This window comes from Panthera pardus, unplaced genomic scaffold (genome assembly GCF_024362965.1).
Source record: "Panthera pardus isolate Hobbes unplaced genomic scaffold, ASM2436296v1 HiC_scaffold_27, whole genome shotgun sequence".
Taxonomy (NCBI): Eukaryota; Metazoa; Chordata; class Mammalia; order Carnivora; family Felidae; genus Panthera; species Panthera pardus.
Window position 1 is genome coordinate 82,849,997 of NW_026526843.1, and position 121,936 is coordinate 82,971,932.

Sequence of the window (121,936 nt, forward strand, 5' to 3'; positions counted from 1 at the left end):
CAAAAGCTCCCTGGCGATGAAAGGCTCAGTTCACCTGGAAGATAAATCACAGCCAGAACGTGCTCATAGCCACTTTGGAGGTGTTCAAAGGGGCCTCAAGTCTTTGGTTCCTATCCATGTCCTACCTTTACAGTCTTTGCCATGATTGTCTCATTGGAAGTATGACATTCAAGGGGACCATCTCAGCAAGACCCTTAAACTTACCCCATCAATGTTAGTTCAGTGTCAAGGCCAATTTCTGCTACTGTGGCTAATATCATGAAGTATGTTTGCCAACCTCCAGTCTTATTACGGTTATCTCAAATAATGACAAGCTATGTAGAATTTCCTTCATTGGTTTGTCCATTTTGATAAGGGTTCCCATAGTGGCTTCAGATGAACATGAAATGAACACTGTAAAAAGCTAGTCATGTTCCACCAGAAAGCAGAGGGGAAGACTTTTGGCTGCAAGAAAATACAATTTGACATAAACATACTGCAAAGAGAGTTATTACAGCTTATTTAAACAATAAATCAGGCCCTTGACAATGTCACCGAGGCATACTATTAAAAAGTCAGCACTTTTTTTTTTTTAAGAGGAATTTTTAGGGGTGCCTGGGTGGTTCAGTCAATTAAGCATGCGAGTTTGGCTCAGGGCATGATCTCATGGTTTGTGAGTCCGAGCCCCGTGTCTCAAAAATAAATAAACATTTAAAAAATAAAGAGGAATTTTTAAATATTTATGTATGTATGTATGTATGTATTTATTTATTTTGAGAGACAGAGTGTGCGCACATGATCAGGGGAGGGGCAGAGAGAGAGGGAGAGAGAGAATCACAAGCAGGCTTCACACTGTCAGCACAGAGCATGATGTGGGGCTCAATCCCACAAACCATGAGATCATGCCCTGAGCCAAAATCAAGAGTCGGACGTTTAACTGAGCCATCCAGGTGCCTCGAAAGTCAGCACTTTGTAATTCCCAAATACAGAAATGAAGAGAAGGACATCTCCTTTATTAAACAAAATGATCTCTCTCTTAGATAAATGAAACAAACCATCTCTTCATATGGATTTCTGCCCTTTCGGTTCTAAGGTATCCATCAAATGAATTATCTTTTTCATAGCAAAAGTTTGGTTACTGCAATTCTGAAATCTCCCTGGTGAAATTATGCCAGTTAGAGAGATAAACATAGGTGTTGACATTTCACTGAGAAAACATGAAGGAAGCAGGTATGTGGCCAGGAGGAGGCAGTTTTAGACTGAGGAGATCCCACAAGAATTGCAATGCACCATAAGGATGGTGCTTGTGTAACTGTGTCTCCAGATTTTGGCCAAAGGCCAATCATCACTGATCATGGGCCAGGAATAAAAACTCTCCTGACTCTGGGAAGATGAAACTAAACAAAACAATTCTCAGGGACACAAAGACAAAACTGACAAAGAAATTCATGTAAGTGTTGTTCGTTTTATTGTGAAATACACATAACATCAAATTTACCATCTTAACCATTTTTAAGTATACATTTCAGTAGTATTAAATACATTCATAAGATTGTGCAGCTATCACCACCATCCATCTCCATAACTTTTTTTATCTTACAAAATGGAAACTCTGTACTCATTGAACACTAACTCCCTATTCCCCTTCCTCCTGACAACCCACCATTCTACTTTCTGTCTCTGTGATCTTGACTATTCTAAGTACCTCATATACAGGGACTCATACAGTATTCATCTTTTGGGGACTGGCTTATCTCACTCAGCATAATGTCCTCAGTGTTTATCCATGTTGTAGTGTGTGTCAGAATCTCCTTTCTTTAGAAAAAAAATATTTTAATGTTTATTTTTGAGAGAGAAACAGAGGCAGAGCTTGGGTAGGGTGAAGGGCAGAGAGAGAGAGGGAGACACAGAATCCGAAGCAGGCTCCCGGCTCTGAGCTGTCAGCCCAGAGACTGATGCGGGGCTCAAACTCACGAACTGTGAGATCATGACCTGAGCAGAAAGTGGACACTCAACTGACTGAACCACCCAGGTGCCCAGAATTTCCTTTCTTAAAGGCTGAATAATATTCCATTTTAGGTATAGATCACATTTTGCTGATCCATTCATCCTCTGATGGACAGTTGTGTTGCTTCCATGTTTTAGCTGTTGTGAATAATGCTGCTATGAACATGTGTGAACAGATACCTATTTGAGACTGCTTCCACATAAGATTTTCTAATGGTGATCCAAGCCTTGTTTGTCCAAAGGACGCTGGTCTGAGGAAACCTGAGCTCCTTAGCCTCCCAGGGCCAGCTTGAGAATAAATGTGTCAGGGCCATTTTTTTTGTCTTCCTATAGACTTTTCTTTTTGTTGTGTAGTAACAATCAACTATGTAACTAAATAGAACACTTATATATTTACTATACACAATTAGACAGACCATAGGAGCAGGTGGTAGAAAGCTACAAAACAATTTTCCAAGTAACAATACATATCTGATCAGATAACCACAGTCCCAGGGATCCTTATTCCTAGGAAAACAAATAAAACAAATAAACCCAATGCAGGGGGCCTCACTGAAATGTCTAGATTCAAGTCACTGTGAACTTCCTTCCAAGCATGGGCGGGGAGGTGACTTAATTAGCTGGAGACACAAGGGGTTGCAGATAGGAACACTATTACTGAGTTGAAGGTCACAGAGCAGGGAAGTGAGGGTTTCTGCTGAACCTCCTTCATTTATGTTAATGCACATCAGTCAAAGACCATCAGAACACAGCTGCAGTCAAACCAAATTGGGTTTATTGGCTTGCTGCAGTGAGGGAGCCCACACACCATAGGGAACTGTGGAGTATCTGAAAAAGGGGTGTTGGAAGTGAGTGATTATGGGATTTGAGTTTATGTTAGATGGCTTTTGTAGCTTTCAGGGTACAGTCTTGCACTAATTTTGTTAAATTTGTTTCTAAGTGTTTTTATTCTTTTGGATGCTATTGCAACTGGAATTGTTTTCTTAATTTCAGTTTTTGGATTGTTCATTGCTAGTGTATAGAAATACAATTGAGTTTTATAATATTGATCTTATATCCCGCAACCTTTCTGGTCTCATTCATTAACTCTAATGGGTTTATTGTGGATTCCTTAAGATTATCCACGTGTCAGATCATGTCATTTGCAAATGGAAATAATTTCACTTCTGCCTTTCCACTACGGATGCCTTTTTTTCTTGCCTAAGTGCCCTGGCTAGAACCTTCAGTACAATGTCAAATAGAAGTGGTAGAAGTGGTGAGGGAACATCCTCATCTTTTTTCTTTTTTAAGTAAGCTCTACGCCCAATGTGGGGCTTGAACTCATCATCCTGAGATCAAGAGTCACATGCTCTACCAACTGAGCCAGCCAGGCACCCCTGGAACATCCTTGTCTTGATCCCGATCCCTGCAGGAAAAATTTTCAGCCTTTTACTGTTAAGTATGATGTTTTCTGTGGGGTTTTGTCCTTTATCAGGCTGAAGAAGTTCTCTTCTATTTCTCGTTTGTTGATGATATGTTACTTCCCACCTTAACACAACATACTTACAAGGACATTAGCTCACAGTTCCTTAACTGGGATCTCCGCTTAGGGTCTCACAAAACTGAAATGAAGGTGTTGGGAAGGGCTGCAGCCTCATCTGAGGCTTGACTGGGGAAGGATTCAAGCCCACCCAGGTCATTGGCAGAATTCAGTTCCTTGCAGTTGAAGGACTGGGGGCTTTGATTTCTTGCTGGCTGTCAGCTGGTGGCCACCTTCAGTTCCTAGAGGCTACCTAGAGGTAAGGGAGTGGGAATCACCTCACAACGTGGTCATTTCAATAGAGTACACAGTTAGTTAGACATCAGCTGGAGGCAAAGACAGTGATAAATAGGTGACACATTAGAAGCCTGAGGGCAGGGGTGCCTGGGTGGCTCAGTCAGGTAATGTCCAATTCTAGATCTCAGCTGAGGTCATGATCTGACAGTGAGTTCGAACCCTGCATCAGGATCTGGGCTGATGGTGTGGAGCCTGCCTGGGATTCTGTCTCTCCTTCTCTCTTCCCCTCCCTCACTTGTGTGCTCGTGCGCGCTCTCTCTCTCTCTCAAAATAAATAAACTTTAAAAGAAGTCTGAGGGCACAACACCCTGACTTTGTGGCTTTTAGCATCCGGGCCTTACAACTTCCAATACCCCAGGGCTGACAGACCAAGAGCCTCAGGTGCAGAACATGCACTTTTCTCTTCAACCTCTGCCCCAGGGTAACCTATAGCTCCATTAAAATATGTTTGCATTATGGTTTCAACCCCCACACCAACAGCCTCTCCTCCCTGGGGAAAGATGGCTGTGACAGTTCCATCAAGAACCTTGTAGGGCCAAAAACTTCCCCTCCCAACTGGTAAGAAGAGTCCCTTAGATGAATGGAAAAAACCTCAGTTGGAGACCACCCAAGCTATGACCCATACCCTCTGCAAACATAAAAAGAAAAGACACCCCTAGCCCTGGAGTAGTTGTTGCCTCTGGGCTTGCCCACCCTCCCTTCTTGACAGTGTATTGTCCTTAATAAACTGCTTTGTGCTTGCTACCTTCCTTCTGTCTGTCTTTCTTTGAGCAAGGATCATCACAAGAGTCTTTCCTGGGGAATCCAAGAACCCAGACCTCCATTCACACAAATGCAGACTCTCCCATCCGTAACAGTGTCAACCTCATTTCTAATATAATTATGTACACGTAAGCCCATATATCTGCTCACCTTTGGTTATGCACACTTTCAAAGGGAAGGGGATTACACAACATTGTGGACACCAGAGGGCGCCTGGGTGGCTCAGTCAGTTGAGCATCCGACTTCAGCTCAAGTCCCCCCGTCTGGCTGGCTGCTGTCAGCGGGGAGCCTGCTTTGGATCATCTGTCTCCCTCTCTCTCTGTCCCTCCCCCCTCTCAAAACTAAATAAACATTAAAGAAAGAGAAAAAGATTGTAGACACCAGGAGGCAAGGATCATGGGAACCACCTTAAACATGTGTTCATCACACTGGCTGGGTATATCATCTTCAGGTCCATAAAGGGATGTGTATAATGATTTTCATTGTAAAATTGTTATACTGCAGAGATGGAGACAGAATCAATGGATTAGATATACTCACAGCAACATAAATGGGTCTTTCTTTTCTTCACTTTTAATTTATGCCGTGTTAGCATACTTTGTTTTAATTCCAAAATGAAAATAATCTTTATCTTTTTATCTAATTTTAATAGTAATACATATCTATTGCAACATTTTTCAGACAGCAGAGAGAAGTGTGAAGGAGAAACTGACAAACCATTATTTATTGCCTCACCCCGAAATAACTACTAACATTACTTTCCCAACATTTTTTGCCCAATGGATACACAAATTTTACCAGTTTTGTTTCTTTTGATATATCATTTTAAGTGACTTGAAATCCTTTCTTGAGCAATATATGGGTGAAATCTATGTATCTATGTATCTATCCTCGCCCACAGTAGCGAGTAACTGTTTATTCACTGAACAAGTCATATATCTCCTCCCAGGGAGGGAGAGGTGGGGACCAGACCCCCATTCCACTCCACTGAGTCCATTTTTCTTGCCTGTCTGCTAAGGGACAGCAAGGTCTGTTGCCTCGGCAACTGCCCTCCTACTGCCATGGCAACCGCCATCTCAGGCTCCAGCTTTCCACCTTGCCCCTTGGGCATCTCCATGGCGATGGGCTGGATGGAGGGGCTGCTGGTGCTCCCAAGCTGCGCCTGCGTGGAGTGGCGGCAGAGGGGGTGGGCAGGGGAGGGCCGGGTTCCCTGGTGTGCGCAGCCGCAGAGCACCGCAGCCTTGCCCGCTAGCCCAGGTGCTGCGCATTTGCCAGCCAGTCCGCCCGTCCGGAGCCCGGCTCGCTGGGGCAGCATGGCGTGGTCGCCACTGCTCGGCGGGCCGCGGGCCGGGGGCGTCGGCCTTTTGGTGCTGCTGCTGTTGGGCTTACTTCGGCCTCCCCCTGCGTTCTGCGCACGGCCGGGAAAGGTGGGACACCAGTCGGGTTCGGGGTGGGGGTGGGGAGAAGGGTGCTGCAGGCAAGGGTCTGCGCTCGGCTGCTGGCCCTTCATCCTCGCTGGCCCTTGCTCCCGGACGTGCGGGGAGGTCGGTCAGGGTGGCCTGGGGTGCAGCCGCCAGTCGGCGCCCAGGCCATGCCGGACTCGGTCTCTGGGTGTGTGGGTGGCGGTGTGCGGGGCTCGCCTGGCAGCCGCACCCAGCCCATCCTTGGCACTTGGTGCAGGCCGGGCCTCGCCCCGCCGTCGCCTGTGCGCTTTCCATGGGACTAGCGCGCATTCGGGAAGGGAGTGCGCGCACCGGTCTGTGTGCACGAGATGCGATGACAGGGGCGTGAGAACGTGATGGCCCTGTAAGTGTGTGTCCTTTGATGTCAGCGCTTCCAAGCGTCCATGCAGAGGTGCGGTTGTGGGTCTGAGTGTGCATCGTGTGTGATGCCGGTGGTGTTCCTGCGCGTGACTTGTCTCAGTGACACCGTGTGTTGGTGAATCCTGTGGTGATGACTGACCTTTGGGCGTGTCTATGTGTGTGTGAGACAGAGAGAGGGAGAGAGAGAGAGAGAGAGAGAGAGAGAGAGAGAGAGAGAGAGAGGCGAGGGGGGGGGGAGGAGAAAGAGATTTCATCTTTTGAGAGGGAATACTTTTTGCATTCCCATGTGCACATCCCATTTGGGTTCTGTTGGACCGAGTGACCAGGATTTTGTATGGGTGTTCATGAGGCTGTTTCTCTGTCTCTTTGTGGAGCTGTGTCATTGTGGGGAGAGGAGCCATGATGTCTCTGTGCTGCATTGTGTCTTTAAGGATGGTGCGTGTCCACGCATCTGGGTAGCTTGGCGATTGTAACTGCATGAGCAGCCGTGTGTGTGAACGTGTGCGGTTCCTTGCGTGTGGATGTGGCAGTTTTGCGTTGCACATGTGACATCTCAACGCCTGCTAGTCCATGTGAGTGTGTGTGAGGTTGTGATTGCTGGTGAGTGTGTGGTTCCCCAGGGGCTGAGGAGTTGTGGCGCACAGGGCGCTTGGAGCACAACATCCTCCAACTCTTCAGCGCTGTCAGCGTCAAGGATGGGGGATTTAAGAATTATTAAATATTTTACGTATGGCGTAATATAGTTAACATACATGTATGATGTAGCGAATAATGATAAAATAACCCCCATGTCTACCCACCACTCAGTTTAAGAAATAGAGCATGATCAGTAGTTAGAAGCCTCTGGTGCCCCTGCGCACAGCAACCCTCTCCTCCAGAATCATTATCCTGTATTTTCTGTTCATTGATCCCTTACTTTTTTAAAGGAATCCTCATATAGGTATATATGTCTAAACAATATGTTGTTTTAGCCTTTCCTCATAGAAATGGAATCATGCCAGGCATCTGGCTCCTAGTTGTCACTAGGGGTCACTAGGAAGTCATCAGGATGTCTTAGGCCGCCTGAAATCCAATTCCAACCTCCTTTTTGTTTTTGTTTTTGTTTTGGCTGTGCATCGGTTGTGAGATGCGTCCACCATCCACATTTCCACATTGAAGTGCATGGCTGTAATTCGTTTACAAAAGTCAATTGCTGCATAATATTTTATTTTATGAGTATATTGCCAGTATATGTGTATATCATGGTTTTATAAATGCATTCTCAATAAGCCCATAGACATCTGGGTTGTTTCCAGGCTTTTGTCCTCCCCTTCTCCACTTTTATGCTATTTCAAACAGTGTACCACCCCAGGAGTGGGTCACAGGATTTGTGCGTCTTTTTAGACATTGCCAAATTGTTTTTTCAAAGTTATTCTCGCAGTTGAATTCCCACCAGCAGTGTATGAGAGTTTCCATTTTTTCCACAGCCACGCCAACATTGGACATTATTAGACAGTTTGATTTTTGGCAATCTTTTGGACGCACTGTGCATAGTAGCTCATTGGCATTTTAATTTGCATTTTCCTCACTACTAATGAGGTGCCCTATGTCTCATATTTAGTAACTGAGTTTCATTTTTTGTGAAATATTTGATCATCAGTTTTCCCTAGGTTTAGTTTGTTTGCCTCTTTGCTTTTTAGGCATTCTTTGTGTATCTGATGCCAATCCTTTATTCGTGTTGCAGGCATCTTCTCCCATTCACTCTATTTGTGGTGTCTTGGGATAACAGGAAATCCTTAATTTGAATGGAGTCAAACGTATTCATCTTTTCCTTTCCATTGCTCCCGCATTAGGATCATTTGTTGTCCCTGCATGAGTCTTTGAAGGAGTTGATCCTGTCTGCTCGGAGTGTCCCTTCCATTGTGTAGCAAGTGTCAAGATCTGTTCAATCTTATCACTTCCTTCTGCTCTATTGAATCTGCTATTTAACTGGCCTGTTTTAAATTTTTTTTAACATTTCATTTTCAAGTAATCTCTACAGCCAACGTGGGGGGCTCAAGCTTACAACCCCGAGATCAAGAGTCCCACGCTCTTCTGACTGAGCCAGCCAGGCGTCCCTTGCCTGTTTAATTTTTAATTTCATTTAAAACATATTTCTAGGGGCGCCTGGATACCTCAGTCAGAAGAGCTTGCGACTCTTGATCTCGGGGTTGTAAGTTCGAGCCCCCCACGTTGGCTGTAGAGATTACCTAAATAAAAACAAAAACAAACAAAGAACAAAACATTTCTAGATGTTCGATGTGTTTCTTTTTCAACTCTTCATGGTCATTTTTATGGTCTTTTGTTCCTTACTCGCACTTTTGATACCTTTTTAAAATTTCTTTAAACTTTTTGAAATTGTTTTAAAACTGTCCAAATTGAAAATTAGTCATTGGGTAATTTATTCTAAAGAAAGACGTACACACAAGCCAAATAATATATGAACAAGGTTATTTATCCCAACATGATAAGAACAGCAAAAGATTGGGGGCACCTGGCTGGCCTAGTGGGTGAAGCGTGAGGCTTTTGATGGGGCTGAGTTCAAGCCCCACTTTGGGTGTAAAGATTACTTAAAAAATAAAATATTTTAAAAAAAGAATAGCAAAAGATTGGAAACACCCTAAATGTCCATCAATTGAAGACTAGTTAAATAAAATATGTACATCCACAGGAAAACAATTCAATGCAGAGGAAAGAAAAGGAGAGGGAGAGGGAGAGAGGAGGGGGAGAAGGAGACAGGGAGATGGAGGAAGAGAGAGAGGAAGGGGAGGAAGAGAAGGGAGAGAGAGAGAGAGAGAGAGGAAGGGAGGGAGTGAGGAGAAAGAAAAGGGATAGGGAAAAGATGAACTTAAAGGTACTGATCTAGATATAGATTCCAAAGTTCAAGGTGCAGAGCAGTCTGCTATCTCTTGGGTAACACAAGTGAACAATAAATAGGAACCCATAAAATGCAGATATGGTTCTTCTAGTCCATAACATCAATATAGAAAAATCTATGGCTGTCATGTCTGCCATCACCACTCCTGTTAAAAAAAAAGAAAAAGAAAAACTGTTCTTCAGCAGCCCTGGGGCAAATTGAATCACTAGGAAACCATTGCGGGGTTGAGGATCTATAGGGGGCTTTGGTTGTCTTAAGTGTATCTGGAGATATTTGGGGTCTCCAGTGGCCTTAGGGGTGTCTGGGTATATTTGCGGGGCCACAGTGCCTTTGGTGGCATCTGGGGATTTTCGAGGTCCATGGAGATCCCCTGGGTGGGTCGGTGGGGGGGGGGGTCCCTGGCCTGACGGACGCTGACATCTCTTCCCCCACCTCCTCGTCCTCGTCTTCTGGCAGGAACTCCGCGGCCTGGGCGCAGCCTCGTCGCCCATGGCGGAGGCTGGAGCTCCCCGCCGCTTCCGGCGAGCAGTGCCCCGCGGCGAAGGGGCGGGGGCTATGCAGGAGCTGGCGCGGGCGCTGGCGCACCTGCTGGAGGCCGAAAGGCAGGAGCGAGCGCGGGCAGAGGCGCAGGAGGCCGAGGATCAGCAGGCGCGCGTCCTAGCACAGCTGCTGCGCGCCTGGAGCGCACCCCGCACTAACGACCCCCGCGCTGGGCCTGGAGGACGACCCCGACGCGCCCGCCGCGCAGCTAGCCCGCGCCCTGCTCCGCGCCCGTCTGGACCCTGCAGCCCTCGCGGCCCAGCTCGTCCCTGCCCCTGCTCTCAGACCCCGGCCCCCAGTCTACGACGACGGCCCCACGGGCCCGGATGCAGAGGACGCCGGCGAGGAGACGCCAGATGTGGACCCGGAGCTGCTGAGGTAGCCCAGCAAGGGGCGGGCAGGGGGCGGTGCCTGCATCCTGCTGGGGGAAGGAAGGGGAGGGGGACGGCTGGGGCCTGCCTCACAGCGTGCTGCCAACACCTAGGCCCTGGGACCCTAGGAGGGAGTGAGGAGCTGGACCCAGGGTGTAGAGTCAGAGATGTCTGGCTGGGGAGAAAGTGGGGGAAAGGGACTCTCGGTCCCGGGGAGGAGGCTCCAATGTCAGCTTCCTGGGGGGAGTAGTGGGGGGCAGGGAAACTATAGTTTCTGGGATGGGAGGCAGGGACAGCTGGAAAGCTGTGGGCTGGGGACGCCTGGGTGGGGGGGGGAGGCTGGTGACTGCCGGGTCCCCAGGCAGTATGGGTTGCAGGGTCATCTGGGACCTAGGCCCGCGATGTTGATGAGCGGGCACATTCTCCGTGCCTTCCACTCGGCTCTCCTGCAGGTACTTGCTGGGGCGGATCCTGGCGGGGAGCGCGGACCCCGAGGCTGTGGCTGCCCCGCGCCGCCTCCGCCGCGCCGCGGACCAGGATCTGAGCCCGGAGGTGCCCCCTGAGGGTGTTCTGGGGGCCCTGCTGCGGGTGAAGCGCCTGGAGAACCCTTCGCCCCAGGCGCCGGTGCGCCGCCTCCTGCCCTCCTGAGCACCGCCTGAATCCTGCGCGCCCTCCGGCCCAGGACCACTCACCCCAACACCCTACCTGCACACTGAGAGCGGCTTACCCCGTCAGCTGCAGTTGCTGCCCTTGGACTCCCAAGATCCCCGCCCTTGCCCCCACAATAAATGCGATCTAAAGCAGCTGTTTGCTTGTCTGAGTGGCAGTTTCTAGGGGGCTGGTGGGCTGTATGGTGATGGCTGCCCTTAGACAAAGGCATAGGGACCCCTGCCCTGGGGCGGTAGAGACACCCTCCCCCACTCTAAAGCCTCTTCTCGCAGGAGGCGGCATCCATAAAGACAATGGTAGTAACCACCCAGATCCCATGCCCCACTCCGGAAGGCTTGGAGGACTCTTTCAGGGGCCCGCAGTAGCATCTTTCTAGGGTCCATCCTTCTGAGGACCGAGGGGTGGCTGTGAGGTGGGAGCAGAGGTTGGGCTGTACGGAGGGGGGGTGGTGTCCAGAAGCACACGTGAGCGCTTCCAGATGCAGGGAGGGGCTCCCAGTGGGAAGAGAGGGAGCAAGCTGCAGGCCTTATCCCCGCTTGGAACTCCGAGTCTGAGAAATTAGAACCTGGGGCTCCAGGTCATTAACAAAGTGTCTTTGTCAGGGGAGAAAGCTAGGGTGCATTGAGTTAGCTTGATCTCTAATGTTGACATACTGAGTTCCACAGTATAGAGGCTCGCTCTACCTGTACTCTCACCCAGCCCTGCACTATTGGGAGTTGGTGTGGTGGTAGTTGGTTTATGCTCCTGCCCTTTGCACTGGCTATTCCCTCTGCCCCAGGTTACCTGCGAATTTTTGCTCAAATGTCACCTACTCGATAAGGCTTTCCTCGACCTCCCCCACTTTTTATTCCTACACCTGCCTTATGTTAGATCTAGGAGGGCAGGGATTTTTAAGTGTCTGTGCCTCTCCATCCTTTGCATTCAAAGCAGGGCCTGGCACACAGTGGGCTCCCCCCGCCAGCATTTCTTGAATGAAAGAAATCTCACAAGTAACATTCTCCCCAGTTTCACTCCCACCCACAGAACACTTGGCACAGAGGCAGCTTTGAAACCTGAGAACACCATTTATTTTTGCACAAAATCTCTTAGCTCAACAGTAACCAGTACTATGCCCTACATTATCAGATGCCCATCACCAAACAAAAAACTCCCCGAGAGAGAGGGATTCATCTATCCCCCGTACACCAACAGTGTCCCCACACAGCTAGCTGCTCCCGAGGTTGCATGTCTAGGAACCACCACCCTGGCCTGGGGGAGGGCCGCTTTTCTTGACCAAGATCTTTAGGCCACGGAGCAGCCGCAGCGGCACATGGCCTTCTCGTGCCGGCCCTTCTCCCCACCTGGCCCTGCCACGGCCTCTTTTGCCATGGCCTCCCGGACCTTTTGGATCTCATGGATGAGCAGGGTGAAGGCCTCCTCTACACCTTGCCGCGTCTTGGCTGAGGTCTCCACGAAGGGGGCTCCCCAGCTCTTTGCAAGGGCTGCAGCGGCCGCACGAGCGTCTCCGGTGCTGGTCACAAGGTCACACTTGTTGCCCACAAGGACCAGGGGCTGGGTGTGGTGAGGGCCCCAGGTGGCCCGCATCTGCTGCAGCTGGGCTAAAGACGAGGGGTCATCCAGGGCGAAGACCCCCAGCACACCATCCCCGATCGCCACACACTGGTCACGCAGGGCCCTATGGGTGGCCTGCCCTGCCGTGTCCAGGACATTCAGAATGCAGCCCCCGTGGCCCAGGGCCACCTCCTTCCAGTAGGAATCCTGGATCGTGGGGTCGTGGTCTTCCACGAAGCACTGGTGGTTCAGCTGGATGGTGAGCGCACTCTTGCCCACGCCACTCGCGCCCACCACTACCGCCTTGTACTCAGGCAGCTGCTTGCTGACACCCTTGGGGGGTCCCTGCGCCCTCTGGCTCTCCTCCTGGGAGCTAAGGCTCCACGTGCCCAGGCCCAGATCAAACATGTTAGGCTTTCTTGGCAGTGCCATTACCCCGTGGGCAGCTCAGGGAAGGGATGTGAACACCAGACCCTACGAGGGAAAGAGAAGAAAAGACAATGGGGACAGGGGTAGGTTAGGCAAGACCATTTGGGGGCAAGGGGACAGTTGGGTGGCATCGCATCACTTTCCCTAAGGGCCTAGGTGTGTGCGAATCACCCTCTAATATGCTATATACATTATTTATGTTGCTTAATTTCTGTCTCATTCCCTCTATGTGAAGGCAGTGATTTTAAAAAGTTTTATTTACTTTTAATTGATAGACCATAAAGCTAATCCAGTTAAAGTGCACAATTCACTGTAATTTAGTATATTCAACTGTTCTGCAACCATCACCATAATCTTTTTTTTTTTTTCCCTTTAAGTAATCTCTACACCCAACACGCGACTCGAACCTACAACCTCGAGGTCTGGAGTCGCATGCGCCCCCACCATCACCATAATCTACTTTTAAAATATTTCCATCACCCGGAAAAGAAATCTCCTGCCCATTAGCAGTCCCTCCCTGTTCCGGAGGAGGGAGAGCAGGGATTTTGGTCAGTTTTTATTTGGTTTTGTATCACTGTTGATTGATCCCCAAGCCCCACATAGTGCCCCATCACATATTATAAGCTGAGCAACATTCCTGCCCCCAGGGAGTTTGTATTCTAAAAGGTGGAGACAATAAACCAAGTAAATCAGCAAATTATGAGGTCAGCTATCCATTAACATTAGAATTTAGCCTTTATTACCTATTCAGCATACAGCTATTGAGAACCTACTGTGTGGCAAGGACAAACAACTGGGAAAATTGTTACCAAACCCTGGCTGCCAGGAACTTGTCATTCTAGTCAGGAAAACAGACAACAAAGGGGAATCAGCAAAATGTATCTCAATAGGTGATAAACATGCAGAAGGGGATTGGTTAATGTTAGGCATTCTTATTATTATTTAATTTTCATGCATTATTTCCAGAGTTTTCCTGGCGTGCCAGGCATTGTGATGGGTGTGGGGAAGGAAGGTGGGAGGTGTGGGGGTGGGGAAGTGGCAGCGAACAAAATAGACTAAAATCCCTGCCCTTGGGAGGATTAGATTCTGGAAGTGAGAAAGAGCCGATCAACAAGATAAGCAAGTAAATTATCATGCAGTTAAGGAGAGGATGGGCACACAGCAGGCGCTCAATTAGTGTTAGCTATTAATAGCAAATTACGATTAAATTTATTCAATACACATTCTGGTCTTGGTTCAGTGTGTGGCCTCAGGAAATGCATCATAATGGTTGCTACCTCGGGTCTTTCTGGAAACCCAGGGATGATGACAGTTTGGGGACAGAGGGCGGGTTAGAGGTATCAGTGGGGGGTTCTGTTGAGTTTGAGCTCTGGAGGTCAGGGTTGGGGGGCGGGGCAGATCCCAGATGGGGATCCACCCGTGGGGTTCTCGGTAGATACGCTGGCTCAGAAAGAAGAGCGCGGGCGGGAGGGGGGCATGATAAAAAGGTAAACTGAGGATGGAGCTCTGCGGTACCCGAAGGCTTGGGGGACAGAAAGAGGGAGAAATGTAGCAGCAAAGATAGACTGAGGGGAGAGATCGGATCGGATTCTGGTATGTGCCGACGGTGGAACTCATGGAGAGGATTTGCTCTTGAGTAAAAGGCGGGAGGGGGTGCGGTGGTTCAAGGATAACTATCAGGATTGGGGTCCGGGCAGCTGGGAATCTGAGGGTGTTCTCGCCTGAGGCCAGGGACCTATGAGACGGACTCTGCCCCATTGGCAAAGGGCACCAGGAGTGATAAGGGGCAGCAGCATTAGTTCCTGGGAGCTCGGCAGGTGCCAGGGGACCCGCATGACGGCCCACTCGACTCTTCCCGCCACCCTGGAGACGCTGGGCCATCACCACCATGGCTGCTTTGTCAGTGCAGGAACAGCGATGCCGGGACAAGCGAGTTGGTGGTGGCGGTGACCGGCCCGAAATCACAGGGCCCACGGGAGATCAACCACAGAGGGGTCTCGCGCTCCCCGGGTGATACCAAGTCACTTGCGGTGGGCCGAGACCTACGAGTGTCACCATAGGGCCTTTGAGACGCTGTGGCCCCACTCGGAGCCGGCTGGCCCATGGTGTGTGGAATCGCCCAGTTGCCAGGGGTGTGCGTCGAGGGGCGGGGGGCACCTGAACTTGAGTCCCTACAAGCCAACACCTGCGCCAGGTCACCCTCCCCTGGACTAAGCTGGGGAGGTGTGGGTGGGGGACCCGCAAGTTTTACCCTAAACTGTCCCCTGACTCTGGCCAGTCCCACTCGTCCAGTTCCTGGAGTCACCCCATTCCCGCCTCTCGGGACAGCAGCCCGCTTCCCGCCCGGCGCGGACACCGGCACCCAGGACTGTCTCCACAAAGGTGGCTGAGTGAAGGGCTGGAGGTGGCTCCTGACCCCTGAGAATGGGAGGCGATAGGGGAAGGCTCCCCCTCAAAGCCCACCTCTGTTGCGCCCTCACAACCCACTGGGAAAAGGCCTCCCTGCCCGGGGCTGGGGCTAGAGGCTTGTTGGCCCGGCTCACCTCAAGTCCTGAGAAAGATGGTTGCGTTCGGGATGCGCTCGGAAGCAAACCGTCTCAGCTCTCACAGGCCTGACAGATGAGATGCTCCAAACCCACCCCCCCCCACCTCCCCCCCCCCCCCCCCCCGACCCCGGGGAGGGGGCGGGGAGTTGGAGGGTGGGGGTGGGAGCCGGAGGGGAGAGGGAGAACGCATGCGCGGTAGCGGGGGGGGGGGGGGGGCGCTTCGTGGACACGCCCCCGCCTGGGGTGGGGGGCTGAGTGCGGGAAGGGGCATCCAGCCCCAGCTTACCGTGCGCAAAGGCAGCGGTCTTGAGGGTGCGCTGCTAGAGAGCTGCGGGACCTCCTCGTGTACCCCTGCCTCCTGCTGCACCTCTCCCTTACCTTGTCCCCATCTGGGATGTGACCTCAAGTTTTCAGTGTGCAGAGGGTGTCAAGAGTTTTCACCTGAGCGGCCAGACTTCGGGATATGTATTGACGGGCCTCTTTGAGGCCATCGACCCTGGGCTGCCTCAAGCAGGCTTTTTCAAAGTAACTTGGGGGAGAGCGTTGTGCCCTTGTGCCCATTTCTGAAGGGAAGGAGTTGCAGGGGAGGGATTATTCTGTCAGGGCCTTAGGAATCCGATTTGAAGTGGACAGCTGTCAAAGCATTTCCCAGACTCCCTTGCAGCTATGGCAGTCATGTGACACCATTCTGACCAATCAGATGTATGCTGAGGTTGTTGGGGTGGGGCATCCAGAATGCTTTTTAAAGGGGGATGGAGGAGCTGGCGGCTCAGCCCCCTTCCCCTTCTTTACTGGTGGTTATCTTGGAGTCATAAGGTGGCCACGAAGAAAAGTCTAAGAAACTTCAGCCCAGACTCTGTTCTGAGTTGCCAAAGCAATTCTCATTATATGGGAGAAATAAAACGTCCAAACTATCCTCCAATTCCTCATCCCTGGTCATTGGTAGGAACTCCTTCCTCCCAGGAAGTTATCCATGACCACCAAGTCTAAGTACGTTAAACCTAGACTCCCCACCCCCAAATCAGGACAAAAAGAGAGATGGGGAGAGAGGCCTGGTGAGGACACTTCCTGATAGTTTTCTTGCTCACTCAGCCCAGGGTGTAGCTGTGACTGGCTGTGAGGCTATTTCTGAGGCAGGCACATATTTTCCTAGGGATTCCACCATTTAATCTATAGTACAACTAGCCAAGCCACCTGCCCTATTTCTAGTTAGTTCTTTGGATACTGGATGGGCAGGGGGTTGACCAGAGACCCATGCCCTCATTCCTTCGTTACTCATCAGACCCGTTGGCCAGGGGTATGGGGTTCTGTACCCACTCAAGGTTAAAAGGCTCTCTCCAGGTTTTGTAACAGCTTGTACTTTATTACATATGCAACTCTGCTGTATCTGCCAGTTGATCCCCCTCCCAACAAAGCATCAGCTTAGTGTTATCAGCCCCTCTTGGGACCACTGAGCTACCCTCCTTTCCTCCCAGGGCAGAGTAGATAGAGTCCCTCAAGTAGGCAGTGGACAGACGGAGATTTACAACTGATCATCACAATCATCTTACAAGTATTTACGCTTAAATCAGCACCCTTGGGGAGTTGAAAAGAGTCTTCAGGATGGGATGGAGTGAGGCTGCCCTTCATCCAGGGCCTCAGAAGGTGGAGAAGAGGAGCACATCCTGGGATTCAGTGTGAGTGGGGCATGTCCTCCCCAAACTTTTTCTGGTGGGCGATGTTCTTCACTTCTAGGAGAGACTGAGGAGGCAAGAGAGGGTAGGTAAGAGAGAGTGAGGACCCCTCCTCTACCTCAGCCAGGAGCTGCCCCCGCACCAGCCCTCAACCACCCTTCTGGGCTATTTCACACGCAGAAGGGTCTCCATTCTCCCCTTACCCAATCACAGAGGGTATGTGTGTGAGGGTGTATGTATGCTCATGCGTTAGAGAGTCTGCCCAGGACCCACCTGGTGGTGGACATAGGCCTCACAGCTGTAACACCAGGTAGACAGATCGACGTAGCTGAGGACCAGCGGGTGTCCTGACCCTTCGTGGTGTTGCAGCATATGGGCACTGACATAACGACCACAGTAGACCTGGGGTTGGGGAGAGTATCGGGCAGGGATCAGCACTCACCTTCAGTTTGCTCCTGGGCCAACCTCCACCCCATCCCCTTCCTCCTCTGCTGCCTACCTGATAGCAAGACAGACACACCCAGTTCTCCTGGAGTGTTCCACAGTCCTGACAAGGTTGGGTCACGTCCAGGCCTGATTCAGGTATGGGACATACTGCCACCAAATGGGGACACCAGGGCAGAGGTGTCACAGCATAAAAGATGGCCTGGAATGGGTGCAACTGAGTAAGCTAGGGACTCCATCTCCCTACTACATGTTCCTGCACCACATGCTCCTATCTGGAGGTGCAAATGGGCAAGAGAAGGAAGCCACAATCTCCTCCCTGGTCCCTGAGCTCACCTGGTCAGTGTTAGCATGGACCCCAAAGCTCTGAATCAGCATGTCCTGACCTCCAGCTGCCTCTCCCAGTAGCTTATCCTCTTCTGGGATCTGAGATTCTGGTGCCTCCTGGATGTACAGAGGAAAGAGATGTATCTGAGAGGCCAGATTCTTGCCCCTTCTTCCCCCTACCTGGGTGTGGTGGGTCTTACCTGAGCCTTGCAGTTTAGTTCCAAGGTCCTGAGATTCTCAATCAGCTCACTGGGGGATATTTGGGATGTGGCACCTTGCTCAGGTGAGGCTGTGGGAGTCTGGTTGTCAGTACATAAAGCTGGAGGGGTTTGGATCATCTCAGCTCCCCCAACAGCCTCCTCTGAGGTGGTCTGGCCTGCTGTGGCCTCCACTGTGGCTGCCTGTGAGGTGGTCTGGTCCAGCATGGCTTTCTGTGTGGGAGCCTCCAAGGACTGGTCCTGACTGAGCTCCACCATAGCAGTCTCTGACTTAGGTTGGCCTAGAGTGGACTCTTCCACAGATGATGCTGAGACAGCCTTCTCTGTGCCTGCATCCAGAATGTTCCTTTCTGGTGTGGTCATCCTCTTAGCTGACCCAGGGTTGGTGACTGACTTAGAAAGGGAGGGTTCCTCCTCCTTGTCTTCCACCTCTGGAACCATGGGAGGGAGATCCTTGAGTGTGGGTGCTATCCCTATCCTACCTCTGACCCCTGCCCTCCCCTGAGCCCCCATTGCCCCAGTTCCCCACGCCTACTCACTCATGACCCGTAAGCTGCGCCAGTATCTGCGATGGACTTGGATGGTCTCGGTGATTGAGGCCAGGGCCCCTGATAGTGGGGGCCGCGACAAGGTCAGCAGTGGGGGTGGGTCCCCAAGGAGGGAGCGGGTACAGGCAGCCATGGACTCCGAGATGGATGTCAGGTTATAGCCACCCTTTAAGAGAAAGGGGAGGAAAAGGTATGATGGGGGGCCCTCATGGAATCTGGGAGGCAAGATGTTCTGTCTCCCAATCTCCCTTTGGGGCCCTGCACGACTGTCAGAGGGGCAGCACCCATTGTGTGAGGTGGTTGTTGAGGGTGATGTAAAGTACAACATAATAATTATCACAATAATACTGAGGCAACATTAATAACAGCGGAGATTTATTAAGTGCTTGCTGTGTGCCAGACCCTATTCTAAGTACTTTATGTGTATCGACTCACTTAATCCTTACAACCACATGTGCTCAATCTGTACCGGAACCCCCTTCTCTCACATTCTATAGGAACCCCAGTCTCTGCTCTTTCTACAGATAAAGAAACTGAGGCTTAGGGTGGCTAGATGATGCATCGGAGGCCCTAACAGCTGGTTAGAGGCAGCGCTGGGGTTGGGGGCTGGGCTATCCGATGGAAGAGTTCATGTTCTTAACCATTCCCTTGCCCTGCCACAAGCATTCCTGGGCACACTGTGGGACTTTATAGCAGCCAGTTAATCTCTGTGAGTGATTGTCCTTATCTGCAAAGTAGTGAGTGATTGTCCTTATCCGCAAAGTAGTGAAAACAGCAGCACGTAAGGCTGGCAAGAGGGTTAAGCTAGTGTGTGATGACTCACAACGATGAGAAACTACTTATACATTGCTCACCATATGCCAGGCACTTTTCCACGAGTAGCCGGCCCTATTTTACAGATGAAGAAACTGAGGCATGGGGGGCAGGGGCACTGAGTAACTTACAAAAGGTCAGTGAATTTACTTTGTCTTGGGAGCTTGCTAGAGGCAGTTCAGGTAGTGATAAAAAGCTTCGATGCTAGAGCCAGGCTGCTTGGGTTCAAGCCCTGGCTCTGCCATTATTAAATGTATGACCTCTGGCTGGTCACTATGCTTCTCTGTGCCTCAGTTTCCCTGATCTTGAGAGAGGAAAATGACGAGCAGACTACCTCAGCAGGCTGCTTTGTCAAATAAGTGAATTAACGATACACACAAAGTTCCAAGAAGAGTGTTTTGCACATACTGAGCACTCAAGTTTGTCCAGATAGTGGTATTATTAATGCCCAGTATGTGCCAACAATTCCAGGTGGGGATACTCAAAGCAGATTTTAGGAAATTGTCCCGAGTGTCACAGCCAGCCAGCAGAAAGGGCAGGACTTCAAGTTGTCCAAACCACCCTCCCACCACAGGAAGAGGGACCGAGAGTTACCTCTAGGATTAGGATAATGCGGCCATTGGCAAGGCCCATCAGCAGGTGGGTGAGGTGGGCATAGCCCTCAGGCGACACCTGGCAGCCCCCCAGTGGGTCCCCCCATGCGGCGTCAAAGCCTGCTGAGACCAGCACCAGCTCTGGGTTAAACTGGAGCAGGGAGAGAAGAGATGCATGAGTGTGAAGGTGGAGACCTGGGTAGACGGTAGATGAGGGCGACCCAGACACACAGGCACGCAAGTCAGAAAAATGGAGACACGGGACCTGGAGACTGGGAGACACAAGCCCGGAGCCCTGAAAACAGGAAGGGGAGGACGTGGAGACACAAGACAGACAGACTCAGGGTCACAGAGACACAGAAACATGGAGACAGATCAACAGAGCTACCGTGGACACACCAAACACAGACTTAGAGACACAACACAGACATGGAGACATTTCCAGAAATGGACACTTGGGGACATGAGGTAGAGTCATAAGACTGAGACATGAAACTTGGAGAATCCGATGTCAAGAGATGGTAAAATGGGACATATGTATACAACACAGGGTTTTATACACACGGTGGCAAAGAGAGATGCACGCATACTTCCATCATAGAAGGTGACAACGCAAGTGCCACACACAGAAGATGGGCACCTACCCACATACAATCACACAGTAGCATACAGACTGAACTAACATCGTAGTAATCGCACACACACAAACAGTATCTCACAGAAGGGACAGTGAGCTACAGCCATCCCTGCACAGATACAACCACACACCTGCCATTACCAAAGTCACAACAGGCACACACGTGATTGTGCCCACAGGAGGTGGCTGCTTGCACACACACACAGTCACACATGCACAGAAGGGAGTCACAGCTGCTGTGCACAGCCAGACACATGTACACATCTGAACATGCACGTCTGCAGACGTCATGGAGCTGGTACTTCATCTGCCACACACACACACACACACACACACACACACACACACACACACTGCACACAGACAAGTTGGTCACCTACAGCCACTCAGGCAGAGTCAGGCAAATATACAGGCCACTGCCAGTCAGAGACACACGAACAGCTGTGGCAAACAGGCAGAGAGATGACTGTCACATGCATCCTCCCACATGCAGAAAGCCACACACCAGCTGTCACACGGAGAGCAACGTGCAGTGACATACGGTATCACAGCCATCAAGGAAAGAAACGGTGGTGACAAAGAGCCATTTGTGCAGCCTCATGCACATACTTAAGCTCCTCCCCACCTTGCACATTCGGTTCCACAACAATGGCTGTCTCATGGGGCCGCCATCACACACAGACAGGCACTAGTGATGCTGTATGCCTAGGACACGTATACGTATATAGCTAGGCACACAAAGACGACCCCCATGTACCCAGAAGTCCCTTACAGTTATGCACAGAGAAGGCAATCACATGTGGCAGAAACATGCCAAGGCCATCACGACGGCCACCCGCAGGCTGTCCCACAGGATCAGTCACCCAGAAGTCAGACATGCACAGACCCGATGTCACCCACACTGTCATCGTCGCACACATCCTGTACTGTACCTCGTAGGCAATAGGAAGCACCAGGCGATGCCATGCAGCCAGGTAGTCGGCGTCACCCACACGGGGTCCATTCCAGGCCACGTTGACAGTGAAGCCAGTGCCTGCGGCCCGGCCTATCTGGCTGCTGGCACCCTCCTCCCCCATGGGAAAGAAGGTGCCATGGTCATACCGGTGCAGGGAAATGTACAGTACGCTGCCGGGTCGGAAGGGAGACTGTGGCTGGTTAGTGCCTCCCCACTCCCCTGCATGCCTGAGGCATGGCTCACCCACCTTCCAGACCACACCCCAAACCCCTCCCCCAGCCCCTCACCTGGGGTCCTCCTCAAATATGTGCTGAGTTCCATTACCATGATGGACGTCCCAGTCCACTATCAGGATCCTGGGGAGGGAACGGCTCCTCAGTTAACCTGGGACACTGGCCCCCTGGGAAAGGGCAGGGGCTACACCCCTGGGGTCTGTCTGCAGGGGCATTTATTGCTGGTGGCTGAACTCTGGGTCCCTGGGGAAAGCAGTGGGTGGCAGGCTTGCGGGTCCTATCAGAGTAAGGTTGAAAGCCAGAGCCTGGGTCCTGATGTCTTCACTATGGGCCCAAGCAAGTGCTTAGGGCCAGAGCCCTCCCCCACCCCACCCAGTATGGGTAAGTGTGGGGAGCTGGGATCCTGGGCTTCCTGAAGTAAGCACTGGGGACCTGGACCCCAAATTCTGTCAGGATAGCCGTCAGGGGCCAGAAATGATGGAGCAGGGGGACCCTGGACCTTGTTTTAGAACTACCTGGGTGCCACAATCTGGGGGTCCTATTTGGGTAAGCTGTGCAAGACTAGATCCTTGGTCCTTTTCGGGAGAAGTGCCGGGCAATTGTACTCTTGGGGATGTCTGGGTAAGTCCTGGGGGGCTGCACCATAGGGCCTGCTTAGTAAGCACTGGGCTGGTGGTGGAGGGGTCCCAGGGAGCCCTCACCGCAGCGCCTGCCCACTGATGGCCTGGGCATGGCGAGCAGCCACAGCCACAGAATTAAAAAAGCAGAAACCACAAGCGGCATCCCGCTCAGCATGGTGTCCTGGGGGACGCACCACAGCGGTACCATTCAAAACCTGGGGGAGGAGCAGGAAGCAAAGATTAGACCACCTGCCCTCACGGCTTTCTCTCCCCTTTATTCTCTTCTTCCGTCCTGCCACTACCCCTGGCTGCTAGGGGCCCCCAGCCTGCAGCCCCCATCTCCCCCCACCGCAATTGCTAGTAAGCAAGGTCTCCGGTGAGCAGGGGTCCTCCTCCCCACCGCAGGCCCCTCCTCTGTGCCCTCAGGCCCAGCCTCACCTCTCAGAGCCACCTCTCTCCACCCACCCCCCCCACATCTCCAGAGCTGGCACCCCACCCCAGGGAGAAGGTACCTCTCCCGCCAGCACAGCCTCCACCAGGCGGCAGACGGCGCCAGTGGCCAGCTGCGCACAGGCAAAGGTGCTGGGGCAGATGTAGATGGAATCAAAGTTGGAACCCTCGCGGTGCAGCTCCCGGGTTTTCATCTTCTCTGTGGCCCGCAGACGACCCACGTACTCAGCACTGGAGGCACAGACAGGGCACAGAGGACAGCCAGCTGGTTCCGTCCCCTCCACGGCCCCTCCCGTGTCCCACAGTGGCTCCACCTACCAGAGAGGGAGAGCCCGTGCTCCGGCCCCCAGGAGCCTGTGTGCACTGAGGACCCACCCCCACCCCAGGCATGGGGGTCTGACCTGTGGCAGGTGAGCAGTTCGGCTTCCATGGCGGGACGTGCGGGCAGCGTGAGGCAGCGCCCCGCAAGGCCCAGCTCCTCCAAACGCTGCATGATTCGTAAGACTCGCTGAGGCATCTCTGGGTGGTGGCTGGGGTCGGGGGACAGGAACCAGAGGCAGGACTTAGTGCTTGAGGAGGGGGAGGGATCTCCCCGAGCACTTAGCTGGTGGCCCTCCGACTGCATACTTGTCCCACAAGTTGTGGTGACCCATCATCCGCTGGTCATAGACCAGCCCTGTGCGAGCCTGTAGCATGGGCCACGTCAGGATTGGGAGCGCTGGGGGCCGCCACAGTCCCTCTTCATCCTTCTCCTCTGCGCTATCTTCCTCCAGGATGTCCTCCTCCGGGGTCTCAACTGCAACAGGAGGCCACATTCACCCCACTCCCCCACCCTGGATCTCTGTGATACTCTGGAACTTAGTTTACCCAAATGTATAAGGGGTGAGAGGCCTGAAACGGGGGTCAGTGAGAGAGGAGGCCTGACCCTCCCCCACCAAGGGGCCCCAGGAAAGTGAGTGGGGTCTGGAAGAGAATCTCTCCCAAGGGCTCATGCCATGCTTGACTCCCCACCCAGCCCCCTCCCTGCCTCCTACCTGATCTTACAAGGACCTCCCAGAAGGGCTCCAGGGCTTCCAGAGCGCAGCACAGTGACACCAGGGCACTAGAGGGCAGGGGAGGGGAAAAGTGACCAAACAGCTAATGGGTAGACAGCGAGGGTTCTGCTTCTTCTCCGCCTGGGCTCACCTTGGGCAGGGGGCGCCAGGGGACTCCAGTATGGGGCAAGGGTCTCCCAGAAGGGTGTGGAGTGAGGCACTGACGCCCTCAGCCAAGGAACGAAGGTTGTAGCCACCCTGGGAAAGAAGGGTGTGTGTGGGGGTATTAGGAAAGAATCAGGTGTTACCAGGGAAGAACAGTAATAGTAATACTAGGGCGCTGACTACGTATCCAACAACAAGGAATCTGAAGGGTGACTTACATTTTGTACACCGAACAGTGCTATGAGGTGGTCACAATTATCATGCCCATTTTACATAAGGAAAGCAGAGGCACAAGGAGGTTCAGGGACCTAGGTGAGGTTGTCCAGCTATTAAGTAGAAATGCTGGGACAGAAACTCCTGCCTGACCTGAAAGCTTGGCTCTCACGTCCTCCTGGATCTGTGGGCTGAGAGATGAAGTAATGTCACTCACCTCCAGAGACAGGATCAGTTTGCCTTCTGCCAGACCCATGAGCAAGTGGGTTAGCTGAGCGAACCCTGCTGGAGTGGTGGCCATCTCGCCCTGGGGGGGACGTGGAGGGTCAGCCTGGCTCCACGCAGCCCCCTTCCACCCATGAATCATCCCAGGGAGTCTGCCTTACCTTGGGGTCCCCTTGAAGGGCATCAAATCCAGCGGCCACCAGGACCAGCTGGGGCTGGAACTGAGGGGGAAAGGGACTATATGAGGCCAGGTGCCCTCACGGCCCATCCCTCAACATTGTTCCTGTCCCAACACCCCCCAGACTCCCAGGACCTCAAGGGCGACCGGCAGAAGGAGGTGCAGGAAAGCGGCAATATAGTCGGCATCTCGCATCCCCACCTGCAGAGAGAGCGGCATGATGGGGACGTTCTGCCCCCTGCCCCAAACTGGCTGAGAGGCAGGGGTGGGTCCAATTTGGGGGGCAAAGGGCAGGCAGACACTGACCTGGTTCCAAGGCACATTGATGGTATATCCCTGGCCATGACCAAAACCTATGGTGGACCAGTTAGAGGCCTTAAGGTGGGGCCAGAACCGACCCTGCTCATAACGGTGGATGGAGAAATAGAGGACACTGGAGGGAGAGAAAAAAAAAAAGAGGTGGGGGGCAGTTGAGAGTCAATCTTCCCCCAGACACCCCCAACCCACAGCTCCACCGTTCACTCAGCCACTCGTTCATTCTCTCATTAATTTCCTCATTAACTACTTAATCTATGCATTCATTCATTCTTCCATTCAGTCGCCAACTTACCGATCCTCTGATTCACTAATTCTCCCATTTATTCATTACTCCACTCACTCATTCATTTTGATCTACCGAATGCCTCCCTTGGCAAACACTGCTGCCGTCCTCAGTGCCCACTCACTTCTAGTTCTGAGACCCTGAGGGCTCCGGGATCTCTCCCAGCCCCCAAGGGCTCCTGCTGTGGGGGACTCAAAAATCATACCAGCCTGCCCCTACCCCTGTGACCAAGGTGGTGGCAGCAAGGCAAATCCTGTGTTGTTGGAGACCCACAGGGGACATATAGCTCTTAGCTGGCAGGATCCAACTAAGGTGGAAAAGCATCAGGCCCAACTGGGAAACTTAGCGTTTCCCCTGAAGGAAGTGTGGGGACTCAAGGGCTAGGGGCTAGGAGGCATGGGACTTGGTTCTGTGTGTGTAGCTGAGCTAAAGTGGGGGTGCTGGCAGAGGCTTCCTGAGGCCAGTGAGGGGATCTGTTCCTTCTCTCCAATACTTTACAGGGCACCTCTACTACTTCTTGTATTTTATTTTATTTTTTAATGTTGTTATTTATTTTTGAGAGAGAGAGCGAGCGTGCATGCACATAAAAGAGCAAGTGGGGTGGAGGGGCAGGGGGGAGTGGGAGGGAGAGTCAGAGAGAGAGGATGATAGGATCCGTCAGAAGCAGGCTCTGCACTGACAGCAGACAGCCCGATGTGGGCCTTGAACTCACGAACTGTGGGATCATGACCTGAGCTGAAGTTGGTCACTCAGCCGATTAAGCCACCCAGACGCCCCTACTTGTATTTTATAGGTGAGAAACTGAGCACCCAGAGGAGTGAAGACTGATACACGGAATGGACACTGAAGACATGAAGGTAGATGTTCTGATAGAAAGCCTAGCAGGAGGCTTTGTGTGGGAGGGCTTCATTCTGACTGGGGTGATCAAAATGAATAATCTCTATCTATCCATCCATCTATCTGTTCATCCGCTCCCTGTCTTGTTCCAGAAAGAATTTAAAGCAGCAATTTTTTTTAGGGAAATACAAGAAATAGTGGTAAGGAATAAATCTAGACCAACTTAGTCACATTTTAATAAATGTGGTGGTGAAATTTCATGCAACCGATATAGAGAGATTTTTGAAACTGAATTAAAATATCTAGGAATTAGGGAACGAAACCCATGTCAATGTTCTAGTCTTGAGTAGGTGGGAGATGACTGTTTTACTTTTAGCTCTGATAAATATCGGTTTTAAATTTTTTTAAAGTTTATTTCGGGGCATCTGTGTGGCTCAGTCAGTTAAGTGTCAGGCTCTTGGTTTTGGTTCAGGTCATGATCTCATGGTTTGTGAATTCGAGCCCTGAACTGGGCTCTGCGCTGACAGCGTGGAGCCTGTTTCAGATTCTCTCTCCCTTTGCCCCTCCTACTCCCTCCCTCTCTCTCAAAAAAAAAACAAACAAAACACTTTAAAGCTTATTTATTTATTTATTTTGAGAGAGAGAGAGAGAGAAAGAGAGAAAGCATGAGCAGGGGAGATCATAACCTGAGCCGAAATCAAGAGTCAGATGCTTAACTGACTGAGCCACCCAAGTTCCCTCTAAACTTTTTTTTAAAGTTTATTTATTTTGAGGGATAGAAAGCGAGCATGAGTAGGAAAGGGGCAGAGAGAATCCCAAGTAGGCTCCAAGCAGGCTCCAAGCAGGCTCCAGAGCCTGACTATGTGGGGCTGGATCTCACCAATTGTGAGATCATGACTTGAGCTGAGATCAAGAGATGGCACTTAACCAAGTGAACCACCCAGGGGCCCCTAAACCTTTTTTCTTTTAGTAAGTTAACCAGTAGAGGAAGAGAAATACACAGTAGGACAAAAAGATGGTTATCAGGGGAAAAAAGGAATAAAGAAAATATTGGAAGAAAGCCAACCCCATGAGAGCTACCAGAGCCAAAAGAAGAATGAACACCCAGGAAAACTAAGTTTATAAAGCAAATAGCAGGAGGAGGTTTTAAAATAAGTTCCACTAATTTCCAATGAAAGAATGATGGACTGATAGCACAGGTTTACCTCCTTGCTCTCCCACAATCCCAGTCAGAAGATAGTAAAGGGAATTTTAAACAGGTATCCCAGAAAGACAGAGAATGGAAGAAAGGATGTTAGACAATTAGAGACTTCAACAAATCTCTGGAAAATAGTCTTTGAGGCTCCAGGGGCCCTGGGGGGCCCTCTCTCGTGCTGAGCAGGCCAGGGAGGGCACCCCAGATAACCTGAGGTTTCCCTTCTGGAGAAATCAAGTACAGATCCAGGTCAATGCACACAAAATCAATTCTGAATAGCTAATTCACTGAATGACCAATTCACTAGATTTACTTCTTTTGTTTAAGTATAGTTTTTTTATTTTGAGAGAGACAGAGAGAATGAGTGGGGTAGGGGCAGAGAGGGAGGGAGAGAGAATTCTAGGCAGACTTTACACTGTCAGTGCAGAGCCCTACACGGGGCTTGAACTCATGAACCATGAGATCATGACCTGAGCCAAGTTCACGAGTTGGATGCTTAACCCACTGAGCCACTTAGGTGCCCCTCTTTATTTCTTTTAACTGCTTAACTTTAGTTTACCTGTTTTTGTCATCTCTGTAATAGTATTTTAAGGCCTGATCAATTTGTCTCCATCCAGGACCCTGCTGATGGAGTTAAGAGCCTGAGGGATGGGGAACTAGGAGATTGAAGGGGATGGATAAGTGGTTTTTTTCATTTATACTTTCCTATTTATGAGAAAGAATGCATTGAATATATTCACAATTTTTCTATCTGTGGATATCATCAATGATATATCCACAAAAGAACACAGTTATAGCCTCCAATGCATTTACTAAAACAAAAAGAATGATTAATGACATTAGAGAATTCTTGTTAATTTGCTTAGAAATTATACTATGGCTATGCTTTTTTAAAAATTCAAAATATATGCTCTATGTTTTAAAGATACACTCTAGAATATTTAGAGAAAAAATGATATGGTATCTGGGATTGACTTCAAAATATTACAGGAGGATGGCAGTGAGGGCAGGTACTGATGGCCAATTGAGTTGATAAATGTTTTTTCTTAAGTTTATTTATTTTTTGAGAGAGCAGGGGATAGGCAGAGAGAGAGGGAGAGAGATAATCCCAAGCAGGCTCCACTCTGCCAGCGTGGAGCTCGAGGTAGGGCTCAAACCCAGGAACCTTGAGATTATGACCTAAGCCGAAATCAAAAATCAGAAGCCCAGGGTGCCTGGGTGGCTCAGTCAGTTAAGCATCCAACTTCGGCTCAGGTCATGATCTCACAGTCCGTGAGTTCAAGCCCTGCATTGGGCTCTGTGCTGACAGCTCAGAACCTGGAGCTTGCTTCGGATTCTGTGTCTCCCTCTCTCTCTGCCCCTCCCCAACTTGCGCTCTGCCTCTCAAAAATGAATAAATGTTAAAAAAAATTTTAATATTAAAAAAAAGAATTGGAAGCCCAACCAACTGAGACACCCAGGCACCCCAAGTTGACAAATCTTGAAGCATTCAATTCAAGAAGACAGAAATGGACAAAAGAACACAGGATGAAGAAATTAATAAAGATTAAGCAGAAAAAAATAATGAAAAAAAAAAATAAAACAGTGGAGATGGCCAAAAAAGCCAAAACCTGGATTTGAAAAAATAAGTACAATTGACAAGTGTTTGGCAAGGCGGAGGGTAAAACAAAGAGATGCCATCTCAAGACCAGACCTCCTTTTCTCTCTCTCAAAAATAAACTTGAAAAAAAAGGAATTATAGGGGCACCTGGGTGGCTCAGTCAGTTAAGCATCTGACTTCAGCTCAGGTCATGATCTCACAGTTCGTGAGTTCCAGCCCCACATCCAGCTCTCTGCTGTCAGCTTGGAATCTGGAGCCTGCTTTGGATTCTGTGTCTCCAGCTCTCTTTGCCCCTCCCCACTTGCTCTCTCTCTCTCTCTCTCTCTCTCTAAAATAAATACATATTTTAAAAAGATGAAAAGAAAAAGAACAGGCCCCCATTTTTCTGGCATTTGGAAGGACCCCATCTAATACATGGCTTCCTGCCCACACTCCCTAAAGTTGAGACCTGTCAGTGGACACTTCCTGCCCCAATCCTAGGAAATACCTTTCAGGAAACAGACTCCCATGCACCACAGTAGAGCAGCCCCATGACAGCCACCTTCAACAGTGCTTTATTCTTTGGTATAAATGCCAATTAAGAATTGCTAGATATTCGAGGAAAACTGAGGAAATCTTAAAGCATATCTTTCTCTTTCCTTATAAAAATTTTTAAAAGTTTTATTTTTGGAAGAGAGAGAGAAAGAGAGGGGCCGAGGGAAAGAAAGAGAGAGAATCCCAAGCAGGCTCCACGCTCAGCATGGAGGCCAATGTGGGGTTTGATCCCATGGCCATGAGACACAACCCAAGCTGAAATCAAGAGTCAGATGCTTAGCCAACTAAGCCACCCAGGCGCCCCTCTTTTCTTTTTTTTTTTTTTTTAAATGTTTACTTATTTTTGAGAGAGAGAGAGACAGAGACAGAGTGCAAGCAGGGTAAGGGGAGAGAGAGAGGGAGACACAGAATCTGAAGCAGGCTCTAGGCTCTGAGCTGTCAGCACAGAGCCCAATGAGGGGCTTGAACTCACAAGCGGGGAGATCCTGACCTGAGCCAAAGTCAGACGCTTAACCACTGAGCCACCCAGGTGCTCCTCTTTCTTATTTCTTCTTTATTTTTTAAAGTTTACTTATTTTTGAGAGAAAGAAAGAGCATGCACAAGTGGGGGAGGGGCAGAGATAGAGAGGGAGACACAGAATCTGAAGCAGGCTGTAGGCTCTGAGCTGTCAGGACAGAGACTTATATGGGGCCTGAACTCACGAATGGTGAGATCACGACGTGAGCTGAAGTTGGATGCTTAACTGACTGAGCCACCCAGGCACCCCCCTCTTTCTTTTTTTAAAAGAATCTTTAGGTTTTATTTTTTATTTAAAATAGGCTTCACATCCAGCATGCAGCTCAGTGTGGGGCTTGAACTCACAACCCTGAGATCAAGACCAGAGCTGAAATAAAAAGTCAGACACTTAACCAACTGAGCCACTCAGGTGCCCCAAAGCACTTCTAATTACTATTATATAAAACCATGCTAAGAGGGGTGCCTGGGTGGCTCAGTAGGTTAAGCATCCAACTTTGGCTCAGGTCATGATCCCATGGTTCATGAGTTCAGGCCCGTATAAGGGAGCTTGAGCCCTGCTCTGGGTGAGCTCAAGCCCCTCTTCAGGCTCCATACTCTCGTGATCTTTCTCTCAAAAATAAATAAATAAAAATGAAATAAAATAAAAAAATTAAAAAGCATGCTAAGGAATGAGAGGGCATAGAAAGAGAGAGGAAGAAAGTGCTTTTGGAGATTAAAAGAATGTCTAAATACTGAATTCAACAGAAGGGCTTGAAGGTAAAATTGAGGAAATCTCCCGGGACACAGAGCAAAAGGAAAAAGAACACACAAGAGAACACACACACAAAACAGACCAGACAGAATACCGTAAAAGAAAGCATCAAAGAACTAATAGAAGAAAACGTCTAAGGATTTCAGAACAGCATGAGTCTTCAGATGTAAACTGTCTACCTACTGCTAAGCAGAATGAAGGGGCCAGGGTGAAACTTCAGAACACTGGGAATAGAAAGAACCTATAATTTTTGGAGAGGGAAACAGATTACTCAAAAAGGAATAAAAATCAGACATCTGTCAGCAACATCGAATGCTGGAAAATAATAAAGCAATGTCCAGAGAACAGCCAGACTAGATTAAGTAATGGGCCACAGGAGCTCAGAATCTATGGGAGAAAAGGGGATTTTAGGTAGTCGGTATGAAAGAAGGGAGGATAAAACAACCATTTAGCAGTGTCCCTACTGACAAGGACCTGCTCACTTTCTGCAGGAAGGGTGAGCTGGTACCACCTTTCTGGAGGGAAGTCTGGCTGTAGACCCTAGACTTTTACTTTTTTTTTTTTTTTTTAAATTTTTTTTTCAACATTTTTTATTTATTTTTGGGACAGAGAGAGACACAGCATGAACGGGGGAGGGTCAGAGAGAGAGGGAGACACAGAATCGGAAACAGGCTCCAGGCTCCGAGCCATCAGCCCAGAGCCTGACGCGGGGTTCAAACTCACGGACCGCGAGATAGTGACCTGGCTGAAGTCGGACGCTTAACTGACTGCGCCACCCAGGCGCCCCGACCCTAGACTTTTAAAGCACACCGACCCTCTGACCCAGCAATCCATTATTGGAAATTTTACACTCAGAGAAGTGTAAAATTATGTATTTTTAAATTACGTATTATAAAAATTACATATATATGTGTACGCATATGTGCACACACACACACACACACACATACATGTGTGTGTGTGTGCGTATATGTGTGTATATATATATATATATATATATATATATATATATATATGTAGTTACATATTTTGCTGTAGAACTGTCTGTTAGTAGCAAAAAATGGAAAGCACCATAAATGTCCCAGGGATAAATGACCAGAGGTACAGCCATAAAATGGAATACTCAACAGCCCTTATAAAGACAGGTGTTTTTAAGAGGCACTAACATGGAGAGGTGTGCATGACGTGGCTAAATGCAAAAAGCAAGCTGCCACAGAACAGAGGATTGTCCCATTAGGCAGTGTGTTAATGATAATAACGAATATTCATACATCTAAAGGAAAAATTCTGTTTTAAGAATATAACCTAAACTATCAACAGTTATTTTGGAGGTTATAGGAATTATAGGAGAATCACTGCTTTAGACATTTCTAGATTATTAACTTTTTAAAAGTTTATTTATTTATTTTGAGAAAGAGCATGAGTGGGGAAGGCACAGAGTGAGAGGGAGAGAGAGAATCCTAAGCAGGCTCCGTGCTGCCAGCATGGAGCCCAACACAGGACTCTAATTCAGGAACTAAGAGATCATTACCTGAGCCGAAACCAAGAGTTGGATGCTCAACTGACTGAGCCACCCAGGCACCCTTGTATTATTTAGTTTTTTAAATAATTTTTCAAAAATGTTTTATTTATTTTTGAGAGAGATAGAGAGAGAGAGAGAGAGACAGCATGAGCGGGGAAGAGGAGAGAGAGAGGGAGACACAGAATCCAAAGCGGGCTCCAGGCTCTGAGCTGTCAGCACAGAACCCGACATGGGGCTGGAATTCATGACCCGCGAGATCGTGACCTGAGCTGAAGTCAGACACTTAACCGACTGAGCTACCCAGGTACCCCTATTTAAGTTTTTTATACAAGCACGTTGCAGTAGTCATAATCAGAAAGATAAAGTACTAATTTGAAGTTTACTCCAGCTCCAAGGTAAACTGGTGAACAAGATCTCCCAACATCTGTTGACTCAAATCTCATCTCTTCCACTCCTTCTCTGTGTGACCTTGTAACCTGTAAGCCTCAGTTCCCCCAGCTGTAAAATGGGGGACCCAACAGATCCTGCCTCAGACTGACCTTAAGAGAGAAAGCAGATACGCAGAGAGCAGCACAGAACCTGGTTCCAAGTTGGGCCCAATGAGTATGAATGCCTTTCCTTCCTGGGCCCCTTCTGGCTGGGCCCGTAAAGGTGGGGGGTGGCTGGGAGTCTAGCATCTAGGGTGTCACTTGTGGCATACCTGGGGTCCTGGTCAAAGGTGAACTGGGTTCCTTGACCGTGGTGAACATCCCAATCCACGATAAGGACCCTGTGAGGAGGACAGAGGAGGATACTATGTAAAAGAATCAAGATGTATCTGGGGAGGTGCCCAGACCAGAATACTCTACCCCATGCCACCCCCATCATATTCTCCCTGCTACTTGCTGCTGACCTCTGAATGTCATGCTTCTGTTGAGCGTAGCGGGCAGCCACGGCCACGTGGTTGAACATGCAATACCCATCCATAAGACTGTGCTGGGCGTGGTGTCCAGGAGGCCTGGGGAGGACAGGGAAGGCCACAGATTGGGGGTAGGGGGCCCTCCTCTGCAGAGATGGACTCTTCCCCCCTCCCCAATTCTGGGCCACCAACTCCCCCAGTGTCGATGCCTGCAAATCTGCCAGGAACTGAGTAATTGGGGCCCCCAGACTCTCACCCCCACTCTACTGCTCTCTCCCTAAAGGATATTTGACAACATTCATTAAAATTATCAGTGCATAGTGCTCACTTCAGCAGCACATATACTAAAAGTGGACCAGTACAGAGAAAATTAGCACGGTCCTTACACAAGGATGACACACAAATTTGTGAAGCGTTTCTTCACTATATTGTACACCTGAAACTAACATAATGCTCTATGTTAACTACACTGGAATCAAAGCTTCAAAATATAAATAAATAAATAAATAAATAAAGTGAAAATTGTCAATACAGACACCCTCATACCCATTCTGCTCTTGGGGATGTAGCCCACAGTTCATATAACAAAAAAGGTGAAATAACATATTTATAAATGGATAATGGCATTTGCCATGACGTGTTTTGGAAACAGCAAATGATTGGGGAGAACCAAAGTGCCTATTGCTAGGGGGCTGGTTAACTTCCTGTGCATTTGCAGTGGCATTCTATGCAGGTCTAAGCTATCTACTGTTAGAGGAAAGCTTTCCAAAGTGTAGAAGTGAAAAATGCACAGTATGGAAGGAAGCGTGTTTATGGAAGGGGGCATGTTGAGTGCAACTCCATTTGTGGCTAAAAAAGGGGAGGGAGAGGAAAGGCTGTATCTTCTGCATTTCATCAATTCTGGGATGCCAACGATACTAAGATGTGCAGTGATTTCACATGCCAATGATAAAACAAAATGCTGCTAACTGAATTCTGAGACACCATTGTTAAGATGAACCGGGATTTCAAGATGATAAAATCTAGATCTTAGCATTGATGGAATATGGCATTTACTCCATGAACAGGCACAGAATGTTTCTGGGAGGACACATGAGTCACTGGTTACAATGACTACCTCCAGGAGAAGAAGCAGGTTGTGTGGGAGGATGGGGGTTGGGGACTTTTTGTACCCACTTTTGTACCTTTTGACTCTTGAACCATGTGAATATACTACCCATACCAATACATTTTACATTTGAGGGAAGGAATTTATTTCAAATATACAAAGCCAAATGCTGGTGGGTCCTACCTGATGATGGCCATGCCATTCCGTATCTCCTTCCCCAGGACAGCATCCACCAGCCTGAGGACAGAGCCTGAGGCCAGGCAGGCACAGGTATAGGAGTTCTGAAGAGACAATGGGAGCCATAGAGAGAGTAAGGGGGAGGGCAGTCCTGTCCACTCAGCTGCTCCTCCCCAGGATGGGATGGGCATGGGGACGGGAAACCCCAGGATTGCCACCACACTCCGTCTTCACAGCTCTCATCCATACCGGATGCAGATAAACTGAGTCATAGGTGTCTGCTAGGATGCGGAGCTCTCTCTCATTCATGTACTGGGTCGTCTCCATCAGATCAATGTATTCTAGGCTGGCGACAGAGGCAGGATGAGATTCAAGCGCCTGCCTCCCTCCTGGGCCTGAGTCAGGGCCCTGTCCCTTCCCCATATGAGCCCTGGTCAAGTCAGGCCCCCTCAAATGTCAATGAAAGGGAATAGCTGGGATATAGGACACATCCCCTGCTTCTTCCCTAGCCTGCTTAATTTCCAGTAATAGCCCTTGCCCTCTGCTCTAGCCACAATAAATCCTACTCCTAGGCCACTGGCCATACTGTTCCAGCTGTCTATACCTCCCTTCCCTCAGCTTCCCTCTTCATCTGACTCACTCTTTTTCTCAGCTCAGATATATCCCCTCTGCCAAGCTAGCTTTCCTTGAATCATATCACACAAGAGCCCTTACTCTGGGTTCCTACAGCTCCATGGGGGAAACCCCTGATCACCCTGTCCACACATCCAGCATATGTTTACACACTAGACTATAATAACAACAACAGCCTATTATGGGCTGATGACCTAGCAGGCCCTCTGGAAGAGCTTCCATTTACTAGCTCCTATGTGATCAGCAATGACTGTGAGATTAGGAGAGGCTCAGCCACTTGCCCAAGGCCACAGGGCCCATGACATTCCTTCCCAAAGAATCCAGCATGCCCTGGCAGCCTCCTCCCCATCCCTACAAAGTTCTGAAGCCTTCACCTGTGAACCAACATCAGCTCATCCTTTTCAGCAAATCGAGCCTAGGGAGACATAAGAAATAAAGCACTAAGGCACTGGCCACACCCAGGCTCTGCCAGCTTCCGCCCACCACCCAGTGTGTCAGCTGGGGGAACTCACCTGAAAGGACACACAGCGGTCCAGGAGGCCCTCCTGGATCAGCTGTTCCTTGATGGCATGGAGTCGTTCAGGGCCTTCAGGGAAGCTAGGTTGACAAGAGACACCGTCATACAAACACACACACACACACACACACACACACACACACACACACAGGGACACTGGTGAGCACATCTGCTCCTGTACATCTTCCTCATCTATCCTTCCACAGCTGCTTGCGCCAGAATCTTCAGAATCATCCCTGGCATTTGTTGGCTCTGCTCTTGTAATATATCCAGAACCTGCCCTTCTCCTTGTCACCCCCACTGCTGCCACCAGAACCTCCCACCTGTGCTGCTACACTCAGCTCCTCACTGGCCTCTCTGCTTCTGCGCTCGCTCCCCCAGAAGCCCTTCCTCCACACAGCAGCCAGACATTGATTAAAACCCAAATCAGGTCACGTCTCTCCTGTACTTAAAACTTTCTCATGGTTCCCCTCTCATTTAGAGTCAAAGCCGAAGTCCTCTCCATGCCCCAGAAGGCTGTGAATCACTTGCCCCATAGCCTCTCAGATGCTAGGCTCTCCCCCCACTCTGCTTCTCCTGCACTGGTCTCCTCCCTGTTCCTCACCCAAACCAAAGTACTTTTCAGCTATCTTCTTTCCCTGTGATTTTAAACACTCTCCTCCCAGGAGAGTGGCTGGGTGGCTCAGTTGGTTAAGCACCCAACTCTTGATTTTGGCTCAGGGCATGATCTTGCAGTTGATGAGTTCGAGACCCACATCGGGCTCTGTGCTGACAGTTCAGAGCCTGCTTGGGATTCTCTCTCTCTCCCTCTCTCTCTGTCCTCCCCTGCTCTCTCTCTCTCTCTCAAAAAAGCCAAACCACTCTTCTCCCAGATGTCTCCATGGTTCACTCCCTCACCTCCTTCAGATCCCTGCTCAAAGATCAGCAAGGCCTTCCCTGACCATCTTATTTAAAACTGATTCCCCTTGGGGCACCTGGTGGCTCAGTCGGTTGAGCGTCCAACTTTGGCTAGTGTCACGATCTCATGGTTTGTGGGTTCAAGCCCCATGTCGGAGCCTGGAGCCTGATTCAGTTTCTGTGTCTCCCTCTCTCTCTGCCCTCCCTGCTCACTCTCTCTCTCAAAAATAAATAAACTTAAAAAAAAAAACTGATTCCCCTCAACCACATTTTCTGCCACTCTCCTTCTTGCATCAGTGTTTCTATGCGGCACCTCTTTCTAACACACTTGACATTTGCCTTTTGTTTACTGTCTTCTCCCTCCAAAATGCAATCCCCATGAAGGCAGGGGTTCCGTTTGTTTTGTCTACTGTGGTGTCCCTAGCTCTTCAGAAGATGGTAGGTATGTATTCAATAGTGAAGTCTTTTGCCATCATGAGTCTTCTGTTGGGACAGAGGAGACCAATACTAATCTGCTAAATACGTTAAGTATGATAGTGAACTAACGATGACACAAGCTGGGAATATCCTAAAGATCAGGTGGGTGGCCAGGCAAAGCCCTCCGTGAGGAAGTCTCTTTGAGAGGTGAATGTTAACAGGGAGAGGAGAAGGTGGAAACGAATCTCTGAAAAAGGGACCAGCCAGGGTAAAGACCCAAGCTGAGAGGGCCTGGCATGTTGGAAGCACAGCAAGGGGACCAGTGTGGGTGAAATGAAGAGAAGCGAGTGAGGGGGAGGATTGGCTAATGAGGTCACCGAAGTGGTGTGGAGCCAGATCATGTGGAACCTTAGAGGCCAGAATGAAGAATGTGGACTTTACCTTGAGGGCAACGGCAAAATCCTGAAGGATTTTAAGAAAGAGAACATCACTGAAACTAACATAACATCGTATGTCAAACATACTTCAATTTAAAAATGTAATTAAAAAAAAAAAAAGAAAGAGGGGGCGCCTAGGTGGCTCAGTTGGCTCAGGTCATGATCTCACGGTTCATGAGTTTGAGCCCTGCATCGGGCTCTCTGTTGTCAGCACGGAGCCTGCTTTGGGTCCTCTTCCTCCCTCTTTCTTTCTGCCTCCCACCCTCCCGCTAAAAATAAATAAAAACACTTTTAAAAATTAAACAAAAAGAATGATAACATATATATTTTTTGGCTTCTTTGTGAAGAACAGACAGCAGGGCTGAGGGCTGAGGATGGAAGCAGGGGGCCAGTGAGGAGGCCTCCGAAAGTCTAGGGGAGTGATGGTGACGGTGGCAGTGGAGGCAGTGAGGAGAGGTCAGATACTGAATACACTTCTAACACAAAGCCAAAAGAATTTGCTGATGGACTGACATGTGTGTGCAAATGGGAGGTATAATTCTTCCAGTTCAGCATGAGTGTCCTTTCTTCAACGAAGCCTTCTGTGAACCCTGGATGCTAGTCTAGGGACCTCTATTAAACACTCTTGAATACCCTGGTCTTAAGTCATCCTTCATTAAACACCTCACACCACTGTTGGCTGTTTAATGATTGGCTCTCCTACTCAGCTATAAGCTCCATTAGAAGGGACCCTGTATGCCCTGTCTGATGTCGGTGTTACCAACTCCCAGAACACAGTGAATACTCGGTAAGTGTTGGCTAAATGGAATCTTTTCAAGCCTACGCCTCACCTCTCTAAATCATGGGCTTCCAGTCTCTAGGCTAGCATAAGAATGGATTCATTCTTGCTAATGGGCTCTAAGTGTGTCTATTTGTGTGTTTGTGTCCCTCCAGGGGACAGCCTGGAGGAGCCAGCCTCACCTGTCATCCCAGAGGCAGTGGAATTCATTTAGCTGCTCATCGAACACCAAACCAGTGCCAGACAGTGTCTTGGCCTCAAGGTTCAGATCCTGCAGGGAAAAAAATGGGAGACACCAATCCATTCAGGGCCTGAGTCAGAAGGAACACACTATACCGTCCAGGAGGGTGAACCATAGGGTTTTGATTGTCACAAGAGGTGAAATCCATTGAGGCCAGGCTACTCTCACCAGCCTTCGCAGGTCCATGATTAGGTCTTGCTCTGCTGCTTGGCTGAGCTTCTTCATTCTGCCTTTCTTCTTTACCTCTGCTAGACTAGGGCTGGAGGAGAGTATGGCACCCTTCTTAACACCTCGCTTCTGCCAAACAGAGAGAAGGGTCAGATTCCAGTGCACGGCCCACTGCTCCTCCCCCCGGATCGGGCAGGTCTGGGGCCTCACCGAGGTGACGCTGGAGTCGTGGGGGGGCGAATGGGGGTTATGCCTACTCCTTCGCTGCCTGGTTGAGGTGGAATCCTGGCCCGTGGAGGTCATGGTCGGGGAGACTTCACCCCTGACGCGGTTCTGGGTGGTGGGATGGAGGTGACCATGAACCAGCTGGAGTGCCCGGAGGACCCCACACCTCAGCCCCTTCCCAGGCCCCGCCCCCTATACAGTCTCCATCCCTTCTGCTATCCTATTCCCCACTGCCTTCTACGCTCCGCCCCTTTCAAGGCCCTCTCCTTCCACTGGGGTGTCAATTCCACCTGGTCCCGCCCATCCTACCAGGCTCCACCCCTTTAACACTATTATTTCCCCTCGAAAAGTATTGCCCCTTCGCTGAGCAATAAACCCCTAGGCTCAGTGCGTCCTAGGGCCGGCCCTCTTCAGCTAATCACCACCCCTTCCGCTCCCCCAAGCCCCATTCCCAGACTCATTACTCCAAGCCTCGCCCAGACCCCACCCCTCCACAAATCTGCCCCTTCCAGCTAATCTCCGAGGATAATCACCCACCCTTTCACTCAGCCAGACTCAGACCCAGCTCCGGCCTGGACTCCACCCTTAACGATCCACTTAACTCCACCCCTTATCGGGCCGGACCCACACCTTCCACTTGGCCAGATCCCGCCCCTAACGTTTCCACAAGCCCCACTCCTCAGGGGACTGCCCCTTTCCTAGATCCCGCCCCCTGCTCAAATCCTACCCCTAAAGCTCCATCAAACCCCTTCAGCCAGTTTCGGGCCGCCTACCGTCAGTCCCCTCCCCCTTTCCGCCCCCTGCTGTCGACGCCGACCAATCGCTTCAGCTCCACTCACTGGGCGTGGCCCTTTTCTCAAACTCCGCCCATGGCTCACGCTGCGAAATGTCTGGCGACCCGCCGGGCGGCGAGTGCTTGAGGCCCGCTTTTCCATTGGGCCGGTTTCTCTACTACCCGCCCAATCCCGCCCACACTGCGTCCCGGCAAGCAGGGCTGCGCCTCTCCTGCAGGCCACACCTCCCGCGAGCTCACAAATGCCGTCAGCGCGTCAGAGCGCCGACGCTAGCCGTGCGGCGCCTGCGTAAGCCTGCGCCGGCGGTTCGAGGCGGTGCTCAGGCTTAAGCTCGCCCCTCCCCCAGCCACCGCCGCCGTCGTCCTGGTTGCCGTAGCTGCTATGCCTCCGTCCTTGTTCAGTCACCTTAGGAGTCCTCCAGACCCGAGCCTACTGTGCCGTACGATGACTCGAGAGCAAGCAAGCAAACAAGCGAGAGAATTAGAAAGGGGCGTCCCGTCTCCTCCCGGCGGCTTCCCGCGCGGCGCGCTGTGATGACGTAGCGCAGGCGGACTGGCGGCTGGGTCCCGAGCGCGGTTGAAACTGGACGAGGGCTGGTGGCGGCCAAAATGGGTGTGGTGATGATGTTAAATATTGTGAGGGTTTTCTGAGTTAATATTAACTAAGGCGGTCCACAGGAAACACTCAATAAATGTTAGCTGTGGATACTCTGCCACGAAAATGGGGGGGGGGGGTAGGATGGAAGGATTCTTAGTGGGGAGCAAATAATTGTGATGATAGCATGTAATATGTGACAGGCATTATCGTAAGTCACAATTTTGTGAAGTAGTTCCTATTATTTTTAAATTTTATTTTTTTGAGACAAAGACAGAGCATGAGTAGGGGAGGGGCAGAGAGAGAGGGAGACACAGAATCCGAAGCAGGCTCCAGGCTCTGAGCTGTCAGCACAGAGCCCAACGCGGAGCTCGAACTCACGGACTGTGAGATCATGGCCTGAGCTGAAGTCGGACGCTTCACTGAGCCACCCAGGCGCCCCGAGGTAGTTCCTATTATTAATGTTGCTTCGCAGATAAGGAAACTGAGGTTACACGACTTAGCCATGTGACCTTGGGCAAGTTGCTGAACATCTCTGTGCTTCAGTTTCCTCATCTGGCAAATTATGATAATAGTGCCCGGGGCTGGAATGGACTCAAGGAGGGGAGTTGTTCGTGCACAGCAGTTCTTTCTCCAGCTCCCTCCACTGGGCAACCTCTGCCCCCAAATTCTAATAGAAAGCGTGTGCCTGGGAAGTAGGAGGAGTTCACCCGTGTGCCCCTCCAGCTCCCTCACATGCCTTGTCTAGATGTGTAAATATCAGTCCCGCAGGAGGCCGGTTTGCCCTCCTAATCTCCCTCTCTCATTCTTCACCATTTCCTACCGGGCTGTAGGCTGGGGCTGAAGAGATAAGCCGTCTGGGGTTCAGCATCGCTGACTAACAAACAGATTGACAGCCCCATCGCCCAGTAGCCTGGCCCTATGACCATTTTGAAAACCCCAGTTCCACCCTTCTCTTTCCTTCCACTCTTTTCCTACCAGAACATGGGGTTTTTTTGTCCCAGTGGAAGAGGATCAAGTCCTAAGACCTTTAAACCCCTACATACACCAAAGAAAACATTTGATACACTGGGAACATTCTGGGGTTTTGACGCCTGCAGACTAATAGAGTAGGGAACCCTGTCAGACCCATGGCCCATTTTTCTGTATAGTCAGAAGACGGTTCCTGAAGAGCAGAGGTCAGTAAACTTTCTCTGTAAAGGGCCAGATAGATAGTAAATATTCTAGGCTTTGCAGGCCTTATAATGGCCTCTTTGGCATATTCTTTCTTTCCATTTAAAAATGTAGGGATTGGCTGAAGTCTGGCTTTGGCCTGAAGGCTATAGTTTTCTGGTCCTACTGTAGAGTATCAGTCTTTGATTTCCTTTATCTGGCTGGGATTCTTTTACAGGAGGAGTGCAGAGTTTCCATGCATCCTGAGGAGAGGTACTCCTTTTGTGTGAGGACTGGGATTCATGGACAGGATCAGGTCACTTCTGGTGTTCTACTGGGTCAACCTGTGTTCCTGGACATAGTGAAGACAGGGATTCCTGTAGTTTCTATAGTTTTGTTCCTCTACTGAACCAAGCAGGGGTTTCTCTTTTTCATTTTTTTATGTTTATCTATTTTTGAGAGAGAGAGAGATAGAGTGCAATCAGGGGAGTGGCAGACAGGGAGACACAGAATCAAGCAGGCTGCAGGCTCTGGGATGTCAGCACAGAGCCTGATGTGAGGCTTGAACCTACGAACTGTGAGATCATGACTGAGCCGAAGTTGGATGCTTAACTGAGCCACCCAGGCGCCCCCAAGCAGGGGTTTCTACAGGACAAGACAGTTGTTTCTGGAGAGCTCCAGACTGGAGGATCCCGTACAAGTTCAGGATGGTACTCCTTAAACTGCATTATGACAGTGTCCTATAAAGAGACCAGGTGGTCCAGATCAGGGTCAGCACAGGTGTTTCTGTACAAGTTCAGAGCTGTGTTAATGTAGACCATAGGAACAGGTGTTCGTGTCTAGATTCAATCAAGAAATTGTTATCAATAGGGCTAAATTATGCTAGCTCCTGTAACAAACCCAGAATTTTAGAGGATTAACAAATAAATGTTTATTTCTTGCTCATAAAAAGTCCAATGTGAATATTTATTACTGGTCATTCAGGGACTCAGGTAGCTTCCATTTTGTGGCTCTGCTCTCCTCTGAGTCCTTGGGGTTCTCACTATTCAACTGGTATATGGGGAAGGAGAGAGAGTGGGGGATTCCATGAGAGGTTTTTATGGGCCAGGCCTGGAAGAGGTGTATATCATTGCCCATATGCCATTGATCAGAACTCTGTCACATGTCCACATCTAACCATAAGGGAGGTCAGAAAAGTGAATGAGGTTAGGAAAACAGGTTTGATGAGCCAATAGCAGTGCCTGCTACAGGATTCTATAAACCCCAAAGAGCTGCAATGTCCAATGTAGTAGCCACAGTCAGAATAGTGGTTCCTGTACTGGGTGAGGGTGGGACTTCCAGGGCAAGGCCAGGGCTGTCAGAGTTACATCAGGGCTTCCTGTTCGGGGTCAAGAGAGTATTTCCAGAAAGCAAGGTTAGAGGTTCCTATAAAGGATCAGGTCAGAGATTCCTGTCAGTCGAGTTATGGGTTTCTATTGATAGGAAAAGGTTTTCTATAGAGTCCAGTCAGAGGGTTCCAGTATAGTTGTAGGCAAGGCTTCCTGTAGAGGGTCAGGGCTGTGGAGCTAACACATGGTAAGGATAGGAAGCCCTGTACGGTGTGTGTGTGTGTGTGTGTGTGTGTGTGTGTGTGTGTGTGTGTGTGTTGGGGGGGGGGTCCTGTGCCAGGTGAGGCTATAGGTACCTGTAGAAGATGAGGTCTGGGCTTGAAGTAGAGGGTCAGGAAAGGATTTTTTTTTTTTAAGGAAGGGGATTTCTATGTAAGTTCAAGACTAAAGTTCATGTTAAGAGTGGGAACATGGGTTCTTGTGAGATCAGGAATTGTGTAGAGTGACATGGGGGTGGGGGCGCTCATTGTCAACAATGGAGGCAAGAGATCGTATATTCAGTCAGTTCCTGGAGAGGTTGAAGATGGAATTTCTGCAAAGAGAGCCAGGTAGGGGTTCAGAACCAGATTTCATTGGGGCGCCTTTTATTACTAAGCCTAGGTGGCTTAGTCGGTGAAGTGTCCAACTTTGGCTCGGGTCATGATCTCATGGTTTGTTTTCAACATTTATTTATTTTTGGGACAGAGAGAGACAGAGCATGAACGGGGGAGGGGCAGAGAGAGAGGGAGACACAGAATCGGAAACAGGCTCCAGGCTCTGAGCCATCAGCCCAGAGCCTGACGCGGGGCTCGAACTCACGGACTGCGAGATCGTGACCTGGCTGAAGTCGGACGCCCAACCGACTGCGCCACCCAGGCGCCCCTTGATCTCATGGTTTGTGAGTTTGAGCCCGGCATCGGGCTCTCTGCTGTCAGTACAGAGCCTGCTTTGGAGCCTCTGTCCCCCTCTCTCTGTTCCCCTTTCCTACTCATCCTCTTTCTCTCTCAAGAATAAAAATTAAAAAAAAAAAAAAAAAACCTGTTCAGAACTAGATTTTATTGCGATTGAAGTGTTTCTAAAATGTTATCTGGAGGGCTAGGCTCCAATACAGTGTGAAGACAGAGGTGTCCTGTGCAAGGTCAAGGCAGGATTCCTATAGAGAGGTCGAGGCTAGTGAAGAGGGTCAGGACAGGTGTTTCTAAAGAGATGGTAAAAGGGCTTCCTTACAGTATGAGTTCACAGATTCCTAACTAGGGTTAAGTCAGAGGTTCCTGTGCCATGGGAGGACAGGGTTTCCTCCTATTCAAGGTGAGGGCTGATATTCCTATCCAGGGTCAGGATGGGTTTCCCGTTGCTAAATAGAGAAAGAGTTCCCTTAGAGTATCAGACTAGGGCAGCCATTCTTCTAGGAGGTGAGGACTGGGGCTCCTGAACAAGGTGGGAGCAGGCATTTCCAGCACAGGTTCTGAAAGGGGTTTCCGTTCAAGACAAGGACAGGGGCTCCTACATGGTGACAGGGCTGAGGTTCTATGGGGTGACCAGGCAGGCAGGAGGCTTTTAAAGGCCAGGGCAGTTCTGGACAGCCCCTGTAATGAGCATAGCCTGCTGTGATTCCGCAGTGGGCTGGCATGGCGACTAGCTACATAAGTGCTGTTCTAAGGACAACTGCTTACCCCCTACTGTGTTTAGGACATGTGCCCCCCCCCCCGCCCCCACTCCTTGCAGCCCTTTTCTCTGGGGTTCTAGGAGAAAGCCATAAAGAGAAGCAGCCCAAAAGCAAATTCAGCTGAGTGGATTGAGGAGTGAGTGATGAGAGGGAGAGAGAGGCCAGTTAAGTGTGAGCAAGACTCACATCAGGGGAAGCGGCCCCATCCAAAATCCACTCCTTAAACTCAGTGTGGTCAGGGGGAGTTACTCCAGTTCTGAGCCTTACTTTTTCATTAGTAAAATGAAAATGTAAAATAAGTATCCTTTCTTTGGAGCATTTTTTTGCAGGCGTTCATGAACTAAAGCAACTGAAGCCTCCCAGCCATTGCCCGACCTACACAAACACTCAGCAAATGGTGCTGCTTGCTGTCAGGAGCTGTTGGGGAGTATGGACACTAAGCCTCAGAGCCTGGCTTTGGCCCCGTGTCACCAGTTGTGTGGCCTCAAACGAGCCACTTAACCTCTCTGGCTTAGGATGCCACCCAACTCAGCGCATGTTCCTATGTAAGGGTTTTCCTTTTTGGAAGAACAGATCCCACTGTGGGCAGAGCCATTCACCCAGGTGAGTAGGTGTGTTAGAGAGGGAGTTGGCACTACGGGGAGCTCCCCCACATATGGGGTCTAAATATTCACCCCCAGATGCTATTTTGTTCTCCTAATCTTCCCTTCTCCTTCTCTTCCATTTCCCACAGAGCTGCAGGCTGAGCTGGGCCGAGAGAGATAAGAGATGAATGACAGGGAAGGCCCACGGACAACCCCATGGTCCTGCACTGGCCATCTGACCTTCTTGCCAGCTACCATTCCAGCCCCAGCCCTCCCCCTTTCCTGTCCTGCACATGCCTTTTGTTCTCTGGAAGGGGGTCCATCATTTAGACCAACTGAAACCATACATGTCGATACTTCCATGAACAAGTATACACAGAGCTGCTTACATTGTCAGGCACTCGGAGACACTGTGACATGGCACATACCACATGATATATGCTCACACACACACAGAGACTTGCGTAGGAATACTTACCAGCCCCACGGAGATACCCTGCCCTGTGGACCTTCATCATCACATTGTTATGCCACCACACCCCACCACACAGTCTTTGTTCAACATTCCAAAAGTGTTTATCAATCAAGTTCTCTTTTTTTAAGTTTATTTATTTTTGAGAGAGAGAGAGAACAAGTTTTGGAGGGGCAGAGAGAGAAGGAGAAAGAGAATCCCTCACTGTCAGCGCAGAGCCCGATTTTGCTGGAACTCACAAACTGTGAGATCATGACCCGAGCCAAAATCAGGAGTCAGACACTTAACTGACCGAGCCACCCAGGCGCCTCTCGATCACGTTCTATGCCCCCTACGTGTGCCATCACACTGTCTCAAAGATCACAGCGGTGCATAGTCACACCAACACAACACCACATGTTTCTTCTGCATTCGCCGTCACACATGCACTTCCACATCCTCTCATGCAGTCACCTGTGCCCTGCCTCTCTCTGTCACCTGGTGTCATGCACACCATATTGCAAAGCCTCACCCCCTTAGTCACACACTGCATCTCATGCCGTGGTGTGTGACCATCTCACAACCCAGAAGCTGTCACACAAAGTTTCCTATACACTATTTACAACTGCACATCATAACGCACCGTCGTGAAGTGTCACATATGTTGGCCTCAGCCTCACATGGCCATACATTGTAGCCCTACACTGTCATCAAAGACTCCCAGACAGTGCCATGCACCCTATCTACCATTGCCCTTTATTCAGTCCCACACAGACTCACATCTCCAGTGTTAGGACTCCAGTGGTTTTATTTTACAAAAGCTTTGAAGGTCCAGGCTGGGGGATGTTTTGGGGCCCAGAGGGTTGGGTTGTACAGACTGCTGGCTACATAGGAGAGGGACACCACCTCTGCCCCAAGCCCATGATCTGTGTCCTCATGAGCTGAGTGGGGCCACCACAGTGGTGGTGGTGGTAGGAGGGACAGGGCCTGTGGGGAAGGAGCCTGTGGGCGAACCCAGCAGTGGTCCCGGGAAAGGCATGAGGTGGCTGACAGGCCCTGACAGCACCACGGGGCCCAGGCCCTGGTAGAGATGGGCAGTACTGGGTGGGCCCAGTGTCAAGCCTGAGGCCACCTCCCCACAATTCCCACTACCGCTGCCCCCAGCCACCACCATGAAGCCACCAGCTTGTCCTTCAGCTGCTCCAGTACCTCCCAGACTTGACCCTCGTTTTTTTTTCCCTTTTCCAGATGCCTTGCGGTTTCGAGTCTGAATACCATCCTTCCGCATGGTCAGTGGGCGGTTCACCTGCCAAAAGGGAGGCCATGGATGTTTCCCAACTCCACATCTTTGCTTCTGTGTCTTGACAAGGGAGGCCATTGCTACCGCACTTCTTTAAGGATAGAGAATTGGTTCAAGGACTAGGGAAGCATGACCCTGGTGTGGCACAGGTATTGTCCTAAGAAACCCCAAGGTTGTGAAGCCCTGGGCTTGGGAAAGCCTCTGGGGTTGATGGAGCTACAAGGCAGGGGAGTGGCAGCTGATGGCTGGGGAGGAGGAAGAGGGAGATAGAGGAGGGACAGGAGGGAGTGGAAGGGAGTGAGAAGATAAAGAAATGGAGCAGGGAGGGATGAGGACCAAGGAGGAGGGGAATAGAGAAGGAAGGAGGGGGGAGAAAAGAAGAGAGAGAAGGTTATGAGGGGAAGCAAAGGTGGGGGCGGAACAGGAGCAGGGAGGAGGGAGGCTCTGAGGGGCAGGGCAGGGCAGGGCGAACCTGGTGTAGCTTGTAGTAGAGGCCGCAAGCATTGCACACAGGGTCCCCACTGGCATTTCTTCGCCACAGTGTCGTGGTGGTTGTCTGGCAGTTGGTGCACTGGGTACCTGCCCGTTTGCTGACAATCTGGGGGAGAGAATATGAGGATCAACCCACTGCGGGGTGGAGGACCTAAGAGGTAAGGGTCAGGTTGAAGGCCGGGCTTCCTGTGCAGGGCGAGAACAGATGTACTTGCAGGGTGATGACTGTGGGTTCTGAATGTGGCAAGAGCGGGGCCTCCCGACCAGAATAGGGGATTTTGGTATTGGGGGTGAGACTCCATCAGTGATGGCCAACTTTGGCCATACATTGGAATCACTCGGGGAGTTGAAAACCTGATGCCCAGGCAGCACCCCTGACCAATGAAATAGATACGTCTAGGGGAGTGCCCAGGCCCCTGTGGTTCAGAGCATCCTAAGGTGATTCCAGTGTGAAGCCAAGGACGAAAACACTGCTGTGCAGGGAGAGGATAGGGTTCCTGCATGTAGCCTATGAAGGTAGGTTGAGGATAGGCATTCCTATGCAGAGCTGGGTTCCTGTATGGATGGGGAAGGGATGGGGGCTATGGATTCTCATAGAGCATGAGGACAAGTATCCCTGCACAGGGTGAGAACAACAGTTCCTAGGTGGAGGCAGACAGGCTTGGGGTCTTACCAGGCGCTTCTTGGGCCGGATGAGGGGCCTGTTCTGTCCATTCATCTTGTGATAGAGGCCACAGGCATTGCATAGGTAGTGGCCCGTCCTGTCCCGCCGCCACAGTGGAGTGGCTGTTGCTCCGCAGTTCACACACTCCCTGGCCTCTGATGGGGTGGACAAAGGGGTTGGGGGATCCCAGGCTCAGCCCAACTTTGCTTTGCATGCCGCCCTACCTCATCCTCCCTCTCCCTTTTTGGAGATCTCACCACAGGGGGGCAAGGGCAGCGTTCCGCGAAGCTTGGGAGAGGAATAGGCCGCTGGATTGAGGGGGCTCCCGGTGGGAGAGAAGAAGGCACTGGAAAAGTCAGGACCCCCATAGGCACTGCTGGGGACAGGGATTGATGAAGGCAGTGCAGGCCCCAGCGTCAAGAGGTCTGGACTTAGCCGCTCTGTCTTTAAGGTCTCCAGGAAGCTGCTGCCACCTTTGCCTTCTGGGTCTTCTGTGGCCTGGGGAGGGGAGTCCTCGCGGGTGGGGCACACAGTCGAGGCAGGGTAGAGCCCAGTCTTGCCATAGGTCCAGCCAGCATATGGTGAGCCACCTGGGATCCCCTCCATACAGTTGAGCAGTGGGTACACCTGAAAGACTGTCGTGGAGGGTGGGTATGGGAAAGAAGGAGGGATCAGTCTGAAGCCATCCTGCTGTCAGGATGCAGTGGTGCCCAAGAACCCCAACAAAGTGGCCAAGTTTCCAATCTTCCCACAGGCAACCAGAACAGCTGCTGGCCATTGGGTAACTCCTGGGTCCTGAGCCCCCCTGGTCATTTTGACAGCTGCAGTAGCCTCCACCTATTTCCAAATGGGTTTTGAGGGTGACTGTTGGGATTTGGAGCCCCGGGGATCACTTGACAACTAGGGCTACCGCCGCCTGCTTCTAGCATTGCTTTCCAACATGGCTACCCCAAGACAGGAGATGGGGAGCATTGGCATTCCCAGGCCTGGACCTAGCTGGGGGAAGTGGTTAGCTCATCCATGTGAAGGTTTCCAGCTATTTTCAAGATGACCTCCTAGTGGGATTCTGCCCCAGCTAAGGGTCACCATGGCAGCCCAGACAGCATGGAGCCAGTGCTAAGACAGCCACCCAAAGGAGTTACCTGGGGAGTGCCGGTAGGCCTCAGCATCCCTGTAGTAGGCCAGTGCTGCAGCTGCGGGGGTGGCGGTGCTGGGGGCAGTGGAGGAGGCCGCTGCATCCAAGCCCTCAGGCCCAGAGGGGAAGAAGACCCCCGACTCTGGTGGCGAGGATACCAAGGCAGGGTCCACAAATTGGGGCAGGGACTCGGAGGTCCCCAGGGCCCCTAGGCCAGGGAACTCCATGGGGCCTCGGGTTTGTCCTGTGAGAACAGGAGGGGCTCTTCAGACTGCGAAATTCTCCCTCCCTTCCCACTCCTCCTTACCTCCTTTCTCCCCTTCCTGTTCCATTCCCTCAATCTTCATAGCCCTCCTGTCTTCCTCCCTGGCCCACATCTGTCTCCGTCCTTCCCTCCATCATCTCCTCCTTCCTTCTTCCCCTCTGTCTTCCCTCCTTCCTCTTCCCTTTCTTCTCTCTCCTTCGTCCCATCTCTTCTTTTCACTTTTCCCACAATTTCCCTTCTTTCTCCTCTCCTCTTCCCCCTCTTCCTTCTTTTCCCACTCCTGCCTCCCCCTCCTCTCCCTTCCCCTCACCCCCTCTCCCTGGTCCCACTTCTCTTCTCTACTTCTGTCTCTTCCCCCTCCTCCTCTCCTTCCTCCTTCCTCAGCCCCCACCTCCTCCTCTTCCCCTTTCTACCTCTCCGCCTCTCCTCATTTTCTCTTTCCCTCCTGCCTCTCTCCTTCCTCCTCTCTCTTTTCCTCTTCCTTCATCCTTCTTCTCTTCCTCTCTGTTCCTCTCTTTCTCCTTGCCTCATTTTCTCCCCTCCTACTCCTCTTTCCCCCCTGCTGCCATCCTCTCTGTCTCCTTCCCCTCTAGAAGAGTCTGGGTGGGGTGTACTGGGGTGCAGAACCAGAGTCCCTTGAACAGCTTGTCACCCCTAGGACCTTGGGGTTCACCCTTCTGTGCTCCCCAACTTCATCCCTATCTGTTGCATCTTCTGACTTTCTCAGAAACCCATGGTTTCCGGCTTGACTCCTCCCTCCCTAACCTCCGTTGGGTCTGCAGACAAAGGGCCCCCTCAGTTCCTCCCTGCCATGGGGGGGTCAGTACCCCCCACTGCTTATCTCTGCCATCCCCGCCCAACTTTTGAAATCACCCCAAGGCCACTGGCTTCCTCTGAGGAGGGGGACAGGTGGGAGGTGTTCCCCCTACTCGTACCCTCTGCCCTGGGGAGGTCTGCCATAGTTCTGCTTTCGGGTTCTTTCAGTCCCCACCAGCCCCAGCGCTCAGTTTCCCCATCTGCCAGATAGGAGGTGGTGACAGGGGCCCAGCTAAGACCTGTGAGATGGCGGCTTGGTCTCTGTCCTTCCCTGTGTGCATATCTATGTCCCTGTGTCTCTTTCCTGGTGACACTCTCTCTTGTCCAGCCTGGCCCTCTAGATTTCTCTCCCATCTTTCTATGCTACCATGATGTATCTTGCCCTCTCTCTTTCTGTGCTTTTGTAAACATATGATGTTTTCCTTCCCTCTCTCTCTATTTCCATGTCTCTGTTTCTGGTTGTCTCTCTCCATCTTTATCTCTGTGTCTTTTATCTTCTTCTGTTTCTCTTTTCCTTCCCTCTCTAGTCAGTCTCTGAATGTCTCTGCTTCTCTCCCATTCTGTCTCTTTCTGCTTGTCTCCTTCCTCTTTCCCTTTCTTGATCTCACTCTTGCTTTCACTCTCTCAGCCCTCTGGCCTTATTTCCACGTCTGTCTTACTAGTCCCACATCTTTGCCCATACCCCACTCCACACAGCCCAGGTGAGGAGCCAGAAAACCTACCCCTGCCCCTGACTTGCCCCCATGGTTCTGAAAGCCTCAGTTTCCCTGTCCTTGGGGTGGAATGACGGAGATAGAGTAGAAGGCCATCTTCAGACGCCCAGCCTATGTGACCTGCTGTGTGAACATGCTAAAGGTTGGGCTCAGCTTTGGGGGTTGTGCTGGCAAATGGATTAGCCTGTAGTTCTGTCTACCACTAACTTCTAGGTGCCAGGATCCCTGCTGACTGTGCCTGAAGAAGGTATCTTGCCTCTTCTTCTCAGTTGCCATCTCTTTCCTCTCTGACTCTCCGTGGTTCTTTCTGTCTGTGAGTATCTTTCCTTCTCCATTCCTGTCTTGCTCTTTTTCTTCCCCTGGGTCTCCTTTGTTTTCCTTCCATCTCTGTCTCTTCCTTTGAGTATCTCTTTCTCTGTTTCTCCTTTCTTTTTTTCATGTCTGTCTCTTGCTCTTTTTCTTTGTCTCTTTTTCTCCCCATGTCTCTCTCTTTCTCCCTTCCTTCTCTGTCTACCTGTCTCTTGCTCTTTTCATCTCTGTCACCACTGTTCCTTTATCCCCCCTCATCCTCACCTCACCCCCCAGCCCTATGACCTCCCCCCAGCCCCACTGTGCCACATCACTGCACCTAGCACCTTGGCGGGTCCAGGGCTGCCCACCCCTCCTGTGGCAGGGGCCCAGCCCGCCCTCCCCCCCCCCCCCCCCCCCCCAGTTATCACTCTCCGGACAGAGATAAAGTTTATCTCGAGGCTGGGGGATATGAAAGCTCCTTATCAGCTGCCCCACTAGAGTAAGTGCTGCCCCAACGGGCAGCAGGCAGCAGGCTGGCACCCTCACCTCTCCCTTGGCCCAGCCCCTCACCCCAGGTAACATCCCTATCCGAGCCCTCAAAGGAGGGTCTCTTGGGACTGAAGGGAACAGAGATGGGGTCTGGGGGCAGATGAGTCTTGGGAGGCTTTGCGGTAGAATTTGAGGGCCAGATAGGGGGTTGAGTCAGGGAGAGGTTGGGGGTATAGCTATAGAGTTTGGGGAAAGCAGATATGGGGTTTGAGGAGGAGAGACAAATTGGAAAGGTCACATTGTGGGATCAGAAATTGGTTAGAAAAGCAGAGACAAGATTGGGAATCTGAGGTGAAGCTTGAGAGTCAGATAAAGTTGAGAAGTTAGGATGTGGTTTGGGGGTCAAAGATGGATTCTGAGGGTCGTGGACAAGTTTGGGAATTCCGTGGGTTTCACTGGAGCAGAGATGGAGTTTAGTGGTCAGAGATGGGCTTGGACAGGCAGAATATGTCTGATAGAGATGGGTTATGGAAGCAGAGGAGGAGTTTAAGAACCAGGATGGAATTGTAGTGGAGAAACATTTGGGGCCAGAGGAGATCTGGGAGGGCCAGAGACATATTTTGGGGTTGGGATTGGGGTTTAGGGAAGGTAGGCATGAGGATTCATTTGGCAGAAAAGACTTAGGGGAGTAGACTTGGTGTTTGGAGTGACAGACATTTTGGTGTGCAGGCCAGGGGTTGGCAGAGAGTAGCGGTTTGGGGGAATCAGAGAAGTCACACAGAACAAATACGGGGTTTGAGAGGCACAGTTGGGGATAAGAGGATGGAGTTAGGGTTCAGGGGACTGGAGAATTTGGAGCAGAAAACAGGATGGGGAGCGGACAAGGGCATGGGGAGCAGAGACAGATATGGGGGAGCACAAGTGAGCTTTGGGGGAGAACTCAGAGATAGAAACAACTCCAGATGAGTGAAAAGCAGATTCAGAGCAGAGATAGGATTTGGGGGATAAGAGATGGGGTATGGGGAGCAGAATTAAGGCATCAGGGGAACAGATATCTTGGAAGGAGAGGATGGGAGTCAGGGCAGAAGGAGGTGGGTTTTGGGGAGTGGGTTCAGGGTAGAGATCGGGGGTTGGAAAGATAGAGGTGGTTTTAAGGAGCTGTGAAGGGTTTCAGGGGTGGTAGACACTTTGGGGACCAGCGGTAGATTGGGGAGCCTAGAGTAGGCTGGAGGATAGCCTTGAGGTGAGGGATAGCAGGCCTGGGGTTTGCCTTGCTGGGAGCTCTCGGGGGGGGGGGGGGGTGCTGAGACTGACCTGGGCTGGTTGGTGCGGAGGGTTCAGCCGCTTTGGGGATGTGGCGAGTTCAGTGTGATCCCGGGGGGTGTCCTGGCTAGCCTTGGCCTTTGAGGCTCCCTTCCTCCTTCCCTCCCTCCCTCCCCTCTCCCTCCTCCCTCCTCCCCAGGGAGTGGCTGGTGCCCCAGTGGGTGGAGCAGACGAGGGGAGGGGGCGGGTTCCTTGCTGGTGGGGCACCTCTTGGGCAGTGGGGCCTTCTTGTGCCCCATCTGCCCACCCTGTGGATTCGTGGACCCTGTTCAACTTGGGCTCCCATGGACTACAGTGTCCAGCCAAACAAAGCGGGCTGAAGCCAAGATAAAGTGACAATAGCAGATACAGTTTTATTACTGTACTAAGCCTATGACTGTACAGTTTTATGACTGTACAAAGTTCCTACTGTGCGCTAGGTCAGGTTCAGGCTTGGCCCTTATGTATGTGAATCTTCCTGGCCACAGGGAGAGGAGGGATGTGATTGTACCCATTTTGCAGGCAAGAAGAATGAGGCTCAGAGGTTCGGTGGGGTTTGAACCAGAGGCCATGGGACATCTTGACAACCCAGGCTCAGCCTGGGGGCCAGCCCAGGCCAGGACTGGCAGGAGGCAGGGGCACACTCAGTGCCCCACTGGGGCTTACGCCAGCTCCGGCCTGCCCTGGGGCAGCAGATAAGTCTTATCAGATGGAGGAGACTGTGGCTGTTGGCTCCGCGGTAACAGGCTGTCTTGGGATGGGGGGCGGGGCTCGGGGGGCCACCCAGGGACAGTGGCCTCAACTTATTGCCCGCCATGCTGCTTTGGAGGCGGGAAACAAGTGGGACCCAGGGTTGGTTTCTCTGCAGGTTCTTGAGGAGTGGGATAGGGTGGGGGAAGGGAAGAACTGAAGGGATAGAGAAGGGAGAGGGGCAGAGAGCAAGAGACAGAGAGAGACAGAAAGAGATGGAAATGGGAAGACACAGAAAAAGTGACACAGCTGGAAGGAGGCAGAGAGGGGCACAGAAAGAAAGGCAAGACAGAGAAGAGAGAGAGAGACACCAAGAGAGCCAAAACAGTGAGGGAGACGCAAAGAGAAGGAGACATAGAGAAGGACAGAAGGCAAAAGATATGGCCTGAAAGCAACAGAGGCCAAGGACACAGGTAGAGAAACTGAGAAGGGAGACAAAGATGATGTTATAGAGAGGGAGACAGAGACAGAGAGGTATGCACAGAGTCTGAGAGGAAGTCCATGAGACCCCAGGTGTCAGGCTGGGGTATACCCTGGGCAGGTGGTGCTGGTGTGGGTGGGACAGGGTTGACGTGACCCCTGTGATCTGTGGCTCTACCCTCAACTTGCTGAGAGGGACCTCCGGAACTTCTGCACCTCAGTCCCTACCTTTCTGCCCTTCCTCCCTCCCCCAAATAGTAACAACAGTGACAACAACCAGTGTCTCATGCTGACATAGACCCCAGGCCAGTCCTGTTCTGAGCACTTTGTCCATGTAAAATCAATGGATGCACATGTACACAGTAGGTGTCCAACTTGGGACCCACAGCTTGGGTAAGTTGTGTCCAACTTACCCCATAGAGCAGGGGTGAGACTACCCAGTTGTGGCCCCAGGACTCCACAGGACAGAGCACTCTCCTGACCATCCATTCTACAGATGGGGAGACTGAGACCTGCCAAGGGCACAGGGCAGTGATGCACCCCTGGGCCCATTGGGCCTGCTCACCCACTGGCTACCCCACATGGAGCTTGCCATCCCCATCCTGCCTCCACGGGCTTCATTGTCCTTATAAGCAAAATTGGAGGTTAGAGGAGGAAAGAGAACAGGGCTATGACTTTGCATTTATTGAGCTCCCACTGTGTGCCACGTCCTGTCCTGAGCCTTCATGAGTAAGAAGGGGTATGAAGACCCCTGGGACTTAAGTGGCAATGCTTTCAGGACTTCCACTCTGGAGCCAACTTGCCCTCATTTATAGACTGCCCTAACCACCTACTGGCCATGTGGCCTTGGACGAGTTACTGGCCCCTCTGGACCTCAGTTCCTCATCTGTAGAGATGGGGTAATAATAGTGGCTACTCCCTATGGTGATTGGGACAGCTACATAAGATTTAATCCATTAAGTGATTTTAACTCACTTGAATCTGAAATCTCAATAAATGTTAGGTATTCTTATTTATTTACTGAGTGCCTACTGTATACAAGGGATAGTACTTGAACTTTTTTTTTTTTTAATCTTTTTTTTTTTAACATTTATTTTATTTTTGAGACACAGAGAGACAGAGCATGAATGGGGGAGGGTCAGAGAGAGGGAGACACAGAATCCGAAACAGGCTCCAGGCTCTGGGCTGTCAGCACAGAGCCCGACTCGGGGCCTGAACCCACGGACCGCGAGATCATGACCTGAGCCGAAGTCGGCCGCTTAACCGACTGAGCCACCCAGGTGCCCCAGTACTTGAACTTTTTTTACTAGCACTACTAATTCTAGTAATAATGCTGATAATATGCAACACCAATATCAATTTTAATTGATTGATATTTAATCCTAATTCTGATATTGATGTTAGCACTAATGCTAATCTTAATAGTGGTAGTAATACCAATTTTAAATCTAATAATTATTATTCCTATTCTAGCCACAGCCATACGAATACTAATTCTGATACAAATACTTCTCTTAGCACTAATACAGTAATAACAACAGTATTGTTGGCTGAACCTCCCCAGGCACTGTGCGAAATGCTCTCCATGCCTAATTTTATCCCATTCTCACCAGGTCCTGGTGGTATAAGTGCATACAATTGCCCGCATCTTCCAGATTGGGAGTAGGCTCAGAGAATGAAGATGTTTGTCCGAGGCCCTGTGTTCTTGTCTCAACTCTGACACTGATTTGCTGTGTGATTCCTGGGCTGGCCACCCTCTAAGCCTCAGTTTCTTTGCCTGGATAATGGGTACAATCATAGAACCCACAGCGAATGTTGTCGAGGGGCCACTCAACACAGGTCCTGCCTGGCACACCATAAGTGACAAACTCTGTAATGGTAATTCTTCTCATTGTTATTTTCATTAGAAACAGCAGTTGCAGTATTGGGAGCAAGGTAGGGAAATCTGTCCTCCTCAGGAAGGACAGGCTGGAGGCACATCTCAGACAAGAGTTTGGCCACTGGACGCAGCCTATTTCTTCATAACTGGAGCAGAGAAAGGGCTTAGGAAGGGAAGTAAAGGGTGGGGAGTGGGGGCCTCAGAGCCCTGCCTCCATCAAGAACCAGAAACCCTGAGGCTCTGAGGCCAAGCTTCACCCCATTCCCTCCCCCATCCCCGTGGAGGGGGCACAGGCCCAGAAGTCTGTGGGCGACAGTTCAGTCAGCAGGGAGGCAGCTGGGAGTGGGCAGATAAGGGAATCGGCAGGGCCAGGCCAGGCTTTGGGAGAGACCCACAAGGGTGGGGGTGGGGGTGGGGTGTCCAGGCCAAGCGTCCTCTCTGTCAGGCCTCCATTTAAGACTCAGCTCCAACATCCTCTCTTCCTAAAAGGCTTCCTTGACTGATTCCCTTCTTCCTGGCATCTTCTAGAGCTTTCTCTGTGCCCATAGTATGTGGACTATTTGTGCCTCTTCCAGACTGGAATCCACCAGGGCAGGGGCAGAACCTAAGTCTCCTTGGTGTCAGTAGTGCAGAGAGGAAACATCAAAGCCTGGCTGAGGAGTCAAATGTTTGTCTCAGAACCGAACTGTTGTTTTTTTTTTCATTTTTCAAAAATGTTTGTTATTTGAGAGAGCACGTGCAAGCTGGGGAGAGACAGAGAGAGAGACAAAAGATATGAAGCAGGCTCTGCGCTGATATCAGAGAGCCTAACGTGGGGCTCAAACTTACGAACATGCGAGATCATGACCTGAGCCAAAGTCAGGCACTCAACCAACTAAGCCACCCAGATGCCCGTTTCATTTTTTTAAGAGAAAAGTATAAAGGATACTTTAACAACCATTCACCCTTGTCAGACATTAGTATTCTGCTCCATTTGTTTCAGATACTTTTAAAAGAAATATGTTATTACAGATACAGTTAAAGTTCTTACACAAATTCTATTTTCCTTTCTCCTTCCACTACCTTGAGTTTGGTGTTTATCTTCCTCATGTATATTTTTATTCTATTACTCCATACGTATGTATCCATAAACAGCATACAACAGTGGGGTTTTTGGCTTGTTTTTGAACTTCATATAAATGGAACCATATAGTTATGTTTCTTTTGTTCTACTTAATGTTTGTGACATTCATCCACATTGTTGTATGTATTAATAGTTAATTCTTTTTTATTGAGATGTAATTCACATACCACAAAATTCACCCTTTTACTTATTTATGTACTTATTTTTAAGTATTCTGAGAGAGAGAGTGCATATGCACGTGTGAGCAGGGGAGAGGCAGATAGAAGGAGAGAGAGAAATCTCAAGCAGACTCTGTGCTGTCAGCATGGAGCCTGACGTGGGGCTCGATGCCATGAACCATGAGATCATGACCTGAGCTGAAATCAAGAGTTGGACGCTCAACCAACTGAGCCACCCAGGTACCCCAGAAGTCACCCTTTTAAAGGGTGCATTTCAGTGGTTAGTACAGTCACAAGGTTATACAACTACTACCACTGTCTACTTCCAGAACATTTTCATCATCCCCAAAACAATCCTGTACCTATCAGCAGGCATTCCTCATAATATTGTCTGTCTCCCCTCAATCCCTGGAAACCACTAATCTACTTTCTGTCTCATAGATTTGCCTATACTGGACTTGGAATCATATGTGGCTTTTTGTGACTGACTTCTTTCACTTTGCATAAAGTGTCCAAGGTTCATTCATGTTGTAGCATAGATCAAAACTTCATTCCTTTTTATGGCTGAATAATATTTCATTGTATGAACATTCTACATTTTGCTTGTCCATTTGTCTAATAAGTTGACAATTTTGGGGATCGTGAATAATGCTGCTATAAACATTCATGTTAAAGTTTTTACGTGGACGTATATTTTCAGTTCTCTTGGGTATATATCTAGGAATGGAGTTGTGGGGCCATACGGCAGTTCTGTGTTTAACTTTTTGAGAAATTGCAGAAGGATTCTCCACAGCAGTTGTATGAGGATTCTAATTTATCGACATCTTCTCCAAAACTTGGTATTGTTTCTCTTTTTTTACATTTTTAATTTTTTTTTTTTTTTTGGAGAGAGGGTGCAAATGATCGAGGAGCAGAGAGAGAGAGAAAGAGAGAGAGAGAGAGAGAGAGAAAATCCCACAAGGGGCAGAGAGTGGGAAGAAGAGAGAAGTGGGGCTCACCTGAAGTGAAGCTCAAGCTCACCCAAAGCAGGGCTCATTCTCACCCAAATCAGGGCATGAGCTCACCTGAAGCAGAGAACAAGCTCACCCAAAGGGGGGCTCAAGCTCACCTGATGCAGGACTTGAACTCACGAACCGTGAGATCATGACCTGAGCCAAAGCCAGATGCTTATCTGAGCAGGTGCCCCCTCTTTTTTTTAAGTTTATTTATCTTGAGAGAAAGAGAAAGAGAGAGCAGGGGGAGGAACAGAGAGAGAGGGAGAGAGAATTCCAAGTGGGCTCTGCGCTATGGGGCTCAAACTTACAAACTGCAAGATCATGACTTGAGCCCAAATCAAGAGTTTGACACTTAACCAACTGAGCCACCCAAGCACCCCATATATTGTTTCTCTTTTTGATTCTGGTCATCCCAGTTGGTGTGATGTGACATCTCATTGTGTTTTTGGTTTGATGTCCCTAATGACTAATGATGTTGAGCATCTTCTCATGTACTTGTTGGACATCTGTAGGTCTTCCATAGAGAAATATCTATTTAGATCCTTTGCCCATTTTTAATTGGGTTATCTTTTTATTGTCGAGTAGTATGAGTTCTTTATATATTCTAGATGCTAGTCCCTTATCAGATATGTGATTTGAAAATATTTTCTCCAATTGTTGGGTTGCTCTTTTACTTTCTTTTGCTCCTTGAAGTGCAAAAGCTTTTAGTTTTCATGAAGTCCAATTTATCTAGTTTTTCTTTGGTTGCTTATGTGTTAGGTGTCATATCTAAGAAACCATTGCCTAGTCCAAGGTCACAAAGATTTATGCATGTTTTCTTCTAAAAGTTTTATAGTTTTAGCTCTTACATTCATGTCTTCTCTTTATTTTGGTTAATTTTTATATATGGTGTGAAATAGAGGTCCAGTTTCATTCTTTTCCATGTGGATATCCAGTTGTCCCAACACCATTTGTGGAAAAGATTGTTCTTTCCCCATTGAATTGTCTAGGCACGCTTGTCAGAAATCAGTTGCCCATAATGTATGAGTTTATTTCTGGACTCTCAATTCTATTCCATTGACTTATATATCTTTTTTTTTAAGTTTATTTATTTTGAGAGAGACTGAGACAGCATGAGTAGGGGAGGGGCAGAGAGAGAAGGAGAGAGAGAATCCCAAGCAGACTCCACGCTGCCAGCACAGAGCCTGACACGGGGCTCAAACCCATGAAACCATGAGATCATGACCTGAGCCAAAACCAAGAGTTGGATGCTCAACCAACTGAGCAACCCAGGTGCCCCATTTATTTATCTGTTTTTATGCCAGTACCAACATCACCTTGATCACTATAGCCGTGTAGTACATTTTTAAATCGGAAACTGTGAGTCCTCCAAATGTGTTTTTCTTTTACGAGATTGTTGTAGCCATTCTCGGTCCATACCATTTTCATATGAATTTTAGGATCAGTTTGTCGCAAGCTTGGATTCTGATATGAATGGCACTAAACCTGTAGATCAGTTTGGTGAGTATCGCCATATTAATGCTATAAAGTCTCCAATCCATTAATTTATGATATATTTTCATTTATTTAAGTCTTATTTAATTTTTTAATGTTTATTTGTTTTTGAGAGAGAGAGAGAGCAAGCAGGGGAGGGGCAGAGAGAGAGGATCTGAAGCAGGCTCCGCACTGACAGCAGAGAGTCCATTGTAGGGCTCGAATCCGCAAACCGTGAGATCATGACCTGAGCCAAAGCTGGTCACTTAACTGATTGAACCACCCAGGCACCTCAGTGTTATTTAATTTCTTTCAACAGTGTTTTATGGTTTTTAAGTATACAAGTCTTATCCATCTTTTGTTAAATTTATTACTAAGTAGTTTATTCTTTTTTATGCTATTGTAAATGGAATTGTTTTCTTCATTTTTGGATTGTTCGTTGCAAGTATATAGAAATATGATTAAATCTTGTATGATCTAGTATCCTGCAACCTTGCTGGGCTCATATATACATAAAACGTAGTCTCACATATATATGTAATGGTTTTGTTGTGGGTTCCTTAAGATTTTCTCTGTATAAGATCATGTCACCTGCAAATACTGATAGTTTTACTTCTTTTTTTTTTCCCAATCTGGATGCTTTTTATTTCTTTTTCTTGCCTAATTGCCCTGACTAGGACCTCCAGTATGTTGTTGAATAGAAGTGGTGAGAAGGGACATCTTTGTCTTGTTCCTGATCTCTTAAGAGAAAGTTTTTAGTCTTTCATCATGAAGTATGATATTAGCTATAGGTTTTTTGTAGATGCACTTTTTAAAAATTTCAGTGTAGTTTTTTTTTTTTTAAGTAATCTCTATATCCAACATGGGGCTTGAACTCACAACCCTGAGATCAAGAGTTGCATGCTCTACCGAGCCAGCCAGGCACCCCATTTTGTATACTCACTTTATCAGGTTGAGGAAGTTCTCATTTGTTCCTAGTTTGTTGAGTACTTTTATAAATGAAACGGTATTGAATTTTGTCAGATGCTTTTTCTGTATCTGTTGAGAAGATCATGTGGTTTTTGTCCTTTATTATTATGGTATGTTACATCGGTTTTCTTATGTTGAGCAAATCTTGCATTTCTTGGATCAATCCCACTTGGTTATGGTGTATAATCCTTCTTATATATTGCTGAATTCTATTTACTAGTATTTTGTTGAAGATTTTTGCATCTATATTCATAAGAGATACAGGTCTATAGTCTTCTTGTTGTGTTTGTGTCTGGTTTTGGTATTAGGTTAGTGCTGACCTCATAAGTTTATTCCCTTTTATGGCTGAGTAGTATTCCATGGAATGGATGTATCATGGTTTGTTTAACCATTCGTCTGTTGATGGACATTTGGATTGTTTCCAGACTTTTCTGTGTTACAGCACACCTGCAATTTACAAACTCATACTTCTCTGTCTGTGCACACACATGTGAAAGAGTTTCTCCGGGGCAGAGGATATCAGTCCATCTTTCCATTCATTCACCCACCCACCCATCTATCCATCCATTCATCTATGTACGTATTCATTCATTTACCCACCTGCCACCCACTCTCCCTCCCTTCCTCCCTCCTTTTCTCCTTCTTTCCCTCATTTCTATTTCCTTTCTTCCTTTCATAAGTCATCTATCTCCAGGCATATGACATCTGGGTCCAAGGCAAGCTGTCTTTTTTTTTAAGTTTATTTATTTATTTTAAGAGAGCAAGAGAGCATGCAAGTGAGAGCAGGGGAGGGAGAGAGAGAGAATCCCAAGCAGACTCCTCTCTGTCAGTGCGGAGCCTTATGTGGGGCTCAAAACCACAAAATGAGATCATGACCTGAGCCGAAACCAAGAGCTGGATGCTTAACCAACTGAGCCACCCAGGCACCCCTCCCCCCGCTTTTAAGTTTATTTATGCAAGCTGTCTTTTAAAAATAGGCAGGAAGCGTGGCCCAGGCGGCCCTGGGTGCCTAGCTGCTGGGTGGCCTCTGGGTCTGGGTGGCCTCTGTAGCCTGGGGGTAGTAGTGCTGGAGGTGGCAACCAGCAGTGCCCCAGGGACCCTGTACCCTTGCCAGGCACCACAGCAGTAGGAGGGCCACTGGTTTCTGTACGACAGAGCAGCAGGTACAGTAGCCATGCCCTGCTCTCCTATGATGGGATCAACCATTAGAAGGTGCTAATCCCCTGCAAGAGATAATTTGAAAAATTTTGTTCTATAAGGACGGAGTGATGTTTCAGGTTGAATAAGCCACCAAGCAGTGCGCCAAGATCACCCTGATGGACCCCTGGGACCTTCTAGACATTCCTCAGAATGCCACCTTTGAGGACTAGTTGACGACTAGTTCTCCATAGGGGGCCCCAGGAGCAGATCAAGGTCCAAAAGTGGTCTGACAGAAAATCAGCTACATCATATGAAATCTGGGTTGGCATTTATGCAGTTAAAAATGGTTATCCTGTCCAGAAAGTCTTCACCAAAACTGTGATACTGTGCATGCAGTTTTTCAACATGCAGCTGGGCATTAAAGACCCCTGGGTGTTTACCCTGCTGAGCACCTGCCAGGTGGCCCAGCCAGAGAGGATGAGTGTGAACTGCACCTGGTAAGCCCATGAATGCAGAAGTGGCAGCATTGGGCATCATCCCCAGCTTGAGAGGGATTTGAGACTTGAGAAATGAGAAACGTCATTGGCGATAAATATCATAATTGAAGGAAGATAAACATTGATGTGGGGTTTTTTTTGTATGTATGATTTTGACTACTCAAGCTACGTATACAGAATGGGGTGGAATGGAGAATGTGTAGTAATATGAACAGAAGAGATAGCTAAGATGGAGATTGCAGACGTTTGTATAGTTTGTGTGGGTGCTGTGCTTTCTGCATGTGCAGGTGTATCTAAGTGTGGTGGCACACGTGGGGTGAGCATCAGCACAAGCAGTTTGCCTTGGCAGGGAGGAGGGTCTCATTACTGACATTGCTGAGAATTGCTGAATTGCTGCCCTGTGGTGATAATAAAATGCAGAATGATTTTAGTCAGTTTTATTATTAATTTTTGAGTTCTCTGCAGATAATGGCCCCTTTATTGCCTGTGCCAGGGTGGTGACAGTTTCCCCTGCCCTGTCTCCTGCTCCCTTGGCCACCGACAAAGTGATTCCTCAAAAATCTCTTCCAGACTTAAGAGCTTTGTGACATGATCTGATTGAGGTAAGTTTGGGGAGGAAATGAAAGGCTATAATACAGAGTAATTATTCCTCAAATAGAAACTTAAAAATGTTTATTTATTTTGAGAGTGAGAGAGCGCATGTGGGAGGGACAGAGAGAGGGAGAGAGAGAATCCCAAGCAGGCTCTGTCTGTGCTGTCAGTAGAGAACTCCATGCGGGGCTCCATCCCATGAACTGTGACATCATGACCTGAGCCGAAATCAAGAGTCAGATGCTTAATCAACAGAGCCACCCAGGTGCCCCTCAAAGAGACATTTTATTTTATTAAAATTTTTTAATGTTTATTTATTTAAATTTTTTATGTTTTTATTTTATTTTTGAGAGACAGGAGAGAACATGAGCAGGGGAGGGGCAGAGAGAGAGGGAGACACAGGATCTGAAGCAGGCTCCAGGATCTGAGCTGTTGGCACAGAGCCCGACACAGGGCTTGAACCCACGAATTGTGACATCATGACCTGAGCCAAAGTCAGACATTTAACAGACTGAGCCACCCAGGCGCCCCTCAGAGAGACATCTTAAACAAGAGGGTTTGAAAATCTTAATGTCTCTACGTAGGTAAGCATGAGCCACGTATGCTTCCTTTTTTCTATGCAAGAAGGTTGATATATGTGCTTAATCATCACAGACTTGTCAGGAGACCTAGAAAGGCAGATAGTATTCTAAAAATAGCATTGAACTGGAAGTCAGGAGACTGTTGTCTCCAAAGTCCAGGACTGGAATTCCCTTGTACTTGAACTCCTTTGATTAACTAAATGCACTATGCTTTCCCTCACCAGGGCCATCCTGGGACATTGTTTCACTGCCTCTTTATCTATGTAACTCCTGTGCATCCTTCCTAAGTCAGCTCACACTTGACCTTTGCAGAGCTGCTCCCAAACCTGGATTGGGTGCATCTTGTAGCTTGAGCATGCTGTTCTCACAATACTGATTAGACTGTGTGTTAATTTCTTTCTTATTGGACACCATTGCCCACTAGCCTGGCTATGAGCTCCTTGAGTACAGTTACCACGTTCTGTTTACTTTTACATGACCCGCACCAAGTAAGTGCCTGGCACATGGTCAGTGCCCTAAACATTTGTAGAGAATGCCAGCTTCTCTGGTCATTAGTTTACTCATCTGTGAGTGGGTTCCTGACTTCTAGGAAGACTCCTACTAACAAAATTTATTGTTCTAGATTCTTCTACTGTTGTGATTCATCTGGCTATCATCTATTACTAGGAGAAATGTGTGATATCTATATTATGCTGAAAATCTGTATTAGAATTTATGTTATCTTAATACGTATTTAATTGCCAAAATAAATAGTAAAAAATTAAAAACAGGCAGGAAGCCTGCTACAGCTTTTGGCAAAGCCTTTCACATGCTGAAACTCACATCCTTACACATCCTCTCTTTCGTTTGGGGGGCTCTTTGGGGGTTCACTCATAGGGTCTGGCTGAACCACCAGCTGGGAACTGTTTAGAGACTAGAGTCCACAAGACTAGAAGCTTGCTCACATCAAAAGACTGTCATACATGCTCCTTTATCCATCACTCATTCATTCAGGACGCTGTACTCTTTCCTTTTCCTCACTGCCTGCCTCATTTGCTGGGTAATCCTTGTTTCAGAACTCTAAATGTCTTTGGACCTCTTCTCTAGTTGACAGTTTCTCTTTTGGTGAACTTATCCAGTCTCTGTCTTCAGAGTATCTCCATTATCTAACCACCTTTTATCACCTCCCCTGCCGGCACCGGCACCACTTGCCTGGACCACTATAGTAGCCTCCCCCTCACAGTCCCCTGTTCCTGCCCTCGTACCTACAGCCTATTTTCTTCACAGCAGCCAGAGGGAGCCTGTTAAATCCTGTCAGATCATGGCCCTCCTCTGCTTATGACCCTTCCGTGGCTCCCCTGTCACTCAGAGTAAAAGCCAGAGTTCTCTCCGTGGCCCATGATACCCTACACAATCTGTCTCCCACCCCGTGTCTGACCTCACCTCCTGCTGCTCCCTGCTCCACTCACTGCTCACTTTGCACTGGCCTCACTGTTCCTCACGCACCAGGCACGTTCATGCTTCAGGGCCTTTGCATTGCCTGTTCTCTCTGCTTGTTATGCTCTTCCTCCAGCTATTGGTGCACCTCCTTCCCTCATCTTGGATCTGCATGCAAATGGCTTCTCAGTGAAGTTTCCCCCCACCATCCTATTACACGTTAGAAACTGCCCCAGCAATTTTTATCTGCATTCCCTCTTTTCCATGTTGTCTTTTGCTCCAAAGTATTTATCATCCTCTAATATACTTCATATTTCCCTTACTGTTTTTTTTAAGTAGGCCTCATGCCCAGCATGGAGCCCAACGTGGGGCTTGAAATCACAACCCTGAGATTAAGACCTGAGCTGAGATCAAGAGTCTCAGAGGCTTAACCAACTGAGCCACCCAGGCAGCCCTTCTTTACTTTTTTTTTAAAGTGTATTTATTTTGAGAGAGAGAGAATGCACACGAGTGGTGGGAGGGGCAGAGAGAGGGGGAGAGAGAATCCCAACAGGGTCTGTGCTGTCAGCATGAGCCCGTTGTGGGGCTCAATCTCCTGAGCCCTGAGATCATGACCTAAGCCAAAGTCAAGAGTTGGACATTAACCAACTGAGCCACCCAGGTGCCCCATATTTTCCTTACTTAATTTTATTTATTTTGTCTCTTCTACTAGAATGACAACTCCCCAAACCTAGGTATGCTTATCCTTTTTGTTCAACACTGTCTCCCCAATGTCTGGAACAGGGCCAAGCACAGAGTGGGTGCTCAATATGTGTTTATTAGTTGATTGAATGGATAGTGTTGGGAGGGGGAGGCAGAAACAGATGAAATTTGTCCCGGTCCTGTCTACTCTGTCAAGAGCTGAGCCTCAGTTAAGATGAATCTGGACCTACCAGATCCAAAGGTAGACAGCACCACATACCCTGGGGGTGAGATCAGGTAGGGCATTCCAGGAGGAGGTAGTATCACTTGGGGTGGTCCTTGAAGGTTCCATGGGACTCACAGAGATCTTGAGGTTCAGTGAAGCCTATGGGGTGGAGGACACAGGAAGCAGCACTTGGAAGGGATGAGGTGAATTCAAAAAGGATGGGAAAGGATGGGCTCACTAACAAGGACAGTCTGTCAGGGGCCCTGAATCCCAAGGGGATGACCCTGGATTTGGTCCTCAGAGATGTCATACCCTGGTCACTGACCCCCAAACAGCTCAGAGACCTCACACCCTGGACAAACATTCATACATAGCACTGAGACAATAATAATGAAGAGCTCATATTAATCGAAAGGTTGTTAATTTATTAGGGGAGCCTTGGATGGAGAACATTCAGACATGTAATTTTGGTCCCAAACCCAACTCAGGTCCCCCCAGTAGGAAGAATGAAGTGCCGAAGTCCTCAGTCCTTGGAGATCTCTGGGCTTGGGTGAGAGTTTGCAGGCAGAAAGGGAGAGGGAGACATCACAGGGAACAGAATGGCAGAGGGCCAGCCTCAATCATGAGGAGATATAGTTGGACACCTCAATCAGGTTTCTGTCAGGGTCTCGGAAGTAGATGGACATAATGGGTCCTTTGACCCCTGTTCTGGGGACTGGACCCTCCTCAATGGGGACATCACAAACCTGAAGTGGGAGGGGAAGACAAAAATCATTCATCACAGTCCATGTATGAGACCAAAATTCAATTCTTAGAAGACCCCTGATATCTTTCTGACTTCATCTCCTTCCATTCTCCCCTCCCTCACTCTGCTCTGGCCAATTACCAGCTGTGTGGCCTCGATCATGGTACCTAACTGCTCTGTACCTCAATTTCCTAACCTGTAAAATGGGGATGATAAAATGGTGCCTAATATTATCTAGTAAGTGGCAGAGCCAGAATTCAAACCCAGGTAGTCTGGGCAAAAGCCCATATTCTTAGCCCCTATGCTTTCCCCCACTTTATTTCCAAACCAGACTTTTTCACTGATATTTTCCAAAGAAAGAATATATGCAAGACCTTATTCTGTGTTCCCCAAAAGGAGAACCAATGCTTCCTTTACATTAAACCAATTTAAGTGTTAGAAAGACACCAAATTAAATATTCCCTCTTCAATCCTATTTCAATCCTCTTTTTCCTTTTTTTAAGTGTTTATTTTTGAGAGAGAGAGAGAAAGAGAATGAGTGGGGGAAGGGCAGAGAGAGAGGGAAACACAGAAGCAGGTTCCAGACTCTGAGCTGTCAGCACAGAGCCCAACACGGGGTTTGAACTCACAAACTGTGAGATCATGACCTGAGCTGAAGTTGGATGCTTAACCAACTGAGCCATCCAAACGCCCTGTTTGTTTGTTTGTTTGTTTGTTTTCCTTATTAAGTAATCTCTACACCCAGTGTGCGGCTTGAACTCAGGACCCCAAGGTCAAGAGTTGCATACTCTTCCTACCAAGCTAGCCAGGTAGGTGCCCCCTATTTCAATCCTTCTGATTCTATCAAGAAGAAAGTCTCTGGTGGATGCTACCAAGTCCTTAGCACCTCCCCAACCATTTGCCAAATCTCCCTTTGTAACATCAGGCCCAGAGGGTTCAGAGAAAGGGAGTGGATAGAATCTAATGACTGGTGTTTTTATAGCTGTTTTTGCAGTTAACTTCCCTTTGTGTCAAGATATAATGGTCTGTTCGTGTACTTGGTTGAACATTTGCTTTTTACATAAATGCGTTTATGTAAAAAGAATTTAGGTTTGTATTCTTTACAAGAGTGATGTAAATGTATTTGTTTACATGAAAAAATGATGTCAGGAAAAAGAACGAGCAAACGGTTGTATACAGGCATGATATGGATATGACAAAACCTGTTATGTCTGAAGTTTGAGGAACACCCAGCTGGGTCATGCATTCTGTTTTCAACATACCAGCAGCAGCTTCTCAAAAAGAATGGATGTCCAACTCACCTTGAGGTGCTGGACCATTTCCTCCAAAGGTACCTCTGTGATCAGACATATGTCCAGGGAGCCAGGAACTGGGTGAGCAGCTTTGGGTTCAAATTCCTTTCCCACCTCATGGAGGTTAAATTTCTGGTCTCCAAAACACAATGCTTTCTGGTCGCCCTATTTGGGAAGGAAGAACAACTGAGAACAACCTCCAAGGTTAAAAAAAAAAAAAAAGGTAAAATGGGGCTTTTAATTAAAAACAACCTCCCTGGGGCACCTGGGAGGCTCAGTAAGTTAAGCGTCTGATTGTTGATTTTGGCTCAGGTCATGATCTCGCAGTTTTTGAGTTCGAGCCCCACCTGGGGCTCTGAGCTGACAACACTCAACCTGCTTGGGATTCTCTGTCTCCCTCTCTCTGCCCCTCCCCTGCTTGCTCTCTATCTCTCTATCTTAAAAATAGAAAAAAAAATTTGTGCGGTGCCTGGGTGGCTCAGTTGGTTTTAGCATCCACCTTGGGCTCAGGTCATGATCTAGCAGTTTGTGAGTTCGAGCCCCATGTCAGGCTCGCTGCTGTCAGTACAGAGCCTGCTTCAGACCCTCTGTCCCCTTCTCTTTCTGCCCCTCCTCTACTTGTTCTCTCTCTCTCTCTCTCTCTCTCTCTCTCTCAAAAATAAATGAATAAACTTAATATTTTAAAAATTTTAGGGGCGCCTGGGTGGCTCAGTCAGTTGAGCGTCTGACTTCAGCTCAGGTCATGATCTCATGGTTCGTGGGTTCCTGCCCTGCATATAGCTCTGTGCTGTCAGTGTGTATCCCACTTCAGATCCTCTGCCCCCCCCCCCTCAAAAATGAATAAACATTTTTTTTTTAAAAACTGAACTCTCTACATCCAACATGGGGCTCAAACTCACAATCCTGAGATTAAGAGTCTCAAGCTCTACTGACTGAGCCAGCCAGGAGACCCATATATCTAAGAATGTTTTACTCTACACTCACCTTGATTAATAGTTTGGCTGGACATAGAATTCTAAGTTGAAATTTTCCCCTCAGAACCTTGAAATTTGGAGTGCCTAAGTGGCTCAGTTGGTTAAGCATCCAACTCTTGATTTTGGCTCAGGTCATGATCTCACGCCTCGTAAGTTTGAGCCCCATGTCAGGCTCTGTACTGACAGTGTGGAGCCTGCTTGGGATTCTCTCTCTCTGCCTCTGCCCTGCTCGCACATGATCTCTCTCTCTATCAAAATAAAGTTAAAAAAAAATCTTGAAATTGTTCTATTGTCTTCTGGTCTCTGATGTGACTCATGGGCAATCTGGTATCTGCATATTTCTTTTCCCTTTGTAGTTGAACTACTTTTCTTTTTTTTAATATAGTTTTAATTTTTTAAAATATTTATTGAGAGAGAGAGAGAGCAAGAGTGAGCACACAAGCAGGGGAGGCACAGAGAGAAGGAGAGAGAATCTCAAGTAGGCTCCACACAATCAGTGCAGAGCCCGATGCAGGGCCCGAACTCATGAACTGTGAGATCGTGACTTAAACTGAGATCAATAGTTGGACGCTTAACCGATTGAGCCATCTAGGTGCCCCTAACTACTTTTATTTTTAACTTCTTTGAAAGCTCTTAAGATATTCATTTCCACTTTGATGTTCTGTAACTTCCCAAGAACATATCTAAGTGTCAATGTGCTGGATACTCAGTTAACCCTTTCCACACAAAGACTGGAAAGTTCTCTTGCATTACTTTTATGGCAATTTCCTCCCTACCTTTTTCTCCATTCTGTCTCTGGAAGTTCCACTATTTAGAATTTGGAATCTCCTACATTGATCCTTTGCATTTTTCTCACAGATTTCCTCTGAGGTTGTTTTTTTTTTTTTTTTTTTTTGAGGGGAAGGGGGCTGAAAAATATTATAATCAAATTCTACTTCACTTGCAATTTGCATATGGGAAAGTGATTACCTTGAAAGTTGTGACTTCCATGCCCAGGATCTTGGAATAAAACATTGTGGTGTCTTTGATACTCTTTACTGTCATCACAATGTGGTCCAGTCTGTGGATAAGACATGGGGAAGGAGTCTGACTGCTGTTCCTCCATGACTTAAAAAAAAAATTCAAAAGAGATCACATTGCCACTGGTCACACCCAAATTTCCTGTTTCCTTCCCAGCTCCCCTCATCTCCACAATGACTATACTTCCTCCTCAACCCCATTTCCAGGGAAAAGTCCTGGGAAAAAACTTGAGGAGAGTCTTATCACCCATGTGTAGATTCACAAGAGTCTGCCATGATCATTCTCTACTGTTTTCTTATTCTCTTTCCCCTTCCAGAGGGCTAGAGATGAAGTTTAGGGAAGTGGAGACCAAGACAAAACCCTCTCTTGTTGTCCCCAAGCTGGAATTCATATCTTTTGCAAGGAATGACAGGACACAGAGGAGCCCCAACCCCTAAAAGTACAAGCTCTCTGTTGGCCAGTTTTACTCAGTACCCTTTTTTCTCACTCCTCAGCTATGCCAGGACTGGAAGGGAGCATCTCAGATGAAATAAATGTTTCTAGGCATGTGTATTTCCAGACTCACCTTGATACCTAGTGGGAGGGCACACCTCCCCCCTTCTTACTTCCTGCCCTCAGCATACTTCCCACCTGATCTTTCTCTTGATTTGCATTCTTTAGTAATTTGTACATTTACACTACATGTGCTACAGGATTATAAGGTGCCTGTGGTCTGGCACTATAGCACAATATAGTAGTTAATAGAACAGATTTGGGGAGCCAGACTGATGTTTAATTAATCTTGCTGTGCCTTGGTTTCCCCTTCTGTAAAATGTACATGATTTTATATATATATATATATATATATATATATATATATATATATATATATACACACACACACACACACATATATACAATATATATTATGTATATATATTGTATATATATACATATATATACAAATATATATATGTTGTATATATATATACATATATATACAATTTTTTTAATGTTCACATAAAATGTTTAATGTTTTAATGTTCACAATAATCTTATATATATATATATTTTTAATGTTCACAATAATCTTATAAGATTATTGTGAACATTAAAAAAATTGTATTTTTAAGGGCTTAGAACAATGCCTGACACATAGCAACTGCTATAAGAGTCAACGCTGATGATGATGTTGTCATGGTCATCTTGTTAAATTTCAGATTCCCTTCCATGGCCCTTAGTCTCTACAGCCCCATCCATTTCTTTTGAACTCCAAGCTACATTGTCTTTTGCCTGTTCTCATAAGGGCAATCTTTGTATCTTTGGCCTCAGGGCCTTATGCATATCTAATGCATATGCTATTATCTGTCTCTAGGACTAGAATATAAGTTACATAAGGGTAGAGATTTCTCTCTGTTTTGTTCCCCACTGTGTCCCAAACAACTAGCAGATGTTCAGTAATATCTGTTAAATTAGTGGATATCTACTACAACAATTAGGCCCAGCGCCTAGCACAAAGTCTGACTTCTACTCCACTCTACTCTACTCTACTCTACTCTATTCCATTCCATTCCATTTTACCCTATACTATTATATTCATTCCATTCCACTGCGTTCCATTCTATTCAAACCATTACATTTTAAACAATTGATTTCACTGAGCCCCAACTTTAAAAAATGCTGTGCTGTTGTATTTTCATGAGTGGAAGAGGTGTTAGCAATGTTGCTGAGTTTTACTGTCCTGGTGGATACAGAGGATCCACAGGGACACAGAAGCAGTATAATGAGAAAATGACTGGCATTTGGGCTCCATTGAAAATAAAGTAGAATGCTAAAAACCTTTTAATGTCTGTAGGGTCTGTAATAGCACCCCCTTCTCATTTCTGATATTGGTAATTTATATTTTTTTCTGTTAAAAATTTGAGAGAAAACAGACATTACTAATATTTTATTAATCTGTTCAAAGAATGAATTTATGACCTTGTCAATTTTCTCCAATGTATGTCTGCTTTCTATTTTACCAGTTTCTGCTCTTTATAATTCCTTCCTTCCACTTTCATAAACGTAAATTTGCTGTTCCTTTTCTAGCTTCTTGATAAGGAAGCTCGGATCGTTGGTTTTCAGTTTTCCTCATCTCTGCATTTAGAACTGTAGATTACCCACTAAGCACAGCTTTAGCCATAACCCCCAATTTTGGCAGTCTATTGGAAATCAACTCAACCCATTCCTCCCATTTTCAGTGCCTGCCAGCTCACACTCACTCCCCAGATTCTGGTTTGCAGAGAAGGAACTCCATCCTCCCAAATTCAAGGATGAGCAGGGCTGGTTCTCTTAAGGACCCAGAAGAAGGCCAGTATGGTTTAGAATCCAAGAGTGAGGCATGAGTAGTAGGTGGAGAAGGCAAGGGCCAGATAGTTCAGGGTTGTTGAGGCGAGGTGAGGGAGGCTGGTTTATAAAAAGATCATCAGGACATAGTAATCATATAAGGCTTACTCTTTGCCAAGCCCTGTTCTAAGCACTACATGAAATGTAATCCATCTTATTCCCCACAGCAAATCTCTCTATATAATAGAGTGCCCAGAACACGATGTCCTCCCTCCTGCCTCCTCTTCTTCTACAGAATCCTCTACAAGGTCTCCTTCAGGGTGTCATGGGCCCCTGGAATTCTCCTGGCAAAGTTCAAAGTCAGTGCCCTGTTTTCTGGCCCCTTCCCACACTGCCCCATCTTGATGTTCCTGGCCAAACTGGCTCCCTGGAGCCACCATGAGGGAGCAAAGCAGTCATCCCTCAGCTCAGGGCCACTTGCGCAGACGTGTTGCAGTCTGACTGAGTTAGAACAGGGCCTTTCCATGTCCCTCTGCTGCCCTCTGCTTGTCTTTGAAAGAGGAAGAGAGAGGAGGACCGGGAAAATGGATGTCCACACTTCAGGATAGCCCACAGAGAAAGGAAACAGGTTACCAGGCCTGGGCTAGGCAATCCCCAGCTTTGGGGCAAACGCCTATGCTCCAGGCCCCTGGGATCACCCTACTCACCTGCTTCTCCAAAGTCCTGCCCCACATCCTGGCTGGCAGCCTGGAGGGCAGACGGCACAGCATGGCAGGCTAGGTGTCTTTGCCCTGGAGCCTCCAGACAACCCTTTGGCTCAGTGCCTAGAGATCAAGGGGCAGAAATGGGAGGGCCCCAGGCTGAGGACTGCTGGTGGTAACAGAGGTCGGCAGTACAAGAACTCTGATATAAAACTCAGGGCCGTGAAAGTAAAAGCTTAAGGTGTGACTTGGTCAGCTCAGGCCACCATAACAAAGCACCACAGACTGGGGGGCTTAAACAACAGAAATTAGTTTTCTCACAGTTCTGGAGGCCCAAAGTCTGTGATCAGGTGCTAGCAGGATCACATTATGGTAACATCTCTTCCTGGCTTGAAGAGGACCACCTTCTCTCTGTGTCCTCACATGGTGGAGAGAAAGAGCAGGCTCTGGTTTCTTATAAGGGCATCAATCCCATCATGAGGACCCCACCCTCATGACCTCATCTAACCCTAAACACCCCCCAAAGGCTTCACCTCTGAATACCATGACACTGGGGGTTAGGGCTTCAACATAAGGATTTGGGGGAACACAAACATTCGGTCCATAACAAGGTGTATGTGTAAGGGATTGCTTTGTAATAACACAGAAAAATCACCCATCCCAAGTATGGTGGGGGGATCTTTATTCTAGGGTGCGAGACCTCTGGTCTCCTTAGGCTTGTGTCCCCAGAATATGAGACCCCTGATCTATTTGGGAGTCAGAGTTTGTGTCCAGGGTGTGAAGTTAAAAGCTATCTGGGTTAAGATATGACCACTCTGGCTTATGGGTCTGTTTCTGAGCCGAGATCTCTAAGCTGTTAAGTGCTCTGTGTCCCAGGGTGCAATGTTTCTGAATTCTTTCAGGGTGTGAACTCTCAGGTTTTCCCCATCCCCAGTCATCCCTTACCATGCCCTCTCCCAACACTGCTGAGAGGGAACATTCATCAGTCCCACTGTTGTTTACCTTACCCTGAACTGAGTTCCCTGTGTGTGTGGGTGGTGGTGGTGGTGGTGGTTTATGTGTCTAGCTCCTGGGGCATGGGGCATGTGAGTTTGAGATTTTCCTAGGCACACCCCAGATATACCCCCCCCACACACACACACACAAGTTCTCTGTGCTATGCTTATTGACTTTAGCATATGATTTTCCCTTTATAATACATGAATATAGGTTTGCATAAAAAGTTTCAACAGTACATCAGTATATGGACTACAAGGACATCCTCCAGTCTCCAAAAATTACCACTGAGGACAGTTGCTGGTGTTTCCTTACACTGGCACACACGCGTCACCATAACCAGCCCCCACCTGCTTTTCTTTGTCAACAGCCTGTCCTGTGGAAGGCACACACTGGTCTCACTCATTCTGTCTCACACCCAGCGGGTGCTCTGTGGTAGAATATGAACCCCCAGCATTCATGTCACTCTGTGAAAGTCATTGGCTATATTATAGGTGGACATTTACAAGGTTGTCCCAATTGTTGGCTCCTACCAGCCTTGTGCACACAGCTCTGAAAATGTGCGTGCATGTTAGAGTTAGAAGTGGAATTGAGAGGTCAGAGGGTTCATTCATTCACCAAACACCTAATGAGTGCGTTCTGTGTACTGACTGCTGTTCTAGGTGCTGCGGTGACATTAAAGAACTAGATGGACAAATGTCCTTGCCCATATGGAGCTGACATTCTAGTTGGGGAGGAAGAGGGTGTAAAATGTTGATTTCCATAAATGTTTCACAAGATCCTGGAAGGTTTTACTCCCATTAATGGTGCCTTTACTGGCTTCCTCTCCACTACTCCCTGTGGGCTGGAGTCTGTGGCGGGAGGCTGGCTGTCTTGGTCTTTGCTCTCTACAAAATCTGCAGGGTCTGGGGCTGGGATGGTCTATTTGGGGATGTGGATATATATATATGTGTGTGGTTGGGGAGGAGGCTATGGGAATTGAATGGTCCACTGGAGAGAGTGAGGGGAAATAGGAATAGAAGAGGTCACTTGGTGGTGTGGGCCGGAGCTAGGGACACAATGATCCACTGAATTAGGTATGAACATCCACTCTCAGGTCACATCCACAGAGGGTGTGGGGAGTAGCAATGCTGAGGAATCCAGTACTGTCTTAGAATATACCATCGTGTGGACACCCTTCAGGTCACAGAGATAGTGGTGTGCATAATTCTGGAGTCACACAGAGTGGAGTGTGAACAGTCGTGGAGCCACATAGATAGGGGTGTGGCCACCACATGAGGTAGTATACTCTAGGGGGTGGACAGCCTTGGGTTACTCAGATGGGGGTCTGGGCAATCCAGAAGTCACACACCGTAGGGAGTGGTTACTCCTTGAATCATACACACTGAAGACTGCACACTCTTGAGGTCATGCAGAGTGGGTAGTAGACACTTCTGGGGTCAGATTGACTACCATGTTGACACTATAGTAGTCAAACAAAGTGGGAAGCAGATGGTCCTGGGGTCAAACAGATTTGCATATGGACACTTCTGGGGTCACACATGCTAGGGAGTAGACACTCCTGAGTCACCCAGACTGGCTAATAGACATTCACAGGGTCACACATGCCAGGGTGTGGACATTCCAGGGGTCAGATAGCAGAGTGGATTGTGGAGATTTTGGGGTCATTCAGACTGGGATGTGGGCACTCCTGGACTCAGCCTAAGGTGTAGACGACTATGAGGTAAGAATGAATGGGTGTGGACAGACATGATGTCACAAAGATGGGGGTTTGAACATTCCTGGAGTCACTCATGCTGGAGTGTGGACAGACATAGGGTCACTCAAGAGGTGTGAACACTCCAAGGGCTCTGTTACACACACTGGAGAGTGGAAATCTCTGGGGTCACACAGGGGGAGTTAGGGACTCTTTAAGTTAAAAACACTGGGAAATGGAGACTCCTAAAAGCACACATATTGTGGATTGGGCATTTTTTGTGTTACATAGATTGGGATGTGAACATCTACGGTGTTATACAGACTGAGGAGTAGACACTCCTGGGATTGTAGTGACTGAGGTAGGGACAGTTACCTGGTCAAATAAATGATGTGTTGGCACCCCTCAGGTCAGAAACTGAGGTGCAGACACTTCTGTGGTGACACAGAGTGATTGATGGATACTCCCTGGTATAGACTTAGGAGTGGACACTGCTGAGGTCAGACTATAGTGTGGATGGCCATGGGATCACACAAACCAGGATGTGAATTGTCTTGGGGTCACACAGACTGGGTGTGGACATCCCTGCAGTCACGCAAATGGATATTTGGACACTAATGGGGTCACACGGAAAGGAGAGCAGACTGTCATGGAATCACACATGCTGGGGACTTAACACTTCTGGAGTCACTCACATGAGGGTTTGAATACTCACTGTCATAGACTAAGGTGTGGACACTTTCGGTGTCACACAACTTGGGAGGTGGGCACTCCTGGGATTACACATACTGGTGTATGGACACAACTGTGGTCACACAGGTTGAGTTTTGGACACTGCTGGAGTTACACACACTGGGATGGGGACACCTCTGGCATCACACACACGGGTATGCACGTTCATGATGTCACACAGAATGAGAGGACGCTCCTGGGGTCACACAGATTGGGGAGGGAATGATGCTAGAGGTGTGCATTTGTTGACCCTGATTAAGGGGAGAAAGTTTAGGAGTGCCTGAGTGGCTCAGTTGGTTGAATGTCTGACTTCGGCTCAGGTCAGGATCTCACAGTTCTTGGGTTCAAACCATGCATCAGGCTGTGCTGACAGCTCAGAGCCTGGAGCCTGCTTTGGATTCTGTGTCCCTCTCTCTCTCAGCCCCTCTTCTGCTAGCACTCTGTCTCTAAAACCTGAATAAATGTTGGAAAAAAAGTTTTAGGGGCGACTGGGTGGCTCAGTCAGTTGGGCAACCGACTTTGGCTCAGGTCACGATCTCACGGTTCATTAGTTCCAGCCCCGCATCAAGCTCTGTGCTGACAGTCTGCTTCGGATTCTGTCTCCTTCTCTCTGTGCCCCTCCTCCGCTCGCACACTCTCTCTCAAAAACAAATCAACATTAAAAAAATTTGTTTTCAAAAGAAGAGAAAGATTAAGGTGCCTGGGTGGCTCAGTCGGTTGAGCGTCCGACTTCGGCTTGGGTCATGATCTCACGGTTCATGAGTTCGAGCCCCATGTCGGGCTCTGTGCTGACAGCTCAGAGCCTGGAGCTCAGATTGTGTGTCTCCCTCTCTCTCTGCTCCTAACCCACTTGCATTCTGTCTCTGTCTCTCTCAAAAATAAATAAACATTAAAAAAATAAAAAATAATAAAAAGAGGAGAAAGTTTGAATACCACCTGTTAAAAGTACTTAAACAAGGAGGCCATTAGACTGAGGTGGCTCTGATGCCTTCGTAGCCTCAGTAAAGCAAACCAAAACCTAAGCCAGAACTTGTATCCAAGAAATCGAAATTTAAGAACAACCAATTACAAATAGCCAAGTAGGCTTTCCCCTATAAGAGCAACCGCTTCAGCTATAACCAATCAAATAATCTCCCTTTGCTTCCAGTTTGTCCCATAAAAGACTTGCACCTGGCTCCTGTCCACTTCCTAACCACTTCCGGTTTGGCTCTGCCTAGTTCCAATTGACTTCTGCTCCAATAAAGTCCTGAAAATTTAAATGTGCCTCATCTTATCTTTTAACACACCTGAGCCATGCACAGGACAAGCTCTAGAATGTGGGCCTCACTATTAATTGCCTTGGAAGACCCCAAAGACAGACTCTTTTCAGGGGTGTTGTGGATGCCTGAGGAAGAGAAATATCTATAATCTGTTGCTTGGAAGGTCTGCAGTGCCTATGACCTAGAGTTTCTCATTTCTCTTCAGAGTTGATCTTACTCAGTTTCCTTACCTGTGAAAGGGGGATCATTTGTGTCCCATCTCCTTTGCCAAGACAGTTTTAGGGTGAAGTTCTTAAGCTGAAACTGTTTTTTTTTTTAACATTTCTTTATTTTTGAGAGACAGAGAGAGGCAGAGACAGATCTCTGAGAGACAGAGATCCCCAGATCATGAGCGGGGGAGGGGCAGAGAGAGAGATACACACTCACACAGAACCCGAAGCAGGCCCCAAGCTCCGAGCTGTCAGCACAGAGCCCAATGCAGGGCTCAAACCCATGAACCGTGAGATCATGACCCGAGCTGAAGTCGGAAGCTTAACCCACTGAGCCACCCAGGTGCCCTGAAACCACTTTGTAAAATAAAGCACCAGGCCTAGGACTCTTCCTAAAATTCAAGGCAGTGAGCTGGCAGGTCAAGGTGGTATGGGGCAAGGAGCTGGGAGAGTGGACACCTAGTTTGTAATCATGGATCTGTGTCACCTTGAGCAAGTCACATGCCTGTACTGATCCTCAAGTTTCTTGGAGATAGTGCCCATCTGACAGCGTGTCACAGTGACAGCTGGTTGTCCCCAAATGTTATGCTTCATCTGCCCAAATGTTGAGTTGTTGCAAATCGCTGCCTAACCAGAAATTACATGACATTTCCCACACACACACCCCCTTGCACCTGGGTGGGGCTACGTGACCAGTCCTCCCAAATGACTTGAGCTAAAATGATGTGTGTCCTTCAGAAACAGCGGTGCTCTCTCCATTTGCTCTTGGTCCATCTTTTAGAGGTCTACAGCTCCAGCAGAGAGTGAAACCACTGACATTGTGGCATTGGTCCATTATTGAAGAATGAATTCCTGCATACACGTGTAGTGTCGTGTGGATCAAATCCTCTGCAGAAATGGGCTCTGTAAGCTGAGGACCTCATGGGCGGGGAAATACTCTCCCAGGAGGGCCTCCTGGCTTCTAAGAGCTGGTCTTCCTTCTTTTACAGCAGGCAGAGCTCTGGCCAGGGTGAAGGGGCTGGGAGGACATCACCTGCACCTCCAAGCTGGCACTGGCTCCACTGCAGGGGGCCCTGGATGTGGAGCCCTGTTCTTCAGAGATCTACAGGAGAATGAGGCTCTGTCGCTCTGTGGCTTGGCGTGGCTTTATTTTTATTTTTTTAATTTAGTTTTTATTTTTTCAAAATGTTTATTTATTTATTTATTTTGAGAGACTGAGAGAGGGCATGAGCAGGGGAGGGGCGGCGAGAATCCCAACGCGGGCTCGATCCCCATGAACCATGAGATCGTGACCTGAACTGAAATCAAGAGTTGGACGCTTAACCGACTGAACCACCCAAGTGCCCCGTTGGCGTGGCTTTAATAAGGGGCTTCAGGGTACATCAAGTGTTGGTATAATTCACCTACTCCTTTCCGTAGATGGATTAAAGATAGCTCTGATTTCACTAAATGTCTCCAATAGAGGATTTCTTTTTCTCCTTAGGTTGTGGCACCTGCTGCTGAGTGACTGAGACCCAACATGCTTCCTCCCTGCTCACCACTCGTCCAAGCACTTCTCCCAGGACAAAGCCCCAGAAGAACCAGTGGGGCAGCAGCCAGGGCTTCCCAACCATGGCCACGTTCAGGGCCATTTGATGTTCCTACAAACATAGGCCCGTGCAATGTGCTGCGGCAGTGTTTGCTTAGGAAGTATACTTTTACCCCCAAGGAAAATGCTTGCCTTTCCACCAGGTCCAGTTTGTGAGGACTTCAGGGAAGACATTTAAACCACATAGGCTCTGTGGCTCAGTTTCCTTGTTCGTAAAAATGGTGTGCTATGACCTAACCTGGCTGTCCCAAAAGGTAGTTAAGAGATTATGTGGAAAGGGTCTTTCTCAGGCATTCTTCCCCCTGTAATGAACAGAAAGCTCTGCCAGAGTGCCTTCCAGTGAGAGGGGTTTATTTTTTCCCATTACCAGGAAATTTGAGATTGACAGTCTCAGGTTCAATAATATTGTAAGAGGAGTCAAAGTTTCCTTCACTTTTCATCACGACCATCTTTAAGCCTGCTGGCTTTTTTCTTCATGTTTCTTGCCTCATGGTCCCAAAATGGCTGCTGTACTTCTAGATGTCACATCTGCATCCAATGCAGGAAAAAGAGATCAGAACAAAGGCTTTCTCCTAATGAGGCATTGTCTTTTTATTTGGTGTGGACAGCCCTCCCTATAGAATATCCCTTATATCTCATTAGCCAAAACTGCACCAGGTTCCCTCCACAGTTTGTCACTATCCAAAGGAAGCAAAATTGCTATGACTGGTTTAAACCAATCATAATCCATCCCCTTGGTCCAGGGGAGGGACTTATGCTCCTTAAGAACAGGGGACCTCCACTTACCACCTGAAGAAATTGGGGATGGAGTAGTGGAAAGGGAGGGGATGGGGGTAAGGATTATAGGGAGGCAGTGGAAAACATTGGCTATAGAACCACAGAACTGGAGGCAAGGTGAGTTGAGTTCTAGCCCTTGCTTTGCATTGGAGCTGCTGTGTGGTTTGTGTTCTGTCCCTTGCCCTCTCTGGGCCTGTTGCTTCTTTGGTACAGAAGGAGTTGAGCTCAGTGGTCTCAAAATACACTCTAAATGTTGGCGGCCCTGTGGCCTTGACCTGGACGTGGGGTCTAGGCTGTGGAACCTAGCAACATGACAGGGAAGGCCCACTGAGTCTTGAAGGGGGGAGGTCCAAAGGCTACTTGACTCAAGTCTCCTACCAATGGCTGGGGGCAAAAATCTCTCTTCCCTCTGTGATCAAGGTCATTTTAGTTGTCTTTGAAGTTACTCTGAGTGTTTACAAGGGACTCCTTGTAAGACAGAGCAGGGGCCCACATCTAGGTCCAGTTTCTAGTCTTAGCTCTGTTGCTGATGTCATTCTGGGTGAATATGAACAGATTCCTGCCCCCCCCCCGTGCCTCAGTTTCCCCCATTTGTTCAATGAGGAGGTTAGATAAAATGGTCCCTGCTGGACTTGATAGTCCTAAACTCCTGAGGCTGAGTGGATTTAAGAAGGACAGAAGGGATGGGGCACCTGGGTGGCTCAGTCAGTTAAGCCTCTGACTCTTGATCTTGACCTCGCAGTTTGTGAGTTTGAGTCCGGAGTTGGGCTCTGTGCCGAGCATGCCGAGCCTTCTTAGGATTCTGTCTCTCCTTCTCTCTTCCCCTTCCCTGCTTGTTCTCTCTCTCTCTTTCAAATAAACTTAAAAAAAAATTTTTTTTTAAAAAAAAGGACAGAAGGGAAAGGTGAGGTCGCTGCTGGAAGCAGCTGCTGGCGTTCCTTGGCTTATGGCTGCATCACACCAGTGTCCACCTCTTATAAAGACAGTTGTGGTTATATTTAGGGCCCACCCATACAATCAAAATAATCTCCCCGTCTCCAGACCCTTAACTCCTTTTTCTTTTTTTTTGCCACCAAGTGAACATTCACAGATTCCAGGGATTAAGAGCTGGATACCATTATTCAGTGGTGGGTACCAGAAAGGAGTCCTCCGGGAGGTGACATCGCAGTTGAAATCTGAAGGATAAGGAGTTAACTGAGCAGAAGAAAAAGAGACAGCATATGCCAGCAGGAGGAACAGCATGTGTAAAGCACTTGGAGATGAGAACTAACAGTAGCATCATGGGGGAAACTGAGCAGTTTAGGACAGCGAGCCCTACATCGATGGGCAGTTGCTGAGGGTGCTGAACTGAGGCTTATGGCATACAAGCCTTCTCCACCCAGCTCCTTTCTAGGCCCCCGGGGCCTGGCAAGGTTCTGGGTGGAGCCTGCTCAAACCTCAGCACCACCCCGGCTTCCCGAGGCCCAGGCACTAGTCCAGTCAGGCAGAGGGAAGATAGGGAAAAAGGCAGCCTGACAATGTGCCCGTGGTTCGCAGGCCACACGGCTCCCTAAGTCGTGCCTAATGGACAGGCTGCGGGCTCACCTGTGCCTGAGAAGTGCAGGCTCTTGCCAGGCCTGAAGACATGGGCAGCCAGCTCCAACTCACTCACTCAGGAAGGCAGGCCTCTGGGCCAGTGTGTCCCCACTGGCACAGGTCAGCGTGCACTGACAATGGCTAAGAGCCTGGTTGGGCAATGTTTGGTCAGGCTGGGCTGGGATCGCAGCTCTGTTGCTCACTGGCGGGATGGCCTTTGGCCTCTCTGGAACAAGGGTTGAGCCCACCTGAAGCCACTTCCTCTTTTGTGAGTTCGTCCATTCTCTTATTGGTCAAGCTGGTTCAAGTTGGTTTCTGTTACTTGCAGACAAAAGCATCTCAACCGATAAAGGTTTTTCATGATTTTTTTTTTTTTTTACTTAGGGAATTATGAAAGATTTAAATGTAGAGGATGTTGTAATGAAGCCTGTAGCTGAGGTTCAGCAGTTTGTTACATTTTGCATCTAGTGCCAGGCAACGTGACTCATCCACCCCAAAGATGCCCACATCCTAATCCCCAGAACCTGGGATTATGTTAGGTTACACTGCAAAGGAGAATTAAGGTTGATAATCAGATGACTTTAAGATAAGGCAGTTGTCCTAGATTATCCGGTGGAACCAATATACTCACAAGTATCCTTAAAAGTAGAAGAGGGGGGCACCTGGGTGGATCAGTGGGTTAAGCATCCGACTTCAACTCAGGTCACAATCTGCCAATTTGTGAGTTCAAGCCCCATGTTGGACTCTGTATTGACAGCCCAGAGCCTTAAGCCTCCTTCAGATTCTGTGCCCCCCCCTTCTCTCTGCCCCCTCCCCTGCTCATGCTCTGTCCCTCTCTCTCTCTCTCTCAAAAATAAATAAAACATTAATTTTTTTTTTTTAAAGCGGGAGAAGAAGACAGGAGGGATGTGATGTGAGAAGAACCCAACTACAGTTGCTACCTTAGAAGATAGAAGAAGAAGGCCATGATCCAAGGGAGGTGGGGGCCTCTCAAAGCTGGAAAAGGCAAGAAAAGTTTACCCCGGAGCCTCTAGAAGGGAACCCAGACCTGCTAACAACTTGATTGGAGCCCAGTGGGACCCATGCCAGACTTCTGACTTCCAGAACTGGAAGGCAGTAATTGGTGTTGTTTTGAGCCACTATGTTTGTGGCAATTTGTTATAGCGGCAAAAGGAAACTAATACAACAGCCATTTATTTTTCTTCTGTTACTTTATTTTTTAACATTTATTTTTATTTTTGAGAGAGAGAGACAGAGACAGAGCATGAGCAGGGGAGGGGCAGAGAGAGAGGAAGACACAGAATCCGAAGCAGGCTCCAAGCTCCAAGCTGTCAGCACAGAGCCTGCTGCAAGATTCAAACCCACAAACCATGAGATCATGACCTGAGCCCAAGTTGGATGCTTAACCAACTGAGCCACCCAGGTGCCCCTCTTCTGTTTAATTGAACAAAAACTCAACACCTTTCACTTAAACCAACATGTGTAGTGCAAGCCCATTAATATAAATTGCTTTTGTTTCTTTCTCTCTTTCTGACTCTCCATGTACCAATCTTGCCTCCTTGTACATGGGCAGAAGGAACATCATAAGAAAAATGGTTATTTCTTGGTATTAGGATTTAGTGATTTTTTAAAAATGTTTATTTTTAAAATACTTTATTTATTTATTTATTTATTTATTTAGAGGCAGGGTGAGGGGCAGAGGGAGAGAGAATATCTTAAGTAGGCTCTACACTCAGCGCCCAGCCCAGTGCAGGGCTCGATCCCACGACCCTGGGATCATGACCTGAGCCTAGATCAAGAGTCAGATGTTCAACTGACTGAGCCACCTAGGTGCCCCTTATTTTAAAGTAATCTCTACACCCAGCATGGGGCTTGAACTCACAACCCCAATATCAAGAGTTGTATGCTCTACTGACTGAGCCAGCCAGGCGCCCCTAAAGTGATTTTGTTTTAACGTTTTTATGTTTGTGCTTTTCTGCACTCCCCCCCTATTTTTTGTAATTATTGGGCATTACTGTTATTATTTTTAACCAAAACAATAAAGTCATGATGATGCATTTTCATTGAGAAAGCCTGTACCAAGCAATGAGCCGCCATTGAGCAATCTTTCCATCTTGGGTGAGGCTACCATTGAGCGATCTGCCCATCCTAGCTGAGGTCTCCCCAAAGCAAACTAACACATCCTAGATCTAAACTACTCCCTCCTTTTCTTCCCCCACCTCAGACAAATAGTTAAAATTCATCTCTGGCTGTTACGGGCTGAGTTTTGTCCTCCTCAAATTCATATTTTGAAGCCCCCATCCTTAGTATTGCAGAATGTGGCTGTATTTGAAGACAGGGCCTTTAAAGAGGTGATCAAGTTAGAATGAAGTCATTAGGGTGGGTCCTAATCCAGTGTGACTGATGTCCTTATAAGAAGAGCAGATCAGGACACAGAAAACAGAGAAGACGTGTGAGGACACAGGAGTATTTGGCAATTTGCAAGCCAAAGAGAGAGGCCTGGGGAAAGACCAACTCTACCAGCGTCTTGATCTGGCCTCCAGAACTGTGAGAAAATTAATCTCTGATGTTTAAGCCACCTGGTCTGTTGTATTCTGTTATGGCAGCCCAAACCGACTAACACAGGTGTTACTTTGCTCCAAAGAAACAACTTCAGTGTGATAATTTTGAAATGTGTTATGTTCTGAAAGAGCTGATTTAATTCCTTAAAGAGACTTCATTTTCACTGTCTTGTGACCTCTCAACAAACCTGTGAACTTGTGTTTATTTGGCAGAAGGAAAAACTGAGACCCGTGGGGGACATATGACTCGGCCAAAGTGACACAATCAGAATGCAGATCTCAAGATTCCAGTCCAGAAAGTGGCATAGAAGCACTAAGATCAGGAATATGTGGAAAGGGGGCCAAGCTTTCCATCTTCCTGTCTAGGGCATAGTCCATCAAATCAGTTTTCTTTTGTAAGAATCACATTTGATCTTGGCTCTGATCTCTAAGATGCCCCCATCCCTATCTTCAGAGAGCCTTTTATAAGTAACAAAAAAACATTTAATCAATTTTTTACAAGTTGCTAATACTACTTTTACAGATATGAAACCAAGCTGAACCCTTGCTGGCTCTTCCCATGAACTGAAATTTATGAAATTTTAATGGATTTTTTAAGACATTTCTATTAATGAAAATAGGGCTCAATTTTTTTTAAGTTCATTTTTATTTTGAGAGAGACAGAGAGAGTGAGCAGGGGAGGGGCAGAGATAGAATCCCAAGCAGGCTCTGCACTGTCAGTGCAGAGCTCGATTTGGGGCTGGAACCCATGAACTGTGAGATCATGATCTAAGCCAAAATCAAGAGTCAGATGCTTAACTGACTGAGACACCCAGGTGCCCCAAATAGGGCTCAATTTTTAAACATTAAAAACATTTCTTTCATATTTATTAGAGAGAGAGAGAGAGAGAGAGAATGAGTAGGGAGGGGCAGAGAGAGAGGGAGACTCCAGGTTCTGGAGGGGTGGGGGAGAATCTGAAGCAGGCTCCAGGCTCTGAGCTGTCAGCACAAAGCCCAACTCAGCGCTTGAACTCACAAACTGCAAGATCATGACCTGAGCCAAAGTTGGATGCTTAATGACTGAACCACCAAGGCGCCCCTATTTTTATTTTTTATTTATTTTTTAAAATGTTTTTATTTATTTTTGAGACAGAGACAGAATACTAGTGAGGGATGGGCAGAGAAGGAGGGAGACACAGAATCCGAAGCAGGCTCCAGGCTCTGAGCTGTCAGCACAGAGCCCGACACGGGGCTCAAACTTACAAACTGTGAGATCGTGACCTGAGCTGAGGTCGGATGCTCAACCGACTGGGTAGCCCAGGAACCCCCAGGCGCCCCTGTTTTTAAATGAGGATCCAAGCCACCAATATTCCCGTTAGGACTCTTTCTTAAACTGAAAACATATTCACCAATCACACCCAGGCGGTACAGCTGGGACTCCTTGTGCAATGGTGAGGTCAGGGGGCATGCAGGGCCCTGGGGCATCAAGGGATGTATGAATGTCTGGGTGGGAGCAGGCCATTTGGAGAAAGACTGCAGCACCTGCTTGAGAGCCACTGCTCCATGTTGGGCATGAGGAATGTGGGGGTTAGTGCCAACTTCCTATCTAGCTGTCATTTGGGAAACACTTACATTTCTCCCCGACCCTTCTAGGTTTGCAGAGTCCAATTGGCAGGGGAAGGTGGAGATAAAGTCAGGAGTGGTTTCCCCAGCATGTCCCAAACCCTTTTATGAAGTCATTCTGACAGTGGGTACAGAGGGCATGGGGTCACTAATGTACCATCTAGAGGAGCAGTCACTACCCTGCTCCCACCCATTGCTGCTATATGGGTAGCCAGATCTTCCAATATCCCAACAGTAGCCAGGCACTGTAATTTAGTAGAGAACCTTTACTTTTTAAAGGCTGACCACTAGTTACATATTTTGAAAAATCCTTTGCAGCCAGTAAAAAAGGGGGCAAAGATTTGAACTTGCACACTACAGAAGATGATGCCCAAATGTCCAATAAACATGTGAAGGATGTTCAACCTAATTATTCATCAAGGAAAAGAAAATTAAAACCACAAAAAGGAACATCACAATAATATCGTATTGGTAAAACAATTTTTTAATGTAATACTTTTTATTTTATTTAAAAAAAAATTTTTTTAATGTTTATTTATTTTTGAGACAGAAAGAGACAGAGCATGAATGGGGGAGGGGCAGAGAGAGAGGGAGACACAGAATCGGAAGCAGGCTCCAGGCTCTGAGCCATCAGCCCAGAGCCTGACGCGGGGCTTGAACTCACGAACCGTGAGATCGTGACCTGAGCTGAAGTCGGACGCTCAACCGACTGAGCCACCCAGGCGCCCCGATGTAATACTTTTTAAAAAAAGTTTTATTTATTTTGAGAAAGAGAGAGCACAAGTGAGGGAGGGGCAGAGAGAGAGAGAGAGAGAGAGAGAGAGAGAGAATCCCAGGCAGGCTCTGCGCTGTCAGTACAGAGCCCGATGCAGGGCTCAAAATCGCAAACTAGGGGCGCCTGGGTGGCTCAGTCGGTTAAGCGTCCGACTTCGGCTCAGGACTTCGGCTCAGGTCACGATCTCACGGTCCGTGAATTTGAGCCCCGCGTCGGGCTCTGGGCTGATGGCTCAGAGCCTGGAGCCTGCTTCCGATTCTGTGTCTCCCTCTCTCTCTGCCCCTCCCCCGTTCATGCTCTGTCTCTCTCTGTCTCAAAAATAAAAATAAACGTTAAAAAAAATTAAAAAAAAAAATCGCAAACTATGAGATCATGACCTGAGCCAAAATCAAGAGTCGGAAGCTCAACCGACTGAGCCACCCAGGCTCCCTAAATGTAACACTTTACATACTGTTGGTGGGAGTGTAAACTGATGCAACCACTTTGGAAAAGCATTTGGGATTATTTAGGAATGTTTAAAGGTATGTGTCCTCTATGACCCAGAAATGACACTCATTGATATGCACTAAGAGAATGGATAAACACATTGTGATCTATCTATCAATGGAATACAGCAAAGCGATTAAAACGAGCAGATTGCAGCGACACACAACATAGACGCATCTCATAGACATAATGTTGAGGGGAAAAAGCAAGACACAAAATTACATAATGTATTAGTTCATTCATATACTGCTCAAAAGAGGCAAACTAAACTCTGTTGTTCAGGTTCACAGATGTGGGTGGTAAAGAGCAAGAAAATCAAGGTAATCAGGAAAACAAAAGCCAGGGGAGTAGTTGCCCCAGGAAGAGAGAATGATATGACAAGGAGGGGGCCCAGTGAGGGTTTCTATAGTTCTGACCATCAAGGGCCAGCGAACTACAACCCATTGGCCAAATCTAGCCTTTGCTTGTTTTTGCATGGCTTTGGCCTTGAGCTAAGAAAGGTAAGAGCTTTATACCTTTTAAAATTATTTTAAAAACACAAGAAACAACAAGTGTTGGCAAGGATGTGGAGAAAAAGGAACCCTCGTGCACAGTTGGTGGGAATGCAAACTGGTGCAGCCACTGTAGAAAACAGTGTGGAGGTTCCTCAAAAAATTAAAAATAGAACTACACTACAACCCAGTAACTGCACTACGGTATTTACACAAAGTATATGAAAACACTAATTTGAAGGGATATTTGCACCCCTATGTTTTTGCAGCATTATTTACAACAACCAAATTATGGAAGTAGCCCAAGTGTCAACTGATTGATGAATAGATAAAGAAGATGTGATATATTCTTTATATACCAGTGGAATATTACTCAGCCATAAAAAGTGAGATCTTGCCATTTACAGTAATGTGGATGGTTCTAGAGAGCATAATGATAAGCAAAATAAGTTAGTGAGAGAACAATAAATACCATCTGATTTCACTCATATGTGTAATTTAAGAAACAGAATGAAAGAACAAAGGAAAAAGAGCCACGTCAAAAAACAAACTCTTAATTATAGAGAAGGAACTGGTGGTGCCAGAGGGGAGGCAGGTGGGGGGATGGGTGAAATAGGTGAAGGGGATTCAAAGTATGCTTGTCTTGATGAGCACTAAGTCATGTATAGAATTGTTGAACCACCATATTGTATACCTGAAACTAATATAACACCATATGTTAACTATACTGGAATTAAAAAAAATTTAAATAGTAATAGAAGGATGAACCTGGACCACTTTCTTACACCATACACAAAATAAACTCAAAAAGGATGAAAAACCTAAACGTAAGACAGGAAGCCATCAAAATCTAGAGTAGAAAACAGGCAACAACCTCTTTGACCTTGGCCGCAGCCACTTCTTACTAGACAAGAGCAAAAATGAACTATTGGGTCCTCATCAAGATAAAAAGCTTCTGCGCAGCAAAGGAAACAATCAGCAAAACTAAAAGCCAACTGACAGAATGGGAGAAGATATTTGCCAATGACATACCAGATAAAGGGTTACTATCCAAAATCTATAAAGAACTTATCAAACTCAACACCCAAAGAACAAATGATCCAGTGAAGAAATGGGCAAAAGACATGCATAGACACTTCTCCAAAGAAGACATCCAGATGGCTAACAGACACATGAAAAGATGCTCAACATCACTCATTATTAGGAAAATACAAATCAAAACCACAATGAGATACCACCTCACACCTGTCAGAATGGCTAACATTAACAACTCAGGCAACAACAGATGTTGGCGAGGATGTGGAGAAAGGCTAACTCTTTTGCACTGCTGGTGGGGATGCAAACTGGTGCAACCACTCTGGAAAACAGTGTGGAGTATCCTCAAAAATTAAAAAGAGACCTATCCTATGACCCAGCAATGGCCCTACTAGGTATTTATCCAAAGGATACAGGAGTGCTGATTCGAAGGGGCACATGAACCCCAATGTTTATAGCAGCACTATTGACAATAGCCAAAGTATGGAAAGAGCCCAAATGTCCATCAACTGACGAATGGACAAAGAAGATGTAGTATATACATATACACAATGGAATGTTCCTCGGCGATCAAAAAGAATGAAATCTTGCCATTTGCAACAATGTGGATGGAACTTATGCTAACTGAAATAAGTCAGAGAAGGACAAACATCATATGATTTCACTCATAGGTGGGATTTAAGAGAACAAAACAGATGAACATAGGGGGAGGGAAGGAAAAATAAGATAAAAACAGAGAGGGAGACAAACCATAAGAGACTCTTAAATACAGAGAAAAACTGAGGGTTGCTGGTGGGCTGTTAGCCCATGGGCTAAATGGGCAATGGCATTAAGGAAGGTGATTGTTGGGATGAGCACTGGGTATTACATGTAAATGATGAATCACTAAATTCTATTTCTAAAAAAAAATAGTAATAAAATAAATTCTAGGGGCACCTGGGTGGCTCAGTCTGTTAAGCATCCAACTCTTGATTTAGGCTTGGGTCATGATCTCACACTGTGCTGACCGCTTGGAGCCTACTTGGAATTCTCTCTCTCCCTCTCTCCCTCTCTCTGGCCCTCCCCCACTCGTGCTCTCTCTCTCAAAATAAATAAATAAACTTTTAAACTTTTTATTTTTTATTATTTTTTAATGTTTATTTTTAATTTTTTATTAAAAAAATTTAATGTTTATTTATTTCTGACAGAGACAGAGCATGAGTGGGGGAGGGGCAGAGAGAGAGGGAGACACAGAATCCAAAGCAGGCTCCAGGCTCCGAGCTGTCAGCACAGAGCCTGACAGGGGGCTTGAACCCACAAACCGTGAGATCATGACCTGAGTCAAAGTTGGACACTTAACCGACTAAGCCACCCAGGTGCCCCAATAAATAAACTTAAAAAAATAAATTCTAAAATAAAATGATTAAAAGGAACAAAAATAGTTTGTTTTTTAAATTTATTTTTTAGGGGCGCCTGGGTGGCTCGGTCGGTTAAGTGTCTGACTTCAGCTCAGGTCATGATCTCGCAGTCTGTGAGTTCGAGCCCCGCGTCGGGCTCTGTGCTGACAGCTCAGAGCCTGGAGCCTGTTTCGGATTCTCTGTCTCCCTCTCTCTCTGCCCCTCCCCTGTTCACGCGCTGTCTCTCTCTGTCTCAAAAATAAATAAACGTTAAAAAAAATTTAAAAAAGAATTTGTTAAATTTATTTTTTATTATTTAAAAAAAATTTTTAATGTTATTTTCGAGAGAGGGAGAGTATGCACATGTGCGCAAGGGGCAGAGAGAGAGGGAGACAAAATCCAAAAGTGGTTCTGTATTGACAGCAGAGAGCCATCTGATGTGGGCTTCAGCTCACAAAGCGTGAGATCATGACTTGAGCTAAACTCGGACACTTAACATACTGAGCCAGTGAGGTGCCCCAGAACAAAAAAATATTTTGCGACGTGAAAACTATACAAAATTCAAATTTCAGTGTCAGTGAATGAAGTTTTGCTAGAATACAACTGCTGTTGTTCATTTATGTTGTCTATGGCTATTTTCACCACAATGGCAATGGTTGACTAGATGTGACAGAAACCATATGATGGGGGCGCCTGGGTGGCTCATTTGGTTGAGCATCCAACTTTGGCTCTGGTCATGATCTCATGATCTCATGATCTCATGATCTGTGAGTTCGAGCCCCGTATTGGGCTCTCTGCTGTCAGTGGGGAGCTTTCTTCACATCCTCTGTCCCCCTCCCCTGCTCACGCATGCTCTCTTGAATATAAATAAACATTAAAAAAAAAAGAGAGTGGGGCACCTGGGTGGCTCGGTCGGTTACGTGTCTGACTCTTGATTTTGGCTCAGGTCATGATCTCACGGTGCGTGAGTTCATGCCCCGTGTCAGGCTCTGCGCTGACAGCGTGGAGCCTGCTTGGGATTCTCTCTCTCCCTTTCTGTCTACCCCTCCCCTCATTCGCTCTCTGTCTCTCCCACAAAATAAATAAATAAACTTAAAAAAATTAAAAAAGAAAAGCAACTTTATGGTGTCTCCCAAAGCCTAAAATATTTACTATCTGGCCCCTTACAGAAAAGGTTTGCTCACATCTTCTGTTCTATTTCTTCACCTGACAGGCAGTTTGGTTGGTGTTCGCTTTATACTATAGTACCTCAATTCTATGAAACACATTTGTGTGTGTGGCCTCTGGGACCAACATAGGATTTCCAGGTGTCCTATATATAGAGGGCATTTCCTGTGTTTAATTAGTTTGTGCTACGAAATGCATTACCTTTGTCAGGATGCCCCCAAATCTTGTATTTAGATTTTTCAATGAATTGCAAAAATTTGACAGCTGGAGCTATTTTTTTGCCACAGTAATTGGTTCTTAAATCACTAAAATGGCAACATTACTTAAAATCATACCTCCTTTTGGGGCGCCTGGGTGGCTCAGTCGGTTAAGCGTCCGACTTTGGCTCAGGTCATGATCTCGCGGTTCGTGAGTTTGAGCCCCGCATCCGGCTCTGTGCCGACAGCTCGGAGCCTGGAGCCTGCTTCGGATTCTGTGTCTCCGTCTCTCTCTGGCCCTTCCTATCTAGAGCTCTGTCTCTCTCTCTCTCTCAAAAATAAATAAACATTAAAAAATTTTTAAAAAAATCATACCTCCTTTTTTATTAAAAATTGTTTTATAGGGTCGCCTGGGTGGCTTAGTCAGTTAAGGGTCTGACATCGGCTCAGGTCATGATCTCACAGTTGGTGAGTTCCAGGCCCACGTCAGGCTTTGTGCTGACAGCTTAGAGCCTGGATCCTGCTTTGGATTCTGTGTGTCCCTCTCTCTCTGCCCTTCCCCCATTCACACTCTGTCTGTGTCTCTCAAAAATGAATAAATGTTAAAAAAAATTTTAAATATTGTTTTATAATGTTTATTTTTGAGAAAGAGAGACAGAGTGTAAGTGGGGGAGGGGCAGAGAGAAGGGGAGACGCAGAATCCCAAGCAGGCTCTAGACTTTGAGCTGTCAGCACAGAGCCCGATGCAGGGCTTGAACCCATAAACCATGAAATCATGACCTGAGCTGAAGTCGGACACTTAACCAACTGAGCCACCCAGGTGTCCCTTAAAATCATACCTCTTTAAACAAAGAGATGGAACATCTCTTATGATGTCTCCTGTAAGTTTGGTTGAGAGAAAACCAAAAGGGGTGACTGAGAATTAAAAATACATATTGAAGAAAGGAAAAGTCTGTTTTGTGGCCAAATTCCCAAGTTGTGAACAAGTAATCACGGTTTAGAAATAACTTTGGATCTGTACACGTGCTCAGGAAATCAGCCAATCAGTGATAGCCTCACTGCAGTAACCACACTTCTGAGGGTTTACAAATCAACCACAAGCTGAAGCTTGTGAAATTCCATGGACAAATGGGCAAAAGAGTTGAACAGGCAAGTTACAGATGAGGATAGACAAATGTTCAATAAATGAAAGAGACAGGGCACCTGGCTGGCTTGGTGGGTAGGGCATGAAACTCTTGATCTCGGGGTTGTGAGTTTTAGCTCCACGCTGGGTGTAGAGATTGCTTAAAAACAAAAACAAATGCAAAATAAAATATCTGAGGAGCTTGGGTGACTCAGTCAGTTGAGCATCTTACTCTTGACATCTGCTCAGGTCATGATCCCACAACTCTGCACTGAGCATGGAACCTGCTTAAGATTCTCTATCTCTCTCTAAAATAAAAAATAATAATAAAAATAAAAACTAAAATAAAAAAAAACTTTAAAAAATGTGAAGACATTCAGCCTCATTTTTCACTGAGGAAAAGCAAATTAAAATCACTATAAAGAACACCACATAATATCAGAATGGTAACAAAAAATATTTTTAAATGTTTATTTATTTTTTTTTTTTGAGAGAGAGAGAGAGATAGGGCAATCAGGGGAGGGGCAGAGAGAGAAGGAGAGAGAGAATCCGAAGCAGACTCCACACTGTCCGCACAGAGCCTGATGCGGGATTGGAACCCATGAAGTATAAGACCATGACCCTAGCGGAAATCAAGAGTTGGTGGCTTAACCGATCAGCCACCCAGGCACCCCATAATGAAAAATATTTTTAAGACATTTCTTCATGCACAGCTGGTCAGAGTGTAAAATGATTCCACCCTTAGGGGCACCTGGCTGTCTCAGTCAATGGAGCGGGCGACTTTTGATCTTGGGGTCGTGAGTTCCAGCCCCACGTCAGGGGTAGAGATTACTCTTAAAATATATTTTAAAAAATGATCCAGCCGCTTTGGAAATCATTTGGAATTATTTAAGAAAGTTTAAAGATATGCATCTTTTGTAATCCAGAAATTCCACATTCTCTAGGCACAACTAGAGAATGAATAAACACACTGTGGAGTACATCCAATTGTCACTGGGTGATAAATGCCCAGTCCTCAAAGCCAGCCAATCAATGATAAGCCCTCCTGAAAAGTCAGCCAATCAGTGACAATCCCATGCTTCTAGAAGACATCCAATCAGCCTGTGCTCACTCCAGCCGCCAATTCTGAAAGTTGAGGCTTCACAGCAGCCTTACTCCAGCCAGAGTTAGGAACACCCTGAAAGTCCTTCAGTTCTTTACACTCCCACTTATCTATATCCATCAATCCTTCCCTGCACATGTGGTTCCCCAAAACCTTCCCAAAGCTCTGGCTTTGTTCTGGAAAAGGTACAAGTACAGTTCACCCTTACAGGTAAACATGAAGTTTACCTTATTTACAGCAGATATCGACTACAATTTATTGTTAGTTCACAAGTTCACAGGCCTTTCACAGTTTGTTATGCATTTGATGTGTAACTGATGTACTGTGAGATGATCAAATCCAATTATAATTGTGGTGGTTACTATTATATATATATTTTTAAATTTTTGTTTAAGCTCCCAAATGTTAACATGTAAATTTTGTGGTAAATTTACTAAACAGTAGACATTTATTAAATGAGGAAAAGTCTTTTTGAAGTTCTTTGAGCAGTAGTGATCCTTCTTCAATATCAAAAATGGTAGGAAGTCAGATATAAACCAGCATAGTACAGCTAAGCATGAGAGATATATGATTTCCTCAACTTGTACCAAAGAAACTGATAAAAGACTAACATTTTTGTTGAGATATTCAGCTGAAGGGGCGTCTGGGTGGCTCAGTCGGTTAAGTATCTGACTCTCGAGTTCCTCTCAGGTCGTGATCTCATGGTTCGTGACTTCAACCCTTGAGTCAGGCTCTGCGCTGACAGCTCAGAGCCTGGAGCCTGCTTCAGATTCTTTGTCTCCCTCTCTCTCTGACCCTCCCCTGCTTGCGCTCTGTTTCTCTGTCTCTCAAAAATGAATAAACGTTAAAAGAAAGAAAAAAAGATATTCAGCTAAATAAGATAAATGAATCACAGCAGAAGTTGTAATGGCTTTCTATACTATCATGATTAATTTTCAGCTCAAATGACTACATGAACTTACTGCTACCACAGTATTTTTTGATTCCAAAATTGCAAGCTAACTTCTTTTTTATGTATTTATTTGAGAGAGATAGAGAGAGCACGTGCATGCACGCACACGACTGGGGGAGGGGGAAACAGGGGTGGAGAGAATCCCAAGCAGGCTCTGCACTGTCAGTGCAGAGCCGAACTTTGGGCTTGATCCCACGAACCCTGAGATCATGACCTGAGCCGAGACTGAGTTGGACGCCCAACCAACTGAGCCACCCAGGTGCCCCCAAACTGCAAGCTAACTTTTAAGTGCCAGGATGAAATCTACTGCAATAGTAAAAAAATGTAACAGTTCCACTTACTATTACAAATACTATCAAAGATCTAAATGCCTCATCTTTTATGAGTGCAAGTAATCACTGCACTGTGAGTGCAAGTAATCACAATTCAAAGAAAAAAATTCCTTTGCTTATACAATATTTTTTTTTGCATGAGAAAGGCTTGCTAATTAGGCTGTTTTGAGTAAAATCCCTTTTAGCCAAGACTTCAGAAACAATAGAAAATTGTTACGGAGACTCTCTTATTGATTTAGAAGTTAAGGAAAAAAAAATGTACTGTTTTCAGTGCTAGAGACTTCCAATTTTTTTTTTTTTGCTGTTACAATTATTTTTATTTAATTCATTTTTTAATTTACAGCCAAGTTAGTTAGCATATAGTGCAACAATGATTTCAGGAGTAGATTCCTTAATGCCCCTTACCCATTTAGCCCATCCCCCCTCCCACAGCCCCTCCTGTAACCCTCTGTTTGTTCTCCATATTTAAGAGTCTCTTATGGCTTGTCCCCCTCCCTGTTTTTATATTATTTTTGCTTCCTTTCCATTATGTTCATCTGTTCTGTATCTTAAAGTCCTCATATGAGTGAAGTCATATAATATTTGTCTTTCTCTGATGGACTAATTTCTCTTAGCATAATACCTTCTAGTTCCACCCATGTAGTTGCAAATGGCAAGATTTCATTCTTTTGGATTGCTGTGTAATACTCCATTATACATATATATACCACATCTTCTTTATCCATTCATCCATCGATGGCTCTTTCCATACTTTGGCTATTGTTGATAGTGCTGCTATAAACATGGGGGTGCATGTGCCTCTTCAAAACAGCATACCTGTATCCCTTGGATCAATACCTGGTAGTGCAATTGCTGGATGGTAGAGTAGTTCTATTTTTAGTTTTTTGAGGAACCTCCATATTGTTTTCCAGAGTAGCTGCGCCAGCTTGCATTGCCATCAACAATGCAAAAGAGATCCTCTTTCTCCACATCCTTGCCAACATCTGTTGTTGCTTGAGTTGTTAATGTTAGCCATTCTGACAGGTGTGAGGTGGTATCTCATTGTGGTTTTTGATTTGTATTTCCCGGATGATGAGCGATGTTGAGAGATGCTGGTTGGCCATCTAGATGTCTTCTTTGGAGAAGAGTCTATTCATGTCTTTCGCCCATTTCTTCACTGGAGTATTTGTTTTTTGGGTGTTGAGTTTGATAAGTTCTTTATAGATTTTGGATACTAACCCTTTATCTGATATGTCATTTGCAAATATCTTCTCCTATTCTGTCGGTTGCCTTTTAGTTTTGTTTCCTTCACTGTGCAGAAGCTTTTTATTTTGATGAGGTCCCAGTAGTTCATTTTAGCTTTTGTTTCCCTGCCTCTGGAGATGTGTTGAGTAAGAAGTTGCTGTGGCCAAGGTCAAAGAGGTTTTTGCCTGCTTTCTCCTCGAGGATTTTGGTGGCTTCCTGTCTTACATTTAGGTCTTTCATCCATTTTGAGTTTATTTTTGTGTATGGTGTAACAAAGTGGTCCAGGTTCATTCTTCTGCATGTCGCTGTCCAGTTTTCCCAGCACCACTTGCTAAAGAGACCGTCTATTCCATTGGATATTCTTTCCTGCTTTGTCAAAGATTAGTTGGCCATATGTTCGTGGGTCCATTTCTGGGTTCTCTACTCTGTTGCATTGATCTGAGTGTCTGTTTTTGTGCCGTAGCAACTTTCAATTCTATTGATGTTTTCCAAGAACTTGCATTTGGTTCCATTGATTTTTCTCTATTGTTTTTTTGTTTTCAGTTTTACTGATTTCTGTTTGTATCTTTATTATTTCCTTCCTTCAGGATAATTTTTCTAGTTTCCTGCATTGGAAATTTAGATAATTTATTTGATACCTTTCTTCTTTCCTCTTATAGGCATCTTATTGCTATTAATTTCCCTCTTGTCACCACGTTAGCTGCATCCCACCAATTTTAATTTGTTGTATTTTAATTTTTATCCAATTCACAATAATTTCTTATTTCCCTTCAGATTTCCTCTTTGATTCAGTGATTATTTATTTATTTATTTATTTGAGAGAGAGAGCAAGCGGGTGAGTGGCAGAGGGAGGTCAAGAGAGAATCCCAAGCAGCCTCCACACTCAGCATGGAGCCCAACTCAGGGCTCAGTCCCATGACCCTGGAATCATGATCTGAGCCAAAATCAAGAGCTGGACGCTCAACCAATTGAGCCACCCAGGTGCCCCTGATTCACAGATTATTTAGAAGTGTGTTATTTAGTTTTCAAATATTTTGAGATTTTATATATATGTATATATACATATTTCAAATATTTTGAGATTTTATATATGTATATATATCTGTTGTTGGTTTTTAGTTAATTCCATTATGGTCAGAGAACATGTTTTCTGTGATTTCAATTATATTGTTTTTTTTTTTTTTATATTGGGGTTTTAAAAAATCATTTCATGGCACAGAATATGGTCTATTTTGATGAATGTTCCATGTGCATTTGAGAAGAATTCACATTCTGCTCTTGTTGGTTAAAATGCTCTATAAATGTCAGCTAGGTCAAATTGTTTGATAATATTGTTCAAGTCTTCTATATCTTTACTGATTTTCTGCCTACTTCTTATTACTATATTACTAGATGACAAACATTGACATCTCCAACAATAATTGAATTTGCCAGTGGCTGCTGTTAGCTCTGAGCCTGCTTCAGATCTTCTTCCCCGCCGCCCCCCCCCCACCCCTCCCCTGCTCACCCTCTCTCTCTCCCCCTCAAAAATAAATAAACATTAAGAAATGTATTTTTAAAAAGAATTGTCGTGATTCTCCTTACAGTTCTATCAGTTTTTGCTTCGCATATTTTGAAGACTTGTTGTTAAGTACATGTATATTTAAGATCGTTTTATCTTCTTGGTGAATTGAGCACTTTGTTTTTACATAATTTCCCTCTTTATCCCTGCTAATTTTCTTGTCGTGATGTTTACTTTGTTTGTCTCTCCATCTTTTTTCCATCCTTTTACTTTTCACCTATGTATACCTTTATATTTAAAGTGGGTTTAGTGGTGCCTGGCTGGCTCAGTTGGTTAATTAAGCATCTGACTCTTGATCTCAGCTCAGGTCTGGATCTCACAGTCATGAGTTCAAGCTCCACATTGGGCTCCATGCTCTGCGTGGAGCCTACTTTTAAAAGTGGGTTGGGGCGCCTGGGTGGCTCAGTCGGTTAAGCGGCCGACTTCGGCTCAGGTCATGATCTCACGGTCCGTGAGTTCGAGCCCCACGTAGGGCTCTGTGCTGACAGCTCAGAGCCTGGAGCCCGTTTCAGATTCTGTGTCTCCCTCTCTCTGACCCTCCCCCGTTCATGCTCTGTCTCAAAAATAAATAAACGTTAAAAAACTTTTAAAACTGGGTTTATTATAGAAAGTATATAGTTGGATATTGTTTTAAAACATGTATTTATAATCAGACAACCTCTGTCTTTGAATTGATGAGTTCAAGCCGGGAGTCATGAACTATAGCCTGCAAGCTGATCAGCTGTTTTTGTAAATAACATTTTATTGGAACACAGAAAACACCTATCCATTTACAATGGTCCACAGTTGCATTTGCACTACAAAAGCAGAGTTGAGTAATTGACGGAGACTATATGGCCCACTGGCCTAAAATGTTTACTTCTCTGGCCCTGTAAGCAAAACTTTGCTGACCCCTGGTGTGGATCATTTACATTTAATGTTATTATTGATATGGCTAGATTTAGAATTACCATTTTATTTGTTTTCTGTTTACACCTTTCTCTTTTTAAAAAAAATTTTTAAATGTTTATTTATTTTTGAGAGAGAGAGAGAGAAACAGAGTGTGAGTGGGAGAGGGGCACAGAGAGACTGAGACACAGAATCTGAAGCAGTCTCCAGGCTCCAGTTGTCAGCAGAGAGCCCGACAAGGGGCTTGAACCCACATACTGAGATCATGACCTCAGCCAAAGTCAGACGTTTAACCAACTGAGCCACCCAGGCACCCCCCTCTTTCTCTTTTGTTCCATTTTCTCTTTTGTTCTCTTTTGTTTTCTTTTGGATAGTTTGGATATTCTTTAGTGTTTCATTTTAATTTAGCTATTTGATTTTTGGGTGTATTTCTTTGTAGTAGTTTTTAGTGGTTGCTCTAGGGATTATAAAACATATAATCTTTCACAGTCTTTTTAGAGTTGATATTTTACCACTTCAAATAAAATGTAGAAACCTTGCAACCATAAAACCCCTTTGCCCTACCCCCTTTCATCATGGTTGTTGTATGTATTACAACTTCATACAATTAAAACGTTAACACACAATGATAACATTTTTGCTTAGAGCAGTCATCACATTTTAAAGAATTTAAGAGGAGAAAATTAGTCTTTTATATTTACCCAGATATTTACCATTTCCGCTGCTCCTCCCTCATTCTTGAAGTTCCAAGTTTCCCTCTGTTTTTATAAACATAAACATAAAAAATAAAAATAAAATAATAATAATAACTTATTATTATTATTATTTTATTTTTATTTTTTTTAGAGAGAGCATGAGCAGGGGCAAGGGGCAGTAGGAGAGAAGGAGAGACTCCCACGCAGCTCTACGCTCAGCATGGAGCCTGATGTGGGGCCCAATCCCACGACTCCTGGATCATGACCAGAGCTGAAACCAAGAGTTGGACGCTCACCCAACTGAGCCACCAGGCACTCCCCCTCTGGTATTATTTTTCTTTATCATTTCTTGTACAACACATCTGCTGTTGACAAATTCTCTTAATTATCCATTATCTGAGAATGTCTTTAATTTTCATTCATTTCTGAAAGTCATTTTCACTGATTGAAATTCTGGGTTGACAGTTACTCTCAGCATTTTATTTTATTTTTTTTTAATTTTTTTAACGTTTTTATTTATTTTTGAGACAGAGAGAGACAGAGCATGAATGGGGGAGGGTCAGAGAGAGAGGGAGACACAGAATCGGAAGCAGGCTCCAGGCTCTGAGCTGTCAGCACAGAGCCCGACGCGGGGCTCGAACTCACAGACCGTGAGATCATGACCTGAGCCAAAGTCGGACACTTAACCGACCAAGCCACCCAGGCGCCCCTCTCTCAGCATTTTAAAGATGTTGTTCCCCTGTCTTCCAGCCACTATATTTCTGAAGTGAAATCTGTGTGATATGTATTGTTTTTCTCCTACGAATAATATGTTGTGCTTTTTTGGCAATTTGATTATGATATTTCTTGGCATGATTTTCTTTGAGTTTATGCTGCTTGGGGATCACTGCATTTCTTGAGTCTGTTAATTTATGTCTTTCTCTCAAGTTTGGGGGAGGTTTGGTCATTATTTCAGTTTTTTCCCATGGCAATATCATCCTCTCTTTCTGAGACTCCAATAGTATAAATATTAGACCTTTTTTAAATGGTTATTTATTTTTGAGAGAGAGATGGGGGGAGGGAAGGGGCAGAGATAGAGGGGGACTAAAGCTCTGAAATGGGCTCTGTGCTGACAGCAGACAGCCCCATGTGGGGCTCAAATTCATGAACTGTGAGATCATGACCTGAGCCAAAGTCAAACGCTTAACTGACTGAGCCACACAGGCGCCCCTTAGACTTTTAATATTGTCCCATAGATCCCCTGAAACTCTCCTCACATTTTTCAGTATTTTTTTTTGTTCAAGTTAAATAGCTTCTATTGATCTATCTTCCAGCTCACTGATTCTTTCTTCTGTCATTCTGCTATTGAGCCTATCCACACAATTTTTTATTCAAATGTTATGTTATATTTTTGGATCCTAGAATTTCCAATTGGTTCTTTAAAAAAAAAAACAGTATTGGGGCATGTGGATGGCTCAGTCAGTTGAACATCCCACTCTTGGGGTGCCTGGGTGGCTCAGTCATTTGAGCATCAGACTTTGGCTCAGGTCATGATCTCACAGTTTGTGGGTTCAAGCCCCGCGTTGGCTCTGTGCTGACTGCTTGCTCAGAGCCTGGAGCCTGCTTCAGATTCTGTGTCTCCTTCTCTCTCTGCCCCTCCCCCACTCACACTTTGTCTCACTCTGTTTTGCAAAAATAAATAAAATGTAAAAAACGATTTTTTTTTTTAAATCCCACTCTTGATTTTGGCTCAGGTCATAATCCCAGGGTCATGAGATTGAGCCCTGCTGTCAGCATGGAACCTGTTCAAGATTCTCTCTCTCTCTCTCTCTCTCTTTCTCTCTCAAATACTTTTTAAAAATTATTTTAAAAAACAGTGTTTTAATTTTTAAAAATAATCTCTCTGCCCAACATGAGGCTTGAACTCACAACCCTGATTCATGAGTTGCATGCTCCACCAACTGAGCCAGCCAGACACCCCACCAACTGGTTCTTTTTGATAGTTTCTCTATAGTCTTTATATACTCTAAAGAGTATTTAAAACTCTATAGTTTTTAAAATATATTTTTCTGCTGAAAACATCTTACTGTTCCTTTCAGTTGCATTTACCTTTGTTTCATGAAATATGATTGGCATAGTTTTTTCCAGTCTTCTAAAAAGACGTTGAAAATTCTAACATGGAGTCATTTCATGTTAGTATCTGTTGTCTCCTCCCTTGAGAATTCTCTTGAGAATTCCATTTTCTTGGTTCTTTGTATGTATAGTAACTTTAGGTCTTACCTTGAACACTTTGAATGCTCTGTTCCTTAGACTCTAGCTATTGTTAAGTTTCCGAAAATAATAATTTATTTGTTTTATTAGGCAATCAATTTGTTTAGGTTCAAACCACAAATTTTGCCTCACCTCCTGTGGACAGTAGTTTTGAGGTCCGGTCCATTTTCTTAAAAAAATTTTTTTTAACTTTTTTTATTTTTGAGAGAGAAAGACAGAGCATGAACAGGGGAGGGGCAGAGAGAGAGGTAGACAGAACCCAAAACAGGCTGTCAGCACAGAGCCCAATGCGGGGCTCAAACTCAGGAACTGTGAGATCATGACCTGGGCTGAAGTCGGACACTCAACCGACTGAGCCACCCAGGTACCCCAGAGGTCCATTCCCTTTTCAAAGCCACTGCTATCCTTTTGGGTCTGCTCATATATGTACAGCTCAGGAGTGAGCCTCAGACCTGTGTCCGTTTATGCACAGAATTAGGGGACTCCTTTCTCCAACTCTCTCCTCTGTGGAATTCCCCTCCGTATTCTCCAGCCTTCAGGGGCCTGTTTTCTTGGGTCCTCTGGCAAGAATGTTATCATTTCTCTTGGAGATTTAGTTGCCTACACTGCTGCCATAATAGTTCTGAACTAGCACCACCATTAGGATGAGGCTAGGAGAGAAAGAAGAAAAAAATCCCCAGGTTCCCCCCATCCCTACCCACACTATTCAAAGTATAGTTGGGTATTGTGGTTCTGGGTGGGAGATCCTCTTTTTTTTTTAAGATTTTATTTTTAAGTAATCTCTATACTCAATGTGGGGCTCAGACTTAACAACCTCAAGACCAAGGGTCACATGCTGTACTGACTGAGCCAGCCAAGCAACCTGGGTGTGAAATCCTTATACTGTTTGAAGATCATTCCCCAAGATATGTGGTCTCTCAGCTCTTTGGGGGTTTTATCTGAATTTAGATTTATTTTAAATATTTGGGCACCTGTGACAGAGAATTTGAGAACTCTGAACTCTGTGTGTGTGTGTGTGTGTGTCCCGTGGATGAGGTCTCTGGGGACCTTTGATTTCTGTGTCCCGTGACACGATGTCTCTAGGTTGTTTTGGGTATATTTCCAGGTGTGAAGTCTCTGTTCCTTTTGGGTATCAGTCCCAAGATACGATGTTTTTGACTTGGTAAGGTATTGTTTCTGTAGTCTCTGAGCCATTTATGAGCCAGGATCCCAAGGAATGAGATCTCTAAGGTGTTTGTAGGTTAGGTAACTGTGCGTGAAGTCTCTGCGCTGTTTTGGTGTTTGAGTCTTAGGACATAAATTCTCATAACTGTTTTGGCATCTGTCTTGCATGGTGTGAGGTTCCTGAACTACTTGGGGTATGCTTTTAGGCATGATGTTTCTGTTCTTTTGGGAAAATCTCACTTCCAGGGTTGGTGTCTCTGATTAACTCGGGGCTGTGTGATTAATCAGAGTATTAGTTATCTAGGCTGTTCATCAGCTTATGGCACAGGATATGTGGTCTCTAGAAGATTTGGGCTTTGTGTATCAGGTTATAAGGTCTCTGGGAGTGTATGTAGATCTGGAGTGTGATGTATCTGAACTATAGAGGTCCGTGTCCAGGGTGTGAAGTCTCTGGGATGCTTTGGGGTTGCTATCCCAGTGAATGAGATCACTTGAAGTGTTCCCAGGGTTGGAGTATGAAATTTCGGAGATCGCATGTACCAGGCTGTGAGGGTACACACATTTACTGGCTCTGTGCCTTTTTATACGTGGCATCTGACCTCTTTTGGGATGTGCGTCCAAGGTATGTGATCTTGAAATTTGTAAGCAATTTTTTTTTCTCAAGAGTTTGAGGTATTTGAACTGTGTGTAGGATTTTGTCCCAGAGTGTGAGGTCTCTGAGGTGTCAGGGGTGGGGGCTCTGTCCCAACATGTGAGGTCTCAGGGGTTTGGAATTACTATGTCTCTGGCTGTGTTCCACAGTGTGATCTCTTGGAGGTGGTTCCATGTCTATGTCCTAACATATGAGGTTCCTGAGTTTCTCTGGATTGTGCTTCTCCATCGTACAAAGATTTATATTATTATTTTAGTCTGTGTCCAGGGAGTGAGGTCTCTTAGCCGTTTGGGGACCTGAGCTGTCTGAAGGGTATGAGGTGTCTGAGTTCTTCTGGGCCTGTGTTCCATGCCATGCAATCCCTGTGTCATCTGGGGTGTGTTACAAGGTGTGAGGTCTTTCATATCTTTGGTGGTTCCTGTATAAGTGTGGGATGCCTGTCACCTATTAGTTGTCTGTTCCTAGGGTAGGAGGTCTCAGACATTTATCATGTTTGTGTCTCAAGTAGGAGATTTCTTTTTTTTTTTAGCATTTATTTATTTTTTGAGAAAGAGAAAGAGAGAGAGTGAGAACAAGCAGGAGAGGGGCAGAGAGAGAGGGCTACAGAGGATCTGAAGCAGCTCCGTGCTGACAGGAGACACCCTGACACGGGGCTCAAACTCGGGAACTGCGAGGTCATGACCTGAGCTGAAGCCGGGACGCTCAACCGACTGAGCCACCCAGGCGCCCTTCAAGTAGGAGGTTTCTTTGTTAATTAGTTTCTATGTAGTTCATGGGCTATTTAGGACCCTGTTCAAAATCTGTTACCAATGTAAGAGCTTCTGAATAATTTTGTGGTCTGTGTCCTGGGTGTGAGGCATCTGAACTCTGCATAACTGGTGGCTGTTTGCAGGACGCAAGGATTCTTTTTGGTGTCTGTACCCCATAGTTGGATACCTCTGAGGGTTTGTTTTTGTTTTTTTCTGGATCTGGGTCCCACCACATGAGACCTATGAGCTCAATGGCGTCTATGTTCATGGCATGGGATTTCTGAACTGTTTTGTGCCGTGTGTCCAGGGTGTTAAGCCTCTATGCTGCTTTGGATTCTGTGCCACCTGATGGGAATGCTGAGCCATTCAGGATATGTTTCCAGGTGCGAGGAACTCTGTTCCTATGGACACTCACTGTCAAGGGTATGCTGTCTCTGACCTCTGTTTCCAGGGAGTGGGGTCTCTGAGCTATGCAGCTGTCTGTGCGACTGTGTGAGATCGCTGTCTGTTCCTGGATCTGGGCTCCAGAGCATGAGACATCTGAGCTGTCTGGGGGTTTGTGTCCAGAGTGTCACATCTTCTGAGTTGTTTTGGTCAGCTTTCAGGAGATAAGATCACTGAGGTACTCGCTTTTCATCCCCCAAGGTGAATTTTTGAGCCGTTTGGGGGTGTGCATTCTAGGATGAGAATTGTCAGAGATATTTTGGGTACGTGTCCGGTTATGAAGGTCTCTGAGGTATTAGGGGTCTGGGTGACAAGATGTGAGATCTCTCTGTTTGGGGTTTTTTTCTGTTCTCACAGGGTCTGTGAGGTTGGGCAGGAGTTGTGGGGGAGGTGGGGGGGGGGGGTCTGAAACAGTCAGTGTCCAAAGCTGAAAGCCTCAGAATTGTTTTGTGCTGTGCTCCAAGTCTGAGATTTCTGAATTTCTGAGCTCTTTGGGACACTGTGTCTCAGGGTGTGAGGTGTCTGTAGTGGTTCTGGGCCATTGTTCCAGCCTAGAAGGTCTCTGAGCTCCTTGGGAATCTGTGTTCAGTGCATGAGGCTTAGGGATTATTTTATGTTCTGTGTCCAAGGATGTGAAGTTTTTGTAGCCTTGGAGTCTGGTACCACAGAATGAGATTGCTGAGGTGTTGGTATTTCTCCCCGTCCCAATGAAAGTTTTCTAAGCTGTTGGGGTGTCTTTGTCCCAGCATGTGAGGTTTTTAAACTCTTTGGGGATGGGTCCAGGTTTTAAGGTTTATGAACTTTGTGGGGGTCTCTATCAAGGGTGTGAGACCCCTAGCTATTGCGGGTCTAAATCTCATTATATGAGATCTTGGAGACATTTGGCAGGTGTTTCCAGGGGTGAGGCCTTTGCCATTTGTGTGGGTATCAGTTACAAGAATGAGGTCTTTTATTTATTTCTGGATATATTTCCAGAGCCTGAGGTTTCTGAGGTATTTTTGAGTGTGTATACCATGATGCGATGCCATTAAGGTGTTTCAGGGTCTGTGTCCTGACCTGTGAGATCTCTCAGCTATTTGGGGTCTATGTCCGGGATAGAAGTCCCCAGAGCCATTTCAGACTTTCTGTTGTGGGTTCTGAGGTATCTGAGCTCTTTGGATTCTGAGTTCCATGAGTTGATATCCTTGAGCCATTTGGAATGTGAAATCTCTCTTCCTTTCAGAGATGTCAGTCCCAGGGTGTGGTGTCTCTGTATTATTAGGGATTACTTTTTTTAATAAAAAAAATTTTAATGTTTATTTATTTTTGAGAGAGAGAGACAGAGACAGAGACAGAGCATGAGCAGGGCAGGGGCAGAGAGAGAGAAAGGGAGACACAGAATCCAAAGCAGGCTCCAGGCTCTGCACTGTCAACTCAGAGCCCGATGCAGAGCTCGATCCCACAATCGGTGAGATCATGACCTGAGCTGAAATCAAGAGTCAGACACTTAACTGATTGAGCCACCCAGGCACCCTTAGGGATTACTTTCTCGACTGTGATGTCCCTGCCTTATTTGGTGTCCATTTCCAGAATTATTTATGGGGATGTATCACAAGGTATAATGTCTCTATTCTCTTGGGGGGGGTCCATGTCCCATAGCGTGTGATGTCTGAAATGTTTTAGAGGTCTGTGCCTAGTGTGTAAAGTCTATGGGGTGTTGGGTATCTGTGTCTGAAGATCTCTGAGTCGTTTGGGGTTCTTGGCCTTAGTGTGCAAGTGGTCCCAACTCACGTGGATCCCGAGTTCCATTCACGTGAAGTTTTTGAGTAATTTGGGGTTTGTCTCCAGGCAGAGGTTTTCTGATCTTTTTGGTGATCTCAGTTCCAGAAGGGGATGTGTCTTATTTATTAGGGTCGATTTCCAGGCAGCAAGGTCACTTAGCTGTAGCAGTGTCTCTTTTCCAAGGTGTGAGTTGTCTGTGTTCTTGAGTCTCTGTGTTCTTTTTTTTTTAATGTTTATTTATTTTAAGAGAGAGAGAGAGAGCAAGCAGGGTGGGGCAGAGAGAGAGAAACAGAGGATCCAAAGCGGGCTCCACAATGACAGCAGAGAGCCCAACGTGGGGCTCGAACTCATGAACCGTGAGATCATGACCTGAGCTGAAGTCCAACGCTTAACCAACTGAGCCACCCAGGCGCCCTGAGTCTCTGAGCATGAAGTCTCTTAGGCTATCTGGGGTTTGTTTCTAGAGTCTGAAGTCTTTGATCTATTTATTTGTTTAAACTGTGTGCCAAGTTGTAAGGTCTCTGAAATGTTTCCACATCTGCACATACCACATCTGCATCCAAGGTATGATGTCTCTATTGTGAACTCCATGTCGCAGATTTTGGCGTGTCTGAGATATTTGGGGGCCTTTGTTACAGGGTGTTAAGTCTCTGCACTGTTTTGGAACCTTTCTTCCAGGGTGTGGAGTCTCTGATTTTTTGAATGTCTGTGTTCTTGAGTGTAAAGTCACAGAAGCCGTTTAGAGATGCTTCCAGAATCTGAGGTCACTGTGTTATTTTTTGGTTCTGTGTCTTGTCCTGGGGTTGGAAGTTCCTGAGTTGTTTGGGAATTTATGTGCAGAGTGTCACCTTCTGAGTTGTTTGGGGTCACTATGCCAGGGAGTGGGTCACAAGGTTTATGTCAGAGCTCTTTGAGCTGTTTGGGTGTGAGGTCTCAGAATACTCTTCAGGGCTGGGGTTCCTGAGTGGCTCAGTCAGTTAAGCGTCCAATTCTTGATTTCGGCTCAGGTCACGCTCTCACAGTTCAAGAGTTCAAGCCCCGAATCGGGCTCTGTGCTGTGTCAGCACGGAGCCTGCTTGAAATTCTCTCTCCCTTTCTCTCTGCCTCTACCCCACTCATGCTCTCTCTCTCTCTCAAAATAAATAAACTTAAAAGTTTTTTAAAGAAGACTTTTCGATGCTCCTCTTATGTCTTTGAGCATTCTTTTCCCCACCTGCTCCTCCCTCATTAACAGTATGTCCTTTGGACAGTCCCTTGAGCACATACAGGTGTGTCGCCCTCATTCTGTGTCCAGGCCTCTGAATTGTTTTGTGATCTGTGTCAAGGGTACGAGGTCTTTGCCTGGATGTTTTATGTAGATCCCCGGTGGGGACATCTCTGAGCTGTTTTGGGGATTACTGTGTCCATGGTATAAGGTATGTAACCTATTTGGGGTTTGTGTCTTAGTGTGGAAGGTCCCTGGGGTGCTTTAGTGTCCTAGGGCATGAGGTTTCTGCGATGTTTGTAGTAGTCTGTAGCCAGAGGATGAGATTTATAAAATAACTGGTTATCTATGTCTTGTTACATGAGTTCTTGGGGGTTTTTTTGCTTGTTTTTTTTTTTTTTTTTTTTTTTTTGTTGTTCTTTGTTTGTTTGTTTTGGCCAGCCTTTGGCCAGAGTGTGAGGTCTCTAGGCTATTTTGTGGTCTGTGTCCACAGTGTGAGACCCCTGAACTGTTTTGGGCTCTGTGTCCCGTGGTGTAAGGTCTCCAAGCTTTTCTGTGCTCTGCGTTCAATGATATGACGTCCCTGAGCCACCTGGGATATGCTTCCAGGGGCAAGGTCTCATTCTGTTTCACAGCCGGCTGGTACTCCATGCTATAGCATGAATCACCTTGATTAATTTACCCTTTTTCCTCTAGTTGTTCGCTGCTCCCATTCTTTTTATTTTTTTTAATTAATTTATTTTGAGAGAGAGAGAGAAGGGGAGGGACAGAGAGAGAGAGAGAGAGGGAGAGAGAGGATTCCAAACAGGCTCCATGCTGCCAGCTCAGAGCCCGTCACAGGGCTTGAACCCACCAACCTTAAGATCATGACCTGAGTGGAAACTGAGTCACCCAGGCGCCCGCTCCTCCTTGTGCACACTGACCGGCGCATGTGTATTTCCTTAGAACACATATTTAGAAGTGGAATTGCCAGGTCCAATAAGTTATTTATTCAGCAATATTTATTTACTCCCTTTTGAGTACCTACTGTGTGCAGGGCAGTTTTAAAGTGCGTGTAGAGACACCACCACATGCACGATGGTGATACTAGTGGGGAGGGATATCCACTTTTATTTTGATAGATGCTGCCACATGAATTCACACTTCTATCAGTGGCATCAGGAGAATTTGAGTACCTCTTTATGCGCCAGAACTCTGCAGCGGGGGGGTGGGGGGCGGGTGGGACACCCCGGAGTCGCATTCAGCTAAATCATCTGAGGATGGGGCTGGGACGGTCCATTGTGGGATATGAGGGGGAGCATGGAATGGAACGTGTGCAGGGGGAGGAAGACCTCCGAGTCTATTTAGTTGTGTTGGAGTGAACTGAAGATTGACTGACTCCTGGGACATTAACATGAAACTGCCCTTCACGGGCCGCACACATAAAAGAGCTTGAAGGGTGGGAATGAAGAGTTAACCAGACAGTGCAGCTCTGGGGCATACCATTGTGCGACATGGAAATGGAACGGTCTGCTCTGGGAGGTACCACGGGTGGAGGGAGGGTGTCGTGTATTTTGGAAGAAACCACTATGTATGTAGGGACACGAAAGGTCTCTTCGTTTTGCGCGTGCATCGGCTTGGCTCCAAAACGAGAAGACCATAGCGCTGCCCTGACCGACCTGAGCCTCAGTGAGGGCGATGGTGGACCCCACCCTCAGCCTAAACCCTCCACCCATCCGGAAGCCACCGCCCACCAGGATCTTACGTCTGGTTGGCTCTGAAGACTCGAATCAACAGCAGGGGTGGGGTGGGGTAGAAGACTGCGGAACAATGATTGGCTCCGCTATGAGAAGGGCGGGATCAAGCTCTGCTCTGAGTGCTGATTGGCCACCGCAAGATGGCCCACCCAAGCTCTTCCAGGGTACCGAGGTTTTCGGGAATCACTTATAGGCTACGAGCGGGTCGTCTGGCTCCGTGCTGCTATTGGCTGCTGACTTGGCGCAGGCGCTATGGCCCCTGCGTTGGCGTTCGCGGTTGCAGAGGCAGGGCTTTGGCTACGGGAGACCATAGGTTCGAATCCCGCCTGGGAACTTCAGTTTGCGCACCTGTAAAGAAGCTGGCATTATTGGCTAGCACAGAATGTGTCGGGTAACCTTTTCTATTCTCTTCTACCTGTTCTCTTTTTAAAACAATGCTTATTGTGTCCCATTATATTGATTTCAGGACCCACTCACTGTTCACAGCAGCACTGAGAAAAATTCTTCACTGGGGCTCCTGACAGCTGTATTTCAGGCTACCTGTAGGTCCGAGTTCTGCAGAGAAGGTTCAAGGTGATCTCATGATTCTCCTCTAAAACATCTCCTCCTCCCCCCAGAGAGGATGACTTGGAGGCTCCCTGCCCCCTCTGGACCAGGCCTGAGTAAGGGTGTGTGGAGGAGTGTGTGTGTGTGCGCGCGCGTGCGTGCCTGCCTGTGTGTGTGTGTGTGTGTGTGTGTGTGTGTGTGTGTGTAGGGGAGTAGGGAGAGGGGGTGGGCCATAAATGCATCATAACTGCATGATTTCATGCTCTGGGATGGAGAAGTGTGTGGCATTTAAAGGGGAATTTTGAAAAGGGCAAGATGTAACTGAATGATAAACTTTTTAATGATGGGATTTTAGGCATGAAGCAGGGGAGGTGTTTGGCTGAGTGTAGGTAAGTAGAAGGAAAGTAGTTCTCAAGCCAGTCAACTCATCCTAAGGTAGCTCTTACATGCTACATGCAGCTTGGAGGTCTGTGTCACAGAGATCTAGGTCTTCCAGGTGTTTGTGGGGCTCTGTCTCAGGGTGAGAAGTCTCTAAGCTGTTTGGGGATCTTTGTATCAGGATGTGCAGGGGTTTTTTTTCTCTTAAAATGGAATTTCATTGTGTTTTGTTGGCATTTCTCTGACTACTGTTGGGGCTTAATACTGTTTTCTGAGCTTGTTGGCAAGATGTGTTTCTTAAGTTTTACAAATTCCCTTTTACATCCTTTAATCTTTTTGAAAAATTATTTTAAAATCATTTTAGACTTAGAGAAAATTGCACAAATAGTGCAGAGAGTTCCTGTATACCCTTCACCCTGCTTCCCCTAGTGTAAAGGACTTACATAACCACAGTGCGAGCTTAAAACCAGGAAATGAATACTATTGTTCATGAACTGTTGCTCACCTGTTTTCTGTCTGTGACCACGGTGTGAAATATCTATTTTGGACCCAGTGCTCTCTTGGGTTCTGTGTCGCATGCCGTGATGCCTCTGAACTTGGTGTATGTTTCTAGATGCTGGGTCTCTCACTTCCTTGGGGGTTTCTGTCTCAGAGAATGGTATCTTTGATCTGTTAGGGTCTCTTCAGGGCATATCCTCTCTGAGCTGTTTTGGGCTTTCGTGTTCAGGGTGTGAGGTCTCTGAGCACTTTTTTTTTTTTGATACAGACAGCAAGTGTGAGCACATGAGCCGGGGAAGTGCAGAGGGAGAGGGAGAGAGAATCTCAAGCAGGCTCCATGCTCAGCATGGAGTCCAACATGGGGCTCGATCCCATGACCCTGAGATCATGACCTGAGCCAAAGTCAGATGCTTAACCAACTGAGCCACCCAGGTGCCTGGGTCTCTGAGTACTTTGGTAGTCTAAGTTCAAAGCTATGTGAAAAAAAAAAAAAAAAGCTATGTGTACTCCCAGCTGGTTTTTATTGGTCTCTGTCAGAGATTATGAGGTCAGTCAATACTTTTGGATTCTGTGTCCAGGGCAGGATTTCTCAACCTCAGCTCTATTGACATTTTGGACTGGAAAATTCTTTGTTATGGAGGGCATTGTGGGATGTCGTGCTAGTTTGCTAGAGCTGTTTTTTTAAAAAAAAAAAAAAAGGTACCACAAACTGGGGGGCTTAAGCAACAGAAATTTATTTTCTCATAGTTCTGGAAGCTGGAAGTCTGAGATCCTGGTGTCAGCAGGTTTGTTTCCTTCTGAGGGCTGAGAACAACAATCTGTCCATGCCTCTCTCCTAGCTTCTGGTAGTTTGCTGGCAGTCTTTGACGTTCCTTGGCTTCCGCCGCATCAGCCCAGTTTCTTCCTTCATCTTCACATGGTGTTCCGTATGTGTGTGTGTGTGTGTGTGTGTGTGTGTGTGTGTCTGAATTTCCCTTTTTTATAAACACACCAGTCATATTGGATCAGGGGCCCACCCTACTCCAGGAATACGACCTCATTTCACATCTGCAGCGACCCTCTTTCCAAATAAGGCCACAATCTGAGGCCCTAAGGGTTAGGACTTCAACATATGAATTTGAGGTGTGTGGGGGGCATAATTCAATCATAAAAGATGTTTACCGTGGGAAAGAAAGGAAAGAGGGAGGGAAGGAGGGAGCAGTCCCCAACATCCAGTGTTGTCTTGGTACTCCCGGCTAGGCCGTGTTATTCTCCTGTTAGATATAAACAGTCTCAAGAATACTCTGAGACCAAGGTTACTCTGAGACCGTGATAAAATGAGACAAAGCAAAGCTACTTCATAATGTTGTCTAAGCACAGACAAAAACTGGTCATTGTGCCACCTCCCCAGATACCAAACATCCCCCTCTCTTGGTTAAAACGAATGACTGCTGCTTCTTTACTGATTTCCGCTTTATCCTTACTGTGGTCTGCCCTCGCTGTAGATAAGATTTATTGAGATACCTAGTCATCAAATTGCTCTCACTTTCTGACAGTGTCCAATCTAGAGTGAGCCCCACTTCTTTCGATCTTCCACCAAAACCACTCAACTGAAGTCCTGATCCTATAACTGGTTCTTTCTTTTTAAAAAAATTTTTTTTAATGTTTATTTATTTTTGAGAGACATAGACAGAGCATGAGTGGGGGAGGAGCAGAGAGAGGGGGAGACACAAAATCCAAAGCAGGGTCCAGGCTTTGAGCTGTCAGCATAGAGCCCCACATGGGGCTCAAACCCACGAACCGTGAGATCATGACCTGAGCCCAAGTCGGAGGCTTAAACGACTGTACCACCCAGGCACCCCTGGTTCTTTGTTTATTGTTTTTTTATTTTTTAATGTTTATTAATTTTTGAAAGACAGAGAGAGACAGAGCACAAGCAGGGGTGGGACAGAGAGAGAAGGGGACACAGAATCTGAAGCAGGCTTCAGGCTCTGAGCTGTCAGCACAGAGCCCGACGCGGGGCTCGAACTCACGGACAATGAGATCATGACCTGAGCTGAAGTCAGATGCTCAACTGACTGAGCCACCCAGGCACCCCTCTTTGTTTTGTTTTGTTTTTTTAATACTTTTTAATTTTTTTAGTAAGCTCTATGCCCAACATAGGGCTTTGAACTCATGACCCTGAGATGAAGAGTCACATGCTCTTCTGACTCAGCCAGCCAGGCACCCCTGATTGGTTCTTTCGGATACCCTCTTACTAAGGCGTCTCTTGGCTCCCATGGTGTGCGTTCTCCCTCACTGAAATGCATAATGAACCCTACTTGTTCAATTATAGGTATGTTCCCGGGGGGTCTTTGGCTAAAGGTGGCATCCCTGATCTCTACCCACTAGATGCCAGTAGCACCTCTCCCCTCCCAGCTGTGACAACCCAAAATGTCCTCAGGTATTGCCACATGTACCCTGGGGGGAAAATTGCCTCTGGTGGAGAGTCACTGGTCCAGGGTATGAAGTGTTTGAGCAGTTTGGGGGGCTTTGTCTCAAGTTTGCATTCTCTGAGATGTGTTTGGGTCTGTTCCTCAGGACATGAAGTCACTCATCTGTGTTAAAGTCTCTGTCCCAATGTTTGAAAGCCCTGAGCTCTTTGGGGTGCTGTATAAGGAATGAGTGATCTCTGCCAGAATTTGGACATGAGGTATTTGTGGTGCATGTGCGCACATGCACACACGCACCACCACCACCCCCCTCACACACACACACACACCACCATCCTGGCTATACGCCAGTTCAGAAAGGCTGTGAGAAATGGGGGTCGTGTGATTGGTAGTGAAGTGCTCCGCATGAATTCACAGCCACCCCAGCTTCCTTGTCTAGACCAGGAAATACAGGTGGCCACTTCCTTCAGAACCTCTGTCTTGCCCTTTGTTCTGGAGGTCACAGAGTCTCCCTTGGTCCCATTTGTGGAGATTATGTTGTGGGGAGGTGTTTGTTGTGTCTCCTCGCACCAGCCCCAGAGTGGAGAGCCCTGTCTTGGGATGGATTGTTCAGATGGATGTTGGAGTCTATTTCTCCTCAGGCCTTGTCCACATCCAGGACACATGGGTGTTTGGGGCCTGGTAGAACCTGTTTCAGAGCCTGGAACCCCCAAGTCCTGGTTGGATAGAAAGGGAGTCCAGTGTTTTGGAGGTTTTGCAAGACTGCTCTGAGTACAAATGGACTCTCCTGATTTCAGCCCCCTCCCCCCTAATCACGCATCCCTTCTGAAAGCAAAATTCAGGGTTGGGGAAAGGGGTGAGGTACAGGTAAATGCCATCTCTGGCCAGGGGGCCAGTGTGTGTCTGAGATGGTCTCAGTTGGACCATGGGAGTCATGTGCACATATTGCTTAATATAAACGTGCGTTGGGTTCAATAAAGAGTAAATATTCTCTAGAATTGTGTTTCCATCTCTGGTAAACCCATAGTTTTCCTTCAGCTGAACCTTTGAGAACATACATAATAGGCTGCACACGATGGGGCAACAGTGAGAAAAAACACTGTTTTTCTTGTGAAAACTGTAAATCCTGTTATAAGAGAGACAGGTTTGTCCTTTTATGCAAGAGACAGGGTATGAGCTCTAGAGAGAGGCTTTGGGGGAGGGCGCAGGGCCTCGGTGAGTCAAAGAAGTCAGAAGTTAAAAAATATAGTTTGAACTAAATGAAAATGAAAATAAAACTTACCAAGTTTGTGGGATACAGCAAAGCAGGGCTTACATAGAGGAAATTTTTAAGGCATTTTGGCTTCTGTCTTGCTCTTTCTTGGATCACGCCCTCTAGTGGAAGCCAGCCATCCTGTCGTGAGGACACTCAAGCAGCTGCATGGAGAGATCTACTTACCAGAGAACTGAGGTCCCCCAGCCCAAAGCCATCACCAAATTGCCAGCAATGTGAGTGATCCAGCTTGGAAGCAGCGCTTCTGGCCCCACTCAAGCCTTCCAATGACTGCAGCCTGAGAGACCCAAAACCAGAGCCATGCAGCTAAGCTGCTCCTGAATTCCCAGCTCCCCCAAACTGTGTGAGATGATTAGTGTTCGCTGTTGTTTCAAGCTGCTAAGTTTTGGGTTCATTTGTGGCGTTTCTGAGCTCTCTGAGGGTCTCTGTCTAGGGTTTGAGATTTCTGAGCTTTTTGTGGCCTATATCCATATCTGGGTGTTGGGGACACTCCATGTTGCACATTTTTAGGTCTCTGATCTCTTTAGGGTCTCTCTCTGGGTTTTTAGGCCTCTGAACTATTTGGGGATCTGTGTCTGAAAGCATGGGGATTCTGGGCTGTTTCTGGTTCATGTCCAGGACGTGATCATAACTGTTTGGGATCCTTTAATCCCAGGGTATGATGTCTCTAAGATAACTTTGTACTTGAGTCCAGAACTTGAAGTCTCTGAGCTCCTTTGCAGTCTGTGTTCTGGGTGTGAGATCTTTGAGGTATTTGGGAGTCTGTGTCTCTGATTTCACAGCCGTGAATGCTTTGGAGGACTGTATGTAGGTTTTGTTTGTTCTTTGAGGTGTATGGAGTTTTAAGTCCCAGGAAGAGACATCACCGAGTTGACTGGAATCTGCATCCAGGTGTTCAAACAGTTTGGGCCCCTGAGTCCCTGGATATGAAGTCCCTGCTGTGTTTGAGAGTCGATGTCCAGATATTGATATTTCTGGTTTTGAGCGCAGGCGGAGCCTGTGTTTCAGGTTGCCAGCTCTCTGAACTATTTCTGGGTGTGTGTCCCAGTATGTAAAGTTCCTGAGTTGTTTATGGGTGTGTGTCCCAAATGTGTGGGGTCCCGGACATGGCTGTGGCTCTGTGTTGTAGTATATGAGGTCTCTGTTCATGGGTGTATGTGGCAGCGTGTGAGGTAACTGAACTCCTTGAGTGTGTGTGCACAAGATCATAAGGTCTCTGATCTGTTTGGGTGTGTGTTTCCCAGCATGAGAATTTTTTATTTGTTTGCGGGTGTATATTCCATGGTGTTAGTTCTTTAATCTGTTTGGATGTGTATGTCCTGGGTGTGAGGTTTCTGCTATGCTCGTGGGTGTATGGTCTAATGGTGTAAAGGTTCCTGATCCACTTAGGGGTATATGTCCCAGGGTATGAGGTCTCTGATCTGTTTGTCATTGTATGTCTCAGGATGTGAGGTCTCTCTTCTGGATGCATGTCAAGGGTAGGAGGTCTCTAATCTGTTTTTAGTTTTATGTCCCCGGATGTTAGATCTCTGGTTTCTGTGGGTATATGTGCCAACGGGTGAGCTCTCTGTCATGTTTGTGGGTATATGTCCCAATAGATGAGGTCTCTGAGGTCTTCGTGGATATATTTTCCTGGTCGGTATGTTTCTGAGCTTTTTTGGTTATGTTTTGGTTATGTTCTCTCAGGGCACTCTGGTCTATTTGTTGGGTGTATGTTGCAGGATGATAAGGATTGTCTGTCTGAGGGTGTATGTCCCCAGGGTGTGAGGGTCTCTGCTGTGTTTGTGGGTGTATGTCTCTGAGTGTGAGATATCTAAAATGTTTGTGAGTGTAGTTCCCAAAATGTAAGTTCCCTGAACTCTTTGTGGGTGTGTGTCCCAGAAAAGGAAATCTATAATCTATTTGTGAGCATATGTTCCAGAACATGAGGTCTCAGAGCTGTGTATCCCTGTGTGTGTCCCAATATGTGAGGTCTCTCTTCGTGGGTGTAGATCAAAGGTACGAGTTCTCTGGTCCTTTTGTGTTGGTACCTCCCAGGGAATGAGGCCTCTGAGCTGTCCGGGGTGGGGGAATTTCACATAATGTGAATTCTCAAGTATGGTTGTGGCTATATGACCTAGCATATAGGTCTCTGATCTCTTTGGGTGTGTATGTTCCGTAGTTTGAAGTCTCTGAGCTCTTTATTGATGTATATTCCAGGATGTGAGGTCTCTGATCTTCTTGTTATATACTGCTAGTACGCGAGTCTGCCTTCACTGGTATATGTCAAAGTCCATTTGTGGGTGTATTTCCCAGTGTATGAGGTCCCTGATCTGTTTCCAGGTGTATGTTCCAGAGTAAGAAGCCTCTAATATGTCTCTGATCTTTTCATAAATGTATCAGGAGCTTGAGGTCCTTCATCCCTGTGGTTGTAATTGCCAGAGGCCTTGTCCGTGTTGTGTGTGTGGCTCTACGTCCAAGAATATTATGTATCTGTATTGTTTCTGCAAGTATGCCCCAGTTGTGAGGTCTCTGATCTCTTTGTGGGTATATTCATCAGAATGGGAGATCTCTGATATGTTTGTGGGTGTATGTCCCAGAGTGTGAGGTCACTAATGTTTGTGCATGTAAACCCCAGGATTTGAGGTCTGTGATATGCTTATCACTATAATTATCAATGTGTGAAATGTCTCTCATGGGTGTATGCTAAAGGCATGAGCTCTCTGATATGTCTGTGTTTATATGAACGTGGGTGTAAGATCTCTTATTTGTTTATGGGTGTGTGAGGTTTGTGAGGTTTTGGGGGGTTATATCCCATGGTCTGTTCTGTTTGGGGGTTATTTGCTGGGATATGACGTGTACGTATTTTTATCACTGTATATCCCAGTATGTGAGGTCTCTCAGATGGGTGTATATAGAAAGTGTAAGATCTTTGATCTATTTGTGGTTATATATCCCTGGGTGTGAGGTCTCTGATAAGTTCGTGGATTTAATTCTTTTTTTTAAGTTTTATTTTTTAATTTTTTAATTTTTAATTTTTATTTTATTTATTTATTTATTGAGAGAGAGAGTGTAGGAGGGGCAGAAAGAGAGGGAGAGGGAGAGAATCCCAAGCAGGCTCCTCACTGTCAGCTCAGAGCCCAATGCTGGGCTCAAACTCACAAACCATGAGATCACGACCCGAACTGAAACCAAGAGTTGGCCGCTTAGCTGACTGAGCCACCCAGGCACCCCACATGGATTTAATTCTTACACTTTGACATTGCCAATCTGTTTGCAAGTGTTATGTCACATGATGCGATATCTCTGATCTTTTCGAGGGTGTAGGACCCGCAGTGTGAAGTGTCTTTCTATTCCTCGTGTATTTCCAAACATGTGAGGTGTCTCACCTATGTGAGGGTGTGTGTCCCATGATGTGAGGCCTCTTACTTATTTGCAGGTATATTCCCAAGATGTGAGCTCTTTTTCCTCCCTTTTGAGCATATGTCCCAATTTGCTTCGTTTCTGAGTATATTTCCTGCTCTGTGATGTCTCAGCTGTTTGGGGTGTATACTGCAGGATTTGAGCTCTCTGGTGTATCATACATGTATGTCTCAGGTTCTGAGGTTGCTAATGTCTTCGTGGGTGTGTATCACAGAATGGGAGTCTCTGATCTGTTTGCGTTTGCCAAGGGTATAAAGTCTTATGTGGTTGTGCATATATGTCTCAGGATGTTAGGACCCTAGCTGTTTGTGGGTATATGTCCCAGGATGTGAAGTGTCTGACCTGTTTGGGTGTGTTTGTCCATGGAGGTGAGATTTCTGATCAGTTTTTCAGGCGCATTACATCCCAGGATGTAATGTCTCTGATCTCATTATGGGTCTAATTCCCAGGATTTAAGGTCTCTGATCACATATGGATATATGTCCCGAAATGTGTTTCTTTACTTTTTACAAGTATATGTCCCAGGTCGTAGGTTCTCTGATCTGCTAGGGGGTTCTTTGCCAAGATCTGAGGTTTCTGATCTGTTTATGGGTATGTGTCATAGAATGCGAAGTCTTGGCTCTTTTATGGTGTGTTTTATGTCCAGAGTGTCAGGTTTCTGACTTCTCTGTGGTTGTGTGTCATGGTGTGAGGTCTCTTCTCTGTTCCTTCCTGTGTTATTCAGTATGTGCTCTCTGGTCGTGAATTTTGACAAGGATGTAAGTTCTCTGATCTGCTTGTTGCGTATTGCAGGATATGAAGTCTCTGATCTGCTTGGTGGTGAGTATCCCAGTGTGTGAGGTGTCTGAGCTCTGTGTGTGTGTGTGTGTGTGTGTGTGTGTCCCAGGTTGTGAGGTTTCTGGTCTGTTTAGAAGTGAATGACAGCAGGTGCCATATGTGAACTCTTGATGGGTATATGTTCCAGGCTTTGAGGACTGTGACATGGTAGTCGGTATATGTGCTGGGCGCGAGTGGATGTGAGAACCATAATCTGTTTCTGGATGTACCACCCAGCGTGTGAGGCCTCTGAAGTTTGTAGGTTTCTGTTGCAGGATTTGAAGTCTGTGATTTCTTTTTTATCTTTAAGTAAACTCTACACCCAACGTGGAGCTCAAACTCGTGACCCTGAGATCGAGGGTCGCATACTCTACTGACTGAGCTGGCCAGGTGCGCCTAGTCTATGATTTCTTTATGGCTAAACTTTCCAGGCTGTTAGGTCCCTGATCTGTTTGTGGGTGTATATATGAGGTGTGAGTTCCCTGACTGGTCTGTGGGTGTATGTCCCAGGATGTCACATCTCTATCAGTCTGTGCCATGTACGTCGTGTCTGAATACTCACCTCCCCAATGATATCCACGTCCCAATCCCTGGAACCTGTGATTATGTTAACTTTCTGGCAAAAAGGACTTTGTAGGTATAATGAAGTGAACCACTTTGAGATTGGGATTTCATCCTGGACTATCCAGGTGGGCCTAACATAATGATTAAAGTCCTTATATGTGGGAGGCAGGATGGTAAGAGTTGGAAATGGCAGTGTGACAGTGATACAAGCTGAGTCAAAGATGGTGACATAAAGATGGAAACAGACTCAGAGAAAGAGCTACGACAACTGAATCAGAGGGAAGCGAAATCGGAGAGAGATTTGAAGAATGAAACCCTGCTGGCTTTGAAGATGGAGGAAAGGGCCATGAGCCAGGGAATGCAGCAGCCCCTAAAACCGGAAAATGCCAGGAAATGGATTCTGTGTTGGAGCCTCCAGGAGGAAGGCAGGTCTGCTGACAACTTGATTTTATCTCTGTAAGACTCATTTTCGGGTTTCTGACCCGTAGAAATGTAAGGTAATAAATGTGTGTTATTTTACAACACTAAGATTGCAGTGGTTTGTTTGTTACAGCAGCGGTAGGAAATGACTGCAGCGTCCCAGGTTGGGAGGTCTCCATCTGGTTGTCGGTGCACATCCCAGGATGTGAACTCCGCCATCTATTTGTGAGTGTGTGCCTGATGGCAGGAGGTCTCTGATCTGTGTGCAGGTGCATGAACCAGAGTGTGAGGTCTCTGACCTATTTGAGGGTGTATGTTCCAAAATTTGTGGTCTCTGGGATGTTTGTTGGTGTACGTCCCAGAATGTGAGGTCTCTGATCTGTTTGTGTGTGCGTGAAGTCTCTGAGCTGATTTGGGGTGTACGTCCAGTATGTGAGGTCTTTATGATATTTGTGGGTTGCATCCTAGGTTATTAGGTCTCTGATGTGTTTCAGATATATTTCTGATGGTGATGAACTTTCTGCTTTCAATGGTGGTATGTATGCCAGAATCTGAGGTCTTTATTTTCTTAAATATTGTGGTTTTTTTTAATGTTTATTTATTTCTAAGAGAGAGCATGAGCAGGGGAGGGGAAGAGAGAGAGGGAGACAGAGGATATGAAGTGGGCTCTGTGCTAACAGCAGATAGCCTGATGCGGGGCCCGAACTCACAAACTGCAAGATCATGACCTGAGCTGAAGTCAGACGTTTCACCCACAGAGCCACCCAGGCGCCTCCAGAATCTGAGGTCTTTAATGTGTTTAGTTATGAATGTCCAGGGTATGAAGTTTGAAAGAGCTTGTTGTGAGTGTATGTCCCTTGGCCCGAATCCTTTGATCTCTTGTGAGTATATGTCTCTGTATATGAACTCTCTTATCTCTTCATGGATATATGTCAGAAGAGATTAGTCCTGTGGTCTGTTTCTGGCTCTTTTTGCTTTGCTTTGCTTTGCTTTGCTTTGCTTTGCTTTCTTTTTCTTTTTTTTCTGGCTCTTTTTTTCATAGCGTGTCTTGTCTCTGATGTACCTTGTAAGCTTATGTTGCAGGATTTGAGATCGCTGATCTGTTTGTGGGCATCTGTTTGTATATAGTCTGTGATGTGTTTTGGGGTCTATCCCAAGATGTGAGCCCCCCGATCTGTTTGTTGGCATATTTCTCAGAGCGTGAGGTGTCTGATCTCTCTGTGGGTATATGTTGCGGGGTTTGAGGTCTGTGGTCTCCGGGTTACATGTTTGAGGCCTGTGGTCTCCTGGTTACATGTCCAGGTTGTGAGGTCTCTAATATGTTTGTTGAAGTGTATCCCAGGATGTGAACCCTCTGATCATTTGTGTGGGGGAGGGCATATAATGCAAGACGCTGATCTGTTCTTCTGGTAAGTGAACCAGGCTGAAAGGACTCTGGCATGTTTGTGGATGTCTTCCAAGATGTGAATTCTATGCTCTGTTTCTGAATCCATGTCCTAGGATGTGAGGTTTTAGAGCTATTTGTGGATGTATATCACAGGCACGAGTTCCCTGAGCCGTTTGAAGGTCTCTATCTCAGCTTGTGAGGCCTCTGATGCTTTTGGCTTTATTTGCGAGTATATGAGATTTCTGATTGTATCCTTGAACATGTAACGGGATGCAATATTTTTTGTTAAGGTTTGTGTATCCAGGGTGTGAGGTTTCTGAGCTCTTTGTGGGTACCCATCTCAGGGGTGAGGCTTCTGATCTGTTTGCAAGTATGTGCCTCAGGATTTGAGCTCTCTCATCTACTTGTGGCTGTGTGCCCCAAGACGTCAAGCATCTTTAATTACCCTGGGTCTATTTCCCAGGATATGAGGTTGTCTCTAATGTGTTGTGGGTTACTGTTGCAGGGTTTGGGGTCTCCAAGCCATTAAAAAAAACTTTTTTAATTAATTAATTAATTAATTTTTTACATTTATTTATTTTTGAGAGACAGAGCACAAGTGGGGGAGGGGCAGAGAGAGAAGGAGACACAGAATCCAAAGCAGTCTCCAGGCTCCTAGCTGTCAGTACAGAGCCTGATGCGGGGCTTGAACCCACAAACCGTGAGATTGTGACATGAGCTGAAGTCAGATGCCCAACTGACTGAACCACCCGGGCGCCCCTAATTTATTTATTTTTGAGAGAGAGAGAGAGAGAGAGAAAGAAAGCAGCGGGGAGGGAGAGAGAGAGAATCCCAAGCAGGCTCCATGCTGTCAGCACAGAGCCGAATGTGGGGTTCGAACTCACGAGCTGTGAAATCATGACCTGAGCCAAAACCAAGAGTGGGACGCTTAACTGACTGAGCCACTCAGGAGCCCCTCTGAGCCATTTTTGCTTGTGTTTCTCAGATAAGGTCTCTGATCCGTTTGCGTGTGTATATCACAATATACAAGAGGGGTTTTTTTTGGTGGGGGGGCACTTTTGCTTGTTGGTCAATGGTATGAGGTCTGTTCTGTTTGTGTGTATG

The 121,936-nt window shown here is 47.0% G+C and overlaps 5 protein-coding genes, 1 long non-coding RNA gene, 1 other non-coding gene and 1 pseudogene across 11 annotated transcripts; 4 read left to right on the forward strand and 4 right to left on the reverse strand.

Annotated features, from left to right (window-relative positions):
• The first annotated feature begins 5,779 nt into the window (after nt 1-5,779).
• Nucleotides 5,780-11,000, forward strand: PCSK1N (proprotein convertase subtilisin/kexin type 1 inhibitor). The gene is given in 4 exon segments (XM_019417414.2): nt 5,780-5,991; nt 9,740-9,985; nt 9,987-10,201; nt 10,647-11,000. Coding segments are annotated over 4 exon segments (771 nt in total). The 5' UTR covers nt 5,780-5,877; the 3' UTR covers nt 10,843-11,000.
• Nucleotides 11,001-11,903: 903 nt separating this feature from the next.
• ERAS (ES cell expressed Ras) lies at nt 11,904-13,176 on the reverse strand. The gene has a single exon (XM_019417415.2). The coding sequence runs from the start codon at nt 12,844-12,846 to the stop codon at nt 12,145-12,147; it is 702 nt and encodes a 233-aa protein (XP_019272960.1). The 5' UTR covers nt 12,847-13,176; the 3' UTR covers nt 11,904-12,144.
• A 3,555-nt stretch (nt 13,177-16,731) lies between these two features.
• On the reverse strand, nt 16,732-40,103 carry HDAC6 (histone deacetylase 6). 5 transcript variants are annotated; one of them, XM_019417412.2, is made up of 29 exons: nt 39,968-40,103; nt 38,754-38,876; nt 38,544-38,672; nt 38,317-38,405; nt 35,601-35,685; nt 35,463-35,503; nt 34,705-34,801; nt 34,462-34,559; nt 33,165-33,269; nt 32,973-33,041; nt 25,022-25,148; nt 24,851-24,916; nt 24,699-24,758; nt 24,530-24,619; nt 24,086-24,192; nt 23,935-24,002; nt 23,528-23,696; nt 23,302-23,430; nt 22,963-23,131; nt 22,532-22,665; nt 21,885-21,953; nt 21,575-21,767; nt 20,007-20,156; nt 18,591-18,765; nt 18,034-18,482; nt 17,843-17,950; nt 17,562-17,708; nt 17,336-17,464; nt 16,732-17,129 (listed from the first exon to the last, which is right to left on the reverse strand). In XM_019417412.2, exons 2-29 carry the CDS (start codon nt 38,844-38,846, stop codon nt 17,061-17,063), a joined length of 3,414 nt encoding a protein of 1,137 aa, XP_019272957.1. In that variant the 5' UTR covers nt 38,847-38,876; nt 39,968-40,103; the 3' UTR covers nt 16,732-17,060. The 5 variants fall into 5 exon arrangements, with proteins under 5 accessions (XP_019272957.1, XP_019272955.1, XP_019272954.1 ...); XM_019417410.2 differs by lacking the exon at nt 39,968-40,103 and adding an exon at nt 39,608-39,705 and having other exon boundaries at nt 38,544-38,669; XM_019417409.2 differs by lacking the exon at nt 39,968-40,103 and adding an exon at nt 39,608-39,704.
• Nucleotides 33,491-33,597, forward strand: LOC128773966 (U6 spliceosomal RNA). Its single transcript, XR_008418457.1, has one exon. It is a non-coding gene; the product is annotated as a U6 spliceosomal RNA (small nuclear RNA).
• A 6,063-nt stretch (nt 40,104-46,166) lies between the features above and the next one.
• Nucleotides 46,167-52,988, reverse strand: GATA1 (GATA binding protein 1). Its single transcript, XM_019417407.2, has 6 exons — nt 52,856-52,988; nt 48,975-49,211; nt 48,090-48,467; nt 47,842-47,987; nt 47,149-47,274; nt 46,167-46,682 (listed from the first exon to the last, which is right to left on the reverse strand). Exons 2-6 carry the CDS (start codon nt 49,192-49,194, stop codon nt 46,311-46,313), a joined length of 1,242 nt encoding a protein of 413 aa, XP_019272952.2. The 5' UTR covers nt 49,195-49,211; nt 52,856-52,988; the 3' UTR covers nt 46,167-46,310.
• A 564-nt stretch (nt 52,989-53,552) lies between these two features.
• On the forward strand, nt 53,553-79,834 carry LOC109248128 (mammalian ependymin-related protein 1-like; annotated as a pseudogene).
• GLOD5 (glyoxalase domain containing 5) lies at nt 66,153-72,879 on the reverse strand. The gene is made up of 4 exons (XM_019417408.2): nt 72,785-72,879; nt 69,723-69,860; nt 67,789-67,944; nt 66,153-66,488 (listed from the first exon to the last, which is right to left on the reverse strand). The coding sequence occupies exons 1-4, from the start codon at nt 72,845-72,847 to the stop codon at nt 66,363-66,365; spliced, it is 483 nt and encodes a 160-aa protein (XP_019272953.1). The 5' UTR covers nt 72,848-72,879; the 3' UTR covers nt 66,153-66,362.
• Nucleotides 79,835-109,319: 29,485 nt separating the features above from the next.
• LOC109248071 (uncharacterized) lies at nt 109,320-119,023 on the forward strand. Its single transcript, XR_002071930.2, has 3 exons — nt 109,320-109,450; nt 109,604-109,710; nt 114,349-119,023. It is a non-coding gene; the product is annotated as an uncharacterized LOC109248071 (long non-coding RNA).
• Nucleotides 119,024-121,936: the final 2,913 nt, after the last annotated feature.

Bases quoted from the DNA above. Each gene is read 5' to 3' on its own strand.
- ERAS (XM_019417415.2), bottom strand. From the start codon at position 12,846: ATGGCACTGCCAAGAAAGCCTAACATGTTTGATCTGGGCCTGGGCACG.
- HDAC6 (XM_019417409.2), bottom strand. From the start codon at position 39,703: ATGGAAAAGCGGGCCTCAAGCACTCGCCGCCCGGCGGGTCGCCAGACA. The intron at 38,406-38,543 runs GTGAGAGTAGCC...TTTTCCCTGCAG, and splicing joins TCATGGACCTGCGAAGGCTG to GATCTGAACCTTGAGGCCAA. The intron at 34,802-35,462 runs GTGAAGGCTTCA...CTCTGTCGCCAG, and splicing joins GAGCTGATGTTGGTTCACAG to CCTAGAATACATTGATCTGA.
- GATA1 (XM_019417407.2), bottom strand. From the start codon at position 49,194: ATGGAGTTCCCTGGCCTAGGGGCCCTGGGGACCTCCGAGTCCCTGCCC. The intron at 48,468-48,974 runs GTAACTCCTTTG...CCTCCACGACAG, and splicing joins GGCCTACCGGCACTCCCCAG to TCTTTCAGGTGTACCCACTG. The intron at 46,683-47,148 runs GTTCGCCCTGCC...CCCTTTTGGCAG, and splicing joins TCTACTACAAGCTACACCAG to GTGAACCGCCCACTGACCAT.
- GLOD5 (XM_019417408.2), bottom strand. From the start codon at position 72,847: ATGCTGTGCCGTCTGCCCTCCAGGCTGCCAGCCAGGATGTGGGGCAGG. The intron at 69,861-72,784 runs GTGAGTAGGGTG...TTTTTTTTTAAG, and splicing joins GCAGGACTTTGGAGAAGCAG to TCATGGAGGAACAGCAGTCA. The intron at 66,489-67,788 runs GTGAGTTGGACA...CTCCCACTTCAG, and splicing joins AAATGGTCCAGCACCTCAAG to GTTTGTGATGTCCCCATTGA.